The 144179-nt window shown below is 34.6% G+C and overlaps 4 protein-coding genes and 1 long non-coding RNA gene across 5 annotated transcripts in view; 2 read left to right on the top strand and 3 right to left on the bottom strand.

Annotated features, from left to right (window-relative positions):
* The window catches only part of LOC129946688 (turripeptide Gsp9.3-like), a 698-nt gene extending 195 nt beyond the window's left edge, over nucleotides 1–503 (bottom strand). The window contains exons 1-2 of the mRNA XM_056056960.1: nucleotides 314–503; nucleotides 75–242 (exon numbers count right to left, since the gene is read on the bottom strand). Of these exons, the coding sequence (XP_055912935.1) occupies nucleotides 75–242; nucleotides 314–356 (211 nt within the window). The 5' untranslated portion in view covers nucleotides 357–503. The remainder of the gene's footprint in view (nucleotides 1–74; nucleotides 243–313) is intronic.
* Nucleotides 504–25552: 25049 nt separating this feature from the next.
* On the top strand, nucleotides 25553–26237 carry LOC129947221 (uncharacterized). The gene is made up of 3 exons (XM_056057689.1): nucleotides 25553–25705; nucleotides 25784–25948; nucleotides 26014–26237. The coding sequence occupies exons 1-3, from the start codon at nucleotides 25675–25677 to the stop codon at nucleotides 26103–26105; spliced, it is 288 nt and encodes a 95-aa protein (XP_055913664.1). The 5' UTR covers nucleotides 25553–25674; the 3' UTR covers nucleotides 26106–26237.
* A 5606-nt stretch (nucleotides 26238–31843) lies between these two features.
* Nucleotides 31844–66564, top strand: LOC129948237 (laminin subunit alpha). Its single transcript, XM_056059154.1, has 23 exons — nucleotides 31844–32285; nucleotides 35500–35646; nucleotides 53610–53846; nucleotides 53907–54077; nucleotides 54136–54352; nucleotides 54418–54627; nucleotides 54701–54973; nucleotides 55693–55830; nucleotides 55890–56162; nucleotides 56216–57068; nucleotides 57131–57269; nucleotides 57329–57453; nucleotides 57521–57911; nucleotides 57978–58258; nucleotides 58319–58544; nucleotides 58610–60178; nucleotides 60335–60462; nucleotides 60527–61107; nucleotides 61172–62442; nucleotides 62504–62691; nucleotides 62752–64593; nucleotides 64660–64877; nucleotides 64946–66564. The coding sequence occupies exons 1-23, from the start codon at nucleotides 32061–32063 to the stop codon at nucleotides 66337–66339; spliced, it is 11097 nt and encodes a 3698-aa protein (XP_055915129.1). The 5' UTR covers nucleotides 31844–32060; the 3' UTR covers nucleotides 66340–66564.
* Nucleotides 66565–97244: 30680 nt separating this feature from the next.
* On the bottom strand, nucleotides 97245–97925 carry LOC129946919 (uncharacterized). The gene is made up of 3 exons (XR_008781659.1): nucleotides 97767–97925; nucleotides 97557–97703; nucleotides 97245–97493 (listed from the first exon to the last, which is right to left on the bottom strand). It is a non-coding gene; the product is annotated as an uncharacterized LOC129946919 (long non-coding RNA).
* A 34868-nt stretch (nucleotides 97926–132793) lies between these two features.
* Nucleotides 132794–133756, bottom strand: LOC129945123 (uncharacterized). The gene has a single exon (XM_056054783.1). The coding sequence runs from the start codon at nucleotides 133754–133756 to the stop codon at nucleotides 132794–132796; it is 963 nt and encodes a 320-aa protein (XP_055910758.1).
* Nucleotides 133757–144179: the final 10423 nt, after the last annotated feature.

Raw genomic sequence — 144179 nt, 5'->3', positions numbered from 1 at the left:
TTAAAACAAAAACAAAACAAAGAAATTAAATTGGTCTATTGATGAGCCCAAATTGAACTCTTATGGACACTTACTCATTTTGTTATCTTTGTTGCTGCAACGCTCGACCTTCAGGGTACATGCATTACCAAATTTACGATAGCACCTTCCATTGTAGCCACATACCGGTCTGTAATCAAAAGTGCAGAATGTAGGGCAATCAGTTTCACCGTCTGCTTTGACATCGATCGAAATGGCTAAAACTGATTCCATAAATTTTAGTTTAATTAAACAAAATTCTTTTAATAGACATGGAGAAGTTTGAGATCCTTACCAACTAAAAGTGCGACAATAATTCCTACGTAAGCGGTCTTCATGGTTAATATATTTTTATTTTTAGTTTATATTTATTTGCAAATCTTTAAAACTCTATGGAACTCTGCTGGAGCTGAATCGTTAACCTGCGAAAGTTGAACTGGTAGTGTTTAGTGTCGAAGTGCGACCACGAAGTTATATATAGGAATTCCCAACTGGCTGCGATGGCAATGAATCTGAAGCTGAGTCTGAATCACTTGGTATAGTTTTGGTAAGGGGAAACGATGTGGGTAGTGCGATAACAAAGCTGATAATTAAAAATAAATTGATAGTAGATACATTAAAAGGTTCACTTCAATTACACTGTTTTTATTATTTTTTGAAAAAAAAAACTACAAGGCGGTAAGGGGAAAGATTTGTTTACGTTTCAGTCTACTTTGTTTTGATTTTAAGAAACTGATTATTTATGCAGAAGAGCAGTCTTCAGTTGATTTATTTTAATGACATAACGTACCATACCTTACCAAGCAACTTGTTGAGGAAGTTGAAAAGATTTTTGCCGTGAATTTGATAGACAACCCGCATGGGTTTTTTGTGTGCAAAAGATTCAAGTCAATACTATCTGGTGCAGCTGTAGAAATATGTACGTTTATAGATACATTCGCATAGAACAAAGGTAAAATGATCTTAAACTGGAAATTACCTATTTTTGTTTGCTTTTTCATTAAGTTGTTTGTGTTTTTTTAAACACTGTTTTTATGATTGTCAGATATTTGCTTATTTGGATCAGTAAACTTTTGGGGTTAAATAAGTCTTCTTTTATTTTATTTTAATTTACGATTTATCTCTTTATACTTCCGACCCGACCACACAACGTTCAATGAACTTATTTTTCATTTATATATAATTATATACGTCCATCATTGAACTATTAAATTGACACCTTAAGTTTTGGGGTGGGCAAATTTTATTATGTTCAAAAGAAATTTAAATTTATCATTTGTCGAATTGAAAATGTTCACATTTTTCGATGTTTCAAAGTTACTAGAGCCTTAATAAAAGATTTTTAGGGAGATGCCAGTGTGTGCTTGTGTACTTACGTTTGTACATCCGTACGTTCGGGAAGCTTTTCTCGCCGTCTATATCTCAAGAACCAGAATTCAAATAATTGTTGTTATACAGATAATACAGAGTTATACATTTTGCGGTTCCAAAAGTAAACGTAAAAAAAACACATATTCAAAATTTTTCATCATGATATTTCTTTTTAACTTCCCATAGAAAGTTATTGTAATGGGTCCGATTTGTCAAATTGAAAATTTTGACATTTCTCGACGTTTCAAGGTCCCTAGAGTCGAAATAAAAGATTTTTAGAAAGATGCCTGTGCGTGCGTGTGTACGTACGTTCGCGACGTTTTTTTCGTCGTCCATAGCTCAAGAACCAGAAATGCTATCGACTTCAAATAAATTTTGTTATACAGATAATAATACAGAAAGATGCAGAAAGGGCTCTCAAGAAAATTGCGTATGTGGTTTTTTTACCATAGCAGTTTGAAAGAAAGGTGAAAATTTTTGTTAACACTAAATATCTTACGAACCAAAAACGCTAGAGACTTGAATTGAATTTTATATAATATATTGTAACGTGATATCAAAGAAGTACATTTTTTGGAAAAAATCCATTTAACGGTTCTTTTTATAAATCAAAAAAATTTGTCGCATCTAAAATTTTATGACTCAAATATGATTTCATCTCCAAAACAATTTTATGCAGAGATGAATAATATTTTTGACATCTGATAAATTTTGAGAACATCGAATTGACAGTTTTTTTTATAAAAAATAAAAATCTAAAAAAACATTATTCAAAGTTGGTAAAAATTGAATATCGATTCAAATTTCTTTTCAAAAATTTCAAAGGCTTCAAACTTATTTTATCTTATAAGAAATATTGATTTCAACATTCAGGAAAATGTTGAGAAAAATCGAATTGACAGTTTTCTTACAAAAAATAAAAAAAACTTAAAAAAAAAAATAATAAAAGTTTTTAAAAATTGATTTTCGACTCAAATATCTTTTCAAAACTTTGAGATATTGACTTTAATTTAGTTTTATCTTTCAAAAATTATTGTTGTCAACATTCAGTAAAATTTTGAACAAAATCGAATTGACAGTTTTTTTATAAACAATAAAACTCTAAAAAAAAAACAATACTAAAACCTGGTAAAAATTGATTTTCGACTCAAATAGCTATTCAAAAATTAAAAATATTGGCTTCAAACTTATTTTATTTCACAGAAAATATTGTTTTCGATATTCAGTAATTTTTATATAAAAATCCAACAGTCTGTTTTTTCATAAAAAAATAAAATCTACAAAAAGTAGTACGCAAATTTGGTAAAAATTGATCCGAGTACATATAGACAAACTTTTAAGCTAGACAAATGCACAGACGGTGTCTGAAGATATCAGTGTGGGTCGCATCCCAGCCTCTTTTTTTTTATTATAAAGTTTGAACGGTGACATTATGTGTGACACACTACATCATTCAAATGACCATCACGCGAATTGTTTCAAGCTTCGATTCGTCCACTTTTGGACAATTATTGGGCTGTATTCCAGCCATAACTTGACTGTTTTTAAGTGCTCAGAAGTTAAAAATGTATCTACATAAACAAGATCTTTTGTGCAGACCCACACAAAACGTATAGTCGTGTCAAATCAAATGATCTTGGTGGCCAGTTGATATCACCGCTACGAGAAATTACGCTGCCAGAAAATGTATGTGACACCTTCTTGTTGAAACCAAATATTCTTAAGTCGTATTTTTTAAAAGTTTAAAATTCATCTTATCATAACGCTCCGAATTGAGGGTGATAGTCGTTCCATTGTCGTTTTCGAAGAAGTAAGGTACAATCACGCCTCCGTCCCTCTTCAATTACTTGAGGATTCTCAGAACCCCAAATGTTCGAAAAATTGCCGTCCACCGCCTGTTGTTCAAGCACTCATTCGAAATTGTTGTTGGACGTTTGTGTAAACCACAATAATCTCTTCTTAAAGCACGATATGAATAGCTGTAGCAGAATCATCTTTTTTGTAGTAGACTTTCAACTGAGACAATTTTTTTTAGCAACTAAGTTTGAAAGATGTCGAATTTCAGCCCTACTTTAGAAATCGCAAAATGGGTAACCCGATATAAGTAGTATAAACTTTCAAAAAAAACTACTAAAATTCGCAGACATAAGTTTTCAACCAAAAATCTCGTTAACAGAAATATATTTTGAAATCAAACATTTCATCATAATATACAAAACAATGTTGATAATTTTTAATTAATTTTTTAGAAAAAACTCAGCTGATAACTTTAAAAAAATACAAGAAAAACTACAAAAACAAAAAAAAATTTTGGTTTTCGTCTCAGGTATTAGGAGAACAAAATTATTATTTTAACACGAAAGTTTGTTATGAATGAAATTTGTTTTCGGAGTATATTGCAAAAGGTTGTAATATTTTGTCTTAAAAACTGTATTATTTCTAAAAAACTGTATTAAAACAAATTTCATTTTCAAAATAATTGTAAAGCATTGATTGGTGTCAAAAACTAGATCTAAATATAAGTTAAATTTGATACCCATTTCTTAAACTAATTTAATTGACTTGAACTTAAACAAAACAAAATAGAAACAAAAATTTGAAATTGAATATGTAATTATTTCATATTAAATAAAAAATTCGAAACATGTGTGATTATTTTACATTTTCTATAATTTGTATTTTTAATGAAAAAAAACACGACTACCGCTTATTTATTTATTGTTGATCTTTGGCCCGATCTTACTTTTGTTTACTTTGTATCTTTGTTGTGTCCAAAAAAGACGTGACGAATAATAATTAAGTTAGTAAACTGCTCATTTTTATATTATAAATTTACATATTTTTATAAATTTCCTAAAATCGAAAAACTTTTGGTTTATTGCAATCAATAATAAAAAATGTTTATTTATTCTATTGGTAGACTTACTTAATTTCCAAAAAACTTCCTTTTCCTCGATTCCGAATATGGTATAAGAGAAATGCAAACTGATTTATTTTAATTTTATGATTTACTTGGAGAAGCATTAGTTTTGCTTTTGCAAATAATTTCTTAAAATAAGTTTGTATACAGAAATTCAATATGTGTTTTGGTTTAGTTTTCAATCATGCAATACTTTTTTTGAAATTGGTCTTGTTTAGAGCTGGTGTTCGATTTATGCTCAGTTTGATTTTATAACAAATAGATTTACTTCTAAACAACATTTACAAATCGAAGCAAATTTATTAATAAAAAAAGAGGCGATCCACGCTGAAAACTTTTCATGCCTTTTAACAAAATATTCATACCAATTTTTTGTGTGCGATAAATAATTTGAAGTCAATATTTTTCTTTGTTCTCCTAACATTGCGTCGGTAACCATTTCTTGTAAATTTTTGTTTTTTTTTGGAGGATTTCCTGTGTTTATTTTATAAAAGTTGTTAGGTATTTTATTCTAAAAGATTAACTAAAAATTACCAACAATATTCTGCATATGAATTTTATTCGATTTAAAAATCTACTTTTGTAACGAGATTTTTAGTCCCAAACACTTTTTTACCAATTTTTTTTTCACGAAGCATCGGGAATCTAATATCAATTTTTACAAATTGTGCTTGCTTTTTTGTGTTCATTGTAATTTGTATTAAAAAAAAACATTCAATTCGAATTTTATCAAGTTTTGAATTGATGTCGAAAACGTTATTTTATGATGCATACAATTATTTTGGAAATAAAATCATTTTTTCGTAAAATATCGATGACAATCATTTTTTCAGTGTTTTTTATTTATTAAAAACCCTTATTTGATTTTTTTTTCAAAATTATATCTGAATATGTAATACTTAATTTAATTCAAGTCAGTAGCGTTATTCTCTCTCATCTCTCATGATCATTGGGCAGAGGTCAAGGCTCATCTCGGTTTCAGATTTTTATCTGTCATCGAGGAAAATCCGGGGCCTCTCCCAGACCCAGCCGATGCAGTATGGTACCAAAATCGTATCAAACTCATCGCAAGCTGTGTAAGGTTGAGTCATATTCCCGAAGCCTGGAGAATGGCAAAAGTAGTCTTCATTCCTAAAGCAGGAAAACGCTGACACGTTAACCCTAAAGATCTACGACCAATCAGCCTATTATCCTTCCTTCTTAAAACCTTGCAAAGATTGATTGAAATTTACATCAGACTTAATTTAAAACCATGTCTCATTTCCACAGCTCAACATGCTTACTCTAAGGGAAAATCAGTAGAATCAGCACTTCACTCGCGGGTACGTACTATTGAACATTTCCTCGAATACAAAGAATAAAACTTAGTAGCGTTCCTAGATACTGAAGGAGCTTTCAACAACGTCAGTTACCAGGCGATCACAACAGCAATGGATAAGCTGAAATTAGAGAAGTCACTCATAGATCTTATAAGTCTCATGCTCAAAAGCAGGACAATAATTTCTAACATGAGAAGTTTTACTACCACCAGATCGGTGAATCGAGGCACTCCCCAAGGTGAAGTCCTTTCGCCTCTTTTATGGAACATGGTAGTAAACGACCTACTTACATCATTGGAAGCAGAGGGTTTCAAGGTGATTGCCTATGCTGACGACGTTGCAATATCCGTATCTGGGAAGCACCCCCAAGTACTCTCGGAACTCCTACAAAATGCCCTAAACAGGCTAACTAAATGGGCTAAGCAATGTGGATTGGACGTCAACCCACACAAAACAGAATGAATACTCTTTTCGAGAAGATATAAAATTCCTCAGATTAGCCCACCCAAGATTAGAGGAAAACCATTAAGCTTTTTCGATCAAGCTAAATATTTGGGCCTCATTTTAGACAAAAAAATAAATTGGAAGGCAAATATTGATGAAAGAGTCAAAAAGGCTACTGTAGCGCTTTTTACTTGTAAAAAGGCCATAGGATCAAAATGGGGCTTCTCCCCAAAAATAACCCACTGGCTATATACTTCGGTAATCAGGCCGATACTCATTTATGGAGCCGTCGTATGGTGTACCGCACTGGACAAGATGGTAAATCTAAATAAGCTCATCAAAGTCCAGCGGTCAGCAGGTATGTGCATCACAGGAGCACTTCGCACAACACCAACCGCAGCACTGGAAGTGCTTTTAAACCCAACACCACTTGACATCTTCTCTAAAAAGGTGGCTGCCAACTCATGTGTAAGGCTTAGAGCCACCTCTCAATGGACCAGTAACAATACTTGACATACTACTATTCTAGACAATTTCAGATCTATCCCAGATCGCTTAAACTATGCCACCCCAAAAATGGTATTTGGTAAAAGATTCCATGTGTCCATCCCTTTAAGATCCTCCTGGGAAGAAGAGAGACCCCTGGAAGACGATGCGGTACACTTCTATACTGACAGTTCAAAGACCGATCACGGAGTTGGATGTGGTATCTTTTCAGAAAAACTGAATCTCAGTCTATCCTATAGACTTACCAATCAATGTAGTGTATTCCAGGCAGAAGTAATGGCGATTAAAGAAGCACTATCCTCGCTCAAAGAGAACGTTATGTCTTCCAAGGCTATACGAATCTTCCCGGACAGCCAAGCCGCTCTTAAATCTTTAGCGTCTGTCTCCACAAACAATCAAATAGTCTACGATTGTCGATCATCTCTGAATGAGATGACGGAACGGTTTAATATATTCACCTCATTTGGGTGCCGTGCCGGGCCACAGAGACATTCTGGGAAATTTTAAAGCCAATGAGCTCGCCAAAAACGGAACACTTCTGAGTCATGTTAGACAAAAACATAATATAGGAACACCACTTGCTACATGCAAATATCTTCTCAAGCAATATGATCTAGAAACAACATATGCTAGATGGTCACAAAGTACCACCTGCCTGGCAACCAAGCAAATATGGCCAAGTATTGACTTAAAACGGTCAAAAAGCTTGATATCACTGAGCTGGCAAAGCTCTACAATTGGAGTAATAACGGGACACTGCCTCAAAGGAAGACATGCTCTGAGGCTAGGGGTCTACACAAATGACTTCTGTAGAAGCTGCATGGATGAATAGGAAGAGGAAACGGTTCAACACCTTCTATGTACAGCACTCTCCATTAGAAGGAATTAATTTGTCGGTAATCCCTTCTTCGATAACACCAGTGAACTGGCAACGATTGACACAAAACGTCTCTCTAACTTTATTAAAAGTACAAAATGGTTTGTTTAAATTCATTACTCTCCCATGAGTAACCTCATTAGTGGTATCACAATGGACCCTTGAGGTCTACGTGCGTCAATGACATCTGGACAGCCACTCCAACCTAACCTAACCTAACCAGTAGCGTTATTGGGTTGTGAGATATTTTGGGTTAACCAAAATGTTCACTTTTTCAAAAATTGTCCGAATGTATGGACGTACGAACGTATGTACGTACACAAGCACGCTCTTTAAAAATCTCTCGTTTTGAATCTAGCGCTCTTAAAACGTCGAGAAATGTCAAAGATCCAAATCGACAAATTGCTTCGATTACAATAGCTTTTTATGGGACGTTAATAATGGATTGATTCGCGCAAAGCTGGACTATTTTTTGTTGGGTTATGTAAAGTTGCTTCTATACAAGAGAATATTGTTCGCGTTATGGCTGTCATACGGCATCAAAAAGTGGTGGAGAATTAGCCTTTCAGGTGGAATGTACATGAGCCAGCCACTGCGCCACTTGTCCGAAATCATTATTAAAACAACTGCAAACTCTTATCTTTATAACAATGCTTTCTAATAGGTCTAAAAATAAACCCTATATCCAGAACGTCTATAAACAATTCGTGGATTGTTGAAGAGTCGATGTTGAATGCGAACCACACCTAAACGTCATTTCATTTGACATTTCTTAATTTCAGATTAATACAATTTGAACCATTTAAAGATACACAATCGAGCAATGCGTTTAAATTATTCAAATTGTTATGAAAAAAGGACCTTTAAATAAAAATGCACATCATATACTCTATACTTCAAATTATTTTGGAAAAGTCGCGATAGTGTTGCTGAAAAACCGACCACCTCAACTCTTCGTCGTGTCCAACAATTGAAACTTTTACACTTTTTAACCTGCTTACAAGGTGCAGTGGTAGAATTTCCACATTTGGGCGAATGATAATCCAACAGTGAATGTCTAAAAAACAAGGCACAAACAAAAAGTGATTTCTTATTGGAATAAGTCAATTGAGTATGAAGCTTTCAAAATGCCTTCATCGACATTTTACTTTATTTGTTCTTTATATAGTACCTATATTGATCTAAATTAGGGATGTTGCGAATATTCGCATCCGCAATTGCGGATTATCCGCAATGATTCCAACATCCGCATCCGTATCCGCATAAACTGATGCGGAGTTTGTTGCGGATGCAGATGTTTTTAACGCTTTTTTTCAAATTCGAAAAAAGCAACAAAGCAGGATTGTTTGACACGCTGAAAAAGCACATTCTACATTTTTAACCGTTTTTTTTTCAAGATAAAAGATGCATTAAGTCTTTATGCCAAATGACAACAGTATTCAACCAATTTTGCCAGAAGAGTGGTTGCCTTGAACTAATCAAACCTTTTGAAGAAGCTACTCGTGAAATGAGCAGCTCTCAGGCACTTATATCATATCTGTGATTCCTATAATTCAAATGCTTAAGAAAAAACTTAATGAATACTTATTAAAACCATCGGACACTGATGCCATTCGGCTGGCACCCTTATTATTAATTTTTCAACAAAATTGTCATCTTTGCAAGACAATGATTTGTATGCGATTTTAACATACTTATACACTCGCTTTAAGCATACATTTTTCAAACCCATCACCGAGGAAAGAATAAAAGATGTAATTCTAAAGATGATAAATGATCCATTAAGCACCAGTTCTCCTACGTTGTCACTAAAAGCGAAACACAAAAAAGAAGAAAATGGATGAGACTTTACATTACAAGGCTTGCTTCAGAAGCGATATGGCAATGATGCTAGATTCATCAACTGAAGACGAAGGTGAAGGAGAATCTGATAACGCTGGTCCCGAAGCACTCCGAAGGGAGTTAGCATGTTACCGAAATAAAAAAAGACTATAGAATTGGATAATAATCCACTTGATTGGTGGAAACTCCATCAAACAGATTTTAAAAGGCTCTCCAAAGTTGCACTGAGGTTTCATCACCTCCATAAGCCAGTGTTCCCAGCGAACAACTATTTAGTGGAGCTGGATTAATATACGATCCACTAAGAAACAGATTGCAGTCTGAGAATATAACTCACCTATTTTAAAATTTAATTATTAAACGCAAAGATAATCAATCAAATTTTCCTTTATTTAAGAACTTAAAATAGTTTTTAATTAATAAATTCTAAAATCCGCATCCGCATCCGCAGATATGAGTCCCAAAAAATCCGCATCCGCTTCTGCAGATGTCAAAATTTGTACATCCGCAACAACCCTGATCTAAATTAGAAAGCTAATATGTACCTACACACAAAAGTCTCCAAGAACATCACATATTGCTTTGAAACTAAAATAAAATAAAAATAGTTGAATTCAGTCCAAAAAACACAAACTTTTCCATGTTAAATTAACATATTTTAACTTAAGAGTACGATAGATACGAACTACGTATATGGTAAGTTTTGCATTCGTAAAAAATTTCGAGCTTTAATCAAACATCGAAGTCGAAAAAAGTGGGTCCCCGATTCCTTCCGTCTGTCTGTTCTGGTCCCTACAACCCAAACCATTATGGTTCGTTTGACTTTAGGCTTATTTCATTCAAAATAAAAATTCGAATGTTCTTAAAAATAAACCGATAGGTTTTTTTTTTATTTTCTTCTTAATTTTTAATTTTTTTTTAAATTTTGTTCTTAATTTTTAAGTTTTCTCAAGAATTAATCAACCAATTTCTACTGCCTCAATAATATTTGCTGATCACAAATATCGTTGTTGTTATTTTAGATTTTTAAAGAAAAATATATTTTTTTTTTAGAAATTTGATAACTTGAAAATAAATCAACATTTTGAAATATAAAATAATAAGTTTTTAATGACTGCATACCAAAAATATTTTTAAACTTAAATTGAAAAAGTGTGTACCTATATAAATAAATAGCTTAAAAAACCACTCTAACGATTTTTAAATAAATAATTTCAAAAATTAAGATTTTTTTTTGAGAAATCAAATAGCGTTGGAATTTGTGAAAACATTTTTTTAAACAGTGTTTTTGTGTATGCATGAGCAAGTTCGCTCGACCCAATCTTGCCTTTAATTATAACTGGAAACTAGGAACTACATATACGCATGCATTAAAATAAGAAACATCTTATGCAATTTGCTATAAATTCTTGTTAGATGATTAAGTCCACCATAACTTTACCTTTTAGTAATCAGTAATCAGTTTTCGGAGAATCTTCTATAGCTGTGTGTACCTTGTGCCTTTAGAATGTTTGGAAAAATTAAAACACAAATCGTAATTTTTTTTATTCTTTTAAATTTACAAAACTACTCTTTTGATTGCCGGTTATTATATTCTCCAACTCGTGAGTACTTTCCAACGCAAGACATCGCATTTGTTTGTCCAGAAACTTGTCTTGGAGACCCCACATCAATTTGTACTTCAAATGGACTTTGTATAAAACCTTTTGATAACATCTGTAAATTAGTTTATTTCAACTGTCAAAATAATGAAGGTAAATACAAATGTATACCTTTATAACAATCTAAATAAAAAGCTTAAACTTTCAGAATATAAAGAAATCCATAAAATTTATTGTGAGTTACCAAAATACTCCAACCTTCAACCGAAAGCCTGTTTGGACGTTTCAACAAAATTCAATATTTTAGAAATAGTTTAATAGTTCTTTTATGCAAAATAAAAATCAACACAAGTTAACTAAATAACAAAATGGATTTATGACCTATTTCTTATGGTGAAATGTCACTTTAGAAACAATAAATGAAATAAGTTCAGAATCTAGTGATAAATATGATAATGCTTATTTATTGTTCTATACAAAATGGTATCCTTAATGTTAATGGCATAGATAGATATTAAATTAACTTAAAAACAAAACTTGTGTTTCAGTCCACTGCAGTAGGAAAATTCAACTTCTTCGAAGTCTATAATGATAAAAGTTTAAAACAACATTAGCCGGAATTTTAGGGAAAACCCTAGCGTGAAGTTATTATGTCTTACTTGTTTCATATGGACCCCGACAATTGTAAGCCTGCATCAGACATTCGTTGTTAAACACTTTCAAGCACATGCCATTGGTGGCACAAATTGAATTATATTCCGAAGGACAGACGTTGTTGCAATATGGAAGTCTGGTAGGATTCGCAGCACTCGAAAAATGAATCACACTTAAGATTAAAAACACTGAAAAAAAAACAATGCATAATTAAAACACAACAACTTATGGGAGGAGATTTAAACATTTTGTATACCAAAAGCTGAAGTGGTAATTTTCATTATGCTTATATTTTTTAAAATTACTTAACTAACAAACAAAAAAAAACAAAACTCAATTGGTTCTAAGACAAACTGAAGGTTCCAAACAAATGAACGCTTTTATTTATACTTTCTGGTCATCTGTGATCATCAAAAATATTCCCACATGCCATTTTATTTGTTGTTGATCATATTAGCATCTTTATTAAGATTTTATTGAATGGATCTATAAAGTTAAGACAACATCTTCCGGTAAATATATACATAAGACTAATACGTAATTAGACAATCACTTTCGGTTTTCAAATTCTATCCATTTTATTTGGAATATTTAGATTTTATGATGACTAATATTGATATTTAGGAATATCGTTTTGCCGATTCAAAGTCAAACATTCAACGTTTTGAACTTGTTTTGGTCAAATAAGGTGGAAACGAAACGAGTTAATGTCAAAGAACTCTGTTTTATAACAACAACAAATATAAATTATGTGTGAAACAAGGTTACACTTAAAATGAATAAGTAGCTGTGTATTTAAAATTTAAATCGATTTTAAACAAAAAGTAAAAAATCTTGCTTAACTGCTTTACTTTCCCAAGCTACACACAACATATAAAATGTTTTTCAAATAGAATCCAGAGCTAGATTTGGATTGAACCTCTGAAAGTTAAAATAAATTCCGAAGTTAATAAATAAGATCAGGTCGCGTGTCCTATATGTAGTTCAACATTATGAATTTCGTTTATTGATGAAATAACATTTTTATTTGACAGGAAAACACGTACCGTAAATATACATCTGACTGCCTAATTTGTTAAATAATCGTTTAATTTATGAGAAAGTAAGTTTGTTAAACTAATTTAGTTTAAATTCGTCTGTACATATGGATTATCTTTGCTCTAAATTCATAAGTAACTTAATTGGAACACTATGTCAGACTGTTCCAGCATAAATGTTTGTTTTTAATGAACAGGGATGTTATTAAAAAAGATATAATTGATAATTTAAAAAAGCGGACGGATAATTATTTTAAGAATTAGTTGAATATTGAGTGGTTTGTTTAATAACGAAGCGTTGAGTGCAATGGATGTGTGCATAGAGTATTGTCCAACATGCAAAAGACTGTCGCGGCAATTTAAAATTGTAGGTTATAATTCATATATCGACTGATTTTTAACTTCCCATAGGAAGTAATTGTTATCGGTTCGATTTGTTGAATTGAAAATTTTGATATTTTCGACGTTTCATGGTCCCTAGAATCAAAAAAAAAGATTTTTATTATTTTGTTTTTATTTCATCAAAATCTTAAAACTGTTTTAAAGCCAGACAAAAATTCTTAACTAGCGGACATTTCAAAAACAGAAAAAATATCTTACTGGCCCTATGCGGGTGCTAAGTTAGTCCATTATCTTATAACTACTGCCTTTCGGCCTATTTTAATACTAAATATAATAATAACAAAAACTTAATCTAAAACCAAGAAAATTAAAAAAAAAAACTTTTTTATTTTATATAAAACTTAAAACTAAATAAAAAAAACGAAACCCATTATAATGCTTATAAATAAAAAATAAATTGGGTGGCGCCACAGTCCGTTTGAGAACTTGGGCCTAGTGACTGACAACTCTCAACCATTCCTGTGTGCAAGTACATGTTGTCAGGAATGGAGGGGACCTACAGTTTTCAGCCGAATCTGAACGGCAAATTTGAGAAAGCACTTTTCATGACAAGAATTACTCTTGGAGAATTTGTCAATTTCTCGCAAGAGGCAGTACCCGTGAAAAAGTTAAGGTGCCATAAACAGATCTATTATACTTCAATTTATATTTTATTTATTTCTGTATTTATTAGAAAATTTTAAAAAAAAACTAATATGAAGATCCTTTCTTATTTTTACTTAAAACTTATTAAAATAAGGTTCTTAATATAAAACTTAAAGCTAACTTAAGCTATCTATCCTACCTATAAACTACTTAAAACTAGAACAACCACAGACCAAATCTAACGTTTTTTGTTTTTATATTTGATAATCTTTTTAAATTTTTTTTTTATATTCCATTTTTTTCTTTTTTTTTCTTTTTTTTTCTTTTTTTTTTCTTTTTTTATTTTTTTTTGTATTTTTTTTTTTGCCAATATACCTATTCTACTTAAAACTAAACCCTAAAACTATAAAACAAGTATGTAAGCCGGCCAAGGCTTATAACCCCATCCTGACTACGCAATATCAAGTGCCGATTGAAGCCACCAAAACTGGTTCTCCCGCTTCACCCTATCAGTTCGGTACCGTTCGGACACAGCCCTACTGAACCGAAGGAGCTCTCCTCCGCCTTGTGCCATAACGTCCCGATTGTACAGGAGTCGCCTATCCACTGTTCTTCGTCTGACGTGGTAGATTAACGGAACTGCCAATCTATCCTGTATCAGACCGCATCTATCTAAAAAGAAGAATGCCTCTGGTGGAATGAAGCCGCTCAAGCGTGCACTTTCAAAATACTCGTCGATCGGATAGAACGCCCCGAAAATTAAATTGTTGGTCGAGGACAATGTGACCTCGAACGAGTTTAATCACGAAATTGTCAATTCTGTTGATTCGAGCCCCGTTGTATAGGATCTCATTGGAATAGTAATGCACATAATAAGATTCGGCTGTTCGATATAAGCCGGTACAGCGTCGTAGACACTGCCGCTCGAACACCCAAAACTTCTCCATCTAGGAAGGGGCAACGTTGAACCACACACTACAACTATAAACGTATGAGGGCTATGTAGCAAATTACCTTTACTCTGGGGTCAAGCCGAGTGCTGTAAAATAGCCGTTTCATCTGAGCGAAGGCTCCTCTGGGGCTGGTCGGAGCTGCATTTATATGTCTGTTGAAATATTAATACTGATCTAACCAGATATCGAGGTACTTCACTACACTTTTGCCCGTGAATATCAACGATGACCATCTTGGGCCAATTCTTGCACATATCCCTCGTGGCCCTAGCCAATGGAGTCCAGAACAGAATTGTCTCCGACTGCTGGACATTTATTTTCGGTCCAACGCACTAACCATCATGCCACGGGTACTACATTATACTACTTATATACTTAAGCTAATACTTTACCTAATCCTTAAACCTATGTACATAAGCCGGCCAAGGCCAAACTCCCTAGACAACTTTAAATGACGTTCTTAATTTGAAGCCGGTCTCTGTCGGAAAAAATCCTACCAAACCGAAGGCACTCGGCTCCGTTCAGTACCAGGACGTCTCGACTGTAAAGGAGTCGCTTATCTACAGTTTTACAGCTGACGTGGCAGATTAGCGGAACCGCTTCCCTATCCTGTATCAGCCCTCGATTGTCTAAATAGAGAAAAGCTTCGGGTAGAATGTTGTCACTTAAACGTTCACTTTCGTAGTACTCATTGTTGGGGTAATAGCCCCAAAAACGAATCTTTAAGTCGACGACATCGCTTTCGCACTGTGACCCCTTCCAAGCTTCAGCAAGAAATTATCTATTCTGTTGGGTCTGCTGTATAGAACCGGGTTGTAATAGTAATGTTTGTAGTCCGACTCTGGTGTTCTGTGTAGTCCAAGACAACGTCGTTGCAGACATTGGCTTTCAAACAACCGAATCTTTTCCATTTGAGATGGGGCTACGTTGAACCATACCGAGCACCTAAAGGCAATCATCGGCCGGATAAGGGCCATGTAGCAAATCACCTTCACCCTGCTGTAAAGACGACTGCTAAAATACAACCATTTTGTCAGGGCAAAGGCTCCCCCAGCTCTGACCAGAGCACTAATATGTCTGTCGAAATACAAGTACTGATCCAACCAGATGCCAGGGTACTTTACTACACTTTTATACGCCAGTGGCTGTCGATTTGGTCAAACGATCATTAGAATTTTCCAGTTCTTTCTCGTATCCCTTGAGGCAATTAGGTCGTTGGCGTACGCTATTGTCTGGGTCAGACTGACTATCAGATCACTGGTGTAAATGCTGAATAAGGTCTCTAACCATACGGTGTCGAAGGCCTTCTCCAAGTCAACCAGACAAGTACCCATACATTGTCTTATAGATTTGTTCCACTGGATATCAGAAACAAGCTTAGACGCATATCATGAATAGTGTTATGTCCTGCCTTAAGCCGAACTGATTATCCGGAATTATTTTGTTGTTCTCAGCCCACTTGAACAGAGCTGTATTTATAAACCTTCTCGAATATCTTACTGATACTTGGCAGCAGACTTATCGACCGGAGATTCGCCGGATTGGAGTTGTCCTTTCAATTTTTCGGGAGAGGATGTATCCGAGCTGTTTTTCAACGGACCGCATAATATGCGTTATTCAGAACGTTGTTAAACAGAGTGGGAAAATGTTCGCTAAATATCGTAGTACAATGTTGGATATACCATCGCAAGGTACCTGCGCGTGTACGCACGCTTGTACTGTAACGGAAGAAGGATCTACTTCGGCTATGACTATACAAAAAAAACTAACTTCCCAATGTCCATTCAGAACCACAGGATTCTCTGAAGGCACTAGGGTTACGAAGTAGAGTGTCCAATCGGCGGAGTACGCGCAGGCATGCTTGCGATGGCCAAAGGGCTAACTCGTCGGTGGGGTGGGATCTTGTACTCGCAACTGGACTGCCGTAACTATTTTCATGCCTATTTTAAATATATTACTAGGGCTCCTTTATTGTTAGTTAATGTATAAATGCATCTCTTCTTTTTCATATTTTGGAAACAGGTGTTTTTGTTTCCTAAGTGTACCCTCCCACAGTTTATTCACTACTGAATAAACGCCATGGTTACCGCCCCACTTAATTTGCTTGACTCGCGATAACCCCTAAATTGAGTTTGACTTACGGGCCTACTGCCCTCTCATATACCCTTCGTTGACGCTTCTTAATTCAATCACTTTCCCTTAAGATTTAAAATTTTACTTTCTCATACTGAGACACCAAATAGCTATGAAAAATAGATATGTTTTTAGCTGGTATTCATTATTTATATTTTTATTGACAATAATTCAAAAAAAAAAAAAAAACAATTAAAGTTGTAAAGTTATTTTAAATACATAGTCTTAATTAGGATCATAATTGAGTTCGATTTAAACCAAACGTGAGAATGAGAACATCAACAGAAAAAAAATTTAATTAATTTGAGTTCTGTTTTTATTAGGAAAACTCACTCAATTTCCTCTTACTTTCATTTGGAGGTAAACTCTCTCAGTACGGAAATTCAACAACTTGCTATTCACTCGATTCTCACTTCTGGTTTAAGACGCTCTAATCTTGTCCCGTATATAAAAAAAATAATCTCTCACGCTCCCTATATTTTTTTAAACCATGTTATTATTTTACTCCCGAATTTAAGTTTTCTTCGTTAAATGGTTCGAATTTTCGAATTGATGAGATTTAAGATCTTACATACTATCACTCACCGATTTAAAAATGTTTGTTTATAATTATTTAAACTTACAGGTTTCCTTCCAACGAAGAGGTGCGCACTCCTTGGTTAGTTGGTGATTTTTTTTTTTGTATAGTTGAGGGTGTATTTGATTTGGTGAAGCTAAATGATTAGTGATGGTGGATGGAAAAAAAATCTTTTCAATTTGAACTTTAAAAAAAACTTGTAAATTTTACTTAACTGAGAGAATGAGAAATAGTAATATATTTGTATAAATTTTAAATATTTATCATATAGATTATCTATATATATATATATATATACATATGTGTATATATAATTTAAATATATTAAAATTAAATAATTTTTTTTATTGTTATTATATTAAATAATTTTATTTAGTAAAATAATAATTATAATAATAAAAAATTATTACTATTTAATAAGATTAATATTTATTAGAAAATTTTTAATTTTTCATTAAATATTTATAAATATAAATATTTAAAGAATTTTAAATTACATTTAAAAATATATTCAAGAATATAAATTTCTTCAATGCTGAGCCGGGTTTAAAGATGATGTTTGATGTACAAAGAGGGATAAATCGTTTGCAGATCAATTGCTTGTTGTTTTGATAAGTTCTTAAATTTATTGTTGTAGTTAGGTATCAGGCATAGTTGATGATGTGGCGTTGTTGGATCGATCGGTAGAAGAAGCAATAACCCCAATTGTGGTTGAGACTTGGTCCAAAACGTGTGGGATACTGAGGTGGTTTGCTGCTCGTTGTCTTTACCTTGGTTTTGGGGCTTACGCTACAGGCTGACGATCAAAAAGATCGCTCGATCGACACGGAGGTAGGTGCTCCATTGGCCTTGTATCGTATGCGGAATTTCTCGAGCGTGATCGAAATATACAACGCCTTAAAGTATGCCAAGGTAAATTGGACAGCTAAAGCAGTGAGCGATCTCAGCACGTGGTGCGCTCGAAGATCACTCGTTCGAGCTTTTATAGGTTCGGCGATCCCACTTAAGCGGTATGACTGTAGCAAAAAAAAAGAATACGATTTTTTGTTACCACTCTCATTTTACTATATAAAATACGCTTCATTTACCTCACGTAAAGGTCTAATATGCCTAATATTCTGTGGTCCACGAAAGAAGCTGTAGAAGGTACAGTCACGCTGGATTGAACTAAGCACAAAAGTTTGGTTGATTCTTCTTTGAATTATTTTAAATTATTTAGGATGGTAGTTTTGTTTTACAATTTTCTTACAAGGCAATAGATAAAATTTTGTATCAAGATGAGAAGACGAATGTTCTTACTCGGCAGTCAAATCGGAAAAGAAATGATGAAGCGCGAAGGAATGACAGGTTAGCTTCGACTTTCCGCCCGCCGTGAGAATAGAAATTTGTCATATAGAATTGACGAAAAATGAGATGTCGAGTATCGAAATTAAAAACAGGGATGTAATGAAATTTACACCTTCAATTCGGATTAATTTTAAGTGAATTAAACTATGCCCGTACAGTACGTCCGAACGTCCGCATGTCCGTATGATCATTTGTGGAGCTTTTTTCGACGTGCTTATCTCAAGAACCAGTAGAGATATTGGCTTGAATTAATTTTGTTATACAGAAAAAAATGCACAAATGACTCCTAAAAAATTGAGTTGAAATCATTAAAAAAAAGTGAATTTTTTGATTAACCCAAAATAACTCTCAAACCAATAACACTAGTGACTTAATACCAAACTAATATCATTTTGGAAAAAATTCATAAATTAAAGAAAAACTTAAAACAAAAATAATTGTCAACTGGAATATTTTCCGAACAAAAAATGATTTAAGAACCAAAAAATGTTATGCAATATACAATAACGTTTTTGACTAGAAACATTTTGACAAAAGTTGGTAAAAATAGCTTTTCGACTTCAATGTCTTTTTAAAAAATAAGTATATTTATGGATCTTTGTTAAGGTCTGATTTTGTCTTTACTAAATTAAACTATAGTTTATGTTATTCATTGACAATTTATTTAATTAGACGATAGTCTGCAGTCTAAAAATAAACACGACAGAACTGTCGTAAATAAACAAACTAATTGAGAAAATTACGTTCCGAGATATTTAATTTTAAAATATAAAGCAAATTAATTAAAACGTTAATAGACAACATTTTGATATTTTGCTTTATATTGGAATGCTGCAACTCAACGGAAAACCTCTACTTAAATCGAACTGGCCGCTTTGAAGAAGATGACTACGAAAGATAGGGATTCGTTAAGAAAAAGCTACCAAGCTTATGGTTGGTTATCTAAATATTTAAGATCGAAATTCAATGAAAGGTTTTCCAATATCTTACATATATATTCAGCAAAGTGATATACAGGCAATATGATGTTTGCAACTCTACTCATCTTTACCACAATAAGTAAATATTTTGTTACAACAGGCCACTTACATGATATTTATCAAGATTATTTTGTTCCCCTCTTCAATCCGTTTTTTTATAAGTTTAAATAAAATTGTACTTAAATTGTAGTAGAATACACCTTAAACCTGTTTCTAACTAAAAAGAGTTGTCAAATTCCTTATCTGTTCTGTGTCTAACCTATATGTCAAATTTTTAGTTAATATTTAAAAAAAAATTAACTGACAACTTTTTTAACAAAACATAAAAGCAACAAAAAAATGATTGGAAATTCTTTTCGACGCTAGTATTAGAAGAACAAAGAAGGATATTGACTTCAAATTATTTATCTCACACAATATATTGTTATGAATATTGATAAAGTGTTCAGCAAGACAAATGACAGATGGGATGGGAAGTTATCAATGTGGGTCACACTCAGCCTCTCTTCTTTTGTAATTGCATGGGTTCAATTTTTGTATACTCCTATAAAGTCAAAAAAAAAATATAAATTATTCTTAATATTTCCTTAAAATACAAAAATAAATTAAGTGGTGCAGAAATCCGTAGAGAACTAGAGTCTATTAACCATTCCATGTCAGGGATTTACTGTTTTATGTTGAATCCGAACTTGAGAAATCTTGGAAGGTTTGTCAAATCCCTGTAAATCCCCATTGAAAAAAAAATTAGTTTGTAGTGCTCGACTTAACGATCTTTAGCATAAGAATCCTACGCACTTCCACACTCCACGTGTATTACATTTTCTTAATAAGATAAATAAAAAGAAGCTGGGATGCGACCCACACTGATAACTTCCCATCCCGTCTGTCGATTTATCTTGCTTAAAAGTTTGTAGGTTTTCGTGTTGTGTTAAAAAAGTTGTCAGTTGAATTTTTCTTAGGAATTTTAAAATTTCATACAAAGGAATAATATAGTTTGAAAATCTAGTTTTGTTAAAAAGACTTTTAGTCGTAGTTTTACCAACTTTAGTAGAATTTCTTAAATTTTTACAAATTGGATGACTTGAGAGAATCATGAACTGAACATCAATTTTTACCAAATGTTCGTGCTATTTTTTGTAGATTTTATTTTTGTTTAAGAATAAACGGACTGTTGGATTTTTATTAAAAAAAAACTACTTAATATTGAAAACAATATTTTCTGTGAAATAAAAAAAGTTGAGGACAATATTTTTAATCTTTGAAAAGTTAAATTTTTACCAAGTTTTAGTTTTGTGTTTTTAGGTTTTTATTTTTTTGTGAAGAAACTGTCAATTAGATTTTTCTCAAAAAAAAATAAAAGTAGTTTTAAATCTAATATCTCAAAGTTTTGCAAAGATATTTATGTCGAAAATCAATTTTTACCAACTTTTATTAATTTTTTGTTAAGGTTTTTATTTTTTGCCAAAAAAGCTGTCAATTCAATTTTTTATTTGGAAGCCATAATCTTAAATTTTTGAAAGATATTTGAGTCGAAATTTAGTTTTTACCAGCTTTTAATAATGTTTTTTTCTTTAGAGTTTTTAATTTTTATAAAAAAATGGTATATTTGATTTTTCCCAAAATTTTACCAGATGTTAGAAACGTTACTTGTCATTGCACAAAATTGTTTTGGATTTGAAATAATTTCTGATTCGTAAAAATTTCGGGGTGGCAAATTTGTTTTTTGTTCAGTTTTTTTGATTTATAAAAAAAAAACCGTTAATTGGATTTTTTTTTTAAATATACTAATTTGGTATCACGTTACGATATATAATATCAAAATTATTTCACGTCTCAGCGTCGGTTTTGTGAGATAGTAAGGGTTTACCAAAATTTTTCACCTTTTTTTAAACTGCTATAGTAAAAAAATCACCCACTCAATTTTCTTGAGAGCCCTTTCTGCACTTTTATCTGTATAGCAAACAAATCTTTTATTTCGATTCTAGGGACCTTGAAACTCAGAAAAATATCAAAATTTTAAATTCGTCAAATCGGACCCATTACAATAACTTCCTATGGGAAGTTAATAAATTAGGTGGCACAACAGTCTTACGACTCTCAACTATTCCTGTGTGCGAGTAATGTTGTCGGGAATGAAGGGAACCTGCAGTTTTAAGCCGAATCCAAGCAGCTAATTTAAGAAAGCACTTTTCATAACAAGAATTACTCTTAGTGAATTTGTTAATTCTTCTGTTCAGAATTTAGGTAATTTCTTAAAATGTTGTTTTGAATTATTAACAAATATTTAATGATTGCAAGTTAAAATACAAAAACCGGACTACTGCAGATTGTTTTTATCTATTAAGAGAGATAAATAGATAAGAACTTTATTCCTATTAATGAATTCATGTATTACATTGCTCTCTAATACATAGACATACATTGTGTTCATGATAATAGCAGTGCTTTCCAAATAAAACAAAAAGGCCTTCAATATCAACGTTATAATATATTTCATTAAGCTTCTAATAACAAACTAAAATATTTTATTCATAAAAACAGAAAATAAGTATTATTAATTTTTTACCGTTAGCTTTGTCACAGTAGAAACCGTTTTTCAAATATATGGCTGTTCATAAAAATAGGAGTGCATGACAAAGTACTGGATCTATTATTCAATTCTTTCCAATTCTTGGGTTTTGCTTTATGAATTGCGTTCTTAACATCACCCCACAAATTTTCGATGGTATTAAGGTCGGGGGATTGAGCGTGCCACTCCATAACGGATAACTTCTTCTGCTCAAACCATGATTTTGCATTTTTTGACGTATGCTTTGGGTCATAGTCTTGTTGGCATACCCAAACCAATGTGATTTCGTCTTCAGATAGGGTAACATAACCTCCTCGAGAATTTTCACATAGTTCGGTTGCGTCCCTTATGCCCCCGATAAGATAAATAGGCCCGACCCCGTAATATTAAAAAATAAATATCATTATTTTTCCTCCACCATGCTTCACTGTTTTTATAGTGTACCGTGGATCGATTTCTGCATTTTAGGGTCTTGTCACATATTCACGACGACCCTTTGACCCGAAAAGGACGACTTTGCTTTTATCGCTCCACACAACATTCCTCCATTTCTCTTTTGCTAATCTCTATGCGCTTAAACAAACTCAATTCTCTTGGCCATATGCCTTTTCGTCAAGAATGGCACCTTGCGTGGACTTTGGGCTGGTAACTTCGCTTATAAAATACGTCTTCGTATTGTAAGAGGGTTAACAGACAGTTGAAGTCCATTTCTTATTTTTTTAGAGCCTATGAAAGGGTTCTGTTTTGCTAACTGAATATTTTTTTTGTCAGTTCTTTCAGTATAATTAATTAATTATAAAATCAAAAGCACTGCTATTTTTATAAACACTCTATATCCAGAGAGTTTGAAACAATTGGTGTTCACCGAAAAAAAGTAGGGTATAACTTCAAGCTAAAAGTTTCTAATATGAATACGAAAGACCGTTAGATGCAAGTTACATAGTAATTTTTTTTGTTAGAATTTCCATTATTTAAATAATTGACAATCTAATAAAATGTGACCAGCACTGCAATTTTTATGAACACAACTGTAGTTAACAATAATATTGTATAATAAGTATAGTTAGTGACAACAATTACTATTTCTTGGTGGTCTACGGCAAGAAGCCAAAACTTAATTTCTTTTAAAAACGAGCCAATATTTCTTATTTTACGAAGTTCTATAGGAAGCGTATTAAAAAAATTGTCGTGAGAAAATATAGGATATTTACTATAAAGGTGGAATTACTTCTAAGACTTCGTATGTCGTAAATCGGACTTTCCAAATATACAGCTCTTTTAAAAAACCCTTTAAAACTTAAAAAAAATATAAATGTCTTACGAAAGAATTTTTAAAGACCTACAAAGTTTCATTGATGGTGTTAAACTATGGGTTTTACTAACCTTACGTATAGCTGATTTTCGAATGACGGTGAGTTATTGTAGTTTGTTGACATAGGCACAACCCAACAGTGTTTTCCATATTGCAACTTGGAATTAAAAATGCCAAAATTGACCATCTTCAACAATTTGAAGTGCAATGCTTTTTCAGATTGCATAAACAACGGGTGGATGGGAGAAGATAGTTTTTTAAAATAGCAATGTGTTTGTCTCAGTTAAGGTTTTCATCAAGGTACTTAAAGTCGTCAACTTTTTCAATTTCAAAACATTAACATTCGGGTGGTATGGTTGAGTATAGTGACCAATATATTCACCTTAAAGTAACTTATGACTGGGGCAATCGGGAGAATGAAAAATTATTGGAATGTTCGGGTAGATGCTACCTCTTAGGCTGAAAAACATTAACTATGTTTTGCTGCTAAAAATTAACTCATGTTTAGCAAAACAAAATTATAGCAAGTGAACATTATAGTTAATATCTCAAATTAGGTTCAAAGGACTATTGCTACAGTATGCAGATGCAGGGTCATCAGCAAAGGCTCTGATTTTGCCGCGTTTGAATTTCAATTGTGTTTTCTCCAATAATTTGGCTAAATTCAATACTTTGAATACTTTGCATTTGCCTGAAGTCATTATATTATTTTGAAGTCTTAGATTTATATTTAAGTCCTTTTAAAATCTTCGCATTCACTTGACATCTTTTGTATTCACTTGAATTTTTCGCATTTGAGTTCGCTATCATAACTATTATCATAGTCATTCAAATAAAGCAAATAAAAACAAAGGGCTTTAAGGCTTTAAGGCTAACGAACAGTTTCAAAACAATTTTTTGTATTTAGCTTATTCATAACTTTAATTTAATAAAAAAAACTAGGTATTCAAAAATGTTACAAATATAATAGATAAACATGACAAAACAAACAAAAAACTCTATATTTCAAAAAAATTGTTAGATGATTTATTTTAAAACAAAAAGCAAGGACCTCAAGTGAATGCTAAGACTTCAAGTGAATGCAAAGAATGTATGAATTCTCAAATGATTGCAGTTAAATGATTGCATTATTTTTGAGATAAAATATTCATTTTTACATTTAAATTGTTTTTCAGTTTTCAGCAAAAATAAAATTAACACAACGCAACTATACATTTTACACAGATATGTACAAATTTAATTTACCTATATAGGTTTTTTCCAAAAGAAATATTTCAATACATTTTTCTTCTTAAAGAAAAACAATTGGTTTCAACTTGTTTCGTAAAATTTCAAGTCTCTGTTTTCCTCAGGCAAAATGATGTTTGTTTTCTTTTTTAAATTGCAATACACTTACAAATTACAATTCCAAATTTTAAAGGCAATTTACAACGAATAGCATTTTACTGGAAAATTTGATACCGATATATTAATTATTATATTACTAAATACAGTCACGGGAAATTGGGGTGGTTTTTTATTTTTTACTTTGAACTTTAATGCAGACTGTTAGAAATATTTGGTGTAATATAAATTCTACTTTTGGGCGTTAAAATAATTTAAGTTATAATGCCTGAAAGTATGCTTCTTATTATTACCACACAATTGTTTAGAATCATATTATTTTCTGAACACTGTGAAGTACATAAACACTCCTTCAAAAAACGATTTTAAGACCTTGAAAATTTATTACTTTTAACACTTTAATACATTAAATAATTATGAAGTGCTGATGTGTGTATGTATACCTATCATCAACATCATCTCGACAAGATACAATATTTTTAAACCAAAAACAATGAGATGAGTGTGGTGTATCTAACTATACTGTATCTACTCACTTCAAAACCAAACCGGATACGTTCACGCTCTTCTCATTTATTGTATAGAATGGTTTTGGCCTTATAATCAATCAAATGAACTGTTTAGATATTCACACTTATAATACAAAATCAATTAATTCCAGTTAATTCAAATTTAATTCTTCTCTTTGGGTTAATTTGTTTCGAAAACAAAACAAAATAAAATACCTTCCCAAACTTCTATAAAAGCTAGATACTTTTATTTTGAGATTTTTTTTAGTTGGAATTCTCTTGTCGATCGCTCCTCTAATCGGTCATTGATTGAGTCTGAAGCAGTAAAATTGTGCATATTTCTATAATAAAAAATCAATTAAATAAATTCACAATGAAAGTGCTAGTGTTTCTGTGTTTAGCCGGTAAAGAATAAAACATTCATTTAAACTCGGGACGATAATAATGAAAATAAATATTTATTTCTTTTTTGTGGATTTTAGGTTTGTGTCTAATGATGGTCGACTTTGCATTCAGTTTGCCCCTCGAATTGTGCTCAGAGGTTTGTCCCTTAAATTTAACTCTGATTTGCGCTACAAATGACGTATGCTTGAGAGCTTTTAGCAACTCATGTGATTTAGATTTCCATAATTGTCTAAACGATGAAAGTAAGAAGAAAAAAAAAAAACATTTAATTAGTGATGATTTAATTCAATACAAATTATATTTATAGAATTTAGAAATGTCGATGCGGAATATTGCAAATCATCCAGTTATGTGCTGTGCAATGAAGATGATCAAAATATCATCTCATCGTTTTCGTAGGTTAACATAATATACCAGGAAGCCGAGTTTGTAATAATTTATAATTTTAAAATAAGCTGTGATACAAATACTTCTTGAAGTGGAAAGGAGTTTGACAAATAAAATATTTTAACAAATAAAACAAGTTTTAAACCGAACACAATTTTATTTATTGCATAGATGTTCATGTATTTGACTTTAAATTGACCTTCATAAGATGTTATGTTAAAGAAGAAATTTAAATATTATCGACATTTAGTGGGATTACGTTTGATAATTTTTGAATGCCGATAATTCTATCTACAATAAGTAATAAACAAAGTTAGTGAACACTGATTTTCGAATGAAATACATATCTCGAGATGTCGATATTTACTTCAAAACTATTTAATTCTGTACATAATTCTATTGTTAATAATGGGAAATTATCAGTATTGGTAGCATCTCAGCCTCTTTTTTGAATTAAAATACACAATTTTCATAACACTTCAACAATCTTATCGCCCTGCTCAACTGTATAGTACCTCTTCATGGTTAAGAACTATCAAAACTCAAATAATGAAATGTCAAGTAAAATTCGTTAAAAAAATTTGACGATAAAGAGTGACTTACGTTTATCATCTGGTCGTATGGACCACCCTTAAATAATTTATTTAAGCTCTAAAGTTTTATAATCAAAAGAATAGAAATAAATCATATTCCAAGTATAATATGTTAAACACGTTTCAATTCAATTCTCGGTAAATGCTTGCACATAAATTTTATCTCGAATATTGAATATTAAAAGGAACAATTTGGCAATTAATGATTTTTTAATTAAATAGTCCTACTGATATTAACAAAACTCTCAACCTTCTTGCCAAATTTCTTACATCACTTTACACAATTCATAAGGAAGACCTGTTATTCTTCTAAAGTTTATATTGGCTTAATACGCTTAGATTTCTCTGATGTATTGAATGATCTCCAGGATTTTAAGACCAATCACATTTATGGTGTCGATAGTATTCCTGGTCATGTTCGATTGATTCAAGAGCAAATTTAGTTTCTTTGTAAACGAACTTTTAAGTGTTGCCCAACATTGGTGATAGGTTTTAATTAAATGACCTCAAATGACTTCTCGGATCCTTATAAAATTGTAAAGAATCGTTCCACAAGATTTGTGTTTCTTAATGGAATTTTTAACAAGATTCTTAAGTTCGACAAAACTATATTGGGTAAGAACTATTTATGATAAATTATGCTTGATATTTTATGTTATAGTATAAAGTACCTAAACTTTAGTCATTAATTTGTATTAATGACCCTATTAGATCAATGATATAAATTATTTATAAGTTATGTATCTATATTTTTATCTTTTTTGCATCTCCTGAGTCTGAAGCTTGTAGATTAAATAAATAAAAGAGGCTAGTTAAAAGTTTCAAATAGTATTTTTTATAAAAAATCAATTCTATTATCGATAGAATTAAAAAAAGAAGATATGAAATCAAAAATTTAAATTCAAACTGTTTTCTGTGGGGATGGATTTAAGGACTTAAATCAATATTTTTTTATAGGAAAACACTGCCTGACAATAAAAGAAGAACATTAACAACAATAATTATTTGACATGAGACAACTTAGAAGTCAGTATCTTCTTCAATTCTGAAGATGTTTAACTCAAAAATTAACCTGGAACACAAAATTAAGTATTTTGTGTTCCAGATTCTCAATTGGCAATAACTTATTAGTTTTTTTTATTTTTTTTTCAATTCGACAAATCAAAACCGATTAAAAAAAATTAATATAATCTTCTAATTCACTTGCTTCCGTTATTGAAACGAATTTCCAATCTTCTTTGAATGTATTGCAACTATAGTATAGATCGGAAGATAAAGATAAATGCTTTGAAAACTAAAGCAATCGCTTCTACCCGAAAAAAAATCTTGTTTTTTAATTCACTATTAATTAACGTCTTAGAAGCAAACTGGAAACTAAATGTTTAATATTTTGACGTTCAGGTCTATTTGAACTAACTATTGGAATTCATGTCCAAGAAATCATAAGAGAAGAAAGCATAACTATTAAATCATCTATCCTATCCTCGTCATGAAAAAATCTTATAATTTTCAGAGTGATTTTTTAATCTAGTTTTCTTTAACTGATTCATCATTCAACTGCTTGGAGTAACTGCTCAAAAAGCCATATCCGAAGTTTTTACAAATAATTTTAAACCTTCCTTGGATTTTTTTCGAGAAAATTAAAAGATCGAAATATCTGAAAATATTTCAATTTAAAACTTAGCTTCATATTTATACCATTCAAAAGACTGATTTAATTTTTTTAATGTATTTATGAATGTATTAATGTTTTGTTAATTAATGGATTTATTATTTCTTTTAAGTTTTGTGTTTCACTTATTTATTTATTTACTTCTTAACAAACTCATATTTAGTTATTTATCTATCCACTTTTTAAGTTTCCATAGGAAGTTATTGTAATCGGTTTTATTTGTCAAATTTAAAATGTTGACGTTTCAAAGTCCCCAGAATCTAAATAAAAGATTTTAAGAGAGATGCCTATGCGTGTGTGGTTACGTACCTTTGTTCGTCCGTTCATTCGAGTACCTTTTTTTATCGTCCATATCTCAAGGTAAAGATATCAGTAAGGATATCGATCGATAGTATGCAAATAATAACACAAAAATATGAAAAATGAGTGGGTGGTTAACTTAAAAAATCTCACGAACATATTTATAGAGCGCGTGACTTGAACTAAAAAAATAAAATTCTTGTCTCGAATATTTGACGGATAAGAATTAATTTTATCTCCAAAATAATTGTATGTAACAAAGAATAAGGTTTTTGACATGTGGCAAATGACAGCTTTTTTTTTACAAACAAATTAAAACCTAAACAAAAAAAAAAAACTAAAAGCCGGTTATTTTTTAACGTATATGTATATTTTTTTACGAATTATAGGTATTGGCTTCAAACTAATTTCATCACAAGGGGCTTTGCTTTAATATTACCCAGATACAATTTTCCAAATACTGAGCGTCAATTTGTTATTCATATTGAACGCCTTTGGAACTCTCTGCCCATAGCTATGAGAACAATAGAAGCAGTAGAGATTTTTAAATTTTTACTTTTTATTTATTTGGCAAATAATTGATGTTAAATTTCCTTTTCTTTATATAAATATGTAAATAGAAGTCTTAGGTATAATATAGTTTGTATTCAAATTCTTAAATTAATGTAAATGCCTGCAATACTTTATATGACTCATGTCCTACAAAATACATTCAATAACATTTTTGTAAAAATCCAAGTGTCCGTTTTTTTCAAACGAATTAAAATCTACAAAGAAATTTTACGGAAAATTGGTAAAAATTGAATTTCAATGCTCGATACATTGTGAATTTTTTAACAAATATGAAAACCTACAAAAACAAAACAAAAAAAAGATAAGAAATTGTTTACGACTTTAAGTATTATTCAATTTTGTGTTAAAAACTTTTTAAAATTGGCAGTAGTGGTAGACTATATGTATATCAATTTTTGTAAATTGTGCAAAATGTAAAGAAACAATGTAGGTAATATAAAATTAAATGAAAAAACTATTTCTTACCTAACCGTGAATTTATTTTAAAATTCTTATACAGATATTATTTCAGTTCTATAAAATTCGAATCTAAAAAATCACTACGCATCCATGCGTTATGTACTTATGAAAACACTCAACACATTATTCACACATGTCATATTGGCATGGCATCCCTATAATCTGACCTAGCTACACTGAATTCCCCACCTCCAGTCCACACTCAACATTCGAAAAATATTCGAGTCATCCATCTGATGCTGATCCCGACGAACCATCATCCATCCAAGATACAAAAGTATCTAATATGCATGCGATCGTTTACCCATCGTGGATATCGTCTTCGTCTTCGACGTCGTCATCGTCCGTCGATCGTCTGGTCGTGAGATGCACATCAAAACAAATAAACACAACAGATAACAATAACAACACACAAAACGTGGTATAAATTTCAAAAAAGAATTCAACAAAAAAAAAATAAAAACAAAACAAAAAGAAATAAGAAAAAAGAACCCAAAACAAAAACTGGATTTACTGAATGAATTTTTTACGAATAACTCTTTTAGTTGCATCTCATTTTCTCTCACTGTCTCTCTTTCTCTTCGGACCGATCTCGTTCCCAATAAGTGTTTGTTTCAATTTCAACTTCTAGGGAAATTTGTATCTCACAGAACGTTAGCAGGCTTGCCAGATATCTTTTTCCAAAACAATTGTTGTTTTTTTTTCGATGGTGTGACTTACACCTCATATTTTTTTATTAGAAAACGTTTTTTAAATATACCTCGCTTGAGCCACAATTTAAGTATATTGTACTACGTTTCAAAAAACCTTGAGATTTTTGAAAAACCTTGAATTTTATTCCCTTGTGTTTTATTAATTATTTTGAATAATTCGTTTTAGAGTTAATTTTAAGTTATGATTTTAAATCCAAACTTTGATTTCAGATTCACGTATAACGAACTTAGTAAGAGGCGTTTTTAACATATTTTTTTAAATATATTTTTCAATATACTCCAGAAACTTAAAGTATTATGTTTTAACCTTAAGACTATGAATTCATATTGAGAACGAAAGTTTTTTTTTTAACATTTTACGTTTGTCTATTTCCGTTTTAGAAAAAAATTCTGCAGTGTTCTCTTGAGATTATTGTGTGGCAAGTGAAAAGAATTTTGTTTAAAAAGTAAATAAGGTACTTTAAAAGTTTAAACGAGATATTGAATATAGCGATTATAGATTTGGAAAATCAAAACGAATTTTCTCACAACTAACTACGTCATGAATAAAAAATAAAAAAAATAAAAACCATAGCTTAAGAAATGATATTATACATTTTTTATTTCGAATTTTAAATGGTTATATCTCTGGAACCTGATGCAATAGATTGATTTTAAAATCCAGTTGGAGGTAAGGCCATACAAACCATAAGAAAAATATAAATTGCGTGGCATATTCAAAACCTTATTGACAAGTGAAATTGACCAAAAGCCATAATAGCCTGGCGATATTTTTCTTGCCCGGATAAATTATTAGTTTTTTATTGAAAATGCGTTATTATCGGCTAAGATCTTAGGCTATAAATAATCTAAATTCGGGATTTCTTGCTAATTTATGACATGGCAACCCTGGACGTCAAAGGCAACAATTACGAATAAGAAGATACAAACAAAAGCAAACGAAAATCAGCTGGATCAGTAGGCCACTGTGATGATGATCCCGCACACATGTGGTTCGTTCTTAAGGCCTGAGCGGGTGTGGGACAACTGGTATGGGACCAGTTTGAAGAAGCCGAAGTAATGATAGTGTTCTCTTCTGTTCTGTCTGTACCGGCTTCAAAGGCTTCAGTTGGGTTTCCCTGAACCCAGAGTTTCCTTTTATTTGTTCCCCAATTTCGTCGCTAGCTCCCTTGTGTCTGTCTTTCAAATACCTTACCACAGTTCGGAGCGGGCAGAATTTCACAGATTTTTTTTGTTTGTTATACTTGCTAGCGTCTTCGTTGCGGGCGTTCTCGTCTTGTTTGACGCATGGGCAGCTACTCAGCTAGCGATAGCACTTCTCTGGATCTTTGGACTTTTTCTTAGGATTTTTGAATAGAGATAGTGAGTGTGGTTGGCGTGTTGTGTTGTTCTTGTTATGTGAAACCAACAACAACATCAGCGATTAAAATAAGAATCTTTTTCGTCTTGGGGTTGAGCTGGTGAACACTTTTTCAGAATCAAATTCAGTTGTGTCAAAAGAGCCGTCCAGTTCAGTTGGATTGGCCCAAAAGATCGGGAAAAAGAAGTGAATTTAAAAAAAGAAATTAAAGTGAATAAAAAATATATACCCATGAATAAAAGTGAAGAACAAAATATTTTCTGAAAAAAAGTGTTGTTCAAACCCATTTTTTTTAAAATGGGGTCCCAGACGACAATGGGCCTCTATGGACTGTTACTATGTTGCCTTATCGTGTTTGTGAACTCAGAATTGACCCCACCATATTTCAATTTGGCTACTGGTAGAAAAATCTATGCCACAGCAACTTGTGGCGAAGGAGTTGATGGCCCCGAATTGTACTGTAAGCTGGTTGGTGCAAATACAGAAAATGATCATATTGATTATTCTGTAATTCAGGGACAGGTAAATGGAGTTTGTTTTTTAAATTAGTTTTTTTTAGCAATTTAAGCTAAATTTAAAGAGGTTTTTAAAGTACACATGTGATCATATCTTTAACCAACTCCCAGCACATATGGTTGGTGTGTTGAATTTAAATATTTGTCTGGCTTTAAGTGGATGAAATCATTTTTGTTTGTTTTTCATTTATAACATTTCCATAGGTAGGTTTGGTAGGATAGATATACAATGTATAGAAGAAGATATACCTACGATCTAAAGTGAAGAAGTTAATTTTTTTTTTGTTGATTTTATCTATTTTCGGGATTTATAGTTAAATCTGAGAGAGACTGGAAGAAAAACCTACACGGAGAAAAACAGATCTACTTCATTTTGAAAAATTAACCATAAAACTAATTTGAAAGAATTGGACAAGGTGAAAAATGTCTTAGAAAAAAAATGCTATGAACTCTTCAAAAAATAATTCTTAAATTAGAATGTTTTGAAAATCAGAATCAATTTTTCAATCCTTTAATATTTAATAATTAAATTTAACAAGAAATACAATGATAGCCTTAAATAATTCACAGTTTGCTTTTCGCCTGCCTGTTGGGATTTTAAAAATTTTTCATTTTTGACTTAGAAGATTCGATTTTGATAAAAATGTTCAAATGTGGACATTTAAATGATTAGACAAGAAGTCAAATTATTATAAGAATAGTTTTAAGAACAATTTTATTTGATTTCTTATATGAAATTTTAAAATTAACAGAAAGTTTATTTCATTATTGAAAGTGATTGATTTAAAAACCTTAATGGGCCAGTTAAAGCTCAATGAATCGAATTAGACATTAATGGCCAATTTTCTGAAAATAAAAAACATTTGGTATGAAAATAATGTCAAATATCTTTAATTTATCATATTCGACAATATTTCCAAAAATTAAAACAATAGTAAGTAATAATGTCGATCTGAGAATTGTCCACAAAAACGCCATTATAAAAAGGAAGGAAACTTTTTTTCCAATAAACCTTTAATTGCACAATTATTTTATTCTAAAAACTTATTTTTCTATGTTCTTGATAGAAATTCATTGTCATTTTATTGTATTTCAAATTGTAAATTGAATAATTCTACTGATTTTGGTTTTAAATTAAAAATGATGTCAGAGAATTTTACAATAAGAATTTTAATCAACAAATTGTTTTCAATGATACAAATTTTCAATGATGTCTATTATTTACCAGTCAGATTTTAATGATTGATTTTAATTACGAAAAGTGTTAGTATTTAAGGGTTACCAGAATTTAATCACTGTTTTTAGTGGAATGAAATATTTATAAAAAACTTAGACTTTAAATTGCCAAACATCCGGTGTAACTTATTTTAAACTTTATTAAAAATGTGCAAACAAATTTTAAAAGATGAGTGCAGCTGAACACTTTTAAACGTTTATTTAAAAATAATTTTAAACATTTACCAAGTTCTTGTTCGGTTTTAAAAACTATATTGAATACGGCTATAAAATATTTGTAGATTATTTTAGATTCACTTCAGCCTTTCTTAACACAATTTTGAAATACATCAAAAATTAAAAGAGAAAAACAACTATTGCAAATACAGTAAAAAAAAGCATACAAAACATTTTAAAAAAATTAAATTTTCTTATCTTTTCTTTTAAAAAAATAACAAATTAGTTTTGATCAAAAAACTATCTATCTTGCATCAGCTGTTAAATGTTTGTACTAAATTTGTTACCATTTTATTTTGCATTGTAGAAAATAATATATTAGTGGTCCAAAATGTTTTCTTTTTCCGCCGGAACAATTTTTTTGATTTTATTTAACATTTACGTCGTTATTAAAAGACCTAACTTAAAAAAAACAATTTTTTGGCCACAGGAAAAAACAGCATAAGGGGAATATTACAGTTTAATCAACACAAACTCAGGTTGTCATATGTGTTTTTCAGAACTAATATAATTTCCGACTTGTGTCTCTTAAGACGTTAGTCGACTTAATATAATACAGTTTACGAAATTGTTCTTCTGAAAATCTAGAAAAAGTTTCTTATGTTGTTTTCCCTTCTGGATGCTGATTTGGTTGTCCTTAATTTTGAAGAAGTACATTTTTTTTTTTAAATATTTGTTAAGTTTGAATTAAAGCTAGGATTTAAACCTTTTTGCATTGTTAATTAAAAGTTGATTCTATGCTTGAGCCGTTTATTTTGAAAGTGGTAAAAGTCACAGTAGTACCCGTGGCATGATGGTTAGTGCGTTGGACTGTCATGCAAGGGGTCTTGGGTTCAATCCCTGCCTGTGCCACCTTAATTTAAAAAAATTAATTTTCGCGGGTACTGCCTCTTGCGAGGAATTGACAAATCCTTCAAGAGTAATTCTTGTCATGAAAAAGTGCTTTCTCAAACTAGCCGTTCGGATTCGGCCTAAAATTGTAGGTCCCTTCCATTCCTGACAACAGTACTCGCACACAGGAATGGTTGAGAGTTGTAAGTCACTAGGCCCTGGTTCACAACGGACTGTTGCGCCACCCCATTTGATTTGAAAAGTCACTTTTTCAAAAAAAAATCGAATTAATGGCAACACTAAATTTAATTGAACGATATCTTTTCATTTTTAAAAAATTTGCGCTCAATAAGTTGAGAACTATTGAGATTTCTTCGAGAGAAGTATTGGTAATTAACGGTATAACAAATATCTTAAATATCTGGACTTAAAACAAAAGTGACTTATGCCACTATTAAAATAAACGGCTCAGTTATGAAATAATGTTTTTTAAGAATTATGACTACAAATTTTGTCCTATTTTTTTATAGCTCAAAATTAGACCTAAACTCGAAGTACTTAAATATATTAACTTTTAATAAGCTCATCTTAGGCTATCAATTGGAAGGGTTTAAGTGATATAATTTAAATTTGTAACACCTTTTTGCCTTAAGAAAAGTCATACAAATTATTAACACATAGTTATATCCCTTAAATGAAGCTAGTTTTATAAGGTTAACAAATAAACAATACCAACTAACAAGATATATATTTTAAAAAGGTTATAATACGCTGACATAGGTAAAATATAAACAAAAAAATATTAACTAACTCCTTTAAAATTTAGAAGCATTAAACACAGTGAAAATATCTATTTATTTATTTTACATTTTTACGGGAAAATCAATATTTAAAATACAAAAATAAGGAATAAATATATAAATATTTTAATTTCGCAGGTTTGTGATGTATGTGATCCAAATAATCCAGAAAAGTATCACGGTCCTGAATATGCAATCGATGGTACTGAATTATGGTGGCAGAGTCCTCCGCTATCTAGAGGAATGAAGTACAATGAGGTTAATTTAACCATTGATTTTGGACAGGTGAGTTGATTTTTACAACAAAAACAAAACACACACATATTCTTATATGAATCTTTTTTAAACTTAATCAATTATCGCTTCCTTGAATACTTTTTGTTTAAAAAATAAAAAGAATACAAATAAACGAAAGAAGTCAGTAGAATTCATAGTACGAGTGACAAAGATGTTTTTTTTAATAACGATACAAAAGTGTTGCGTTTTTTTATTACTTATTTAAAGGATTTAAAATTGTACAATTTGTCTAAAAGCTACTTATATATAAAAATCTATTTACTATCTTCCGATTGGAAGTTATTGTAATCCGTCCGATTTGTTGAATTGAAAATTTTGACATTTCGCGTCGTTTCAAGGTCCCTAGAGTCTTAATAAAAGATTTTTAGAGAGACGTCTATGAGTGCGTATGTACGTTACTTTCGCGACGTTTTTTCGTCGTCTATGGCTCAAGAACCACAAGAGATATCGATTTCAAATAAATTTTGTTATGTAGATGATAATAATGCAGAAAGGGCTTCCAAGAAAATTTTTTTGGTTTTTTACCATAGCAATTTAAAAAAGGTGAACATTTTGGTTAAACCTAAATATCTCACAACCCATTAACGCTAGAGACTTGAAATAAATTTTATATTAAATATTGTAGCAAATACAATTTTGAAAAAAATCCACTCAAAATAAATATATTATAAAAAAAATTGAGACTTCGAAAATTTTACGAATTAAAAATGATTTTATCTCCAAAACAATTTTGTGCAACGAAGAATAACATTTTCAACATCTGGTTAAATTTGTAGAAAAATCGAATCGACAGTTCTTTTACAAAAAAATTCAAAACTTAAAAAAAAAATAACAAAAGTTGGTAAAAATTGATTTTGGCTCAAATATCTTTTCAAAAAATTCAGAGTTGAGAGTTTTTTTTTACAAAAAATATAAACTTAATTGATAAAAGATGGTAAAAATTGACTTTCGACTCAAATATCTTTTCAAAAGTGTTGGATATTGGCTTAAAACTAATTTTATCTTTTAAGAAATATAGTTGGTAACATTCAGTAAAATTTTGAGAAAAATCGAAGTTACAGTTTTTTTAGAAAAAATAAAAAACCAAACAAAAATGAACAAGAGTTGGAAAACTTGATTTTCGACTTAAATATCTTTTCAAAGTTTTGAGCTATTAGCTGGAAACTAATTTTATATTATAAGAAATATTGTTTTTAACATTCGATACAATTTTGAAAAAAAAATCGAATTCTCAGTTTTTTGTAAAATCTACAAAAATAGTACGCAAATTTGTTTAAAATTGATGTTCGGTTTTCGATATCTCGCGAAAAATAGAAGATATTGACTTCAAATTAATTTCATTCATTCAATTTTTATTTGTTTATATAAGAAATACACATTTTCAAGAGATGCTACTAAAATTGTTTTCCGACTAAAAATCTCGTTTGCAAAAATACATCTCGAAATCAAACTATTTCATAAAATCTAAAATATTGTCGGTAATTTTTAAATCTCTGACAAATTTTTTAACAAAACACGAAAACCTACAAACTTGTAAGCAAGACAAATCGACAGACAGGATGGGAAGTTTCTTTTTTTTAAATCAAGTTCGTAAAAGTTAAAAGGTGCTAAAAAATATAGAATTCATTTTTTAACTAGTAAAATAGGGGAACATTTTATTAAACATAGGACAAATATAAATACATGCATTAAATTAATTAAAAACAATAATTTATCTAAGGTTTTTAATCGCCTAAGTTCGAACCACACTTTAAAATCAATCTATCACGTCAGGTTTTTTTTCAGTAGTTTTTATTTTATTAATGAAATTTGTTATGATTATTAAACCTATATTCTGCTCAAAAAAAATTCAATATCCTATTTACTTTTCAAAAAATCCTAATAACTAGCAACTTGTAAGTTTTCACCTGCCATAAACGGTAAAGCATTTGTGCTAAAACGGTTTGTAAAAGTTAAACGCAAGACGGTATAAAAGCAAATTTTTTCTTTTCATTACCAATTCTTAGTCTTAAGGTTGACAAAATTATAAAATATTAATATGGATAACAGATATTTCTTTGTTTCAGCACATATGTATAACTGAAATCAAATTTCGAATTCGGACTCAGCACAAAAAACTTATTCTAAAACGAATTATTCAAAACTACAAACAAAGTTTTTAAAATAATGCAATATTACGAAAACTAAACTATACCTGGAAATTACAGATTTGTACTATGTGTAAAATATTTGTTTAAGAATTCCGTTGCGTTTAAATCTAACCTTACAGACAGCGTAGTACGTAATTTTTTGCATTTCCAGGCAGGAATATTTAAAAAACATGATTATGCAAAAATAATGAGGTTAAAGTTCGATTCAGGACGACAAATTCCTGAACAAAAATATATTGTTATTGATCTTCTGTTTTTTGTTTTATTTAAAAATAATTAACATACAACCTGAGATTTTCATGTAAAAAATCATAAGTATCTATTTTGCAACTTGTTATCTTAGATTATAAAGATGCAAGAGAACGAAGAAACCTTTCAGCAAAAATGTGTCTCAAATTTTGTGTGGTATAGTAATTACATGTATCTTCCCGTGTGTATACCTTCCCTCAGTAGGTACCTTACCTATGGCTATTGTGGTCTTAAGAGCAAAGCTTGAGTCTTCATTCGAAAAGTACATACATATTTTTTGAAACCTTTTTTTTGGGTTTGTTATGTTGTTTGATTGTTAAATGTTTCCACTTTACTTTGGTGTACAATTCTTGATTACTTTGCAGTTTTTTTCTGTTTTTTGTTCAATTCTGATACCTCCTGTAGATATTTTTTTTAAATACCACGTTTCACCTTACGGGTATATTTCAATAGTTTTTTATTGGATCACTTTATTTGTCTGGATAGGGAATGTGCCTATCTCGACATTTTTCGATTTAAATGCGAGGTATAATTTTGCACGTTGTTCGTATTATTTTTTCAGCTTCATTAGTTCCATGTGAGTTTATAGACTTACTTATTTTGAACTTCTCTTAGCATTAGACACACTAAAAGTGTAATACAGATTTAATTTTTTTTTCAAGAATTTACTGAACGCATGAGATCACCATGTAGTGATAGACATGCGAATTATTTCGCATTTTATGCTTGGAATAGAAAACTGAGTGGGAAATGAGTAGACGTACATATGGTAACTACTTGATGCTTTAATTCCATCAAATTCACATTTGGCAAGGTTGCCGCACAGAATAAAAAGTATAAACAAATTGACATGTTTAATCATTGGCAAGGCTGGTAGAAATTCTATAGATAAAGTCCTACTTTTCTAATTATCTTTCGTATTGCTTCAAAGAATACAAAAATGCACAAAAACAAATACTTTAAATTAAATTATTCTTCTTGTTTTGTAGGATCCAATAACTTTATTATGTCAATATGTAACAATATGACATCGCTATGAAAAATACTTATTTCAATATGAAGATCCATTTAAAGATATTGTCTTCATAAAGTAAATTTCAAATTAAACAATCCCATTTCATGAAAAGCCCATTTATTTCATATTCAGCGGTCGCTCTTTCAGAAAGTTTTTGAGTTACGACGTTGAAATTTTCACTTCTTAAAAATAAATACTATTTAAAAAGGCAATAATTAAATTGTAGGGCCCTTTAAGTAAACTGTGTTTCTAAGACATTTAAAAAAAGAAATAAGGAAACAACAATAGTGCAAAAACGTTTTAAATAACTTTTTTTGTTAAAAATGCTGTAAAAACATCGAGTGTAGCTTCGGCTGTGTGGCACCTAGCGCAGCGCTGCGCCCGGCCGTCCTGTTGAAACCAAATGTTGTTAGTATTCTCCTCTTCAATTTTTGAGAACAAATATTCGTTCAACAGGCCCGATAACGATCGCCATTGACTGTAACGGGTTTTCCTTGCTCATTTTCGAAGAAAAATGGCCCAATTATGCCTCTGGACCAAAATCCACACCAAACAGTGACTCGTTTTGGGTGTATCGGCTTTTCAATGTATGCGTGCGGGTTTTCTGTGCCCCAAATGCGCCGATTTTTGTTGTTTACATATACCAGCCAAGATCAAAATGAGCTTCACCTGAAGAGATAATTTGTTTTGGTAAAATTGGCATCTTCTCTAAGCGTTGTTCCCAGCATTTTTCAAGCATACACACAACCATATTCATTCAGCGGAAGGATAAAACTAATTATCTGTCAAATCAGACATGAGCTAAGTGCTACCATTCACGAAATAAGCACGAATTGAAAAAAAGAGGCTGGGATGAGACGCACACTGATAACATCCCATTTGCGATTTGTCTTGCTTTGTAGGTTTTCTTGTTTTGTTAAAAAAGGTGTTTTTGTTGCATCATTTTAAAAAATTTAAAAACTGCCAAAAATATTTTGCATTTATGATGAAATAGTTTGATTTCAAAATCTATTTTAGTTAACGATATATTCAGTCGAAAACCGACTTTTACCAATCACACTATTTTTTGTAGATCTAAATTTTGTGTGAAAAAACTGACTGTTGCATTATTATAAGAAATTTACTGCATATCGAAAACAATATTTTCTGTGAGATTAAAACATTTTGAGCCAATATTTTTAATTTTTGAAAATATATTTGAGTTGAAAATTAATTTTTAACAACTTTTATTAATTTTTTTTAGGTTTTTATTTTTTGTAAATAAAACTGTCAATTCAATTTTTCTCAACATTTTTCAGAATGTTGAAAACAATATTTCTTATAAGATAAAATAAGTTTGAAGCCTTAATCTCAAGTTTTTAAAAAGATATTTGAGTCGAAATTAAATTTTTACCAAATTTGAGTAATTTTTTTTAGGTTTTTATTTTTTATTAAAAAATTAGATTTTCAAAACTGTATCAGATGTCAAAAACATTATTCTGCGTTTCACAAAATTGCTGTGGAGATGAAATCGTATTTTAGTCGTAAAATTTTCGAGGTGAGATATTTTTTTTCAGTTTTTTTGATTTATAAATAGAAAACGTTAATTGGATTTTTTTCCAAAAATATATTTGGTATCACGTTATAATATATAATATAAAATTTAATTGAAGACTCGAGCGTTATTGGTTCATGAGATATTTAGGGTTAACCAAAATTTGAACCTTTTTTTAAACTGCTGTGATAAAAAACAACAACCCAATTTTTTTGAGATAAGATCTTTCTACATTATTATCTGTACAACAAAATTTATTTGAAGTCGATATCTCTTCTGGTTCTTGAGCTATGGACGAACGTACGTACACACACGCGCACTTCTTTCTAAAAATCCTGAAACGTCGAGAAATGTTAAAAATTTCAATTTGACAAATCGGACTCATTACAATAACTTCCTATGGGAAGTTTAAAATGTTATATGGCGGGGTTTATAAATAAAAAAACTGAACAAATATTTGCAAACTCGAATATTTTATTAACAACAAATATTTGTATCTCCAAAATAATTGTATGCAACGAAAAATAATGGTTTTGAATCTGATATTTTTAAGAGAAAATCGAAGTGACAGTTTTCTTACAAAAAATTAGTGCCTAAAACAAATCACTAAAAGTTGGTAAAAATTAATTCGTGACCTTTTTAAAAATCAAATGTATTGGCTTCGAACTTTGTTTTATAAAAATACTTTTGTCAACTTTCAGTAAAGTTTTGGGAAAAATCGAATAGTTTTTGGAATTCAGTAAAATTGTAATAAGAATCCAACATCCGTTTTTTGCATACAAAAAATCGGTAAAAATTGGTATTCCATTCTCGATATTTCGTAAATAAATAAAGGTATTGACTTTAAAATTTTCTTAGAAAAATACGTTTTGCATTTTTTTACATAAGAAATAAAAACTTTCAAAAATGCTGCTAAAATTAGTAGACATTGGTGTTGGACTAAAAATCTCGTTAATAAATAGATTTAGAAATCAAACTATTTCATCATATGAAAAATATTTTCAGTGATTTTTAGCTAATCTTTTAGAAAAATTCAACTGACCAAAAAGAACGAAAAAAGTCTCCTATTGACTATTTTGGTACTCAAATTGATTATTTGGTAGTCAATTTCCAGCCGATAACCGGGATAGTCAATAGAACAATTTTTTTGTTTGGTATTCATTATGACAACTGCTGTAGTCAATATCACAACTTTGATTGAAGGAAATAGAAACTATGGTTTACATATTGACTAATGTATTAGTCAATATGACAACTGCGGTAGTCAATAGGACAATTGTGGAAGTGAATATGACAATATTTTCTGAAAATCGTAATCTAATTTGACTACTGTACCGGATAGTCAATATATAACAATCCTCGATTGTCAATTTTGTAAGTCAATATGACAACAAAATTGTTACCAAATTGTACCTAACGAAATTTTTCTATCGACTACTTTTGTTGAAATATTGACTACCCAAAAATTGACAGTCGAAAATTGTTTTATTGACTATCCAGTAGTCGATAATTTTGGTAGTCACTGCGACAATTTGGCCAAATTTCAATTTGACCATCGACGATTATTAATATGACAACTTTTTTGTCTGTGCACTTTAAAAAAAAACCTATAAAAACTGACCAAGTATTAGGAAAAAAAGAAAGATAATATTGTTATGATAATTTCTTAAAGTTTTAAGCAAGACAAATCAACAGACGGGATTGGAAGTTTTTAATGTCTCAGCCTATTTTTTTGCACTATTAAACTTTGTTTAGAAATATTATGGAATAGACAATATTATAAAACCACACGGTAAAAATAACCCCTGTATGCAGACTTTGGAATAATTGTAGTACATAAAATCATTATTGGTATACCGCAAGTTTCTTGCAAGTTCAATAAATTTGATTTATTTTGTTCATATTCTGTATTTGGTTTTCGGATTTAAGTTTAAAAAAAAAAGAGTTTACTGCATTAACCTTATATAAAGCAAACTTTTACAAAAATCAGTTTTTAAATTCAAACGCCCACTAAGAATTTTGATTTCTAAAGAACTACTCTCTAAAATCATCAATTTATTGGTTATATTTGTCATAATATGAGTCAAATTCTTTTCGGTTCTACCCTTAATTTCCGTATGAATACCTTAATTAAAAGGAACCAAAATGCGTTTAGTTATTCAATTGGTAAAATTAATTGTTGTCAAAATATATCACAAACAAAAAGTTAACTAAAAACTTTGTTAGTTAGTTAAACGATTTGCCTATGCACAAATAAGTACAGATCTTCAAAATTTTTAATTGAATATTTTGTACTCTTAATTAGAATTGTATTTATGGTTAATTTTTTTTTCCTTCATCATGTCAACTGAGTATTTGAAGCCATATGTATATGTTTGTTTTCATTTCCTTCATTAAAAATGTGGTGTGGCTTTCGTTACTTGCTACATTATCCGTCATTTTTTTAATTATTGTCGCTCATGAAATGATAACATTATGACCTCAGAAGACCAAGCTATGAAATTGAGCATCTTTATCGTAATGAAACGGAAATGAAAAATAAAACATTGTTGGTTAGTGAAAAATGGATTCTTTATTAAAATTTTGTTTTCATAGTCTTATGAAATAAGAAATGAATTTGAGAACGTTTGCTGATATTACTCTACAATCGTAGTCACACTAGTTTTTATGTTTAATTTGTCTTGAAGGACAAACCAACTTAGTAATTAATCTTCTATTTAAAATAGAAGATCTTACAACAAAAAGTAGGTTTACAAATAGCTTCAGTAATTTACTTTAAAGAAATGTCAAGAATTTAGTATTTCAGATCCTGCAGCGGTCTGCGTCACAAAAACATCCATTTTCAAAAAGTCGGCATAATAAGTCAGCATAAAATTGCAAAGTCTATGTCATTTTTATTATCATCAGACTCTGGTGGTGGTTTCCGGTCTATATGCGTTTATCATTTCAGTGTAATGACAAATATTAATTAAAAACTGTAATTTTCATAAAAACAAATAAGTAATCAAATCTTTTTGCTATTAAATTAAAAATATTTACTTACTTACTTGCTCAGAAATGTTTGTATGTAAAATTAAAAAATGAGGTCATGAATTCTTAAAACAAGACAACTTAACCAACACAGTAATTGTTAGCTGCTCTTAAGTAGGTACATACCTACCACAGCTTCATTATTGTACATTAGGGTGGATCATAATTTATGTCTTAAGAAAAAAACTTAAAATAACAAAATATAATATTAAATTTTGTAGTAATCAGACCTTATCTTACATGAAGACAAGAAAGATATATTCGTCAATGTTGATTACACAACAAAATTTCAATACTTATATCTTTTATTTATATCTTTTATTTTTCAGTCCAATTTGTTTGAATTGAAAATGTTGGCACTCCTCGAAGACGTTGTTACATAAAATTATTTTGGAGATAAAATCATTTTTGTTCTAAAAAAATCGAGGTGTTATTTAATTGTTTTCAGTTTATTTGATTGAAAAAAAAACCGTTGAATCTTTTCCAAAATTAAATCAATTTGGTATTACGTCACATATGTACACTAATATTATAAAGGGGAAGATTTGTATTACATTATCACTGAGTAACATAGGTTATATTTACTACTAGATTAATATAGAAATCTTTAGAAATTCCTATTAAAACCAACCGAAGGTGAAAAAAAAATTAGCTATAAAATGAAGAGTATTAATGATAGGACAACAAAATGTTCGACATTATTATTATTACTATTATTATTTTTATCTTTATTTTTTCTTCACAAAAATACACTCACTTACATTTTAAAGATTTACAAGCATGGCTATTAAGCCGTCTGCCGGTTATATCTAAATTTTAAACATTGAGAAAGAAGTTATTTTTTAGCCGTTATATAATAAAAATTAACAATTTACAAAATAATTTATGATTAAGATTCTGATTATGATTAAGTATGCCAGATTGAACGATTTAATTGAATTGAAAATAACAAATTTTACAGGCTTTTAGTTTAGCGAAAATAAAAACTACTAATATATATCTCGAAATAAATATTAGGTTGGTATAATTAAGCTTATTGGTAATTTTTTAGGTTTAATCATTGATATTTAGATACATAAAAAAGTAAAGAGCAGTAAAAGACTTTCAATATCAACATTGAAACGGGTTTTTAGTTAAGCTAAAACAAAATTATATTAGACTGAACATTACATTAGAGGTCCACGAATGTATTTCTATACGCAACAGCTTCAGAGAAAAAACGGATAAGAAGTTTCCAACCACCCTCACCATTCAAAACTCCAAGACAGTCCTCAAACGAAAGGAAGCTCTTATTGAAATATAAACGCCGGATATCTTGTAAGATCGGACATAAGTTTACTGTATAATTATCTAGATTCGGACTCCTTAGCCCGATCGAGAAATGTCTGAAAAATGTTGTCATCTATAACAGAAATACAGTCGTAAAGTTCATTCCTCCACGAATCTAGATTATCCAAACAAAACGTCAAAGGAAAGTTATGTTCTGAGGCGACTCACTCCAATCTTTAAAAGGAGTGTATCTGTAGCGTAACGCTGTTAGGAGAATCCTTTTCTGCAAATTGTTGTTAGATCTTTGCATGCAAGTGTGGAAAATAACAGTGATCAAACATTTTTTTTGGACGCACCCGCTGGCACGGGTAAAACCTTTCTGGCCAATTTAGTATTGTCAAAAGTAAAATTATCCGGAAGAAGAGCACTGGCAGTGACATCGTCAGGAATGGATGCAACCCTATTAAATGATGGGAAAACGGCTAACTCTCCGTTTAAATTACAGTTGGCTGTTTCTTTAGATCAACAGTCTGCATGTTCAATCCGTAAAAATAGTCCACTGGGAAGCTCTTACAGGACACGTTGCTGATTATTTGGGATGAGTGCACCATGAGCCATAGAGCTCATATAGAAGCAGTGGGCCGCACATTAAAAGATATAAGAAACTCATCCAATATGATGGGTGGATTAACTTTTGTTTTCGCTGGAGACATTCGCCAAACTCTATAAGTTGTAACAAAATATACGGAGACGGAAAATTTACTACTCCTATTGCAAACAGCTCCCAGGTACTGTTGGATATTGAAGTGGCTCAAACAGTCCAAAGTCTAGAAATTCTTATAGACACAATCTATACCGACATGAAAAATCTTACAGTAAGAAATTTCCATTGGCTCTGTTTGAGGGCGATATTGTCACCCAAAAAGGACTTAATAAATGAGATAAACAAAATTATTATTGAAAAAGTACTAGGTGATTTTAAATGTTACAAAGCTGTTGACACCGTGTGCAAAATCGAAGACACAGTGCACTACCCACAGACATTTTTAAATGATCTCAAGCATGCTGGCTTGCCACCTCATAAACTTAAATTAAAAATAGGTACGCCTGTTATGCTTCTTAGAAATTTAAGCCCTCCCAATATGTGTATTGGGACTATTGATCAAAGAATTAAGAGATAATATGATTGTATAGCAACCATCATTACCGGTCCCGCGACCGGTCAGCTCGCACATGTTCCGCGAATCCCGATGATACCAACTGATTTGCCCATATCTTTTAAAAGGTTTCAGTTCCCTTTAAAAATATCCTTTGACCTAACTATAAATAAATCCCAAGGACAAACTTTTTCCATAGTTGGCATCGACTTAAGAAAACAGTGCTTTTCCCACGGGTAATTGTATGTGGCACTTTCTCGTGTATTATCTCCTGAAAATCAATACGTTTACAAATAACACATCCAACGTAGTGAACAGGGATGCTTTAAGATAAGCATTCCATTTTTTTTTCTAATTTAGTGATTCATGGTCGTTTTAATTAGCATTTCTACCCGTGCAACGCCAGAACGGGCCGCTAAAGTTACTGGTTCGTGACATATTTTGTGTCAACCAAAATTTTAATTTTTTTTTTAAATTCCTTTATAGTAAAAAAACAGCAGCTCGATTTTTTTGAAAGTTCTTTCTGCATTTTTTTGTGTTATTATCTGCATAACAACATTTATTTTAAGTCGATATCTTAACTGGTTCTTGCGATATGGACGACGAACAAAGGTTCGGGAACCTACATATACAGTACACATGCAAACACAGACTTTTACTAAAATTCTTTTATTTAGACCCTAGGGACCTTGAAACATCGAGAAATGTAAAAAAAATTAATTAATTATATCGGAACGATTACAATATCTTCCTTTAGGAAGTTAATAAAAACCTTCAAGAATTACTACTGAGCATTTATCCTGGTTTCTGATATTGGGAGCAAAATATTATTGTTAACTTTTAGTTAATGTTAGTTAAAGATAAAAATTAGTTTTCGACTCAAGTATCTTAAGAACAAAGAAATTGACTTCAAACTTGTTTTTAACTTTCTTAAAAAAATGTTGTTGTTACTGTTTTGAAACATGATAAGAATAAGTTGAATAAAGCATGTGCAATATTGCAGCAAAAATTGTATTTTGTTGTTCTTAAAAAATCGAACAAATCAAACTTTAGATTTAGTAAATTTGTACAGCTGAGCCTTTTAAAAATCCACAAAATTGATATTTGAGCCACCCTATTCTGCCTACACATTTGTTTTCTTAATTTTGTTTCCAGCTCATTCGTTTCATTATCCAAAATAGAATTTTATGTCATTTCACAGATGGATAAATTAGAAAAGCAATTATGTGTATGACTGTGAAGTACTCCATGGCATTAAATCGTAACATATGTGCTGCATGTTTGGTTCTTAAAGACAAATTTAAATATCTTCATATATTTGTATCTATTTCTGATGTATTTTAAAGAAAAGATACAACCACAGTAATTTGACCAAGCGACACAAAATATTCAATACTCGTACAGTGACAGAAAATTTAATCTTAAATGAAAAATAAAAAATTACAAAATTCATCTTTAAACATTCTAAAGACTTATCAAGTACATAATCTTGTACACTCTTTGAGTTTCCGGAATATAATAATGTTATTTTATTCTTATCTTTCGAAAATGCCCTGAAGCTTGAATCATATCATTTTATGTTCATGGCAATAGCCTGTTTGCTGTGATGTTAATATACTTAGGAGTTCAAAATATTGATAAGCAAGTCAACAAACATTTTCTAAATTTAATTCTTTGTTCGATAATTTTTGACTTTTTACAAACTTTTGAGCTCATTTAATGGGAAACGATTGATAATAAAAACTCAGATTGAAAAGAGGGTCAAAATGTGTGTCTTTAAAGTACACTTACATATTCATACAGCAGAGTGAGAATTTTTCTAAAATATTATTACAAAATAAGATTTTTAAATTGTTTCCTAGATTTTTAATGCTTAGGCCTTGATTTAAAATTAATCAAAATCAACACAAGATTACATTTAATTAAATGAGAAATTAATTTAAATGTTTCCTGAAAATTTGGTGTAACTTTGGCTTAAAATCAGATCCAGCTTTTTTCGATTTAACTCGAATTACTTTCGTGAAGCTCCTTCTCGGCGGAAAAATTTAAATTAGTGACAAAATATGACCTGTTGAAAGAAGCCACTTTGTTCTTCGAAATTATTCATTCCAAAAACGACATTTCACCTTATTTCGCATAAATACCATGGCTCAAGTATAGATTCAAGATCTTACCGAGGACAAACAGGCGGAAATGTTACAATTTGACATGAAGAATTTTATGAAAAGAATATGGTGCTGTAACCGTATCCTAAAAATTAATCTTTTTTATTCTGAAGAGGTGTTGTTCCACGCTAGCAAGACCAAGCCTTTCCATCTATATCCCATTGTTCTGGGTTCGTTCCAAGTACTGCATTTGTTTAGCCAATCCCAAAAAAGGTGAATCTTCTTCTCCCACAAATTATCGACCAATAGCACTAACGTCCCTTATTTCCATGGTCATGAAAACGCTTATTATTTATCAGCTTAACAAATATCTTGAGGAACGGAAGCTTCTTAAGGACCGGCAATAGGACTTTCGTAGCAATAGGTCCACTGGTTATCTCATGGTTCATCTCACCGAACAGTGGCACAAATCTTTGCATCGGTTTGGAGAAAGTAAGATTATTGCAATTGATATTTCAAAGGCATAAAGTCTGGCATCTAGCTCTCTTATCGAAAATGCGTGCTTTTGGTATTGACGAATCTCTTCTTCGTTGGATTAGTAATTTTCTTTCGAACCGTTCAATAAAAGTTGTTTTGGATGGATTCAAGTCTGTAACCCATAATATAAACTCTGGTGTGCCCCAGGGCCCCGTTTTGTCTCCGACTCTTTTTTACTTGTATAAATGATCTCCTGACGATAGCACTCTCAGTTTTTCATATTCGTTTCCAGAGTCACAATTCTCCACTTCGGATGTGATGTGGAACTGCGACGGCATTTGCATCAAGGAAACTGAAAATCTCGACATCCTCGTAATGTGCATCAGCAACCACCACATCGCATACGCGATGTCAAAAATGCCACAAGATGTCTTGGCTTGTTGAGACGTAAGAAATTTGTCTCTCCGTCTGATCTACAATCTACAAAACCTATATGTCTGAAACATGAATATAACTCTTATCTCTAGGCTGGTGCTTGAGTAACTTATGTAAGCCTCTTGGACAGTATTCAAGGAAGAGCTTTTAAAATAATGATTGGCGACATTAACATCATCAACTCGCTTACGTCATTTGAACATCAACGCAAGGTTTCTTGTCTCACCCTTTTTACCTTTTTATTTTAATGGACTATGCTCGATTGAAGTAGCCAGTTGCATTCCTCCCCTCAAACAATTTAGCCGTAATAGCCGTAAGACAAAAAAATCAATAAAAATTGTCAAAATCTCTAGGCGGATTCAAAGAAGTTTTAGTCTCTCACTAAAAAATTAATGGCAACAAAATACAAAGCAAGATTCTCTACCAAAAGTGAATATCCTAAAAGAGCATTTTAGTAACCTTTTGAGTTTTTCGATAGAGGAGCAATGTAGTCATAAATACGCTCGCCCATATTTGCAGAACAATTGTTGGGACAAATATACTTATATAAAACTAGAGGAGCTAGAGGTAGTATTGGGCTCAATAAAGAATGGTAAAGCTGCTGGGTTAAATAAAATTCCAGTAGAATTTTAAAATATTACTTAACTGGGCTTAAGGAAAAGTTAGCAGAAGATTTAAATACAATCTTTAATTTCGATATTCCTCTAGATCATTTTTACGAAGCTCTGATCTGGTCTTTGTTAAAAAAGAGTGAGAAATATTGTTTTTCAATGCTTAGCTAAAAATATATTCCTCACTTCTATGTAAGAGGCTCCCCGACTGGGTTGAAACCAACCAAATGCTCAGTGAGTTCCAAGTTGGCTATCGCAAAAACGAAACTAAACAACAATAAAGAACTGTATGCATTTTTCGTTGACTTTAAGGCTGCCTTTGACACAATTTACCGAAATACGAAGCTCTTCAAGTTGTACAACTTAGGAGTGTCAAGCAAATTTGTTAAAGCCTTAGAGAAACTTTACCAACAATCATTCGCGGAAGTATTTGATGGAAAAAATAAATACCTAACAATTATAAATGAAACGAGGTCTTGAACAGGGATGCAATCTTACTTACTTACTTACTAAAGTTGGCGCTACAGTCCGGGGTGGACCTGGACCTCAACCACCATGCGTCTTTAGCCAGCTCGGTCCCTAGCTAGCTGTCTCCAGTTTTGCACGCCAAGTTGGTTGAGGTCCTCTCCCACCTGGGTGCGCCACCTGAGTCGCGGTCTTCCTCTACTGCGCTGTCCCTCGGGATTGGATTCGAAGACCTTCCGGGCTGGAGCGTTGATGTCCATCCACTCTACATGACCTAGCCATCTAAGCCGTTGGACTTTAATTCTGCTAACTAGGTCAGTGTCGCTGTACAGCCCGTACAGTTCGTCGTTATATCTTCTCCTCCATTCTCCACGTACGGGACCAAAAATCACCCGAAGAATTTTTCACTCGAAGCATCCTAAGACGCTCTCATCTTTCTTTGACAGGATCCAGGCCTCAGCGCCATAAATGAGAATCGGGATGATAGTGTCTTATAGATGGTGATTTTAGATGCTCGAGAGAGGACTTAACTTCTCAATTGCCTTCTAAGTCCAAAGAAGCAGCAATTTGCAAGAGTTATTGTTCGTTTGATTTCAGCACTGGTGTCGTTCTCTGTGTTAATAGCGGTGCCTAGGTAGACAAAGTGCTTAACTACCTCAAAGTTGTAGCTGTCCATTGTGACGTTTTGTCCAAGACGTCGTTGTTCGATGTCCTTTTTTGATGACAGCATATACTTGGTCTTGCCCTCATTGACCACTAAACCCATCTTCTTCGCTTCCGTCGCAATGCTCAAAAACGCTCCACTGACATCACGCTTTAATCTTCCAATTATGTCAATATCATCTGCGTATCCGAGTAATTGGATGGACCTTTGGAAGATTGTACCTCTAGTGTTGACGGTTGAGTTTTGCACAATTCTTTCCAGAACGATGTTAAAGAAGTCGCATGACAGTGCATCGCCTTGTCTAAAACCTTTTTTGACATCAAATGCATCGAAGAAGTCTTTTCCGACCTTGATAGAACTGCGTGCATTTTCCATCGTCAATCTGCACAATCGGATAAGTTTGACAGGGATTTTAAAACTAGACATTGCTCTGTAGAGCTCTTCTCTATAGATGCTGTCATACGCGGCTTTAAAATCGATAAAGAGATGGTGGGTACTGATTTGAAGCTCCTGGGTTTTTTTCCAAGATCTGCGTAGTGTGAAAATTCGGTCGATAGTGGACTTTCCTGGTCTGAAGCCACACTGATAAGGACCAATCAGGTTGTTGATGAATAGCTTCAGACGTTCACATAATACGACTGAAAGGATCTTATACGCAATGTTAAGGAGGCTGATGCCTCCTTTCTTATGTATCGGGCAGACTATGCTGAGATTCCACTCATCGGGCATGCTTTCTTCCGACCATATTGTTCAGATGAGTTGGTGCATGCTCCGTACCAAGTCATCGCCTGCTGCTTTGAATAGTTCGGCAGCGATGCCGTCAGCTCCAGCAGCTTTGTTTGACTTAAGTTTAGATATAGCTATCTTCACTTGGTCAAGGTCGGGCAGGCGGAATTATTGATCTGCGTCGCCGAGGTTGAGTGGTTCTATCTCCCTTACAGCGGAATTCGGTTCGTCGTCGCCGTTATATAATTTGGAGAAGTGATCTTTCCAAATTCTCAGCATCGACTGCGGTTCTATTACGATGTTTCCTTGATCGATTTTTACAGGCTTCGGCTCGTTGCTGGTACCCTTGGGAGTAAAATTTACGAACCTCATTCCTTTTGTGACATCCCTCTATCTCCTCGATCGCGCGCTTCTCATGCTCGCTTTTTCCATCTAAGAAGCCGGTGTTCCTCTCTCCTCTTCTGCTCGTACAGCTCGTGAGCAGCTCTAGTTATTTTGTGCAGCGCCGTTTTGTATGCCTGTTGTGTCGCTGCGTGCGCTTGCCGGCATTCGTCTTCAAACCATGGGTTTCGCTGTGGTGGCCGTGCAAAACCTAGCACTTCAGAGGCGGCATCTCTGATGGCTGCAAGGCAATGTTGCCACTGGTTTTCAATGCTTAGTGTAGAAAGCATAGGACTCCTTAAGAGGTTATTAGAGACTCGATCGGAAAAGGACATGGCAATCTCTTGCGATTGTAGCAGTATAACGTTGAATCTTCTCACAATACTTCCTTGTTTTGGCTTGGATCGGGATATCCGTAGCCGTACCTTGGCTACAACGAGGTAGTGGTCCGAGTCAATGTTGGTCTCTCGGAATGTTCGGATATCCTGGATACTGGAGAAGTGTCGTGCATCGATCGCAATGTGGTCAATCTGGTTATCGGTTGATTGATCAGGAGATTTCCATGTCCCCTTGTGGATATTAAGATGCGTGAACTGCGTACTAGCTACCAGAACGTCTCGCCCCGCAGCGAAATCGACCAGCCTGAATCCGTTGTCCGAGGTGGTGTCGTGCACGCTGTATCTCCCGATTTTGCCACCAAAGATGTCTTCTCATCCTAGCTTGGCATTAAAATTTCCAAGTAGTTCAACCTTACTGGAACTGTAGACGCCACCGTTGATTCCATCTCGAGAATTCGTCCGCTGCCGCCTGGATAAGGAGAGGTGCCTTAGTGGAAACATCTATGTGGAAAGCATATTTCGTTTTTTTCTTAGACAAATTTTCTGACTTCTTATAAATACTCCCAAATATATGTTTTACTTGGAAAGTGGTCTAGCAACACTCTTTATTTCAATTCTTAAGCTGAACACGGATTTTCTGATCAGAATATCGAAAATGCAAAATTCCAGGCTGCCAAAAGTAATCACCCGACTTGCAATTCAATTTAAAAAAAAAAAATTGGTATGCAGATTGGGGAAAACTAGCAGCGGCGAACTGTGGAATCACCTTTAAGGAAATTGGTGCAAATCACTGGAACTGAAGAAATTAACGAAAAGTATGCTTTCAAAGAAAGTGCGATACCATCAACAGAAAGAACATTTTATTCAAAGTTGAAATACAATCTCAATGTACGGAATTACTTTGCACCGAATTTAAAAACTGAAGCCATCAGGACAGTTTTAATTATAAGAGTAGAGATGTTGCGGCTTTATTTCATACTTTACCGAAAAGAATTTCCGATTCTAAAGGAAATACGAACGGCAGTTTTTGGAAAAAATGTTCTACAAGGAAATGTTATACTTTGACTCCTAAACGGTAAGATTTGGGTGCATCTTGTGGAGTACTGTAAGAAGGCGACCACAATCTGTTTTAAAATTCAAAACAACATGTTTTATAATTTGAAACCTATTTTCTTTAAACTGAACATTTAAACAATATTTTGGTATTACAATTATATTCATATTTAGTAAGTTGTTTACTACACAATTCTAATGTAAATTTAAATTTCGACCTTTATACTTTTGAAACAAAAAAAAAAAGTCAAAAACTGTTTTACAAATACATATTTCTTATTTTTAATTCCAGGAATTCCATGTCGCTTATCTGTTCATTCGTATGGGTAACTCACCACGTCCTGGCTTATGGACCTTGGAAAAATCAAGTGATTACGGTAAGACTTGGACACCATGGCAACATTTCTCCGATACGCCCAACGATTGTGAGACTTATTTTGGAAAGGACACATACAAACCGATCACAAGGGATGATGATGTTGTTTGTACAACTGAATATTCGAAAATTGTACCTCTGGAAAATGGAGAGGTTTGTACTGAGTTTTTTGTTTTACGATAAAAAATTATAATAAGTCATAAATTTGTATAGATTCCAGTTATGTTACTTAATGACAGACCATCCGCCAACAACTATTTCAATTCTACAGTCCTGCAAGAGTGGACCCGTGCAACCAATATTCGTATTCGATTATTACGAACTAAAAATCTTTTAGGACATTTGATGTCGGTTGCTCGCCAAGATCCAACTGTCACTAGAAGAGTAAGTACCATAAGCAAGTAAGGTCCGGAACAAACCTTAATTTAAATCTCCTTTGCAGTACTTTTACTCCATCAAGGATATCTCGATTGGTGGTCGTTGCATGTGCAATGGTCACGCTGACACTTGTGACGTTTTAGATCCTAAAAGTCCAGTGCGAATTTTAGCCTGCAGATGTCAACATAGGACTTGCGGTATTCAATGTAATAAGTGTTGCCCTGGTTTCGAACAAAAGAAGTGGCGTCAAAATACCAATGCCAGTCCATTCTTCTGCGAACGTAAGTAACTGTCAAATATATTTTTCGAATTCGAAAAATTAAACGAATGATAATTTCAATTTTAGCTTGCAACTGTCACGGACATTCGAACGAGTGTGATTATGACGAGGATGTCGACCGAAAGGGACTTTCCCTTGATATTCACGGATTATACGATGGAGGTGGCGTTTGCAAGAATTGTCAACACAATACCGAAGGCATAAATTGTAACAAGTGTAAACCTAAATTCTATCGTCCATCGGGAAAATATTGGAACGAAACCGATGTTTGTCATCGTGAGTAATATTTTAAGGATTAATTTTATTCATTTTGATTTACTAAATATTTTTTTTTGATTTTCGTTTGAAGATTGTCAATGTGATCAATTTTATTCTACTGGTAATTGTGAAGAAGAAACCGGACGCTGTGAATGTCGTCAGGAATTCCAACCGCCAAATTGTGACACCTGCGCTTATGGCTACTATGGATATCCGAATTGCAGAGAATGCCAATGTTTCCTTAACGGAACTGAAGGCTATCACTGTGAAGCTATTGATGGTGAATGTCCGTGTAAGGTTAATTTTGCTGGACATCATTGCAAGCAATGTGCTGAGGGTTATTTCTCATTCCCGGAATGTAAAGGTGAGTAAAGGTTTTCTTCGTTCACCAAAACTTTGGATGGTTTACAAAGTTTCGATGGTTTGTAAAGTTATAAAAATTCATAAGAAAACTGAGACGTAATTGAAAGTTGTTTTGATGAAGATTTAAATCTATTATAAAGTTATGGCTTTAGAATTAAGCGTGATTAAAATAAAAAAAAAACTTTAGTAGCAAATGTCGTTCGATTAGGTACTAAACGATCCATTATCACAGATGAAGAATATTCAACTTATTTTATGACGGTTTGAATACTAGTCGAGTTTGACAGGTGTCAAGTGCCAGCACTTTAACACAAAACCTCGAAATGAATGACCCTAAATAACTCTGGATGCCCGTAAAACACAAGCAAGAGAACTAAAGGATGCATAAACATACGAAGATCCTTTGTGGTCAGTATAGAAAATAAGAAAACGTAATGAGCGACCTCTAATATTAACCTAAAAACTGAAATATTGGCTAAAGTATCATGTCACTAAAATATAATCAAAAAGCTATTTACATCGAAAATCGTAGACTTTGTAGATTTGTCAGTACTTATGCGTCCGATTCTTGTTCGCAGTTTTAAGAAACTGTTTTTAAGGTTCGATGTATCCTGAGTTCAGAAACAAGCACTACCTTTTACACGACTTGCTATGTATTTCCGCTAGAATTCCTCTGAATAAATTTACAGTTTTTTAAACTTATTTCATTTGAATTCACAGCATGCCAATGTAACAGAATTGGTTCTATTAGCAACGATTGCGACATGGAAACAGGACAATGTAAATGTTTGAGCAACTTTGGAGGAGACAACTGCGAGCGTTGCAAACATGGTTACTATTCTTATCCTGAATGCAAATGTAAGTCTTATTTTGAGCTTTCCAATCTGAATTATTGACAATTATGTATAAATTTGCAGATTGTGACTGTGATATCGAAGGAACCCAATCCGAAATCTGTAACAAGGACTCAGGAAAATGTATTTGTCGTGAAGGTTTCGGCGGGCCACGCTGTGATCAATGCCTACCTGGATTCTACAACTATCCCGAGTGTCAACCCTGCAACTGTTCCACTACTGGTAGTACGGCAATAACCTGCGATAATTCTGGCAAATGTAACTGTTTGTCGAACTTTGCTGGCAAACAGTGTAATCTATGTAGCGCTGGTTACTACAACTATCCAGAATGTTTACGTGAGTGACAAACTTTTTTAATCATTTCCTTGTCTAAACTGATTTTTCCTTAGCGTGCAATTGTGACTTACACGGTTCGGAAGGTGTCACTTGCAATTTGGACGGTCAGTGCTCATGTTTGTCGAATTTCGACGGAAAACTATGCGACTCTTGCAAGGAAGGTTTCTACAACTTTCCAATTTGTGAGGAATGCAACTGTGACCCAGCTGGTGTTATTGACAAATTTGCTGGTTGTGGATCGGTGCCGGTTGGTGAGCTTTGCAAATGCAAAGAACGCGTATCGGGACGTATTTGTAACGACTGCAAGCCATTGTATTGGAACTTGAATATAAGCAACCCCGATGGGTGTGAAGTTTGTGATTGTTATGTCGATGGTACTATTGCTGGGTTAGATACCTGCTCGTCCAAGACCGGTCAATGTACTTGCAAGCCTCATGTGCAAGGACGACAATGTAACGATTGTCGCGATGGAACCTTCGATCTGTTCGGCGGAAGCTTGTTCGGTTGCAAAGACTGTGGTTGTGATGTCGGTGGATCTTGGGGTTCGGACTGTGACAAAAACAGTGGACAGTGCAAGTGCCATCCGAGAATAACAGGCAGAACATGTACACAACCATTGACAACTCACTATTTCCCGACACTCTATCAGTTCCAATACGAGTACGAAGATGGTTATACGCCCGCAGGTGCACAAGTTCGATACCAATACGACGATCAGGTGTTTCCAGGATTCAGTGGAAAGGGTTATGCCGATTTCTCTGATATCCAAAGTGAAGTTATCAGTGATGTTACCATTTTCAAGTCGTCCATGTATCGAATGGTAATTCGATATGTTAACCCCAGCAACGACAATATCACAGCAAGCATCCTAATTCAGTCGGACAATCCCTTGGAACTTGATCAAAAGTAAGTTTAAGAAAAGTTCTATCTTTGAGGACCTAACTATAACTTTCAAAATGTATTTTTAGTGCAAAAGTTTTGCTAAGACCCACGACAAACCCCCAATTTGTCACAGTTTCAGGGGCAAAAGGTAACAAACCATCGCCGATAGTCTTGGATCCCGGCCGATACACAATCACCGTAAAGAACAACAAGCATGTAATGCTGGTAAGTTTAATAATTTCTCCGTTTGAGCTTGATTTGTCTAAACATTATGTACTTTTTAGGACTACTTCGTTCTGCTCCCAGCTGCCTATTACGAAGCATCAATTCTTACCCAAAAGATCGACAATCCATGTGAGCTAGGAAGCATGGACCTCTGCAGACACTACAAATATGCATCAGTTTCAGAGTAAATATCTCATCAAAACGTTGCCAACCATCGAACAGGGTTTATAGAGTTTTTTTTTCATTTTAAGCTTCAAGCCAGCGTTCGTTCCATTTGTCATCAAAGAAGGGGATGTTGCAGCTAAGGCAACTGAGTACTACAGCGATCCGGATCATTTGACAATCATAAATCACGTTGGCGAAATCCCAATCATCTCGAAGAATCAGAACGACCTCAAATATATCGTTGAGGTCCCGCATAGTGGAAAATACGTTTTCGTCATAGATTACATAACTGAAAAGAACTTCGCCGATACGTACTTCATCAAGCTTGTTGTTGGTTCGGATAAGGAAAACTTCGGATCCGCAACTTTGTATCCGTGCTTGTACTCGATGTCTTGCCGTCAGCCAATAATCGATGATGAATCCAGGGAGAAGACTTTCTATATGTCCGACACTGATCTGCTGCCTGTTTCTATTTATGTGAGTTGTTGTTTTTATTTTCGACGAAAACACGAGAATTTGAATTGATTTTGTTTATTTTTCAAGACCGATTTTGATGATATGAATGGTCAAGTAGCAATTATTTCGGTCACAGCCATTCCACTCGAAGATTGGTCGATTGACTACATTATGCCAACACCTGTCTGTGTCATTCATGATGGAAAATGTTCAACTCCAAAGTTCGGATCAGTACCAGATTCAAAGAAGATCGAATTTGAGTCCGATCATGAAGATCGAGTTGCTACCAATAAACCACCGTATGCTGCTTTGGATGAGAAGGTTCGTCTTGTTCATTTAGATCAGCAGAATTCCACAATTGTCATCGAGTGAGTATAGAAATGCGATGAGCTCTATTTAAAATACAAATGTAAATTCATCCCCTTTAGATCTAAAGTTCTGGAACCAGGACGTTATGTGATTCTAGTGAAGTACTACCAACCTTATCATCCCAAGTACAGGGTCTTGTATACTCTGACAACAGGCAAGCAGTTTTATGACGGCAAGTTTGATATCAAGCACTGTCCTGCCAGCTCAGGATGTCGAGGTGCCATTCAGCCGATGGGCGATAATGTCTGGTTTGATATTGAGGATGAATTCAAGTTTACCATTACAGTAAGACTAATTTTATTACTTGAGCTTTGGGTGTATTTAAGAAAACTCTATTTTGTTGTCCATAGAACAACCGACCTCAAGGCCTTTGGTTGGACTACCTTGTCTTCGTTCCAATCGCTAAGTACAATGACGATCTTCTTGTGGAAGAGACTTTCGATCAAACTAAAGAATTCATTCGGAATTGTGGACAAGATCACTTTTACATCTCATACAATGCCAGCGAATTTTGCAAAAAGGCTGTATTTTCGCTAACGGCTGACTACAATGGCGGAGCTCTTCCCTGCAACTGTGACTACGATGGATCAACAAGCTTCGAATGCGATCCATTTGGCGGCCAGTGTCAATGCAAGCCGAATGTTATTGGACGGAAGTGCACCGCTTGTCGAACTGGCTTCTATGGATTCCCAGATTGTAAGCCCTGCGACTGTCCCGTGACTGCAATGTGTGAGGCTCGAACTGGAGAATGTATTTGCCCGCCAAACGTAAGCGGTGATAAATGTGATCAGTGCATGCCGTACACCTATGGATTCCATCAGATCATTGGGTGTGAAGAGTGCAACTGCAATTATCTTGGAGTCCAGGATGGTAATATGCAGTGTGATCTTCATAATGGGTCTTGTGCGTGTCGTCACAATATCGAAGGTCGGGCTTGCGATCAATGTGCTAATGGTTATTTCGGATTCCCACGCTGTGACCTCTGCAGTTGTAGTATTGCCGGAACCGAGTTTGAAGTTTGTGACAAAAACGACGGAAATTGCTTCTGTAAGAAGAACGTTGAGGGGCGTGGCTGTGAGCTTTGCAAAGATGGCACCTACAACTTGCAGGCATCGAACCCCGAAGGTTGTACCACATGTTTCTGCTTTGGAAAGAGTTCCCGCTGTGAAAGCGCATATCTAAGGCTGTACAATGTGAGCCTCTTGAATAATGTCATTTTGAGTGTTGTGGACTTCGAAAACAATACCATCAACGTAGAGCCTTGGGATGTGCCGTCGGAGGAAATATTTGTAAACGAAACGACCCTTCAAGCTGATTTCTCCGCTAAGGACAATGACAACAGTTTTGTTTATTTCGGAGTCTTAGACTACCTTCTGAGTCAAAACAGCCACATTTCGTCCTACGGCGGAGAATTGGTCTACAATCTCTACTACACAACAGGCCTTTTCGGAAAGGCTCTTCTAGCACCGGACGTGATTTTGATTGGCAAGAATGATGTGCTCATTCATCAGAGCTATGAGCAGCCAGCTCATGATATTGTATTCAAGAACAGGGTTCAAATGGTTGAGAGTAATTTCCAGAGAATGAATGGCAAGCCAGTAACTCGAGGGGAATTTATGATGGTGTTGCGTGATTTGAAGACCATTTACATTCGGGCCAATTATTGGGAACAAACCGTTATTAGTTTGCTGTCGGATGTGTATCTGACACTTGCTGACGAAGATGAGGAGAACTTTAATTCGTATCAAATGCTACCAGTCGAGAGGTGTTATTGTCCGCCGGGTTACTCAGGACTGTCATGTGAGGATTGTGCTCCAGGATACTATAGGGATCCTGATGGTCCTTATGGTGGTTATTGTATCCCTTGTGATTGTAATGGACATTCTGAAAGCTGTGACTGTGCCACTGGTATTTGTAAGGTAAGAGTTGTCAATTGTCAGTAGGTATTAAAGGTATTCGGACTCGAGATTTAATATCTAAGAAGTTTTGTGATCTTAATTGTTTAAAGCCTATAGTATAGCAATAGTTTGACATTTGTGGGCGTTAATCGCTTAACGTGTTTTTGTTCTTCCTAGAATTGTCAACATTCTACAACTGGAGACCATTGTGAGATGTGTGTTGAAGGATATTATGGAAATGCTACGTTTGGTTCCCCACATGATTGTATGATCTGTGCCTGTCCCCTGCCATATGACTCCAATAAGTAAGTGTCCAATTACTCTTGACACTTTTTATTCTATTTGATAACAAAATTAAATCTTTTGTAGCTTCGCTTTTGGTTGTGAGATCTCCGAGTCAGGTCAGAAGATCCATTGCGACTGCAAGCCAGGCTATACAGGAGCGCGTTGTGAGAGTTGTGCTTCTGGTTACTACGGTCAACCCGAAAAGCTTGATGACTATTGTAAACCATGCAACTGTTCAGGCAACATCAATGCTGACATACCTGGCTCATGTGACACCATTACTGGCGAGTGTCTGCTTTGCTTGAACAACACTTCGGGACCGGCTTGTAATCTCTGTGCTCCTGGCTTCTATGGAGATGCTGTTAAATTGAAGGATTGTAAGAGCTGTGATTGCGTGGAGCTCGGCACAATGGAGTGTGATCCGTTCATTGGGGAGTGCAAGTGTCATGAGAATGTAATTGGTGAGCGTTGTGACCAATGCAAGCCTGATCACTATGGCTTTGACTCAGGATTGGGATGTAGGTCATGTGATTGTGGAGTGGCTTCGAACAGCACTCAGTGCGATGCTTATACTGGAAATTGTGCCTGTAAGCCTGGTGTTACTGGAAGACAGTGTGATCGTTGTGGAGTTGATTTCTGGGACTACACAACTGAAGGGTGCACACGTAAGTTCAGAATTCTCAATTTATGCTACATAAGCTCTCAAAATTATCTTAAATGTCTTTTCAGCTTGCAACTGCAATCGTGGCTATTCTCGAGGATTCGGTTGCAATGCCCAAACTGGACAATGTGAGTGTCTGCCTGGCGTAATCGGAGAAAAATGTGACCATTGTCCATATAGATGGGTTCTGCTCAAAGACGAAGGGTGTGCGGAATGTGATGGGTGTCATCATGCTCTGCTCGATGTTACTGATGCCCTTCAAAATCGCATCTCACCTGTGATGGAAGATTTCAAGTCCGTTGCTCTGGCCTTCTTTACAAGTCAAAAACTTTTGTACTACGATGATCTTGCTGAGAAAATTCGTCCCGAAGTTGAGGCTCTAGATCCAAAGGGAGTGAATCTCAATCCTGCTCGTTCAATAATTGAAGAATTGGAGAGCAATGCCAAGACCTATGGAAAGAGTGTAAATTACACGGGTTTCAATGCTCTAGAAAGCCTGGGAACCTCTCAACTATTGCTGGCTAACGTGACAGCAGTTTTTAATCAAACCAAAATGGACTCGGCAGAGGCCAAGGATGCTCTAAGGACAGTGGAAAATCTAGCAAAGAGTTTTGATACTGCTGCCAGTACTAAAATCGAAAATGCCCTCGCAGAAGCCGAGCGTATCTATGATAAGATCACAGTCATAACTATTGACTTGGGGCCTTCGACTAAACTCCTTGAAAAGACCACAGAGCTTCTGGGGGAGATCGATGGGCTGATTGAACCGATTAAAATGCAAAATAAGTCCTTGGAAATGCTGAAGCACGATATTGGCGAAGTAAATGACAAGCTAGAGGATCTTTACGATTGGAGCAAGGAATCCTTTAATCGATCGTACGAAGTTGAAAAACTAAATGCTCTGAATAAGGAGTCATTTGACAATTCCAAATTCGATACTGTTGCAGATCAAGAAAAGGAAGCCGAGCAGAATATCTTGGATGCGGCAAAATACATTGCGGACAGTAATACCACGTTGAGTTCAATCGATCAGAATTTGCAAGATCTGAGAGATGTCTTCGATGGATTAAAGAATGTCGATAATAGAATTGAGGATCTGTTTCCTCTGATCGATGACAATTTCCGACAGGCTCAAGTTGACGTCCAGCAAGCTGAAGAACGTGCAGCGGAGTTGAAACAAAAGGCTAATGCCTTGTCCGATCAATACTCGAATATCACGGCTAACTCCGAGCAAGCTATCAAGGCTTCGACGGCTTACACCGATATTTTTGACGTTGTTGGCAGAGCAAAAGACTATGCACGAGAAGCGGGATATGCAGCTGGAAATGCTACAGAATTGGTGAGTCTTCAATTATTTCAAAATTATTTTATTTTTTAATTAACATGAGATCAATATTTAGAGCAATGGAATTGAAGATCGTGCTGGAAGAGCCCACAAAGATTCCGGTGAACTTCTTCAAAACGCTAGGTCCGCGCTAGTTAAGGTGCAAAGTGAGCTTGAACCTCATTTGAACCGGTCTGCTGAGGCCGTCGCAAGCATTTCTCAAATCAATACAAAGACCGAAAAGAAACTCGACGAAATAAACGCGTAAGATTAATCAGCACCTTTTAACTATAAGCCCATTTTATTTGATGTTTTTATTTTTAGAATTATTGAACAACTACCCCAATCGCAGATGGGTATCTGGGGTGATTCGAATGCTGAAGCCACATCTGCTCTACAAGTGACCAAGGAAGCTCTAGAAGCTCTCATCCCCGTTGCTGACTCTACACCGAAAGACTTGGAAAAGGCTCGCAACACATCCAAGGACATTGATGCCGCTTCGAAGGATATTTCTCAAACTAAATCACAAATTGACAATGTTGTATCGCAAGTTCCTGTACTTGTTGAGCTCGCTGATGACATAAGCAAGAAACAAAATGAAACCGAAGTTCTTGGTCAAGAACTGGGCGAAGAGATAAACAATTTGAAGCGCCAAATAGAAACAGCTCGTCAATTGGCTAATGCTATTACAGTGGGTTTGGAATTCTCTCCAAGCACAATTCTTGAGCTGAAGCCTCCAGAAGCTCTTCCCTTGCTGGCAACTAAGTCGAATGTTTCCGTTTACTTCAACACTGAGAGTAAATACGGCTTCTTGATGTATCTGGGTAATGACAATAAGAGTGCTGCTGCAACTGGCACTGGTTCGGGACCGAAGAACAACGACTTTATGGCTTTGGAAATCATCAATGGGTATCCAGTTTTGACTATGGACTTAGGAAATGGCCCAGAACGCATAACGAATCCTAAATATGTTGCCGATGGAAACTGGTATCAGGTGATAGTTGATCGTGTTGGAAGTAATGCGAAGCTGATTGTCAGAGAGGAACTCGAAGATAAATCAGTCAAACTTCACACAGCTGTCGCTGGATTAGAAGGATCAAACAATGTGTTCAATGTCGACCGCAACAGTCGTCTCTTCGTAGGTGGATATCCGCCAGCATCGGACTTTACTGCTCCAGAAGACATTCAGACCAATTCGTTCATCGGAAAAATGGAAGAACTTCGTATTGGCGAAGATCTCGTTGGTTTATGGAACTTTGTCGATGCACAAGACAATAATGAGGGAATTCCTCCTCGTGACAAGTTAATTAGTTCCGAAGCCCCACCAACTGGATACCGATTCAATGGAAATGGCTATGTTGTGCTTTCAGCCTCCCAATACAACTTCCGAACCCGCTCGAGCGTACAATTCAGCTTCAAGGCATCAAAGGATACTAAGGACGGTCTCATGTTCTTCTACGGGCGCAATCAGCACTTCATGACAGTCGAACTAGAGGACGGTGCTGTATACTTCCGGTACAAGCTCGGCGAATATATGGTGTCCCAGGGTACCATTGATCTATACAACGATGATCAGTGGCATCGTGTTGTTGCTGAACGCGAAGGTCGCCGTGGTATACTGAAGGTCGATGACAAGGTGATCTTCCAAGAACAGACTCCAGTTGACACCGAATCAAATCTGCCGATATTGAAGAAGATGTTCTTCGGCGGACACCCTAACAAGCGAACTCATCCTCAGATCGTCAAGGGTAACTTCGATGGCTGCATCGACAATGTTATAATATCGGGTATAAACGTCGATCTCGGTTCAAATCAGAATGCAACTGGAGTGCGTCCTGGATGCCCGGCCAAGTACTCAACAACGTTGTCCTTTGCCCCTCACGAGGTTGGCTTCCTGCGAAAAGCGAATGTAACTTCTAACAACAATTTCAACATCAAGTTGAAATTCAAGGCAATTCAGAAAGACGGTGTGATTTTCTATGCCACCAATCATAACCAGACTGCAACTATTAGTTTGACATTAGACGATGGCCTTTTGACATTAAGAAGCGCCTCTCAGGAACTTATAAGTGACAAGACCTTCAACGATGGTGAATGGCATAGTGTGACGGTTATTCATGACAATTTGCGCTTGCGTCTCTCCGTTGATGACGTATACGATTATCAGTAAGTAACATCAGTTTTACGAGCCCTTCTAATTTGTATTAAACTTTTCTTTCTTGTTTACTCTAGGTCTTATAACGTTCCACCGCCATTGAACATTTCGAACGGTGATATTTTCTTTGGTGGATTACCACACAACTACTTGCCAAGTAGTGGAGCCTTGTCAACTCTGGCCTATTTTACGGGATGCATAAGTGACGCCACGTTGAACGATGAGGTCTTGAACTTTGGCAACAGTGCCGAGAAAGTAGCGGGAAATATAAACGGATGTCCATCTGATATATTAGGTAAGGAAATAATTTATTATTTTATACAGAAGGTTCTCAAGACACATTTAATATTTTCCGTAATGTAGATTATGATGCCTCAAAGGTCGAACTATACTTCCCATCATACATTTCACCTGATTCAGGCCTAATTCCAATTGCTGTCCAGTCCACCTCGACAAGCACCACGACTTCTACTACGACTACAACAACAACCACCACTACCACCACAACTGAAGCACCAATGACTACGAAGGCGCCTATTGTAACGCCTCCTTCAACAACCACCACCACGACTACGACGACCAAACGACCACCGCCGATAGTAGAGCCCACAGAGCAGCCTGCTTGCATGTTGCCTATTGAACCAGCTACTGATGCAATTTACGCTGATGATGGATACCGCTTCCGAGGTATCCGTGACGAGCGTCTTGAGATTCACTCACTACCTGTGAGAATGCGCAAGCATTACGACATAAGTTTGAGATTCCGATCGACTCTCAACAGCGGTTTGCTATTTTACGCAGCCGATAAACGTCATACAGACTTCACAGCGGTCTACCTCCATGAAGGTAAATTATATCACCAGCTGCGTGTTGGCCCAGTTGTTGTCAATCTTTCAACAACCACCAACATTTATGACGACTATGAGTGGCACACAGTGGAATTCCTGCGTCAACCACGCAAGGTCAGTCTCATCGTTGACGAAAAGGAGGAAGACAGTTTGGAAATGGAGGAGATGAATGGCAAACCATTCGCATTGAACTTCCCAGTCTACATTGGAGGTATTTCAAGCCAATACGATGATGATCTGAACAGTAACACTCTCTTGGTGAAGGGCTCGCTCTTCAAGGGTTGCATCAAGGAAATTCTCTTTGACAAGCGAGAACTGGAAAATCCGCCTACCGATATTGGAGTTATTCCATGTTCGGATAAGGTAGAGACAGGCTTCTTCTTCGGCAAGACTCCTGGCTTCGTGAAACTCTTCGAACATTTCTCAGTGGGTTCTGAGATGAGCATTAACTTTGATTTCAAGCCTCGCACTCAAAATGGTCTGCTGTTTTCAGTGCATGGCCGAAATGCTTGGATGATCTTGGAATTGTTCAATGACACTTTAGTGTTCAGTGTGAAGACCGATGAGAAGAATACAATCGAAGCAACTTACACTCTGAGCAACAGTGAGAGCTTCTGTGATGGCAAATGGCGTACAGTTCACGCAGTGAAGTCTAAGTTTGTCATTACTCTGACTGTGGACTCCATAAGTTCTATGCCTGCAATCGGAACTGAGGGCTCTACTAATACTCGCACCAACAGACCGTTGTTTATGGGTGGCCATCCTAATTTGCACAAGGTTCCTGGCTTTAAGACCAAGGCACTCTATAAGGGATGCATTAGGAACATAAGTGTAAAGGGTAATGCTGTACGTATTAGGCCCGAGATGATCAAGGGTGACGTATGGCCCGACATTTGTCCGCTAAATTAAACATCGAGCGAATAAGTGAAGTTTTGTGGTTCGGATCCAAAACCGACCGATAGATGGTTTTTATTGAATTTTAATTGACATTTTATCTTCTCTTAATAATAATTTACATTAGAATACTTACCTTCATAATTTTGTTCTTTGCCAGTAATAGAAATAGTAAAACCTCTATTTACACCCATTAAAGTTTTATATCAAATATATTTTTGTATTTTATCGCATTAAAAAGTTTTGTTTTAATTTAATGACATTATAGACATTTTATAAGGTAATTATTTCTTGAGTATATCTTGTCACCAACATTGGAGTGTTGAACTGTATTCGACCAGGAATTTATTTGTTTAAGTTTGTTGTTGGTTTAAAAATTGCAGAAACTGACCATTATTTAGCAATATTTAATAAATTTCAACAAGCACAAAATTTGTTGACTAGGGCACTCTGGTTCCTACAGTTAAGGGTCAATTTACCTAAACTCGACTTTTTCCTAACCTCAGTACCTGATAGGTACACGATAAGTGTATTCGTCTCTAGACACATTCAGACCATTGTTTCACATTTGCATATTTATCGATTGAAAACAAATCTCAGAATAAGAAAAAAGTCCGCACGTTCGAGACGTTTTTTCGTCGTCCGTAGCTCAAGAACCAGACGAGAAATCGACTTCAAATAAATTTTGAGTGGGTGGTTTTTACCATAGCAGTTAAAATAAAATGCACGACTGTGTCGCACGAACTTGCTCCTGTATGCTAAGAGTATGTTTAAAAAAGTACTTATATAAGATTTAAAAATATACCTGTACAATAAGTTTGTTTTCAAAGATATAAATGTCATTTAATTTGTCAAAAAAACCGCACGATCTTTGTATATGAAAACCATAGTACTCTCATGAGCAGAAACTTTTAGGGCGTTTAGATGCCGAGTCGTTGGCGTGGCTTTAGTATCGAAAGTGGAGAAATTCAGCGGCAGCGAGAGAAAAATATTATTTCCATTCCCATAAGCAGCCAGCAGAATAAGGAAGATAATTAATTTTCGACCCAAAAAGTCTACACAATTTCCTTCATTCTATTTGAGTCTATCCTTGCATATGTTTTCAGATAAAGTGCTTCCATATCAAGATTGATGAATTTGTTTTGGTTTTTTTAAAACAAGTAAAACAAAATGGCTTAATATTGTATCTAATAAGGGGATGAAAGACACGTTTGCATGCTTACGTAAGCTGTTCAGGATCTTTTACCGATATTTGTTTTTATTTATGTACATTCATAAGTCTGCTTTTACTTGGGTACGATCTTTGTATATGAAAAATGGTGTCTATTATGTATAAAGCTACGATGCGATTCAACTCCTTCCTTCAAAGCTTTTTTCCTTTAGATAGCTTTATTGTAACTTCATATTAGGAGAACCAGGATGGAAAATAAATAAGATAAGAAAGAGGCAGACCATGAATGTTTAAATTGTAAAGCGATCGCCTATTGGTTGTTTAGTTAGGTAGCAGGTAGATGGCTAAAACGAATAAAGAATAGTTTATTGGTGTGCTTAGCTTTATGCAGATAGATAGATAAGGACATGTTTATGATGATTATGAAGGAATGTTATTGGAGCTAAAAGGTACATACTACATTCCTTCTTTACCACAAGTTTTCAGCGCATACATGGAGTTTTTACGTTCAGTTTATTTATTTTGTTAAAGTTTAAAAAAATAACAAGCATACGAACAGGTACAAGAAATTGCTATTCATGTTTTGTTTACAGTCAGGCTTTTGTGCGTTTGGGATTTTAGTTATGAAGTGACACGTAAGCAGTAGTTGTAGAAGTCGTACGTAATACCTTTATAAATAGGTATAATGTGTATACGTTGAAAAAGTGATTCTAATAGAAAATACATATACTCTTTCTGGCCCGTTTCTTTAACTTGTACTAAGTATTTATTCTTTTATATAGGCGGAAAGTAAATCATGTGTGAAACAACCTTATTCGTAAAGAATAATATTTTAAAATCACATCTACAAAGTTACCAAGATATTACTTCTTGATAGACACTTTAAAATAGATAGTTGGCTACATGGGCGGCCATATCGTTGGTATTTACAATAATTTTAGTTATAAAAATACATAAATATATACCAATTGCACTAATTTAGATAAAAGCTAGGAATTTAATTACAATTTTGTTAAAATAATGCGCTCTTTTGGGCTCATGCACAGTTAAAATATTAAAAAAAAAATATTTTGAGAATCAAAATTTCGCCCGAAAAATAAGTTTGTCTTCAAAAATTTTAATGCCATTTTATAAATAAAAAAACGTTTGATTTTTCAAATTTCTTTTTTGAAAATCGTTAGAGCGGTTTTTTTATAAATTAATTTTTTATATATAAAATTTTTCAATTTTGTTCTAAAAATATTTTTGGTACGCAGTTGTTTAGAGATCGTTAGTATACGCTATATGTTTAAATTTCGTAAAAAAATGTTGAAAAGTTTTTGAGATATCAAATTTTGAAAAAATAAAATTCAATATTTTTTTAAAAATCGAAACAATAAAAAATTGCACTTTTGATAATCAAATATTGTTAAAGCAATATAAGAGCTTATTCAGAAAAAAAATTATTGAAATCGGTTTATAAATTGCTGAGAAAATTAAAAAACAAAATAACGGTTCTATGAGCGGTACCTTTCCTGAGCAATACAAAAATTTGTTTTTCTTATTAAAAGAAGCCAAATTAAAAAATAAAATTTTAGAGAAAATTTAAAGAAAATCTATCGGTTTGTTTTTGAGAAAATTCGAATTTTCGTTTTTTGACCAAAAAAATTGTATGGTGGCCACTGTTAGTTTTGATCTTAAAAAAAAAATGAAAAAAACGCCTATCGCGAATCTGCTCAAAACCTTAACTTCCAAGTTTGAACTCAATCGACCCAATGGTTTAGGCTGTAGGAGCGTGGACAGACAGACAAAACCGACCGGACGGAATCGCGGGACCCACTTTTTTCGACTTCCCTACTATCGTAATATAATGTTTGATTAAAATCTCGAGTTCGAAATTTTGCACGAATGCAAAACTTGCCAATGCCATATAGTTCCTATATGTCGCAAGTAAAAAATAGGTGAACATTTTGGTTAACCCTAAATATCTCACGAACCAATGACGCTAGAGACTTGAATAAAATTTTATATTATACATATATTGTAATGTGATAAGGATAACAAACCAATATATTTTTGGAAAAAATCCAATTAACGGTTTTTGTATAGATCGGAAAAAATTAAAAAAAAATGTTCAACTCAAAAATGTTACGAAGAAAAAATGATATAATCTCCAAAAAAATTGTGTGCAATGAGAAAAAAATTTTAATATCTGGTAAAATTTTGAGAAAAATCAAATTGACAGTTTTTTTACTAAAAAAAACCTTAAAAAAACATTAATCAAAGTTGGTAAAAATTGAATTTCGACTCATGTATCTTTTCAAAAATTTTAGATTATGGCTTACAACTAATTTTATCTTATTACAAATATTGTTTTCAACATTACGAAACATTTTAAGAAAAATTGAATAGACAGTTTTTTTTACAAAAAATAAAAACTTAAAAAAAAATTAACAAAAGTTCGTAAAAATTGATTTTCGACACAAGTACATTTTCAAAAATTGATATTATGGCTTCAAACTAATTTTAACTTTTTAGGAATATTGTTTTCAACAATTGACAGTTTTTAAAACATAAACAAAAAAATTAATAAAAGTTTTAAAAATTGATTTTCGTCTCAAATATCATTGCAAAACTTTGAATTATTAACTTTAAACTGCTTTTATCTTTTAAAATATATTGTTGTCACCATTCAGTAAAATTCTGAGAAAAATCTGATTGACATTTTTTTACAAAAATAAAAACTTAAAATAAAACAGTAGGTACTAAAACTTGGTAAAAATTTACTTTCGACTCAAATAGCTTTTCAAAAATAAAAAAAGTTTGAGGAGATATTGTCTTCTTCTTTTTATCACAGAAAATATTGTTTTTGATATTGAGTAGTTGAGTAGTTTTTTTTATAAAAATCCAATAATCCGTTTTTTCATAAAAAAAATAAAATCTACAAGCAATAGTATGGAAATTTAATAAAAATTGATATTCGGTTCTTGATATCTCTCAAATTAATTTCATTCCCCCAAGTTGTAAAAATTTTAGAAATGGTACCAACATTTTTATAAAATTTGTTGTTGACTAAAAATCTATTTACCAAAATTAGATTTTCAAACTAAACTATTTCTTTATATGAAAAATATTGTTGGTAATTTCAATTTTTTTAAGAATAATTCATTTGACAACTTCTTAACACAACACGAAAACCTACAAACTTTTAAGCAAGACAAATCGACAGACGGGGTGGGAAGTTATCAGGGTGGGTCCATCATAGCCTCTTTCTTCTTTTTAAAAATTACCGATTTTCTGCCGTTTTTCTGAAAATTATAAATAATATAAGAAAAATGTTTGTTATATGATAAAATTAGTTTGAAACCAATAACTTTAATTTTTCCCAAGATATATTGCAGTCGAAACAAACCAAAACAACAGTATAGTCCTCATCTATTTTTTTCAACAATCGATAACTAATTTTTTTTCTAAAACTGCCCTAGAGATTTGTATAAAATTGTCTCTGAATGGCTCCAGAAGGGTACCCCAATAGATCCATTGTTTTGTTTTTAAATTGTATTAGTTACTTATGAACCGCTTTATATATTTTAAACAAATTATCCTGGTCAACAAGTTAACCCAGGTATCCATGAAATTATACTTCTGCTTTGGTTTTTAGTTCGACTACGTCTTAAAAATCAATTATTTACGTAAAATGTTTGTAAATTTATGAAGTTGTTTTTTTTTTTAAATAAAACTCGTGATAACTTTTCAAATTCAAAATATCTTGTTTCAACATTTCGTATTTAAAAAAAATCCTCATTGAAGTCTTAAGGTGCCATACATTATCCTTAAAAGAATGCTGAAGCATTAATGTTTAGACGCTTCTAAACAGAGAAAAACGCATATCGGTATAAAAGCAATTTTTGATATTATGATAACATTAAGTTTTTGGAATAAATTGGACAAACAAAAAATATAAAAATAATGTTGATGTCGGGGAATTTCTGAGTTTTATCAAATATAGATAAAACCAGAGTTTCGATTCGGAATCAGCACTAGAAATTAACTCTAGAATAAATTATTCAAAAACATTTTTGAAAGCTTCAGAGAGTCAAACATAAACCAAGAATACTCTAAAAAATCATCATAACATTTATTGTTATGGGTTGGCATGTTTTGTTTTAATGACAGAAATATATATACAACTTGAATTTTGTTAATCATCTGAGAATCTGGTCAATGATTGGATTCTAAAACATTCTTTATTTATCTTTTTGATAAATAAAATACGTAACATTATTCTAAAAATGTTCTCTTCAGGGAAATATTTTAATAGAGCCATTACCAACCAGTTTAAATGCTCAAAAAAGATTGTAAATAATGCTTTAAAGAATTACACCGAGATTTGAATATTGAATGCCTTAAAAAAATAGTCCAGAGGAAATATAGAAAAAGAAAAACAACTCAAAAAAAGAGGCTGGGATGCGACCCACACTGATAACTTCCCATCCCGTCTGTCGATTTGTGTTGCTTAAAAGTTTGTCTATATGTACTCGTATCAATTTTTACCAAATTTGCGTACTATTTTTTGTAGATTTTATTTTTTATGAAAAAACGGACTGTTGGATTTTTATATAAAAATTACTGAATATTGAAAACAATATTTTCTGTGAAATAAAATAAGTTTGAAGCCAATATTTTTAATTTTTGATAAGCTATGTGAGCCGAAAGTAAAATCATATTTCAGTCGTAAAATTTTAGAGGTGACAATTTTTTTTTTTCACTTTTATTGATTTATAAAAAAACCGTTATATTGATTTTTTTCAACAAATATACCTCTTTGGTGTCACGTTACAATATATAATATAAAATTTAATTCAAGTCTCTAGCGTTTTTGGTTCATAAGATATTTAGGGCTAACCAAAATTTTCACCTTTTTCAAACCTTTCTGCATCTTTCTGCCTTATTATCTGTATAAAAAAAATTTATTTGAAGTCGATATCTCTTCTGGTTCTTGAGCTATGGAGGACGAAAAAAACGTCGCGAACGTACGGACGTACGGACGAACGAACGTACGTACACACGCACAGACATCTTTCTAAAAATCTTTTATTTCGACTGTAGGGGCCTTGAAACGTCGAGAAATGTCAATTTGACAAATCGGGCCCATTACAATAACTTCCTATAAGAAGTTAAAAATATCTTATAGTCCAACAGACTAGGGTTATGTGTGATGTCATATCATGCCAATAAACCCAAGAAAAAACAGCACATACTATAAGGAAACCTCAAAAGAGGTTTGTTTGTTGTTACTCAAAAGCTCTCATTTTGGAAACACAAACTTATGGAGTAATGATTCCAAAGTAAACATAGCATGGCAAATGTAGTGTTCGATGTCCCATTAAAAAGATGCTTAATTTCAAAAACACAATTAAGACAATCAAGATTGGGCGGAAATGTGATGGTTTGGGGAGCGTTTTCCTTGGAGGTTTGAGTCCTTTAGCACGCCCTGAAGGGCATACAGACCAATCGCATTATAAAATTACACTGCATATTTTGAATAAAAAAATACATCGGAGCTTTTCAAAAACATTGAAGAAGCAAACAAAAATACATCGCCCTAAAGAGATGCCAAGACGTTGTGCAGCCGTGTAGAAAACTTAGGGTTCCCAGACCGAGTAATTTTTAAAATGCTATAAACATACATATAAGTAAGTATGTAATGATTTATTTTTCCAGCTATTCTTAATATCACATTCAGCTTCTATTTGCAAAAAAAAATAATTTTGTTCATATTAAAATTAAATGCATGTGCAATTTTTTTGTTGGTTATGGTCAATATAATTAAAGGTACAATTTTTAAACAACCATCACTCCTGCATTTAATATTTGTCTATCTTTTAAGTACATTCCTATATACAAAGTTATTGTAAACGGTTTGATTTCTCGAATTGAAAAGTTAGACATTTCTCGGCGTTTCAAGCTCCCTAGAATCTAAATAGATTCTTAGAGAGATGTTTAAGCCTGCTTGTATAGGTATGTACGTTCGGAAGATTTCAAATAGATTTTTTTAAATAGATATTAATGCAGAAAGATGCAAAAAGGACTGTCAAAAAAATTAAGTGGATGGTTTTTTAGTAACCAATTTAAAGATAAAATGAACATATTGGTTAACCCGAAATGACTCACGAGCCAATAACGCTAGCGGCTTGAATAAAATTTAATATTGCGTATTCTACCGTAGGTAATAGAAATTTTATACAATTTTAAAAAAGAATTCGACTAATGTTTAATTTTTTAAATCAAAAAAACTGAAAAAAAATATTTGTCACCTCGATATATCTCGAAAATAATTTTATACAACGAAGCATTAACATTTTTACAGTTTTTTTTATAAAAAAAATAAAAACCTGAACAAAAACCTACTAAAAATTGTTTTTCGATTTAAATATAATTCTAAAGATATGGGCTTCAAACCAATTTAATTTTATAAAAAAAATATAGTTTTTAAAATTCTGTGCAATTCTGCGAAAGATTGAATTGACAGTATTTGTTTTCAAAAATTAAAAATATTGGCTTCAAATTAATTTCATCTTATAGAAAATATTATTTTCGACATTAAGTATTTTTTTTTCATACAAATTAATATCTACAAACAATTTTAAACAAAATTGGTAAAAATTGATGTTCGACTCAAGTTTAAGTAAAAAAAATAAAGATATTGACTTTAAATATTTTATCTCATACAAAATATTGTTTTGAATTTTTTGTTAAAGTTTTAAGCAAGACAAATCGACAGACGGGATTGGAAGTTATCAGTGTGGGTAGCATTCCAGCTTCTTTTATATTTTAGTATTTAGCTTTCCCTAATAACTTCCGACTGCTCGGAGGCTTGTCAACAGCATCTAATCAATAGACATAACTTCCACAACTCCTGGGTAGTTTATGGTCACTGATTTGTCAAACTTTTGGCATGGAGTCGTAGCCCATGGCAGTGCTGTGGTAACAAAAGCCCCCGCTCAAGCAACCTAGATTGTTCCATGCTAAAGTGACCTAGACACACCTTTTTCCTGCTAAAAGGATCTTACTCTTGAGCTCGTAGCTAGAATTTGTAATGTTGGTAAGGGAAGCAGAAGTCAAGGCCATATGAGAGTTTCGTTACATCTTGTTCTGTAGAAATACAAATGTCATTAATACAATTTGTGACTTAACAAAATATTGTAAATGTTTAAATGTTGACTAAATTTTCTGCATACTTTTAAATGTTATGCAACACAAATTATGTTTTTGTATAATAACTACGGCGAATATTATCACTTTGAAGCTAAAGATTGAAACAAATAAAGATTATAATAGCTTCCAAAAAGAGGTTTTATTTTTAATCAAAATCCGCTCCCTTTGGCTAGCTGTCAACTTACAAAACTTGAAAAGCAAAAACTACACAATTTTTGAAAGTGATATGACGTACGTTCTTACTGAAAATTGTTAAAACTTACAATACAAACGATACAAATTCTGCAGTCACAATTCGGAATGCTAAATTACTTTTAAATTTTCTTGAAGCTTGAGCTAGTAGAAAAATTTGAGCTGCTGGGGCATGTAAAGTGACATAAATAGTAAATTGCAAAGCTTAAGGCCCACGTTGTTTCTCGAATAGGTTGATAACAATTTCATTATGAAAATTGCAAAACATTTCTTTTAAAAAACTATTCTTACATCAAAATAAAATCTCTTATTGGAAAACTTTGAACATTAAAATTGTTAACTTGAACAATAAACTATTCTATACAATTATGAACATTTTATTCAGTCATAAGAAAGAGTACTTCTTATAGTCAATACTCTTCTATCCACTTGTGACATCAAATTGTTTTATCTCACAAGATTACAACAGAAAACAGATAATTTACCGATAGAAGACATTTAAAAAACATTCAACCATACATCTAAGGGATTTATAAAAGACTTGAATATAATAGGTCTACTATGTTAAATTAACCTTATCTCATTGATGTTCGTAAGTAAAAACAGTCAAATTCGTTTGACCTATGAACTTGATTGTTGATGGTGCCGACCGGGTTAAGATTGATGAAAGAAAAAAGAACTTGGGGACTCCCCCTTTTGGAAGACAATAAGCAAATTAGTTGCAAATTGCTGTTTCTTGTCGTCATTCATCCTCGGTGCGTTCTCGTACATCTTCCTTCTTTCGGAAATCGATGGTTTATACTTCATCATATCTATATGCATATAAATACACTCCGTAACATTAGAGTAGCATCTAACATTCCCTATCTTAAAATTATCTGTTTTTTTAAATACTTTTTTTAAGTGAATGTATAAAAATGGGATTTTTGAGACTATGAGAAGTTAAAACTACTTATAATTATAATAAAAATAAATAAATTAGGTGGCGCATCAGTCCTTTAAGGATTAGGACCTAGTGACTTACAACTCTCATATATTCGTGTGTGCGAGTAATGTTTTCAGAGATGGAGGGCCCCTATAATACAGTTTTAAGACGAATTTAAAAAGCTAATTTAAGAAAGCACTTTTAATGACAAGAAATACTCTTGGAGGACTTGTCTATTCTTTGCAACAGACAGTACCCGTTAACAAAAAACTTTAGATAGCACAGGCACGGGTTGAAACCAAGTCTGGCATAACGCCATACTGCCTAGTTATAATAGTTAACAAAATTTCGTGACCATATTTTGTATGGAGCCGAAAATCAAACATGCAACGCTTTAGAAATTCGTTCAACGAATTAATAGTTCTAAGGAAAGAGTAGCGCAGCCCCACTTCATACCTTTGATTAGCTCCCTTTTACCTCTGTATTGCTAACCACCTCCATATAAACCGGGCATGTCAATCAAACCCATACACTTTTGATGATGCTCAAATCTCGAGAGTATGGTAGTCACGTTGCACGTTGAAATAATACCAGCAGTGTAAATCGGTGCATTTTCGTGCTTAAAAAATTATAGGGATCGGTCCAAATATATCCTGGAACTGCGGTAAGGCTGCAAAATAGTTTTGTAGTAGGCTGCTGTTATTTTACATTTTATATAAACTAAATCAATGGTGTCATAAAAAGAATCTAAGAAGAACTTTATATCCGTCCATCCAAGTTAAACTTCTTTTCATCTGAAAAAATTTCTTTTCTTCAATCGTTCGATAGAATGCACGCATTGATACCCTTCAAAGTTGAGCCGTTATAACTTACACTCATTGTCTAGTGGAGGTTTTTTTTGCAGCTTTAGGCCAATTAGTTGCCTGGCATTTTTGATAACTCGACTGACAGTCATTTGGCTAACTTATAATCCAGTTTTATATCGGATCTTATTCAGAGAGTTTGTGGAATTGGATGTTTTTCTAATGAGTTTACTTTCTTTTTTTCATCTTTCTGGACAGAAACTATTGGGAGGAGGGGCATACTGAAATCAAAATAGAATCTCGGCTATCTGCTCTGACTGCCTGGCTATTATGGTCCAACAATGTCGGTATAAACTATCCAGCCTCAACATCAACTTCCTCGTCATTCTTGTTTGGGTTCCAGGTCATAGTGGCATTGATGGAAATGAACGGGCTATTGAGTTGGGTTAGCAAGGATCGGGCCTTCATAGCTCACATGTCAAAAGGGTAAATATTCCTCTTGAGCTATGAAAAGCAACATTTTAGAAATTTTTCTGACATAATCTAACCGCAGTTGGAACAGTCTGACGGATTGTAACATATCCGGAAAGATATGGACCACCTATAACAAAAACCGTTCTGTGGAACTTATATGCAGCCCCAAGCATGATATAGCCTTCAGGGTCACTGCAAAATGTACAGGGCATTGGTTATTAGGAGAACATGCAGCAAAGCATGCCCTCACAATACTGACTTTCGACGCTGCGGAGATCAACATAAAAGGGAAATTAAGATCCACTTTCTCTGTAAATTTCTCCGGTTCTAGAATGTTTAGCTTCAGAAGGGCATTCCTTAGAGATCTTGATGAACTTTCGGAGATGAAAATCAATTGCCTGATTTTCTTTCAAGGACTGCTTATGACTGCCACCTCTACCTACCTAAAAAAAACTGATAATCACTTCCCAATAGCTTTTAAATGCTTAAATTAAAAGCTTTCGCTTTTGCGGCGGCGTAGCAAAGTCAAGTGAGGCTATTCTAATGTTAGAAACAAAAATGGCCCTTTTTTTGTGAAGATAGACGAAATTTACTTTACAAAGTCCACTAACTTAATACAATCCTTTAAAGTTCTTTTAATCTCACTGAGCCTTCTCTTTCCTTATAAACAAATCAAAGAAGTATCAAAAATAGTTAACTATAAGAAAGTTTAAGTGTGAGGCTATTCAAATGTTACGGAGTGTATGTTCTTCTTTTTAATAGACAATAAAATCATAATAACCAACAATAACACAAAACAACAACAAATAAGGAAGCAAAATACAAAACCTATTGCGAGACTCCCCCATACCCATATCAAGTCGAAAGCCACAAGGGAAAGACAGCCATCGCGAGCCGCAAAATTGTATCTTGTATTTTTTTTTCACGTTAAGATATATAAATTTGTGAATCGCTGCAGGCAAAGGAAGTTGACTCTCCTCATCGCATCGAGATTACAATAATCGGCCACACTGATCTTGCTAGCGCTGGATGTGGCTGGCTGGCTGGGCTTACTTAAATGGATATCTCTCTCTCTTTTTCGAAAAGGACCCACCGCAATGATGAAGCGACTTAAGCCATTTCAGCGGCAGGAGATCATATTCGTCAGATAGTCGTCCGTTTCACGTAGAGGATACGTACAGAACATATAGTATATATTACGTACTACACGTATGCAAACATACCGAAAGGGAACCTCTTGTCGGTCTGGAAAAATTTTGCAAGCAGAAAGAGTCATAAAAAGTCGGATAAACAGGGCGTTCACTTGATGAAAATACGGATTCATGCAATCCGTTGCAAAGATATAAACATTCTGTAAGACTTGAGTCTTGAGTGAGACCTAAAATTTTAAACATTTTCATATTCAAATGCTAAAAGTTTAGGAGAGGGCGGTTTATGTCCGTTAATCCATCCGTCCATCCATTTGTCCATCACATAAACATGAGGAACGGGGAAGTGAAAGGATAGCGATGATTTCCTGGTTGTTATACTATCTAATGTGGCATATTAGTCCAAGTCGATAATAATGGTTATTGAGACTGCAGTCGTGGTATATATGTTTGATGGAGTCTCAACTAATGACCAATTGAATTTGTGTATAGCCAGTAGTTGATCAATAATCATTTAGACGAGGATATTACTTTGCGAAATAATAGAGATTTTCGGTTAATGATTGGGTTTCTGTTGGGGAATCTCAAGCCATTGTATACATTTGCATGGGTGGTCAAACAAATAGACTAGGAAAAAAAAGAAACTAAGGATTACACTGTGGCTTTTAAGGGAAATAGAACTATAGGAAATCTTTGATAGTCACCTGATAATTTTCAACTTGCAGATGATTTTTTTAATTTTAATACACTTAACGACGACGTATGGCTTTAATTTCCTGAGATTGTACTTGTTAGATAATCAAGAAACACAGCAAATTTTTGTTTTGATACCGAGAAGTTTTTAGAGTATTCAATAGATGTTTATTACTTTGTACAAAGGAAGCTTGGTATCGGTAACTCGAAAAATTCATCAGATGGAAAGAGATTTTCGACTCCCTACATTTAACAATTTTGTGAAAATGGGCCTTATTATTAAAGACGGCTTGTCAATGAAATTCACATATAGCCATCAGAGTCACTGCAAAATGCACCGGGCATTGGCCGTTAGGAGAGCTGGCCACCCCTCACAATACTCACTGTCGAAGCTACGGAGATCAGCATAAAAGGGAAATTAAGATGAATGTTGAGCTTCAGAAGTGCATTCCTTGAGACTGTCTTTCAAGAACTGATTATGACTGCCATCTCTACCTACCTCAGAAAAAAACTGTTATTTACTAAACAATGGCTTTTTGAGGCTTAAACTTAAAGTGTGGCTTGTCAATTAAATTCTGGAACATTTTGATTTTGATCTGGGGTCTTAATACATTGAAGAGATCCAAAAAAGCTCAGATCATATTCTATACTGATGCAATAGGATCTTCAGTAAAAATGTAGACTTAATACTAAATTTTACTGTCAGACTAATACCCACTTATGGTAACGTAGATTTTGGTGGAAGGCGCTAGAGAAAGCCTAAAACCCTCACAAGGGTATGGAGGAAAGCATAGACAGGCATAACAGGAGTGTCGATGATTACAACTCCCACTGCAGTTATGAAAGCAATACTCCCTAAAATACTAAAGAAAATTGCTGCAAATACCCAGACCACTTTTTGGAAAACCAGCCACATTGGGAACGCCCAGATTATACATGAACTCATAGAAAACGATGTAAGCACAGACTACATGGTCTGAATTTTAATAAACCCTTTACATTTAGTTTTTTCTTCTCCGACTGGAACGAATGGGTGAACAATGTTCCACTCATAAGAGTTGACAATCTGAAGAAGAACTTAATATTGCCAACTGTTTCAGAGTCCCCGATAAAATCAGTGTCTTCCAAGCAGAGGTATTGGCAGTGACAAGCGCTACAAATCAGGTTGTTATCACGAGCTGATATCACCATTATCATTGATAGCCAAGCAGGCTATCTGCTAAAGTAATCCAATCGAAGGTTGTAAATTACTGTCACTCATAGCATTACATTAGACTTAACTAGGTACCAGGTCACAGTGAGCTGGCGAGGACAGGTACAAGTGTGGACCAATCTCATTTAGACTCACTCATAGATACTCCATCCTGTGTACTTAAACGAAAAATTGGCAACAAGATACTTCGAAAACCAACGAATGATGAGAAAGCCTCGAAACCTGTGCTACAAAAATCTCTACAATTGCTTGTGACCATACTAATGGTTGGTATATCATAAAAATAAAATGCTGCTTACCATTGATGAAATGTGAAAAGGCTGCAATGACGAGAAAGAGCAGGAAGATACCGATTTCTTATGATAAAGTTCAGCACTATACCACACTAAAAAATAAACTCTTAGCCAGACACTTTTTCAATAATCATTAAGAACTGGTATAGATGTTTCAGGGAACCCCCCAATTATAAATGGCTAGAATAAGAGCATCCATAAACATCATAGGTTGTTATGTTTTATTACCCGTGTTTTTTTTGGCATTGCATCGGCAGTAGCCAGATTTTTGTATTTAAAAATTGGTACAACTGAAAGAAGACCTGTCACAACAATAATAATAAAATAAACACAAATAGAAGAAAGTTTTGTGAAAATCAAAACATAAAATAAACTTCAGCAAAAAAAACTAACTAAAACTAATTTAATGGACAAATTTCAAGAAGAAATGGTAAGACAACTTCTGGCAATTGAGATTCTATAAAAATAGTTCATTTAACAATTGCAGCTTTCACATAAAAAAAAATATCAAGAAGGGGTTCGTTCGTCGACTACTACATTAACATGTAGTGTTGAAGCGAGTTTGAAGCGGCGCAGTGTCATAAGTCCGTAGGTCATAAGTCCGTAAAGAACTTATGACCAACTTAGGTGGGTCAAAACTTCATAAATCAATTATGAACTTATAACCCACGTAAATGAGCCAAAAGCCCGCAATAAAAAGAGCCATAAGGTCTAAAACAAAAAAATTTAAGATTGAATTAAATAAATTTATTTTTTCTTTTTATGGAAAAACTGAAAACAGAATAATTTATGATTCTATCATAATACAAAATTGAATTTGAATAGTTAATTAATAATTCAGAAAAACACCTTCGCGCTCTTTGTCACTATATGTCTGCAAAAGGGGCACAGAATCTCGTTTTTGCAATGATTTGCTGTTTAAACTATGCTTGTGAAACATTCATCGCATAACTTAATATGGTTGCACGGCATAGGAATTGTATTACGCTGGTTATTGAAGCAGACTCCACAAAGCATAGCGTTTTCAGAATTGCTGTTTAGAGAACCATCGTCATCGTCATCTTCATTCTCCTCTTCGCTCAATTCCTCCAGTGCATCTAAGTCAATATTTGTATTGTTGGAATTAATTGATGTTAATTGACGAATAAAATCAGTGAGGGTCAAACGGTCGCTTTCAAATTTTAGCGTTAAACGTTCTATCAGATCGTTTCGGCGCTGAATTCGCGCGAATTTTTTTAATGACCCTTTACTTTAAAAATACATGAAATACATTTTTTTCATATAATTTTTTCAAGCATTCTAATTTCCAAAATTAATAATTCTACAATTTTTTGCTTATCACTTCTTATATTATAAGAAAAAAAACTTTGATAGAAACTTTAATAAATTTTAATCTTGAAAACTCAATCATTAAAAAAATAAAATTTTAATGAAAGAAATTGAATTGATTAATTTAATAGATATTATACAGTGAAGGTGAGTACTTACATGTTCGGAATGAGCAACACTAATAATCAGTAGCTGTTTCCACTCGCCGATTGGAACTACACCAAATGTACCATCAATGAAATAATTCCTTTCCTCTTCGGGCAAATTTTGAATTCCTTCACCAATTTTTGTTGCCATAAAAATCGTATATGAGAAATCACTCTCCACTATCGTGCCCTTATAAAAAGTGTTTCTTCTTTCATACCGTGACATTCCGTATATTTGAAGGATAGTTTCGTTTAAGAAAATTTCCTTAATTTCTGGGAAAGATTTGGGCGATTTGGGCATTGAACTTGCCTTAATTCTGTTCAATGTTCTTTTTATTATTTTATATTGAACTAAATGTGCTGAGTCAGTCATTTTTCTTCGCTTGCTATCAAAAATTTCTTTTGATGTTGTTTTGCGTTTGAAAGAAACGTCGTCCCCAGCGCAATCTTTTTTCATTAAATTTATAATGGTCATTTTTTTAAACATTTCATATTGATCGCCATGTGGGTGAATGGCATCAGATACATTTACTATTTTTTTCAATTGGGTATCAAAAATTAAACTCGCTTTGCATGATTTAATGTAACACTTGTACCTGTCTCTGTTTTTTCGAGAAAAGTTTTTTAAATATAATTGTTTTTCATTTTTTAAATAAAGCACAGAACTGTTTTTTCTCAATCCACAAATAAATTCGAATTCGATTTCGCTCACATCCATTTTTTTAAACACTTAGGGAATTAATATTTTTTTTCGCACGCACAAAAAACAAGCCCAGTTTCAGAAAAACTCGAATGAAGTGACGCTTACAAGTCAGAGCTATCAAACCCAGATTATGTTTTCATTGAGCACGTTAAAACCATGCTCTTGATTTCTATTTACCGATGTAAGATTTAAAAGAGAGAATCTATCATTGAAGGTTGTAAAAAAAAAACCTGCTAGTAGGTAAGTGAAAGGAACGCAACCAATAACAATTTTCGTAAACAATCGCTTCTCAGAGAGAATGACTTCAAAAAACCGTAAGCTTTGGGTCAGAATTTCGTTAGAAATTTCGACGGACTTTTGGCTTACTTACGTGGGTTATATGTTCATAATCGATTTATGAAGTTTTGACCCACCTAAGTGGGTCATAAGTTCTTTACGGACTTATGACCTACGGACTTATGACACTGCGCCGTTTGAAGCATGTCTCAATTCTTTATATACCTGAATTAAGTTGAGCTTGATTCGACTCGGTTCCGGTGGGGGATCGGAGTCGAGTCAAAATTTGTGAAGAACAATCTATGTGGAGTAGTTGGTTTTACAGATAATGCATTACGGTCTGTTTATTTGCATGTTTCTATTTATTAGGAAGCATATTCTTATATAGTGCTAAACTTTTCAGTTCTTCATTGTTTAAGACGAATCAAACTATCTCACTTGCACTTCACACATCGAAACAGATGTGATACTGCTGTCAACCTAAATCATTTTTTAATCTTCTTGTGCAGTGGAAACACCAAAAAGATTTATTTAATCTAAACTGAGATAAACCTTCTTCCTTCGGTGGAAACATAGCAAAAGTTAATTATCCTTTCCATTCCATTTTCATTAACAAAACTAAATTATATCAAAAGTGTTACTTTTGATTTTTTTTGATTTTTTTCCCAATAAAAAATACATGATTTCAAATGCACAACTACGCAACGAACACAGCCATCGCCATTCAAATGAATATCAATCGTACCAACATTTGAGAACGAAATCATTCGAGAATCGTATAAATGTCAAAAACCCATCCGTAGTAAGATTCTATTTTAACTTTTATCGGAGTTAACCAAAGTAAAACTGAGCTGTTGCTCTTTACCACCAAAACTAAAGTACCGCCCTTCACGCTACCCCGACTCAACGGTCAAATCCTATCATTGTCTTCCAGTGCAAAATATTTGGGAGTTATACTCGACCCTAAACTAAACTGGAAACTAAATATTGAAGTACGGGTTAAGAAGGCATGTGTTGCCTTTTACGCCTGCAGCAAAACTTTCAACAAAAAGTGGGGACTTCAGTCGAAGATGATTTTATGGACGTACACAGCCATAGTACGCCCTATCTTAACATATGGGTCGATTTTGTGGTGGCCTGCTCTTAGCAAAGCCTATAATATTGATAAGCTAAAGAAGGTTCAGAGAACAGCTTGCGTGGGCACCACAGGGCTATGCGTACTTGCCCAACGGACGCCTTAAACGTTATTTTGGGTCTTCTACTAATCGACCTTTTTATTAAATACATAGTTTCCTGCAGCGCTATCAGGCTGAAGGAATCAAAAACCTGGTTGTCAAAACCTTATGCGGTCACAGAAACACAACGAAATTGATTCCCTAAGATATTATCTCGTTAGACACTGACTACTGCACTTCTACTTTGAGCCTTAGTAAGGGTTTTAAGGTTATTTTCCCATCGAGCGAAGATTAGGAGGATGACATCGTGTCGAAAGGTTTCGACACAACCATCTTTACTGACGGCTTAAATACGGAGTTCGAAATTGGTTCTGGGATCTTTTCTGAGTCCCTAAATGTAGTTAAATCCTTAGGCTTCCTGACTTTGCTAGCGTTTTTCAGTCTGAACTGCTGCCCAATAAGGGAGGCATGTAAGATACTTAAACAAAGCCCAAACCAAAACCGAAATGCGGCTATTTTTACAGACAGTCAGGCAGCTGTCAAAGCCATTAACTCGGCCATATCCTCATCTAAATTGGTCCAGCAATGTCGCGATGAGTTTGTTTGCCTGAATATTAACCTCGGTGTCACCCTGATCTGGGTTTCGGGCCATAGTGGTACCGTTGGAAATGAACGGGCTGACGAGCTAGCTAGGCAAGGATTGGCATTTTATAGCTCACTTGAGGAAATGGTTAACATTCCTCTTGGTGCTATGAAGAGTAAAATCTTTTCTATCTACCAAACTGAATCAAACCGAAGGTGGAGCAATTTACCCAACTGCATTATATCTAGGAAGATATGGCCAACCTATAATAAAACCCGTACAAACGATCTTCTATGCAGGCCAAGGCAAGACATAGCCAGGATTGTTGCGGTTTGTACCGGACATTGGCCTATAGGAGTTCATGCGGAGAAGTTGGGTATCTCTTACAACACCTTTTGCCGTAGTTGTAGTGACCAAAGAGAAAGTGAAACAAAATCCATTTCCTCTGCAAATGTCCTGCTTTGGCAAACACTAGAATGAAATACTTTGGTAAAGCATTCTCTCACGATCTTGATGAGCTATCTGAGACAAAAATTACAGACCTAATCTTTTTTCTCAATGCGACAAAATGGCTCTACCATAATCGCTATAAAGCTTCTCTATAAATCTGTCCCTTTCAATCAAAGGTCAAACGAGTTTTTGGTATCAAAACGGCGCACTACAGCGCTAATTGGGTTTTAGGCTAGGTTGCCTTGAGTTAGCCATTTCTACCTATCTATTCATGCTGCGGATATTGTTATTCGTGTAAAATCTTACTATACTATTGATAGATTTTCCAACAAAACACGGATACCTGGGTATCCATAATGGATCTAGTGTAGCCTATTGTTACAATATGACAGTTTCAAAAGTGACAGCTGTCCAGCTTTTCATTCAAAATACTGATGTCATTCCTTTAATGTCAAAAGGCAACAAACATTGAAAACTTAAAAGAGCAGCCCAAAAGAGGACCATAATAAAAGTAACAAAACCAAATATCTATTAATTTTTTTGTCAACATTGCCCAATCATCATCAGCAACAATTTACATCAAACTGTCAATCAATGTGGATGCATCGAGTTCTGGGCAACAATTCTCGAACTTGTAGTCTTCTGTAACCTTCCAAGTGCTGCACCCATTAAGAAGTACAGATTAGACATTTGTGCGAAACAGCCGTAGCTTTGTTCTTAAGCTGAAAGAGTCATTCCTCCAAATTTTCGACAGCATACCGAACACCGCTTTTACTTTGCCGATGCGGCAGAAGACAGTTTGTTTGGTTCCGTTTTCGATGGAGCCGATACTTCCCAGGTATTGAAAGCTCTCCACTCTCTCCACCGGTTGCGAGGAAATATTTATTTGAGAGGATGGTCGGGTTCCGAGGCTGAGAGTAATCCAAGTGTTTTAAAAAGGACGTCAAAGTCCATTGGATCCCTCAGCTACCTGTGCGCAGTACATCGCTTATCACCAAGAAAAACAATATTGGTGATAGAATACAGCCCTGTCTGACTCCGCTACGGATTTCAAAATCATCTGACAACCTACCATCGTGCAGAACGTGACATTTGGATCCATCATATTTTGCTTTAATAATAGCAATTAGTTTTTCTGGGAAGCCTCTCCTCCGTAAACCTAACCAGATATACTCCCTGTTAACGCTATCAAAGGACTTCTCGAAGTCGATGAACAGCAGGTGTAGTGGTGATCGATTTTCAACGCACTTTTCAATAATGATCCGCAGGGTGTTGATGTGATTTGATAAGCTTGAAATCCGAAAAAAAAGTTCCTGAGAACCCAAAAAAAAGTTTGTTAGACACATGCATCTGCCCGTTAACTTTACATTACAGTAATATATAATACTATTTTCAAATTTTTTAAAGTCGTCTGAAAAAGTAGGAATTCTGACTAAGCTCTGAATATAATGGAGAGTTATTATATGAGAATTTTAAATTTGTCTCATTGGCATTTCTTCATTCAAAATGATTGAAAAAACATGGATGGAATATCAAAGAAATTATAGCACGAAAGTCGTCTAAACCAAGTTTGAAACAGAACCCACTTCTATTTCAGGCAACAAAGACTTTTAAATGAAGTGGAATCTTTACAACGGGATTTCCAATGTTTCTATTTCTTGGTGGTCTACGGCAAGAAGCCATAACTAAATTTCTTTTAAAAACGCGCCAATATTTCTTATTTTACGAACTTCTATAGGAATTGTATTAAAAAGGTTGCAGGAACGAATGGAATAAGAGTATCTGTAGATTGTCGTACAAAAATATGGGATATTTACTAAAAAGGTGGAGATACTTCTAAGACTTCGTATGTCGGAAATCGAACATGCCAAATATCCAGCTATTTACAAAAACACTTTTAAGACTTTAAAAAATATAAAAGGCTTACGAAAGAATTTTAAAGACCTAAAAAGTTTCATTGATAGTGTTAAACGTTGGGTTTTACAAACGTTACGTACAGTTGATTTTTGAATGACGTGAGGTATTCTATATTGCAACTTGGAATGAAGGATATCAAAATAGTTTATTTTTATTAAAGTAAGAAAGAATTCTTGCTTTTAATCTTCTCAAACAATTTCTTTATTTCTCAATTCCCTTACATAATTTTCATTTCAGCTTTGAATATATTAAACGACATCCATAATAATCATTGAACTTCCTTAAAATTGGTCAGTGCAACTAAAACATGTTTTTGATAAGTCTTTGGAGGCCTGTCATTTCTTTTTCTTCGTAAACAGAAACAGACTTCGCCAAAACAAATCGACAGCCACCACCTACATGAACTTTTCCTCATCTTCATACACAACCTCTAGACCGAACCTTTAATCAATTGTTTTATGATTTTCATATAATATAAGAGACACAGTGGACTAGCAGTCCAGAAATTCAATATAGAAGATCTTATCGGCCCACAACAGATCAGTTCAACATTTCCGGTTGCGCACGTCCTTCTATTACTCAACAACAACAACTTCTTCGGCGTGCTTGTTGCAGTAGTCTTCCGAGGTTTTGTTTGGTTTTATTTTTATTTTAACTGGTGTCGTATCACGGTTTGGATAGTGTTTCGTTGTACCATCGTTCCTTAGGTTATTGCAATCTCTATGATGACGACCTGCACCACCTTCGCCACCGCGCCGCCGCCGCCGCCGCCGTATCGCTGCCGATGAACTTTTCTGATGACCATAGTGTAATTCGTATAAGACTATAAGATGGTGACTTTTTGCCAAGCTTTTGTGGATATCTTATTTTCCCGATCACCTGGGCTTCCAATTGCATCATCATAATATTATAGGAGTACTATACAAAATACAAGGTGTTGGTTGCCATCGCATAGCTTCGTCTTCTTGCAATGACCATATCGAATTGCAAACCTACTCTGGTACATATCCATTGTGGTGTCTCTTCCAGCAGTGCAGCGTCGCGTTGCAGCAACGGAGTATAGAGTATACACATGTTAAACATTCAATTGTCGAATGGGAAGAGACCTAAATGGAAAAGCGCACTCGTCCGAAAGAGGTGTAAATCGAAGCTAGATTCGATGTAATACGATTGGAAATAAAATCACCCAGGTGGTGCTCTCGGGACCTATGTAGATATAAAAAAATAAAATAAAATTATGAACCCTGGAGGTCCGGCAAAGCGCTGTGATCTTGCATCAGTGTTTAATGTGTGAAAGGCAAAAATACCATCGTTTGCGCCATTAACCAATTTAAATGAAATTACTACAATGGATCTAAAGTTTTTAATATTAAAACTCTGGGATACCGCAGGGCAGACATTTATGTCCTATACTTTTTACTGTTTTTATGAAATAGTTTACAATAAGCTTTGAAGCATTCGAATTCATCCGAAAGATCCAAAGTGTTCGATACTATGTTCATATGTACATTCTCACGACTCATATACGTCTGTTTGTAGAAGTTCTTATGTTAATTCAAGTTTTTGGGTAAACGCTTATGACTATTTGAAATGCTTTGTAAAGGCATCACAATTAAGTCTAAAAGGTCTTTAACATTGTAAAATCTTTCCTAATCCGATTTATTGAATCTCGATCATAACGACGACGAGGTCAAAGATTTCACGATTGCCAATTGGATTACAGAGGTAAGTAAATCACGAAATGGCTAAGCTAGATGCACTCTGCTCGCAGTGCTCAGGTGGTCTCAATAAATCCATCAGTCCACCATCATCCAAAGCGATTCTCCTCTTTATCGATCTGTCTTGAGTTTGATTTGCCGCTCCACGGGCATCATCATGAGTCCATAAAAAGATTCTGCCAAACACAGATCACCCACTTAAACCGCTCACCGCCACCGCCGCCGCCGTCACCACCGTACCACCCCGTCATATATTGCCATCAGCTTTCCTAGAGTATCTTTGTAGTAATTAATTAAAAACCAAAAAATTGATATCGCTTCTAAAAAAACCTGTGCTCGAACGTTACTTACAATCTTCAGCCACACGAATCGTTAAAAGGTATTTTTTTATTTGCTGCGCGTCAATCAAAACAACAACTTTGGCATAGTGGCATCTTGTGATGATTGCAATCATGAACCCACGCTCAGCTCACCCCCTGTGGTCGGCTCGCGAATCGCAATCGCGATAGCCCAGATATACAAAACGTAATTATTGTTTGCAACTTAAGTTTGGAATAACTTTTAAGAAACTGATCTACCGAAGCTCTGCATTTGCACTAAGCTGAGCTGAACTGAACTGCGCTGCGCAGGCTGCTGCGGTGGGAAAAGATTTGTTTTAAAAACGTTTAAGTTTGTGTCTCCGTGCTGATCATCGTAAATTCATAGTCTTCGTAGTCAAAGTCGAAGTCGTCGTCGTCGTCGTCGTCTTAGTCGTTTTCGATGTTGTCGTCGTCGGCGGCGGCTTCATTTGCATACGAAATGAATCATTACTCGCATATATAACTTTGCACACCTGGTATATATACATATTTATGTAGGTAAGACAAAAAACAAAACAGTCTACGTCAATGGAGCGTGTTGGTTAAATATGCCAAAGATCGCAATGAATACTATAATATACGCTAAGCTCTTTGGTGTAGACTGTGCTGACGCTGACGTTGGAATGCTGAAAATTGCCAATACTTGTGTCGCGTTTTGTTGACTATTGGTTCAGTGGATTTGACATGGGTCATTAGCGATGTAAATAAAGTCGATGGATTTGCATTTTACCCACAAAGAATACGGCATATAATTATTCGACATATTATTCCGATACAAATCCTGACACTTTTTACAGATCGAGGAGAAGGACTGCATCGGCATGAGTAGTGGGAAAGGGGTGGGCCATATTACAAATTTGTATTCAAAGTAATTTTTTTTAACATTTAAATATTTAATTCAGAAGTTACCTGTAGAAGAAGGAATTTTTAAATGAGTTATAATACATGACTTGTTATAGAAAATCTTGGTCAGGGTTCTTGCTTCAAATTGTTTTTTAAAGGAATTTTATCTATTATCTTGTTTCTTACATATTAGTTTTTATTGGTATGTTTGTTCGTGTTACGGAAAACAAAAATTTGAAAAGAATTATATATTTTGCATTTTCAAGCAAACCGCATTCATTTCTAAATCAATTGTTATTTTATTTCCTTCTTTATATTAAACGGGAATTGAGCTTCCTTTATTAAGCTAAGAACACAGATAATAGAATAGAATGCCATTGCGCATTAGAGGAATTTGTAAAGGGTTTTGATTACATCTTCAGCTTCAAATTAGTTCTTGCCAAAAATTTCTTGACGAATTTCTTGGATAATTGGACAAAATCCTAAAAAGTGTCCGATGTTCTCTCTCTCATGGGTGTTACAGAGTTGGCACTCGATAGGCAGGTCTGGTCTGTGAGGTATGTAGTTCAGAAAAAGTATCTTACCTCTGGCTCGTATAGAATTGAAGAAATCATATTCGTTGCGTTCTTGTCGAAATAGTTTGATTCTCCAACTTACTATAGAAGTGTCTATACTGCGATGCTTTGGCCTGGTTGATACAATTTTGCCGATATTTCTCATCCAATTTCGCAATAAGGGAGTAAAGACTTCCTTTAAACCCCGTTAGATTGTCCAAATCAAATTCGATGGATTCACCTGTCAAATTAGCAAGATCGATCCAAGCTTGTACAAAATTAAGCCGACTTATGATGATAAATTTTAATACTCTATTGACCAGCCTTGATTAATCCAATCGGAGTATTTATATAACGTAATCGAAATGAATCTTTTGACCGTGTCGATGAACAACGGTGGCAAACCCATTTTGATATGGGAGAGGAAAGAATCGAAGAATCGAGGAGTAAAGCACAATAGCTTTTGCCACAGCTTGAAACTGTTTATATTTTGCTGAGTGGTGAATGGTTTTATTTGCAATGCATAGTTTTACGAGGAAACGCTGAGGGCAGCCTTCCCCTTCTGAAGTTTTAACTTGATATATATTTTCATACAAAGGTTACTTGTTATGGTCACACCGAGGTATTTAACTTCCTTAACAATTTGAACTTCCTGATTCTGGTACTTCCATTTTTCATAACTATCGTATCTTCTGTGTGCTTTTCTGAAGATCATTATGTTAGATTTGCTAGGGTTGACTGTTAAAGTCCATGTATAGCAGTATTTTTCATTTCCGTACCGATAAAAGTCCGATATCATCAGCATACAATAAGCCCGGAACATTTTCTCCTGCAAAGTTCACGTGTCCTCCCGTCTGCTCCACTACAATAAACAGAGTGAATAAACAGAGTGAATAATAGAGTACTCAACGCACATCTTTGTTTTAGGCCCATTGAAGAACTGAAATCTTTGGAAAGGCATTCTCCATCCCAAACGGATATTGAATGTTTAGCATAGAGAGCTCTTAAAATACTGATAATTTTGGAAGATATGCCGATATTCAAAAGTTTTAGTAAAAGTGCCTCTCGATCAATGCTGTCAAATGCTGCCTCAAAATCTATTAAAAAGCATATTGTTTTTGTCCTCGATTTAAGTACACATTTACAATGTTAAGTATCAGAAACCCCTGATCTGTAGTTGAATATCCAGAGCGAAATCCAGTTTGCAGCTCACTGAGCTTGGAGTTCACTTTCACTCACGAAGTAAGTCTACTGAGTATCATACTCGCAAATATGTTCATAGACGCGTTTAAAAACTATATCCCTCGATATTTCCTTGGAGCAGATGCATCTCCTTTTTTAAAGAATGGGAAAATCACTTAAGACAGAAAAATAGGAGGAATTACTCCAAACTAGAAGATTTCATTATAACAGCAAAGAAGTTGGACTATTAAATCGCGGGAGACATACATGAAAAATTAAACTAGAATTCGGTCTGTTCCAGCTTCCTTGTGTAGTTTCGCTCTGTCTATCGCTGCATCAATTCTTCTTCCGAAAAGGTTTAATCCAGAATATTATCTTTGATATATGGCGCAGCATAGTAGAACTTTGATGCCTTGCATACCGTATTGCGCAATGGAGAAAAATGATTCTTTAAATCGGAGGCCTTAAGACCGCACCCTACAGTAAGCTTAGCCCCACTTACTAATTTCATTCCTTTGCAAAATTCAGCAGAAGATCTTGCCATTGATAGTGTGGGGACTACGCTTGTATTATAGTCTAGCTTTTTTGTAAGCATAAGGTTTTGTATTTTTTGTTTTACTCTACTTACCATAGTCTAAAGTTCTCGTTATTAGATGAGCGAATAACGCAGTGCCACATTGTTTTTGAGTTCCTAATTGATACTTGTCAATTGAAATTTGCACCTCCCCTCAATACATAATTGAAGCCAAAGTCTATTTAGTATTGTTGCCCGATATTTTAAATTTTGGCAAGTTTTAATACTCCTATACCGAGTTATTTGGATATATGAGCGTTTCCTTATGAGATCACCTTCTCACTTGGAGTTAAGGCTATCACTTGCGACCAGTAGTTCAGTTTTGCTTTGGGATCGTTCATTTCTCTCGTCTCCGCCCAAGGTCTCTACGTCACTTTGGTATCGGTCATTTCTGCCCTCTTATCTTCTAAGGCAAAGATCTCACTTTGAGTAAGTTGATATCTCGCCTACTGTAGGTAGGTAAAAATGGCGATCTGAAGGCAACCTAGCCTGAGATCCAATTAGCGCTGTAGTGCGCCGTTTTGATTCCAAAAACTCGTTTGACCTGTGATTGAAAGGGACAGATTTATAGAGAAGCTTCATAGCGATTATGTTACAGCCATTTCGTCGCATTGAGAAAAAAGATTAGGTCTCTAATCTTTGTCTAAGATAGCTCGTCAAGTTCGTGAAAGAATGCTTTTCCAAAGTATTTCATTCTAGTGTTTGCCAAAGCAGGACATTTGCAGAGGAAATGGATTATCGTTTCACTTTCTCTTTAGTCACTACAACTACGGCAAAAGGTGTTGTAGGAGATACCCAACGTCTCCGCATGAACTCCTATAGGCCAATGTCCGGTACAAACCGCAACAATCCTGGCTATATCTTGCCATGGCCTGCATAGAAGATCGTTTCTACGGGTTTTATTATAGGTGGGACATATCTTCCTAAATATAATGCAGGTGGGTAAATTGCTCCACCTTCGGGTTGATTCAGTTTGGTAGATAGAAAACATTTTACCCTTCATAGCACCAAGAGGAATGTTAACCATTTCCGCAAGTCAGCTATGAAGGGCCGATTCTTGCCTGGCTATCTCGTCAGCCCGTTCATTTCCCACGATACCATTATGGCCCAGAACCCAGATCAGGGTAACACCGAGGTTAATATTCAGGCTCGTAAGCTCATCGCGACATTGCTGGACCAATTAAGATGAGGATGTGGCCGAGTTAATGGCTTTGACAGCTGCCTGACTGTCTGTAAAGATAGCCACATTTCGGTTTTGGTTTGGTTGGTGAAAAACGCTAGCAAAGTCAGGACGTCTAAAGTATTTAGCTACATTTAGGGACTCAGAAAAGATCCCAGAATCAACTCCGCACTCCATCTTTGAGCAGTCAGTAAAGATGGTTGTTTCGAAACCTATTGACAAGATGTCATCCTCCCAATCTTCTCTGGATGGGAAAATAACCTTAAATCCCTTACTAAGGCTCAAAGAAGGAGTGCAGTAGTCAGTGTCTAACGAGATAATATCTTAGGGAACCAATTTCGTTGTATTGCTGTGACCATAAGGTTTTGACAACTGGCTGTTTGATTTCTTCAGCCAAATAGCGCTGCAGGAAACTATGTATTTAATAAAAAGGTCGATTGTTAGACGATCCAAAATAACGTTTAAGGCGTCCATTGGGCAAGTACGCATGGCCCCTGTGGTGCCCACGCAAGCTGTTCTCTAAACCTTCTTTAGCTTATCAAGAGCAGGCTACCACACAATCAAACCATATGTTAAGATTGGACGTACTACGGCTGTGTACGTCCATAAAATCATCTTCGACTGAAGTCCCCGCTTTTGGCGTTCTTAACCCGTACTTTAATATTTAGTTTCCAGTTTAGTTTAGGGTCGAGTATAACTCCCAAATATTTGCACTGAGACAATGATAGGATTTGACCGTTGAGTCGAGGTAGCGTGAAGGGCGGTACTTTAGCACTTTAGTAAAGAGCAACAGTTCTGTTTTATTTTGGTTAACTCATAGTCCACAACTCGTGGCCCAGCTGCTAACTTTCTTCAAAGCTGACTCCGTGATTTCACTAATCACAGAGGTGTACTTTCCTGACACCAATAGCACCAAATCATCCGCATAGGCTTCCGCCTTCACTCCACATCTCTCTAATTTAACGAGAATTGTATCCATGACCAGAAGCCATAGAAGAGGCGAAAGAACACCACCCTGAGGTGTTCCTCTACTCACGTGTTTTGTTGCGATTGTATTGCCTAGAGTGGCTCGAATCTTCCTACCACTGAGCATGGAAATAATCCATTCTCGAATGAAGTCTTCTACACCGAACTTAACGAGCGATTCTTCTATGGATTCTGTAAATACGTTGTTAAAAGCACCTTCTAGGTCTAGGAAGGTGGCAAGAGTAAATTCTTTATAATGGATTGTTTGTTCTACAGTAGCACTACTTCATGGAGGGCAGTCTCCGTAGATTTGCCCATAAGATAAGCATGCTGAGAGCTTTCGAGAGGTCGTCCAACTAGAATTTCTCTGGAGGTCACCATTTCATTCTTAAGACGGTAGTTGTTTTGCCTTCTTCTGAGGCCACCAGGAAACTGACAAGAGTACCTCAGCCATGATGACAAGTATTTCACATTCGTGTTGTACAACTCAAAACTATGCTCATTGCGTTACTTATAACAGTAGGAAGAGAACTGGCTATTTCAATAGAGCACACTCCTCTGAAATAACAATGAAAAAGTTTGAGACATTACGACGATATTCTAACCAAATGAAACAAGATGATATTTTGAGCTTATAAGAGAGCTTATAATTCGTGGTTGTTTGAGAGCCATGTCCGAAGAGCTGTGATATAAATATAGAAATAAATATAAAAAGCTCAGGTTACTACTTTCACTGTAAAAAATAATTTTATAACAAATTTCAGAAAGAAGATCATTAGTAAAAATTGGAAAGATTTTCAGAGACAGGAAAGAGAACTGTGGAACACCGTTTTTTGTTTTGTGGTTTTTAGACTCGAACTCATTTAATAGTACTTGAAACGAACGGTCTAAAAAACGAGGAAAAAATACATCGTTACAGAGTTTGGTGCCAAAGGCTTATGATATATCAAGTTAACTTAATCTTATTTTCTCCAAAACAATGTAAAGATTTGTGTCACTATTCGAATTAAAGTGAACCTTTTGTTAAACGTAATCCGGACCTTAGCATTTAAAGGTATTTCTTACGTTGATATTTGACCAGATTTGTTATGACCTTGAATAGAAGGGACGTAAGTGCAATCGGTTCGTAATTCACCTTTTTGGTGAAAGGCTGGACAGCTGCTGTTTTTTGTCTACTCAAAATAAGATTTAAAGAGGAGAAGGGATTTAAATCTTATGCAATGGTTTGGCCAACGTTGAAGAACACCATTTCAGAACAATAGCGGTCAGCAGATTTGTGGATGTTGAGATCTTTGAGGACTTGTGATTGATTATTTGTCTAATTGAATAAGTGTACGAAATGTTCTATTCTAGAAACGTCAATGTAAAAGTGCAGCAAATGCAGACACGTTTAATTTTCTATCCAAAAGACTCAAGTACGTTATTGGGACAATAGCCCAAATGTGAAATTATACTTGAGTTTTGGACGAATAAAAGTTTTTTTAAATTACAGCCAGATAAGAAGGAGTAAAACATTTCTTGCATCGTCGGAGAAAACCTAAACACTTAGCAGGATTTTTGGCGATGTGATCACCCCTCAACAAGTGGTTTCTGATGCACCTACCGAGCACTGCTAGTTTTTCAGACTCCTCGATGCAAGCAAACTCTGGAAAGTGGCATTGGGGGAGGGAAACGCTTTTGTCACAGTAGACAGCATTGAGTTTTCGTAGCAGTAAATTCGACAAGGTTTTTGATTCCCCATTGAACAATGCTGTCAAAATTTAATGAGCTTACCATACAATGCCGTTGGTAGTCCACATCCAAAGAACAAGGATGAGAATATGAAAAGCAGTGGGTACTGTCATCAGCGAAACAATATAGTGGGCTAGAAGCTTCAGACAAAAGATCACTTGTGAGCGACAAAACAGAGCCCTGGGGCACACAAGCGTTTTATTTGTGGATGTCAGATTTGAACCGCTTCACTCCAATACTACTGTAATTTCTAGGCCAACAAAAAAGAGTTTCATTAATACCAAAAGCACGAATTTACGGTAATAAAGCTTGGTGCCAAACTCTATCAAATACCTTTGAAATATCAAGTGCAATAATCTTACTTTCTCCAAAACGATGTACGAATTTGTTTCGCTGTTTGGTGAGATAAACTTTGACATCATCAGTGGACCTATGCTGCCGGTCATTTAGAAGCTTCCCTTCTTCAAGATATTTCTTAGGCTGAAAATTGAACAGCGTGTCCATGACCTTGGAAAGAAGGGACGTTAGTGCAATCGGACGATAGTAAGAGGTTGAGGAGGATTCGACAGGCTGAACAAATGCAGTTTTCAGTTTGCAGTTGGAAAAGCTTACGCAGTGGTTTTGTCAGCGTTGAAAAACACCTCTTCAGAAATATAGCGGGGATACTATCCGGGCCAGCGGATTTGTGATTGTCAAGATCTGTTAGTACTCTAGCAAATGTACGAGTGCGAAAACCACTCATTGGTAGCATCGAATTAACAGCAAACTGTGCAATCAAATTGACTTTATCAATCAATTTTACGAGAGGAGTGTCATTGGAAACGAGCGTTGGAACCGACGAAAACGTAATATTGCGTACATTTTTACAAATGACCAGACATTTTTACTACCATTGGGACATTGTACTAATTTTTTCCGTAATTTCTTGTCATGCAAAAATACAATGTGTGGAATACGTCCGTTACAAACCTTTATAGCTTGTTTGAACTTATTTCGGTTTTTCTCAGTAGGGTTGGCTTAATAAATCTGGAAACTTACATTTTTGTTCCTAATAACTTCTTTACAGCTCGAATCAATCTATTACAATAAAAGTTAGTGTCGTTTAAATAAATAAAAAGCACTAGGTTGATATTAACAGATCTATTCGACTTTTTGTTAAAACGTACAAACACCTTCTGAAACTCATCTTTATCACATGATAAAAATACAAAAGTATTAATATTAATTTTCATTAAATATTTTTACTGAAGACAGAAATAAGTATTAACATTTTTAAACTAAAAATCTAAAATCCGTTAATGTGTCGACAATACATGTACAAATTTCCTCCATTTTTAGCTGAATCACACTGATTTGGACTTGCATTGCGGAAATCTAAAAAATATTTGAAAAATTCTGTGAAATGAAATTTGAACAAAATTGATTTAAGAAACGTACGGCCTCCCCTCTGGCAATTGTATCTAATCATTTCACATCCGTTATTAAATTTATAAAGACACATTCCATCAAAACCGCACACTGGATTATGGTGTGGTGGACAACTGCCTGGACACGAAGCAGCAGCACTTACAAAAAAGGCGATAGCTTAAACCAAAACTTTAAGTGAATATTTTGCATAAACAAAAACTAAGTTAATATTTAAATTACCAATAATAAGCAAAACGCAGGAGACTTTCGAGTTCATACTGAATCAGATAAAATATTAAGAGTCTAGAGGTTAGCTGAAGTTCGAATTGTACTTTGAATTGAATCTAACAGATCGATCTGTTTTATAGTCTTGCGAGGTGTTGCTCTGATTAATCTTATCGCTTTGCTTATTATTTTTGTTTGCTTACCTATTTGAGTTATGGCAAGGGGATTCCAAGTGAATTGACAAATTATTATTGAAATGATGATTGTTTCCGTTTGAAAACAAACGTTAATTAATATTTAACTAACATCAACGGGGATTTTGGAGACAAAATTGCACCACAACAAATGATAACGATATTTTTAGAAAACGATTACACAGCTGTATGTTTTATGGTATTTCTTGAGGTTCTTTCTAGGGGTGTTGTCAGATGTTTTAAAGAGTTATTTAAGACCACTTTATTTATCTATAAAGTAATCACATCGACCAATTAAGCTATTTTTGTTTGCATTCTTTATTTAAGTGAATGAAAATCGTTTTTATAAAATAGTTTCACTGTGCTACAAAAATAAAAATGTATAGTCTCTTTAGTAAATTTTTTTTGAAGTGACCTAATACTGCGAAGAACATCTTATCGTTCTTGAAATCTTTTAAATACTTAGTTAATCTCAAGTTGTTTTCAATAACATTGAACTTTTCGACAATTCTGCATTTTTTCATTTTCTAATCAAATTTTTAGAATATAAAGTTTTGAAAATATCTTCCAAATAAATGATCTTCAAAATAAATAGAAACTTTAACTTCATGAATTCGATTTCAATATTAAAAAGTCTAAGGTTATTAAATCCTAAGATCTCAATTCAAGGGCGGATCCAGACTTTTCATCAGGGGGGGTTGTCACACACTTAGATGAGTTTTTACTCACCGCTTAAAAATGTTTTTTAATGTTTTGTAATGGAGGCTAACAAAATTTAAATAACATAATGTGTACGAGTATATTAACCTAACCTTTACACATTTCAATTACAAAAATGACACCTTTAGTTATCAAATTATTTTAGAACAATGTTGTCCAGCAAGGTATGGTCTTACTATTTAATTTGGATGACTCTTTAAACATGAAAGCATTCCTAGATTCCAAAAGTTTTCTTAATATGCCATATTTAAGAGCTAATACACAATAGTTTAGAAGGTTTTTGGTGTATCTCACGCAGAAATGTAAGAAATTGTTTTGAAACGAAGCTTTTTTAACAAAAATAAAATATATTTTTCTTGTATCCATTTCTATTTATGCTAAGAACACTAAAATTCAAAAATCTAAAAAATGAGAGAGAATCTGATATGAAGAAATGTCGGGCTTTTTTTGACGAAGTTTTTTCGAATTCAATTTTCAGGAGTCTATAATAACTTCGCTATCAGTCTGCTTACTTGTTAATCTTAAAGGAGTCAACAAAGCTTTAAAATTTTAGAGAATAAAATGTTTCGTTCTTGAATGTAAGGAAATAGGTACTTTTAAATACATAATTTCTCTAAAAAATTAAATGAAAATAATTTAAGGTAAAAAAATAAGTTGGGATGAAACGTTTGTGTGGCACTCCCGAATTACACGTTTCAGAATCTTTTTTCACTCCAAATCTCAAGAGATTCAAAGCTTGTATATCAATAGATATGACACGTTTATTATGTTTTTCAATTAGCCATTAGTTTAACACTCATATTATTGAAATTCGTGTTTAAATATTGGATAGCATCCAAAGCAAATTCACTTCAAAAGAAGATTCATTTAATTGTTTAAGATCTTTTGTATTCAACAGAAAACTTACTTACTTACTTAAGGTGGCGCTACAGTCCTGTGTGAACTAGGGCTTCACCCAACAAACTTCTCCATCTAGCTCGGTCCCTAGCTAGATGTCTCCAGTTTCGAGCTCTATGTTGGGTGAGGTCACCTTCCACTTGTGCTCGCAACCTGATTCGCAGTTTTCCTTTACTACGCTGTCCTGTGGGTGCGGATTCGAAGAATTTCCGGGCCGGAACATTGGTTTCCGTGCGCTCTACCTGACCCAGCCATCTTAGTCGTTGGACTTTTACCCTTCTGGCTAAGTCTACGTCGCTGTACAGCCCGTACAGCTCGTCGTTCCATCTTCTCCTCTACTCCCCTTCGATGCATACGGGACCGTAGATCACACGAAGAACTTTTCTCTCGAAGCGACTCAAGGTGCTTTCATCCGCTTTTGTCATAGTCCATGCTTCTGCACCGTATAGCAGGGCGGGCATGATAAGGGTCTTATATAGCAACACTTTTGTCCCTCGAGAGAGGACTTTACCACTCAATTGCTTTCTTAATCCAAAGAAACAAAGGTAAGCAAGAGTTATTCTGCGTTTGATCTCAGCGCTGGTGTTGTTTTCTGCATTTACAGCGGAGCCTAGGTAGACGAAGTCCTTGACTACCCCAAAGTTACATCTGTCGATGGTGACGTTTTGACCATTACGTCGGTGTTGTATGTTCTATATTGACGACAGCTTGTACTTTGTTTTGACCTTATTAACCGTTAAACCCGCCTCTGCCTCAATACTAACAAAAGCCCCATTGACATCACGCTGAGTTCTTCGGATTATGTCAATGTCATCAGCATATGCTAGTAATTGGACAGACGTTTGAAAGATAGTGCCTCTAGTGTTGACGTGGGAGCTCTGCACTATTCTTTCAAGCACGATGTTAAAAAAAATCACATGACAGCGCATCACCTTGTCTAAAACCTTTTTTGACATCGAAAGGTTCTGTTAAGTTGTTTCCAGCCTTTATGGAGCCACACTGATAAGGACCTATCAGGTTTTTGAGATGGGCTTTAGCCGTTCACATGTTACGGCAGAGAAGATTTTATAGTCGATGTTAAGTAGACTGATTCCTTTATAGTTATTGCAGTTTAGAGGGTCCCCTTTTTTCAGGATCGGGCAAACAATACTGAGGTTCCATTCATCGGACATGCTTTCTTCCGACCATATCTTACAGATAAGTTGGTGCATGCTCCTAACCAACTTATCTCCAGCTTCCTTAAAGAGCTTGGCATTCAAGCCATCCGCTCCAGCGGATTTATTAGACTTCAGCTTAGATATGGCAATCTTTACTTGGTCTAAGTCGGGAGGACGGGATTGTTGGCTTTCGTCGTCCATGTTGAGTGGATCATCCTGCCTGACAGCGGAATTCAGTTCGTCGCCTCCGTTGTACAGTCTACAGAAGTGGTCCTTGCATATCCTCCACTTTCGTCTTTGCTGCCTTCTGTTTCTATTCAACAAAAACCAATTTTGAAATAAATAAAATGGACGACTGGGTATAGCTACTTGATAATTTTTTACAAAAAGTTTGTTAAAAAATATTTCTTATATTTTAAGATTTAAAAATGTACCTGCAAAATATGTTTTCCTCAACAATTTAAATACCATTTTATTTGTCAAAAAATCTACATTAACTTATTTTTTTTCGAAAAATATTTATTTTGTCTTAAAAATATTTGTGGTAAGCACTAAATAAAGAGCTTATAAATATATGTACATTTTCCATTTAAATTTTGTCAACAAATGTTGATTTTTATTGCTGTTGTTAATTTTTTTTTTTATAAAAAAAATGTTTGATCATATAAAATCATCATGAATTTGATCATCAAAAAGAGCTTGCACAGAAAGAGAAGATTATTGAAAAAGGTTTTTGCGGGGTACCCTTCTGGAGCAATACCAAAATATATTTTCTTGTAGAAAAAATCCAAATTAAGAACACAAAATTTAGAGAATGTTTAGGAAAAATCACATGTTTTAAACAAAAATTTGTTTGGGGACTGCTGATATTTTTAGTATTAATAAAATGAAAAAAACGCCTTACGCTAATCGGGTGAAAACTTTAATTTCAATCAACAAAATTGTTTGGACTGTAGGAGCCATTAAAGACAAACAGACGGATTAAATCGGGGTACCCACTTCTCAATTGAGTGAAAGCAAAAATCTAGTTGCAAACCACTTTTTGGTGAATGTCGTTAAATTACTAATAAATCTATAGATGAAATCCTTACTTATACAACTTAACTGTATAAGCTTTATGACTCATATAACCCCCCACTGGATCGCCAGTTGGTCAAAAGTTGATGAATTATGCTGAATTTTCGATTCATATTATCTTCTTGGTCCAGTCCTCAGTTAAACGTAGTACTTTTAGCAGCAAAGTTTAAGGAGTTAAAATCGAAATATTGTTTTTATATACACAAAATAAATAATTCAAAATATAATGGGGGTCATATCCTTTAACGCAATACAATTAGTTTTGAATTGAAGGGAATTCTACGAAAAAGCAAACAAATTATCTCCTAGGGGGGTCATGACCCCTACTAGCCATAAGTTGAAAGAAAGTATCACTTTTGCTGTTTTCGGAGAAGTTTATATTTGAAAAGTTCGTGTTTAAATCTCAGTTCTAAAGCATCATAAGAAAATTCACTTCAAAAATGTAATTACTTTATTTTTTTAAGATCTTAGTACTTTTTGTATTGATAGAACATCAATTTGAAAATAAAATAAAATGCACGACTGGATCGCTCGAACTTGATTCTTTATGAAAATTGTATGTTTAAAAAAGAACCTACCTACGATTTAAAAATATACCTGTACAATAAGTTTGTCTTCAAAGATATAAATGCCATTTCATTTGTCAAAAAAACCTCAATTTTTCAATTTTCTTGTTTTAAAATCGTAAGGCCGGTGTTATTAAAATTATTTTTTTTTATGTGTACAAATTTTCCACTTTTTCTTAAAAATATTTTTGTTATGCAGTTGTTAAGGAAAATGGTTTGCGTATTTGAATGAACTTATCAAATGCACATTATTTTAAGCTAGTTTCATCCCAAGACACAACTCATCCTAGGACAACTCATCAAGGAAATGAAAAGTACTTGTAAGCATACTTAACGAAAACAATTGTTTGTGTTTTCAACTAGGTCGTTAAAAGCTTTTTCCTTTGGATAGCTTTATTTTCATTTCATATTAGAAGAACCAGGATGGAAAATAAATTATCTGAAGATAAGAAAGAGGCAGAGCATGTATGTTTAAATTGTAAAGCGCATATTGGTTGTGTAGTTAGGTATGTGTCTAAAACGGATAAAGAATAGTTTATTGGCTCGCTCAGCTTTATGCAGATAGATAGATAGACAATAGACATGTTTATGATGATATTCAAGGAATGTTATTGGTAGGTAGAAGGTACTTACTACAATCCCATCACATTCCATCTTTCCTACAAGTTTTCAGGGCAAACATGGAGTTATTACGTTCAGTTTATTTTATTCCTTTAAGTTTAAACAAAAAACAAGCATACGAATAGGTATAGAAATTGTTATTCATGAGTTCTTTACAGTCAGGTTCTTGTGCATTTTGGATTTTAGTTATGAAGTGACACGTTAGCAGTCGTTGTAGAGGTTGTACGACGTACGTAATACCTATATAGATATAATGTGCATGCTTTGAAAAACTGATTCTAATAGAAAATACGTATACTCTTTCGGCCCGTTTCTTTAAGTTGTACAAAGTACTTATTCTTTTTAGGCGAAGGTAAGTAAAATATGTGTAGTACTCGCAGCCTGATGGCAAGTACGTTGGACTGTCATGTAAGGGGTCTTGGGTTCAACCCTTCCTGTACCGCCTGAGGAATTGACAATTCCTTCAATAGTAATTCTTGTCATGAGAAGTGCTTTCTCAAATTAGCCGTTTGGATTCGGCATATAAACTGTAGGTTCCTTCCATCTCTGACAACATTACTCGCACACAGAAATGGTTTAAATGGTTTTAAAAAAAACTAATTTAAGATTCAAAATTTTACCTGAAAAACAGGTTTTTCTTCAAAAATTTAAATGCCACTTTATAAATAAAAAACAGCTCTTAATTTTTTAATTTTTTTTTGAAAATCGTTTGAGCGGTTTTTTTTAATTAATTTTTTATAAATAAAATTTTTCAATTTTTTTCTAAAAATATTTTTGGTATGCAGTTGTTTAGTGATTGTAAATATACGCTCTACATTGGAATTTCGTGAAAAAATATTGAACTGTTTTTGAGATATAGAATTTTGAAAAAAAAATTCAAAATTTTTTAAAAATCCAAACAAAAACAATTTGCACTTTTGATAATCAAATATTGTTAAAGAAATACAAGAGCTGGTTCAAAAAAATAAATTGAAACCAAAAAACTGTTTTATGAGCAGTACATTTCCGTAGCAATACAAAAATATGTGTTTCTTTACTTAAATAAGCCAAGTTTAAAAATAAAATTTTAGGGAAAATTTAAAAAATCCATCGGTTTGTTTTTGAGAAAATTCGAACCTTCGTTTTTGACGAACAAATTTTGTATGGGGGCCAACGTTATTTTTGATCTTAAAAAATGAAAAAAAAGCTTAACGCAAATGTGCTGATAACCTTACCTTCCAAGTATATAAACTCAATCCACCCAATGGTTTAGTCTGCAGGAGCGTGGACACACAGGCAGGACAGACGGATGGAATCGCGGGACCCTCTTTTTTCCACTTCTATACCATCGAAATATCATGTTTGATTAAAATCTCGAGTTCGAAATTTTGCACGAATTCAAAACTTGCCATATACATATGTATGTAGTTCCTATTAATATGCATGCCGCAAGTTAAAAACACTTTTATAGAACCGAGTTTCAGGAATTTAAAGGGAACTTAATATCAAATTGGCGATCTCTTATTCAAGGTATTTTCTTAAGAACCTGAATATGTGCTCTTTGCTCTCAGAAAAGATTTTATGAAAAATAATTCAAAGCTAAGCTTAAGTTTTTTTCCAAATTCTAAATTTTTTGAAAATAAAGATTTATTTGATAAAATCTTTAGATGAAATCTTTACTTATACAACTTATTTTCTACTTCTAGTTTCGGCTGTATTGCCGAATTTTATATTCAGCCTTATTTGCAAATATGCATGTTTCAATCTTTCCATCCGCCAGCCAAAACAGTACCGTGACAATAGTTATTCTTGGATTTTTCGAGCAAATACGGTAACTTACTTAATGACTGATATATCAAGAAATAAATGATATTGGTGATCAACCGAATTAACTTAAGGTATAAGTCTTTATTTAAAATGAGGTGTATTTTGGTTTGTAGAATTCCTAAATAATAAGATCGACAATATTCTTAAAGTTGTTCCTTTGAGACTCTCACGGTTTCAATTCTTCACATGAATAATAGCTAGTGGCAACATCTCATAAATTGAATACATTACAAGGTAACTATAGCTGATTTAGAAGAAGCGACTATTTTTTATTCCCAAGTTGGATTTTTTTTTTAATTTTAATTTAAAGAAAAAATTATTTTAATTTTAAATAAGATCATAAAGTTACACCAATATTATCTCAAAAATGCTTAATCTGAGTATTTTGCTACTATGGACTTTTTTGTAAGAAGATGATCAAATATTTATTTGGTCAGTAATTCTTTCCCTTTACAAATTAATGGAACAACAAATATTAACAACAAAAAAATTGTTGATGAGAGTTAAAATAACAGTAATGGACACTTTTGTAAAACGATTATTTTTGAGAAGAACCTATCTCTGTGCAAAGACAACTCAAAACGACGCGAAGCTATATGCATTAAAAAAAGCGAAATCCCAAAATTCCGTCGGCAAGTACTAAATACTAATTTTAAGGGTTCACACTTTCAGGACACACAAAACAAAACACACATATCAACATATCTTAATTCGAAAAAAAATTCTGATGCATTGTCTTCAAAACCGCCTTTAATGTAAAAACATTCAATATCATAATAAACTTGCATTTCCAAGAATTATTATAATTTCGAGATGAGTTATAATTGAATGAACACGCATACATGAACATAATTTGACACACAGATGTCCAGAAGAAGAACGTGTCAAGAAATTTAAAAAGGCATTCTTTAAATCATTACCTTACATCAAATTAAAATACTTTTTTTCATCAGTGAAGATTTAATTTAAATTTGTTTATATCCCACACGAGCAAAAAATAAATCGCAACACGCATAAGAAACTCCAAAAAAATATAGCGACCCATAAGTTTCATAATCTCCATCAGCTCAATTGAGGGGGATCTCTTTTGATGCCACCTTACCAGCATAGCCTTCAATCGCCTACGCACTTTATAGCCTAAGGGGGATTATACATTTCTTGTCGCAAAAAAATGTCTATAAAGTTGGCGTTATGCTTTCTTGTTCTTCGCTTCGCGTCTCGTCGAATTTAATTTTATTAAATCTTCGGCACTAACTTATGATGGGTACCTCAGGTACTCGTTGATCTTCGCTCATAGTGTGGCGCTTTTGGTAACGTAATGATATGCATTTTTAGGTATACCTGATTTTTTATTGATTTTAAATGTTTATAAATTAATAATTAAAAATTCAAACAATTTACAAAAAAAATGCAAAACTGTTGACTTATGTCCACATTATTGCACTTCAAATTACAGCTGAGTTTGACAGGTGTGATCGCTTTCAAATCAAATCATAAATTAGCCTAATTTTAAAGGACACATTTGCATAAATTTGAAGAGATGAAAAGATGAAATGTATCCAAGATGCCTTATTCTAATATTACTTTTTGTTCTACCGTACTTTAAGTTTTTGAAACAACTTTACCTGTTTATTTATTTTATTGGTCTCTTTCCGAGTGGATGGAAAACTGCATTTGTCCAGCATTTCCCTAAAAAAGGAGAATCCCCCTCTGACTATCGTCCAATCACACTTACGTCCCTTCGTTCCAAAGTCATGGACAAGCTGATCAATTGTCAGATTAAGAAATATCTTGAAAAACGGAAGCTTCTTAATGACCTGCATATGGCTTTCGTTGCAATAGGTTGCATGGTTTATCTCACCGAACAGTGGAACAAATTTTTACATCATTTTATAGAAAGTAATATTATTGCACTTGATATTTCAAGTTCAAGTTCTCTTATCGAAAAATCTGTGCTTTTGGTATTAAATAATAAAATATAAAATAAATAATGGTAAAAAATAATTAAACTCTTCTTTGTTGAGATAGAAATTACCTTTCGGACCATTCAATTGAAGTAGTATTGGACGGGGTCAGATCTGATATCCACAAAATAAACGCTGGTGTGCACCGTACCTGAGTCTGCTGGATAGAATTGAAAAAAGAGCTCTAAAATGATAGGAGATCGTTCTCTCCAAGACATTTGCTTCTTTTTAACACCGCCGCAAGGTCTCGTGTCTGTCATTGTTTGATCGGTATTTTTATAAACAACGCTCTAGCGAAAAAAAACAGTTGTATTCCTCTCCTCTAAAAATTCAACCTGTACTGCTAGGAATGCCCATCAGTTTATACTTTAGCCAATTTCGGGCGAACTGTTAAGTACAGAGATTTTTTCTTTAATCGCACTACGCGAATGAGGAATGCTTTACCAGAATCAAAACTTCCCCCGTTGTGCGTAAAGATCACATTAAATCAGGATGTGAGATAATACAAAAGTGTGTGTACGAAGCCAATGGACGATCTAACAATCGGGTTAAAAAATTCGAAAGAAGGAAGGAAGAAACCTTGGTATGATTTACAGTGTCACATTGCTAGAAAAGAATCCTTGAAAGCACTGAGAGTATTTAAGAAATATAACCTGGAAGCTAGAAGAACAAACTATGCAGCAGCAAATAAAAATTATAAGGCTCTCTGTAAGTCCAAACAGTATACAAATTTACAAAACATCTCTCGACAACTTGCATCTGTGAATTCGGCAAAAGAATGGTGGAGAATCGAAAAAGAAATACGTGGAAATTCAACGATTATTGGAATATAAATCACGGCTAACGAGTTCATGGAACATTTCAATGGCACACTGAATTCAGTTTCGTCAAGTATTAAGTTACCTATATCAGTTTTCGAAGCCATTCATATTCCAATGCTTGATGGTCAAATAGAACTATATGAAGTGTCCTCAGCAATAGAAACAACAAAGGAAAACATAGCCCCTGGTATAGATGATATTCCGAACGAGTTCTACAAAAACGCAGGCATTTTATTTGTTGAAGAGATACACACTCTACTAAGAGATATCTTTGAAACAGGAAATTTAGCTTCTTCCTTCAGAAAGTCCATAATTTTCCCTCTATACAAAGTGGGTGATGCCAGTATCGCTTCCAACTATCGTGGGCTCGCCTTTCTGGACACGCTTTACAAAATATTTACAACAATTCTGCTTAGGAGGCTCACTCTCTGGATTGAAGAGAACAACATTCAACACTGCAGTTAAACTTTTTCATTCATATTTAACAGATCGTAAACATTCGGTGCAATTGAACAATGTTCTCTCTGATCTAATTCCTGCTTCACGTGGTGTACGACAGGGCTCCATACTTGGTCCACTTTTATTTATATATCATAATTTCCATTTGTGCAAGGGTGGATCCAGACTTATGAACAAGTAGGATCACACACTTAACATAAAGACGAGTTTTTACTCACCGCTTAAAAATGTTCTTTAATGTTCTGTCAAGGAGGCTAACAAAAATGAAATAAATACAAATTTCAAGGTTTAAAGTGACAACCTTAATTTTTAAATTATTTAAGAATACTGTTGTTCAGCAAGCTACATAATAATCTAACTATTAAATTTGGTCGACTCTCTATCTCTACATATGAAAGCATTCAAAGATTCCAGACAATACGAGTAGTTTAGAGTTTTTTTGTTGCTTTCACGCAGAAATGTATGAAATTATTCTGAAACGTAGTTTTTGTTTCCAAAAATAATATATTCCTTTTTGTTGCCATTTCTATTAATTCGAAAAACGCTACAAAAAATCAACAACCCAAAAAAAAAGGAAGAATCTGATATCAAGAATTGTCTGGCTTTTTTTGACGTAGTTTTTTCGGATTTGATTTGGGATTCTATTTTTAGTATCGCAAATTCACGCAAATGTTGCCCTAAATTTTAACATTTAAAAAAGTACCTGCAAAATAAATTTTTTCTTAAAAATTTAAATGCCATTTTATTTTTCAAAAAATTGAGATTAACTTGTTTTTTTTTTTTTCGAGCGGGTTTCTTAAAAGTAATTATTATACATACAATTTTGTTTTAATTATATTTGGTAGGCAGTTATTATGTGCTTATAAATATACATTTTGTATTTAAATTTCGTTGAAAAATGTTCACCCCTTTCTGAGATATCAAGTTTTGCAAAAACAATTATTTTTTTATAACCAAAAAAAATTATTCCATTTTTGATCATCAAAAACATCATACATTTGAAAAGAGAAGATCTTTGAAATCGGTCCATTAGTTCCTAAAACCAAATATATCAGTTTTATGAGTATTATCCTTTTAGAGCAATACCAAAATATGTTATTCTTGTAGAAAGAAGCCAAATTAAGAAAAACAAATAGAGAAAGTTTTAAAAAAATCTATCGGTTCATTTAAAAAAATTGAATTAAAAATTCTAAAACAATAAAATTGTATGGGGACTGCTGTTATTTTTAGTATTAAAAAATAAAAAAAATACCGTAAGTTAATCCGCCGAAAACCTTAATTTCAATGGGCACAATGGTTTAGGCTGAAGATGGACGCACTTTTTCGACATGTGTCACAAGTAAAAATCAATTCAATTTTCACTCTTTATGTGCATCAAAATAATTAGATCGAATTGAAGGATAGTTTCAGGAATTTAAAGGCAACTTCATATAAAATTAACGATCGCTTATCAAGGCTTGTTCTTAAAAATCTGAATATTTTCTGTTTTCCTTAGAAACAAATTTTATGAAAATAATTTAAGGCATTAGTAAAGTTAAAAAGAAGTTAGTTATTTTTGACAGCAAACCACTTTTTGTTGAATGTCTTTGAATTACTAGTAAATCTTTAGATGAAATCTTTGCTTAAGCATAAGCAACTTAACTGTATAAGAAGCCTTATGGCCAATATGACCCTGACCCTCCCCTGGATTGCTCATTGGTCAACATTTGATAAAATTGTGCAAAGTTTTTGGAATAGGGCTGAATTTCCGATTCATATTATTTTCTTTGTCCAGTCCTAAGTTAAAAGTTGTACATTTGGCAACAAATACAAATTTTCGTTTCGTTTTAAAAATACAAATAATTCAACATATAATGGGGGTCATATCCATTAACTCAATATGATTAGTTTTGAATTAAAAGGAATTCCTCCAAAAATACAAAAAATTATCTTCCTTATCGCAACTTAGTTCTTCACTCCATGCGAGTTCAAGCTCGTCAACTCTGAGTCTGAGAACTTTCTCATCTTTTAGCATATGACTAATGGCTGAAACACAAACACGCTTCAGCTTCGGCTTCGTTTAAGTTACGTTGAGCCTGCTTCGAGGTTGCTTTAAATGACACTTCCAATATTACATTTCAAAAATGGCACATCTGTCATTAGCAGCTGCAATTTTTTCTCAAAATAAAAAAATATGAGTTTTGAAATCGAAAAAATTAAATTTATCGTGGAAGTAGCTTACATAGCCTATAATAACCAATGGGAATCCCTCCAAAAGGAAATTTATTTTGTTTGTTGACTTTTTTACAGCTGTGTACAGCTGTTGTCAGACAAAGCAAATATTCAGCAAATTTTAACTAGAGCTTCCGTTTAGAGTCACATTACGTAACATTACCTTACGATTGTCAAATAAAACGTGAGGTCGGAGCTTCATTGTGAATGTGTAGCATGCATTGAATTCCTACACCTGAACTCGAAAACGTCAGGCGAAGCCCAAGCTAAAGCGTGTTTGTGTTTCAACCATAAGTAAAAGTCCCACTTTAAAAGCAAAATTGATTGAAAAACATGGAAATAAGAAAATAATTTTTTTGATAGGGTCTGAAACTAATCCAAAGCTGTACTATCTAAAGGACCAATGGGGTAAGAAAACTTATACTTATTGCTCCATAACCTTTGCGGCTTGCAATTTTTGTTGCGACTTACTGTACCATCCTAGATATCGTTGATTGATTGACACTAATGTCTTCACCAACGCAGAAAATCCCCATTTTTTTCTTGATGGGTCAAAGACCCACATCATGTTTCCAGGGTTGGGCTTAAAAACTCATCTGTTAATAATTGCACACCTGTTTTACTTAATTTAAAACTTCTTCTATTTTAATAAACACGATTTGTAAAAAAATTATTCAGAAACTCAACCATTTTGATAGTTGTTTATGAACTGAGTAAGAGAAACCCATTTTCAACACTTTGAGTTCGAACTCATAGCTTGAGACCGATCTCGTTCTCTGTATTTTGTTTGCGTACCACTCTAAGAAAGTTTTCAGAAAAGTGAATAAAGAGTTTGAACTCATCTTTTTGCATACGACCGAATACCTTAGAGATGTTATAAGTACGGCCTCATCTCTTAAAACTCGAATTCTATTACAACAACCACATGCATCTCTACATCCGAGCGTAAGTTTCTTTTTTAAATTCTACACGTTTATGGAAAAAGAGATAGAGAGTGAAAGCATCAAGTCGCCTTTTTTTAAGCTCCAGTGAATTGTTTATTTTCAAGTGGTTTAAATTATAAACTCAGGTTTAAAAGTAGGAATTAACCTTCGTTTCCATAACTGAAGGTGAGTTTTTGTTGAAATTTGACGATAATTGTTATCAAAAAAAAGAAAAAAACAAATAAAAACATAAAAACATAAAAACATCTACCGCCTAGAACGACGGTAATATGCAACGGACACCAACCAAAATCACCGAAAACGACAAAAAATTAACTACACAAAGTTTGTCAGCGAAGAGTGATTTAGCGGAAACCTCCCCCGACAAAAAAAAACGAACATGTCCGTAGTTAAAATGCTAATTGAGGATCTTATGTCTCTAATTGAAGGCTGTATGACCTCCCTACTTGACGAGAAACTCAGGGATCTACACACCAAAGTGGACATCGATAGGATCGGAACAGAAATTAATTTACTGCAACAAAACAATCTCTCACTGCGAAACAATCTTGAAAAAATGGATTCACGGTGTTTCTCTCTTGAACGGCACGTTGAAGTTCTGTCAATGAAAGCAAACGAAAAGAACATAGTTATGCACTTCGTTCCCAGAACACAAACATCGAAAATGTAATCGTGGAACTTCAAAACAAAGAAGACGTAGGACGAATCCTCGAAAACAAAGTTTAAAGGCACCGGGATATTAATGCACAGAGACTACCCTACCGCGGCTAAGAAAAGAAGAAGAAACCTTATGAAAATTAAAGCTCAAATTAAGAGACACACTCAAAATTGAAGAAATATAATAATAAGAATGTCATTTCTGATTTCTGCAGCAACTGATCGATGACAGCAACAAATAGACAACAGATCACAACTTCAACACAGGTTCTCAAACCTCTACTAGGGCAGTGATGCCAACTTATTTTTAATAAAAATGCCGTCAGCCACGTTTACACTAGACATTCTTCTAATGCTAAGTTGTATAATAATATACCCTTTAAAAATTGTTCATATAAAATTACAGGCCTAGGAAACAAGTTGATATTTAATTTTTTTTTTTGAAACCATTATAGATAATGGTAGTTTTGTATTACTCGAAACCTTTATTGATTTTACACTGAAATGGATACCTGCAACATGAACACATACAAACGGAAGAGCAAGCGGAGGATGCTTATTTGGATTACACAAATCGTTGAGTAAAACAACAAAATGCCGATTTATAAATGAAATGAACACAACTGTGATTGAAATGACGTTTATGAGCAAGAAATTATATATATCCCCAGTTTATTTACATTGTAATAGATGGTTGGAAGGTTTCTCTGGCTTGCAGAACTTTCTACTTGAAATCCAACAATAAAACATTATGGTTATTGGAGACTACAACGCAAGGGTAGGAAACTTACAGCTTTTACAACTGGATAATGAGTTCATCCCCAAGAAGATTAGAAATTGACACCAACGGAAGAAGATTTTCAGAAATGTGTAAAACGATTGGGCTCACATTGTTGAAACGTGGAAAATGGCTGGAGCTATTCTATTCAGAACACTTACCGCTTCTTGTATATGGCATACAGACGAATCATCCAGCAATAACGGAGACATGAAATTGTTGTCAAAACTTAAGTGGAAAAATTTGCATCTGGATCGATACAAAAATAAGCTAGACAGTTTGGTGGCCTCCGTCTCTAACAACGAGATAAACTCAATCCGGACATCTTGGTTTCGTGCATAAACCAAGCATCTCAGCCATTCAAATTTGCTCAAAATCAGGAATGGAAAGATCAGAGAATGCGAAGCTGCAAGGAAAAATTATATGCTTTCATTATTGATTTCAAAGCAGCTTTCGATTCAATCAACAGGGATGCATTGTTCTACAAGCTCAGTTGCCTGGGAATATCCACAAAAATGTTGAAAATAATAAAATCCCTGCACATAATCAATAAAACTGCAGTATGGGACGGAAACGAAGGATCGTAGTTTCAAACGACATCGGGGGTTAAGCAAGGCTGCCTTTTAAGCCTGCTTTTGTTTTCTATCTTCCTAGATGATTTGACATCAGCTGTGCCAGGTGGAATTAATTTTGCTTGTGTCGACATCAAAGCGCTGATGTATGCAGACGATATCGTCATTTTCTCTGAAATCCCGGAAATGATGCAAATAATCTATATATATAAAAGAAAGTCGTGTTAGTTACACCACTTATAACTCAAGAACGGCAGAACAGATTTGGCTGAAAATTGGTAGGGAGGTAGCTTAGAGCCAGGAGACGGACATAGGATACTTTTTATCCCGTTTGACAGCGTTCCCGTGTGACTTGACATGAAACGTCAGTCACTATATAACGTGGTATAACAAAAAAGAATTAGACTTGGAATAACAAAACTCAAATGACAGCTATGTAATTGACGTAAAATGACAGCTATGTAATGACGTATGGATGACAATTTGATATTTGTAAGAAATCAATATTAAAACTATTTCTATTAAATAAATAATTAAAAAGTGGATTGAAATGAAGTGAAGTTCAATTAAAAGTGAAGTGAATGACGCATTTAATCGAGAATTGGAACGGGAACGTGAATATGATCACCAGGAATTAGATTTAGTAGTTCAAAGGAATGTACGCCTGTTGAATTACCAACAAAAGGAAGTTTATGATACTTTAATGAAGGCAATCGCTGATGAAAATGGTAGTTTATATTTCCTAGATGCCCCTGGTGGAACTGGCAAAACATTCCTTATGTCATTAGTTTTAGCAACTGTTCGGGCGAGATCCAACATAGCGGTTGCAGTTGCTTCTTCTGGAATAGCAACCACATTGTTAGAAGGATGCCGTACGGCTCATTCAGCATTCAAATTACCGTTAAATCTTCAAACTATTGAAGAACCAACGTGTAATATTGCAAAACACTCAGCAATGGCCAAAGTTTTAGCGGCATCGAAAATCATCATCTGGGACGAATGCACAATGGCGCATAAACGTGCATAAGAAGCACTTATGATTTTACTGTCTGGCGATTTCCGCCAAATACTGCCAGTAATTCCAAGATCTACGGCTGCCGGTGAAATAAACGCTTGCCTCAAATCGTCAAATCTATGGCGCTATGTAAAGAAACTGCAGCTGGCAACAAACATGAGAGTTACATTGCTTAATGATACATCTGCTGAAGATTTCTCGGAGCAATTGCTGACTATCGGTAATGAATTCATTCAAATCTATTGACTGCGTCACAAATGAAGATGAAGCCACCAACTATCCAATTGAATTTTTAAACTCTTTGGACGTGCCTGGCTTACCACCGCACAATTTACGCCTAAAGGTTGGCTCCGTAGTAATCATGCTTCGAAACATAAACCAACCAAAACTGTGCAACGGTACGCGTTTGGTGGTTAGTAAATTGATGAACAATGTAATTTACGCTACGATAATGATAGGAAAATTCAAAGATGAGGAAGTTCTCATTCCGAGGATCCCGATGATCCCAACCGATATGCCGTTTGAATTTAAAAGACTTCAATTTCCGATACGTCTTGCATTTGCCATGACCATCAACAAATCACAAGGCCAATCCTTAAAAGTTTGTGGTTTAAATCTAGAAAATTCATGTTTTTTCCATGGTCAATTATACGTGGCATGTTCACTGGTCGGAAGACCATCTGCGTTGTTTGTTTTTGCGTCTGATAATAAAACAAAAAATGTCGTGTATCACAAGGTACTTAAGTGAAGAGCAACCTATGTACTAAAATACAGAAATAATAATGAATGATTAATGAAGTTATTTAATTTTTGTTTGTATTTTTTCCAATAAAAAAAAAACACAATCTGCTTATTTATTGCCATTAAGGCGGAACAAAGTTCGTCGGGTCAGCTAGTGATAAATAAACTACAAGCATATTGTCGTCTCTGGAGCTTCACCGTTAATACAAATAAATCAAAAATCATGATCAAAAAAAGCTATCAATTGCAATTAGAAGGGGGTCCTCAGCGAAAAATATATAGCCCGAGCGCCAACCATAATCTCTTTAAAGCGGATCGATAATGTGCTACGCTGCCCAGGTGTGGGGATTTCTTCATTAGGACCATGTAGAAAAAGTCAACCTAGGATCATTGCACGGCATCTTCTTAACCGAAAATCGCAGTTTTTTAGAGAGTGGATGCTCCTAGAGCAGCCACATAATATTGAATTGCTAGAAAGTGGGACCGATACTTGGAACTATAGCTTCGACACATTGCTGGCAAGGATTGAAGAAGACAATGTCTGTATAAGTTCACCGAGATTGCAGAACGAACCAACACGTAAAGTATGTACTACAAGGGTCTGCAGCACAACCTCCAAGCCAGCAACTATTTTGATGACCGCTACACGTTGGAGACATGGAATGGACAGGAGTGGAACGTTTTGAGCAGTTACGTCAAAAGAGCGCTAAAATACCGGTACCAAATCCTGAACGCACCTGGAATCCACCCTACAAAATGAACTCTATGAATCCTTATACAAATTTGTTTAGTCAATTAACTTAATACAACTTCAAAATATTAACAATTCTATTAATATTGCACTTGTTTAGATTAATTATTTTCTTTATAATATTCTTTTTTTTTTTAAGTCATTTTATAAATTATTAAATTATTTAATTTTTTATTTTTTTAACTGGTTCTGCAAAGATTTCAATTTTTTTTTATTATTTAGGCTTTGCATATCATCATAATAATGTTAAAAATGTTATCTTTTAAACCTTGTAAATTTTAAAGACTGAATTTATTTTATAAGACAATATGTCTTAATGTATGCAACACCAATAAAATAAATTAAAATTGAAAATAAACATAATTCACAAATATTTGAGTTTTTGTTTAATAAAAAAAATCTACGACTTTTCTGAAAGCCAATAGGGGATTTAGTGTAGTAGCTTCTCTCTGATCCTTAGACGCTGATAGCCTTGCCACAACGATACTGCCAAATCGAAACTATAGTGACTACCTTTTAGTACTTCCCTTAACCTGTTGGCAAAGAAGCAATTTTTTAAATTCCATTATCAACATAATTAACTAGCTGTTAAAGCTCATCTTAAGCATGGTGAAGATCTAAAGCATTCCGATGTAAAAATACAACAACTCTGCTTCAGCTTCATGAAAAATTAAAATGCTCATATAATATTCTGTTTCTTTCCAAAATCTCAAACAAAATTCGTTGCCCTAGAAATTGCAAAAAAGAATGACTTTGTAAAGTCTCTATAACTAACGAGATATTATAACCATATTTGATTTCCTGTTGCTTTAAGCCATAAAACCCAACAACCACTAACTGTAGCTATAACGAAGACTGAATCTTATAAGATGCGGGAAACGGGAATGCCCATCTTAGAGAGTTTACTCTCATTCTTCTGGCTGCTCGTGTGCCTCTCTGATGTTTCCTTTTTCGACTACATGTTGCACACAAATATGTTGCATCAAACCAAGAGTAATAAGCAAAAGTGACAGCTAGGGATCACACGAGCAATAGCAGAAGAAGTAAGGCTAGAAGAAGAAAAAAGCTTAATAATGTCACCTCCATCACTTGGGTCTAATCGAGGTGATTATCGCGCGTATTTGGTGAAATGCTGCCATCACCGTCAAAACACATTGTCAACTTGGCTGTCATTCAGAGATTTAGATTTGGAAACTTGGAACTCAATTGGAGGCCAAAGAAATGAAAATCGTGCTATTTTTCAGACTTCAGTTTAAGGCAGCTTAAAGTGTTGATTATGATGATCATGAGTGCCAGTGTGCCTTAAAGCATTGAATTTCCTTAATTGGTTCGTATTTGTCGCCGCTGATCAGTAATTATTGGCTAACCATGGTGGTGGTCTCGCTTATAGAAGAGATATCCATCGATCGGAATCTGCAACAATTGGATAATTTAATTTATAGATCAAGCTTGATGTGTGCTTTTTATAGTGTTCCTTCTGATTGCTTACTGCTTTGTTTTGGAAGACAATTAAGTGCGCTTTGTAAGTACGTTTTGGTGTGAAATTTTGTTTCGTGAATAGTTAAAAGGTGCGGTTGATATGGCTTAGTCTAAGAAGTGTACTTGCGATCATTTATCTTGATTTGCTACATTTGGTTCAATGATCTGATAAATATAAGATGCATGCTTTAGATAAAAGAGTTTCCCATAAATTTGGAAAACTAGGTAGGTTTATAAATCCAACATTCAAGATAGCCTCAGTGAAATAATTCTTGCTGTTGATAATTTAATTGGATGTAGGATGATTACGCATTGTTACTTTTTGTATTCATACGCGAAGTCACGCTGTTTTGTGAATTAAACGGACTTATCATGGAAATTTACGCAATATCTATCAATTTTTGACATAAATTGATCATATTTAATTGGTATACTATAAAAAACAAAAACTGTTTAAAGTTGTAGCTTTGAATATTTTAGTCGTGCTTTTTTCATGAAAAAGAATATTAAAGAACAATTCTAGAACCAAGTTAAGTCGTTGTTGAAAATGAATAATCTAAAGAAGATAGATATTTATGAACTAATAAAAAAAGTTAACTAATATCAATATAATAGTGGATTTGCTAAACAGGTAGAATGGGTTTTTGACGATCGGCTTCCAAATGGATGAGAGTGTTACGGTCGAATTAGTTTTTGAAAGATCGAAAAAATTTGGTTTCATATTTCCTCTTTATCCTGATACTACCTGTGATAAGGTTGAGAACTTTGTTAAGAAGAAATTATCTCCGTCAACATCTATAAAGTGACAAAAAATGCAATCTTCGGCCAGTTTATCTGAAATGGAGAATGGATAGAAAATAATTCTACATGCGAGTAGATCAGATTCCGAACAGAATCATAAATTCAATTCGATATTGCCAATCAAATCTTAGTAACTAATTATACACCTGATTAAATATTAAACAAAATAGAATGAAGTTCTATTACCTACTTAAAAATACTTACTTACTTACTTAAGGTGTCGCTATAATCCAGGGCGGACCTGAACCTCAACCAACATGAGGCTCCAGCCAGCTCGGTACATAGCTAGCTGTCTCCAGTTTCGCACGCCAAGTTGGTTGAGGTCCTCTCCCACCTAGGTGCGCCATCTGAGTCGCGGTCTTCCTCTACTGTGCCGGCCCTCGGGATTGGATGCGAAGATTTTCCGGGCTGAAACGTTGATGTCCATTCGCTCTACATGACCCAGCCATTTAAGCCGTTGAATTTTTATTCTGCTAACTAGGTCAGTGTCGCCGTACAGGCCGTATACAGTTCGTCGTTATAATCTTCTCCTCTATTCTTCATTTATGCGTACGGTACCGAAAATCACCCGAAGAATTTTTCTCTCGAAGCATCTTAAGACGCTCTCTTCTCTCTTTGACAGGGTCCAGGCCTAAGCGCCATAAATAAGAACCGTAATGATGAGTGGCTTATAGATAATGATTTTGGATGCCCGAGTGAGGAACTTACTACTCAATTTCCTTCTTAGTCGAAAGAAGAATCGATTTGCATGAGTTATTCTTCGTTTTATTTCAGCGCTGGTGTCATTGTCTGTGTAAATAGCGGTGCCAAGGTAGACAAAGTCCTTAACTATCTCAAATTTATAGCTGTCCATGGTGACGTTTTGTCCCAGACGTTGTTGTTCAAAGTCCTTTTTTGATGGCAGCAGTTCTCGCCCTCATTGACCACTTAACCCATCTTCTTCGCTTCCGTCGCAATGCTCAAAAACAGGGCATCGCCTTGTCTAAAACCTTTTTTTCATTTTTTTACATCAAATGCATCGGTAAGATATTTTCCGACCTTGATAGAACAGCGTGCATTCTCCATCGTTATTCTGCACAAACGGATAAGTTTGACAGGGATGCCAAAACTAGACATTGCTCGGTAGAGCTCTTCCCTATAGATGCTGTCATACACGGCTTTAAAATCGATAAAGAGATGGTGCGTATCGATTTGAAGTTCATGGGTTTTTTTCCAAGATCTGCCATAGTGTGAATATTTGGTCGATAGTGGACTTTCGTGGTCTGAAGCCACACTGATAAGGAAACGGCTGAAACAAACGGCTTCAGGCGTTCACATAATACGGCAGAGAGGACCTTATACGCAATGTTAAGGAGACTGATGCCCCTGTAGTTGGCGCACTAAAGAGATTCTCCTTTCTTATGTATCGGGCATTCTATGCTGAGATTCCACTCATCGGGCGTGCTTTCTTTCGACCATATTTTGCAGATGAGTTGGTGCATGCTCCGTACCAAGTCATCGCCTGCTGGTTTGGTTGAATAAAGTTTAGATATACATATAGCTATCTTCACTTCGTCAAGGTCGGGTAGGCGGAATTGTTGATCTGCGTCGCCGAGGTTGAGTGGTTCTATCTCCCTTACAGCGGAATTCGGTTCGTCATCGCCGTTATATAATTTGGAGAAGTGGTCTTTAAATATTATCAACATAAACTGCGGTTCTACTACGATGTTCCCTGATCGTCTTTACAGGCTTCGGTTCGTGGCTGGTACCCTTGGGAGGTTTTTTCTACCTTTTGGTAAAATTTACTTAGCTCATTCCTTTTGTGACATCTCTCTATCTCCTCGATCGCGCGATTCCCAGCTCTCTTTTTTTCCATCTAAGAAGCCGGTGTTCCTCTCTCCTCTTTTACTCGTAGAGCTCGCGAGCAGCTCTGGTCATCATGTGCAGCGCCGTTTTGTATGCCTTTTGTTTCACTGCGTGCGCTTGCCGGCAATCGTCGTCAAACCAGGGGTTTCGCTGTGGTGGCCGTGTGAAACCTAGAACTTCAGAGGTAACATCTATGATGGAGCCACTGGTCTTTAATACTTAATGCAGGCAGCAAAGGACTCCTTAAGAGGTTATTAGAGACTCGATCGGAAAAGGACATGGCAGTCTCTTGCGATTGTAGCCGTCTAACGTCGAATCTTCTCACAGTACTTCCTTGTTTTGGCTTGGATCGGGATATCCGTAGCCGTACCTTGGCTACAACGAGCTAGTGGTCCGAGTCAATGTTGGCTTCTCTGAATGCTCGGATATCCTGGATACTGGAGAAGTGTCGTGTGTCGATCGCAATGTGGTCAATCTAGTTGACGGTTGATTGATCAGGAGATTTCCATGTCCCCTTGTGGATATTAAGATGCGTGAACTGTGTACTATTTACCAGAACGTCTCACCCCGCAGCGAAATCGACCAGCCTGAATCCGTTGTCGGAGGTGGGTTCGAGCAGGCTGTATCTCCCGATTATGCCACCAAAGATGTCTTCTCTTCCTAGCTTGGCATTAAAATCTCCTAAGACAATTTTAATGTTGGGGCATGCGTGCATATGAGGCTTATGTTGGTGAATTTAGCCTTTATCTGCTCGCTCACACTATTGAAACTCAAGACTTTTTGGCTGAGTCTAGTTCCAACAACAAATCTACACCCAAATAGACGCTGTCTTTGTTCTCGGTAGCAGTCGCCGTAGTAAACATTGCAGTCTTTTAGTTTGCGTTTGCCCGGTAAATCCCATAGCACTTTTTGGATGGCGGTAATATCTGCCTTGCAGCAGTTGACGGCTTCCGTTTATTGTTCGGCTGCACGTGGTCTGTTAAGGGAGCTAACATTCCACGTACAGATTCGTAGTTCGTTGTCCTTATTTCGCTTGCGTGGGTTGTCAACAGTGAATCCGTCCGTACCCGAGGCATGTTGGTGCTTCGCAACTAAAGGTATTGTTTACGTAACCAGGAAGTAACCCCGACGGGACAACCCCCAACCTGGAGGCCAGATCCTTAGTATAACTCCAAGGAAGGGGAGCCGGATAAATCGCTCCTTTACAGGCCTGGGCTCTGAATATGTCGAAGAAGCCCTATAAGGTGTTCACTAAGTAGTTTAACCTTACTGGAACTGTAGACGCCACTGTTGATTCCATCTCGAGAATTCGTCCGCTGCCGACTGGATAAGGAGAGGTGCTATGCGAATGTAAATAATTCGCGCAAATGCAAGCACAACTTTAAAATATTTGAACATTCATTCAGTTTTTAAATTCATTTAGTTCATTTTTAAGAATAATAAATACGTTCCACAAATTGTTAAATAAGATAAAAATGTCATTTGAATGTCAAGATTATAAAACGAAATTAATGGATTGTATATATTTCGTATTGTACAGTAGGGCATATGATAAAATTAAAGATTATTCTAATTACAGGTTTGAACAAGATAATGTCTTTTCTTTGGAATATTTTAAACCAGCATAATTTCTTAAACTTTGCTAAAGTTTCTAGTCAAGAACATTTGGTCCTTCGAGCCGGATTTGCAAATTTCCCATGTTAGGGACAGACAACAGGCTAATGCTGGGCAGAGACAGAGGCCTGTGTAAGCATTTACGATTTAGGGTTGCGGCTCATGAGGGGCTGGATAAGTTCCTCCTCTAGAATGACAGACAATGAGACATATTTAGGCACTGAAATATTCGTACAAAAGCTACGGTTACAGGTATATTTGAAAACACACAGAGAGCAACACAAATGTTGGGAAAATCATTTCCAAGTTTTGGGAATAAATAGATTTGAGCAAACTCAATGGCCGAAGTTCTGCTTTAAAATTGTCTCCATAATTTGTTTCAGATGAATTATTTCTTCTCTTGAGTTCTTCAAACTCTTGAGCTTGTAGCGGAGTTTTTAATCTCGATTTCGCCCATTGTTGAAAACTGCCATAAAAATGAAAATATAGCATTCAAATTGTTCAACGTATCGAACTAACGAGAAATTCCAGATATAATTGAAATGAATCAACTATGACGTTTCTCATAAAATGTATTTCTTCGTCTGCTTCAATTTGCTCTATGGCTCCTCGATTTTCTCTAAGAAGTTTCTTTAATTGTGAAGTGATTTGATATAATACAAATCTTCAGTAAACAACTAAATCAAAATATTAATTAATTAATATTACGGAAACCTCAATTGAAAAACGTTTGCGTAGGATTTTCCGGTCCCCCGAAACCAAATCAAAAATTTCGTTTCTAGCAGAAACAAAAATAGAAGAAGAGAAACTTTATAAAAACAGAAATCGAAGTAAATATTTGTGTTTTAAGTTCCCGGTCCCCTTATTTTAACTTCAAAAATTTTCAAAATAAAATAAATTTTAAATTTACGTTAAATTAAATCAGAAAAGTGAGCAAACTTATTATTACCTTCTTTTAATAGTTCAGATTTGCTCAATTTTTCATTAAATATTAAAAACATGTACGTCAATAATAATAAACAAGGGCCCAGATCGGCAAGCTTGTAACTGATAGCTTTTTAGATAACATGTAAACAGAGGCCCAATTGCGAAAGCATAAATGATTTTTAATTTTCGGGCCCCTAAAAATAAATGGGAATAGGTATGCTGATGCTAATAAATTGGGTGGCGCAACAGTCCGTTGGGAACTAGGGCCTAGTCAGTTACAACTCTCAACCATTTCTGTGTGCGAGTAATGTTGTAAGGGATGGAAGGGAGCTACAGTTTTAAGCCGAATCCGAACGGCTAATTTGAGAAAGGATTTTTTCAAGACGAGAATTACTCTTGGAGAACTTTTCAATTCCTCGCAAGAGGCAGTAACCGTGAAAAAACTCTAGATGCCATAGGCAGGGATCCAACCCAAGACCTCTGGAATGACACTCTAAAGCACTAACCATCATACCACGAGTTCTACAATAGAGTATAATCGACAAAAAAAAAACACTTGTCATTGCTTTCAATCTTACCTAATCATCAAAACGAGGTACTCGCATGTCCGCAAAATAGTTTCTTTGACTTATTATGCCTCGACTGCTGTGTTTTTGAATTTTCCATTCAAAATTTAAATAAAATGATTCCACGATGTCCACTTTTCCGCTGATGTACGTTCTAGTGTTGCTTTTATTTTGAAAACTCAAAAGGATACATTTTTCTCACGTTTTTCTGTAGTCACTCGATATTTTAAGAATTTATTAAACCACGCTGCGGGCCAACTTTTATAAGCTCGAGGGCCGCAGGTTGAGTATAGCTGGTCTAGAATCACGCCACAAATGTATTTCAAATTTATGTGGCATTTTATTTGCTGTTAAATGTTTGAATTCTGAATTTATACTAGAAAATAAGTTAATAAATTTAGGGGTTATAACTAAAAGGCATATTCTTTGTAACTCTTCGTCTTATGTGTATTAAATGAAAGAGTTGATCTCTTTGACAACTCATTTCTTAAACTTGTTTGATCCAGAAAATAAGTGAAGATTATAAACTAAGTTACATCGTTTTTGCCAGGGTCCTGTATTTGAAAAGAATTTTACTGAATCTGTTTGGTTAACAGGACTAAATAAAATGAATGGAATGTCGAACCATTTCTTGAGTTATCTTAATCGTGTCCTTAGTGATTGTTCTATTTCCTGTAATGTCTTGGATGTCGATGATTGGCTTTTACAAAAAGTTAACTGTTAAAAAGAGGCCTAAACGTATTTCTTCTTTTAAAAATTTTTATTTTAGGAATATTAATTTGGAAAAATTATAACAATAATTGAATTGAAATTATATTATTTATGTGTTGTGATCTTTTATAACATTTTGAATAACTGTTTTAGGCATTATGTTTCTGTTAAAAAGGAATTCTAAAAACTAATCTTGTAAACTATAATCAGAGATAATCATCTATCATATATGATTATCAGACCTTTCATAATCAGTTCTTTTATTATCGAAAACTATTAAAAAGTTCAACAACTTTTATAAAAGGTACAGACGCATGGACCATGACAAAAGCGCACCTCGGGTCGTTTTGAGAAAAAAGTTGCTTACGTGTTCTACGGTTCTGTTTGCATAGAAGTGGAGTTGAGGAGGAATATGGAACGACAAACTGTACGGGCAGAGTTCAGTAAAGCGCCTAACTTTTAGCCGGAAGGATAAAAGTCTAACATTTGAAATGACTGGATAACGAAGAGCGTCCACAGGAAAGTTAAAGTAGAGGAAGGCCGCGGATCAGGCGACGAGTGTGAGTGGAAAGTGACCTCACCTAACTTGGGGTGAGCAACTTGTACTTGTAGGTGGGATACGACCTAAATGGAGAAGTTTGTTCGGCACCCTGGGGTTCTTCAAATAGAATAGAGCTCAATACAAAAAAGTGTAAGTGATGTCGTATACTCGGAGTTCTTTTCGTATTTTATTGATGAATAATGCTAACCTTATCAATTACATATTACAATATTTTCCTCATTGATTTTCTATTCTATTATTTTGTATTGGACTGAAACATCATAAGTTTGCAATTGAAAAAAAAGAGACTGGGATGCGATCCACACTGATAACTTCCCATCCCGTCTGTGGATTTGTCTTGCTTGAAAGCTTTGTAGGCGTTCGCGTTTTGTTAAAAAAGTTGTCAGTTGAATTATTCTTAAAAATTTTAAAATTACCAACAATATTTTGCATACAATAAGAGTTTGATTTCGAAATATATTTTTGCTAACGACATTTTAAGTCGTTTACCAATTTTTACAAATTTTAGTGATTTTCTTAAAACTTTTTTTTTCTTTTATTCGAAAATACTAATTGGACCAATGAAATTTATTTGAAGTCAATGTCTTCTATTATTCAAATGTTTGCCATTTGAGATCATGTAATAGATCGACGTGTTAAAACTATCAAAACTTCTGTTGTCTATTCCAAAATTAAAGTAACTTTGGCCAACAGATGAAGTTCCTCGTTGTAAGAAAATCAAAAGACCTTAGGTCTGCCAAAATGAGGCCAATAGACTTCCACTCACCCCTTTGCCATTCATTTTCTCATTAATTTTCTATCACAGTATTGTTACCGAATAATGATCAATCTCAGATCCTGAGTAGGTACATCCATAGACCTACTCATAGATAAATAAAAGAAACCAATACCAAAAAAAAAGAACAAAAATTACCGCTACCGGTCTTGCAGCATGCCACAAAATGTGGTACAATTACCAGGCGAGACTCTGGCATTGGTATTGTCGAGTTCGTCGAACGTGATCGATGTTAACAATTAAGAGATCGCAAACAACTATGATCTGTGTTGTATATCGCCGATGTTTTGTGCGCGGGTGATTCCTCCAATTCAACCTCTCTCGACTTGAAACGAAAAGTATCTATTAAATAATTGGATATAGGATTATGCCCACATTTGGCAAGTGATTTCTTTTATTCTTTTTTGTTGTTGTTGTTGCTGCAATCGTGTATGAAAAGAGAGTTGCATTGGAAGTCTGCTCTATAAAAGACCGCCTAGAGGTATGTTGCTATTAATTAGCAACTGGTCCTGAGCTTTTTGTTCGATTTCACGAAAGGTACTGGGAAACGCGTCAAGACACAGCATCAGATACTGATGTACGTAATCAGATTAAAGTCATATCATGTGGAGTTCTTTGGATTTTCAGTTTTTCATTGCTACCTTCCTACACAAAAGACAACAGAAGAAACGAGCTAAGGATGAAAGGAGTCCAATGTTGAAAAAGATCGCTTTTAATTAGACGCCCCCTATCAGGAGTCAGGAATCGCGTGACCGTATTCGGTTCATGGTCTAAGCTATATATACATTGTACACACAAAATGCACCAAACAAACCAGAAGTTAACCGTCTTCGAGTCCAAAAATGGCGAAGAACTGTTGGAAGCTCTCTTGTAGCACAATTTTATAACGCGTGGTAATTACAACTGATTAGTTAATTGTCCTACACGCACTCATGAGGTCTATAGTAAGAAGCCTATAATAGAGGTGCTGATGGTAGATTGCTAATGAATTCTCTTTATAGTGATAGATTGTTAATTAGCAGAGAGAATACAGCTGCATAAATGGCATGAGCTAAGCCAAACGCTATAGACTATACGCGGCCCATGACGTTTAATGTTGATAATTGGAAAATGGCGTTCGAATGATTAATGGATTTATAACGATGAAATTCAAGTCTTTCCAACTGACATATTGACACGATGACAGCAAGAAATATTTTCAAAGTCAGGTTAGATGTCACATTTGATTGGCGTTGAAGAATATAAGAAGCGATATCAAATGCGTAGCGTATAGATGAATTTTACAGCTAATTTAGGTTGTTTTTTTTTTAAATATTGTCAGCACACTCAAGGGGATATGAATATCCTTATAATGATTAAACAAAGTGCGAGTAATTAGGAAGGGAGAACAGGATTTGAAAGCAGATACCGATGCATATTGGATTTGAATGCTTACACATTGTAATTAGTGGGAAATATTGAGTCTGGTTAAGCATTCCACATTCGTGTAGTGCAGCTAAAGCAATAATCTCTGTTGTTTATTAAATTAACGATAAAACAATGACAGAACTTGTCAAAGAGAAGCAAATGTCTCGGAGAAAGAACGATCTCCTATCATTTTAAGAGCACTTTTTTCAGTTATCCAGAAGACTTAGTTACGTTATTGGGGCTCCAGCCCAAATATGAGAGTTGTACTCGAGTTTAGGACGAATAAAAGCTTTGTAAATTAAAGCCAGATCAGAAGGGGTAAAAACTTCTTGCATCTTCGGAGAAAACCTAAATACTTAGCAGCTTTTTTGGTGATGTCTAATATGTGATCACTCCACAGGTGGTTCTTAAGGGACATATCTAGGCCTGATAGCTGTTCAGTCTCCTCGGTTCAAGTACCACTAATGGATAGTGGCATTACGGAGGGTTACGCTTTTGTGGCAGTAGACAGCATTGAGTTTTCCAAGCATTAAATTCTACTGTTGCTGTCAAGATCAGAATTTAACTGAAAATTGATCAGCGTTTCCATGATCTTGGAAAGATGGAATGTAAGTGCAATTGGACGATAGTAAGAGGGGAAGGAGGATTCTCCTTTTTTAGGGACAGGCTGGACAAATGCAGTTTTCCATCAACTCGGAAAGATACCTGTAGAATAGGATAGATAGACAAAACATTGGAAGAGAAAACGGACAACATCCTTCAAAAAACGACGGAAGCAAACCTGGTGGTACGATTTCCTACAAACAACCCGGATTTCTGTGAGAAAGCTTAGTCCATCTGCGCTGGTCTTCTGAATGAAACCAATGGAAACTCTTTGGTCGAATCCGCTTATAGCATACACGACTGCAACACACTTGGAGGAACAATAATTGTGAGAATGAAGAAGGATCTACCGCCAAATGTGCGTCATAGGCTAGAGAAGCTCCTACGAATAAAAAAGATGTTTCTTGAAAAGGTCCCACGTAAAGGAAAAATTGCTGTTCGCGACGACAGAATGATAATCGAGGACAAAGTTTTGCAAGATGTGTGGATTAAAGCACAATACAATGCTTCATTACGAGTCCCACTCTCAATCTAATTCAAATAACATTTCGAAAGCTACCTCGAGTGGTAGCTCTCGGTTTCAGGAACAATCACCAGGTTCCTTGAACGTTCTAGTGGTTAATACGATGCAACATTCTTATCGGGAGTGCTTTACGATGCTACCAACGGCATTGGTAATAGTCAGGGATGAGCGCAACGAATTGCAAATGTGTAGAGCTCTACTTGATTCGGGTTCGTAAGCAACCCTTATTTCGGAGTCGTGTCTCCAAAGGCTAGGCCTCAAACGTGTTCACGCTAAAATCCCAAGTAAAGCTCGATAACTCCTCGCATCTTAATACATTTAGCTTGTCGGTGCAAGTATTTATTCTTTTATCCCTTACAAACGATTTTCCGAGCGTAGAAGTGTTAACTTATCGTACTTTAATAATCTGACGTTATCAGATCAAACGTGTAACCGCCCACAAAAAATATGAGAGTTGTACTCGAGTTTAGGACGAATAAAAGCTTTGTAAATTAAAGCCAGATCAGAAGGGGTAAAAACTTCTTGCATCTTCGGAGAAAACCTAAATACTTAGCAGCTTTTTTGGTGATGTCTAATATGTGATCACTCCACAGGTGGTTCTTAAGGGACATATCTAGGCCTGATAGCTGTTCAGTCTCCTCGGTTCAAGTACCACTAATGGATAGTGGCATTACGGAGGGTTACGCTTTTGTGGCAGTAGACAGCATTGAGTTTTCCAAGCATTAAATTCTACTGTTGCTGTCAAGATCAGAATTTAACTGAAAATTGATCAGCGTTTCCATGATCTTGGAAAGATGGAATGTAAGTGCAATTGGACGATAGTAAGAGGGGAAGGAGGATTCTCCTTTTTTAGGGACAGGCTGGACAAATGCAGTTTTCCATCAACTCGGAAAGATACCTGTAGAATAGGATAGATAGACAAAACATTGGAAGAGAAAACGGACAACATCCTTCAAAAAACGACGGAAGCAAACCTGGTGGTACGATTTCCTACAAACAACCCGGATTTCTGTGAGAAAGCTTAGTCCATCTGCGCTGGTCTTCTGAATGAAACCAATGGAAACTCTTTGGTCGAATCCGCTTATAGCATACACGACTGCAACACACTTGGAGGAACAATAATTGTGAGAATGAAGAAGGATCTACCGCCAAATGTGCGTCATAGGCTAGAGAAGCTCCTACGAATAAAAAAGATGTTTCTTGAAAAGGTCCCACGTAAAGGAAAAATTGCTGTTCGCGACGACAGAATGATAATCGAGGACAAAGTTTTGCAAGATGTGTGGATTAAAGCACAATACAATGCTTCATTACGAGTCCCACTCTCAATCTAATTCAAATAACATTTCGAAAGCTACCTCGAGTGGTAGCTCTCGGTTTCAGGAACAATCACCAGGTTCCTTGAACGTTCTAGTGGTTAATACGATGCAACATTCTTATCGGGAGTGCTTTACGATGCTACCAACGGCATTGGTAATAGTCAGGGATGAGCGCAACGAATTGCAAATGTGTAGAGCTCTACTTGATTCGGGTTCGTAAGCAACCCTTATTTCGGAGTCGTGTCTCCAAAGGCTAGGCCTCAAACGTGTTCACGCTAAAATCCCAAGTAAAGCTCGATAACTCCTCGCATCTTAATACATTTAGCTTGTCGGTGCAAGTATTTATTCTTTTATCCCTTACAAACGATTTTCCGAGCGTAGAAGTGTTAACTTATCGTACTTTAATAATCTGACGTTATCAGATCAAACGTGTAACCGCCCACAAAAAATATTGAGCGCGGATATATTTTTTGACATTATCGCAGAGGGAAGAATTACGCATCCCTCAGGGTCACCGGTCGCGCAGAATACTATATTTGGCTGGGTGCTTGCCGGAAACATTTCGTTGGCCCACGAACATTGTTTATCTGGATCTGGATTCCCTGCGTGTCATTCGAATTCCACGTTGGCTGCATTCAATTGAAGGGAAGGTTACGGAATTGCACTGCTTTTCTGATACGTCAGAGTCAGCATATTCTGCTGCAATATATTCTAGAGTGTTAGGACACGAAGGTATTTGAACTGCTAACGAAATAACTTAGCAAGGTGAAAGATTCCCTTATTTTTTTTATTTTTATTTTATTTTTTATTTTTATTTTAATATGTAGCTAACAGTTCAAAAAAACAATTACAAGCTACAGTCAACATTAGATTAATAATATAACATAATTCTATCTGTTTAAATTATAATTTAAATTCATGACAAAAATCTGAAAAATATCAAAAACAAAAAAAAGCAAAACAAAAATTTTTAAAGTTAAAAATTAAAAAAAATTCATCAAAAGTAAAAGCAAAGTTTATGTAGTAAAGTAAAGAAAAAAGGCAAAGGCAAACTAGAATTAATAAGATGGTTATGACTTCATGAGGAAGAGTGCGAAGAAACAACTCTCAATAACAGTAATTTAACATTTCTTTCACTGAGTTCAAAATTTAGGATATCAAACGAGAGGAAGTAATTATTATGGTTAACTTGCATCCGGATCATAGGTGATTTCATGAATATATTAGTTCGTGAGCGAGGTGGTAAAAATATTTGCAATGCGTGGCGGTTAGGTCGAGATGGACATTGTATGTATACTTCAGACAATAATAAAAACGAATGTACTTTACCTATAATTATTTTCCTCAAGTAGGTTTCTGTTAACATTAACCTACGTTGAGATAATGAAAGCATTTTAAAAAGTATTAATCTATCATCGTATTCACTATGATTGGCGTATAGTTTAAACTGAAGGTATCTGGTAAATTTACGTTGAACTCTTTCTATTGTGTCACTGTGAGTTTTATAGATTGGTGACCATACAACAGCTCCATACTCAAGAATACTTCTACACAGCATATTAAATAACTGTAGGAAAGACTCAGAATTTTTAAAAAACTTGCCAATTCGGAAAATGAAACCCATCACCTTCGAAGATTTTTTAATAATATCGTCATAATGAGGTGTGAATGAGAATTTGGAATCAAATTTAATTCCAAGGTCTCTATGCTCCGTTTTCCTCTTTAACGTATTTTTATTTATCTCATATTCAAAGTTAATGGGTTTAAGTTTCCTAAAGTACGACACTATTGAACATTTCTTTATATTCAGATCTAAATTATTAAGTTGACACCAATCAAATAAAGTGTTGAGGTCTTTTTGAAGATCAATGCAATCCCTAACATTATTTATAACTTTGAATATTTTCAAGTCATCTGCGTAAGCAAGAGACATGGAAGACATATTGTGAGTAACATCATTAACGTAAATATTAAAAAGTAATGGGCCCAAAATTGAGCCTTGTGGTACACCTGATGAAGGGTAGAAAGGTCTGGAATGTACATTATTTAGAACGACATTATATTGTCTATCTGAGAGATAGGTCTCAAACCATTTAACGAGGTTTTCCTGAAATCCAAATTCTCGCAATTTCAGTACCAAAGTTGAATGGCTTATCCTGTCAAAGGCTTTTGAAAAATCCGTGTACACAACATCGACTTGTGTGGATTTATCTAATGCTTTTGCCACAAAATGTGAAAAAGAAACAAGATTAGACACCGTCGATCGACCTCGCAAAAAACCGTGCTGGCCATCGCTTAAATATGGAAGGATGTCAGGTATTATTGAGGTGTACACACACTTTTAAAAAATTAAGGACATGGCGTTCAAACTTGATACTGGACGGTAATTCTTAACATCAGAAGGATTCCCATTTTTTAGAATCGGAGTAACAAATGAATGTTTAAGACATGATGGAAATGTTTTGTCACGCAAAGATTTGTTGAATAGCATACATAAAGGTACAACAATAGATTCTTGACAGTTTTTATAAAATAAGTTTGGAACACCATCAGGACCTGCATTTTTTGTTGTATCAAGACTATTCAAAACACAAGCCACGCTACCTGTTGTCATCATAGGAACAAGTATATCTGTTAAATGTAGATTTGAATTGTTATTCAAGCTTCTGATAGATAATGCATTTGTATGGCTGTAGTTAAGTTGAAAATGCGAAGAAAAAGCTTCTGTTATACTTTGATTTGTGGAATGAATTTCATCATCGAGAGTCATTGTGTTGGGAATCTTATTGGATTTCCGTAGCTCCTTAGAGTATGACCAAAAGAACTTGACATTTGTTTTAATATTATTTTCAACTTCCTTTAGATACTGAGCATAACATTCATTCATTGAAAAGTAATTACATCATCTGGCCTGTTAAATTTTCTTACGTTACGCAGCATTTTGTTTTTTTCTTTTATTGAATTGATAAGGTTGATAGAATACCATTTGGGATAATTTGCATTGCGCACTTTTTTAAGTGGCACATATAAATTAATTCCATTACGTATGACATCAAAAAAACTTTGGAATGCTAATTCTGTGCCTAAAGTATTGAGATAAGACCAGTTCACATCCATTAAGAATAAATTTAAACTTTGAAAATTAGCCCTATGAAAATTTCTTTGTTGAATAACAGATTCTGACAAAAATCTTTCCACATGAAATTTACATGTTATTAACAGTGGTGGGTGATATGTGTCAATTTTGGAAAGAACTTCATTTGTTGCAGAGACCGTAATGTTTGGAGAGCGCATTGTTGAAAAAACCAAGTCAAGTAAATTGTCATCGCAATTTCTAATTGGGTTATATTGTGAGAAATTGCAAAAGGATGTAGACATCAATAGCGATTCGGCTTTGCGAGACGTATAGTAACTTGGTATTAAGCTTTTTGAGATTGAATCGAAAGTCCATATGATAGTCGGGACATTAAAGTCACCTAAATAGATTACTTCTGCATTATTTGAAAGCGATTGAAAAACTGAACAAAGATTATTGCAAAATTGATCATATACATCAGCAGTAGTTTGAGGTCTAATATAGTTGCAACAAATAAAAATTTTTCTCATGTTAGTTGGATTTGTTAAACATATCCATAAATCCTCAAAACATGTCTCCAATTTTGAAAATCTAATCGCTGGTATATGATTTTTTACGGCAATCAAACAACCACCTCCCCCGCATGACTCAAATATTTCATTATTTCTATCTTTCCGGAATACATTATAGTTCAAAGGAAACGCTTCATTAGGTTGAATACATTAAAATTAGTTTCGGTAAAACATATGACATCAAAATCATTACATAATATTGCCTTCTTGATATCGTGTAATTTGGTTACAGCTCTATTAATGTTTTGGTAGTAAATATTTAAATTATTCATTATATGTTTATCTATGTTATTGTGATTTGTACTTGCTTGTTTTTAAAGTTTTACTCTATCAAAATCAGTAAGTGATGAAAGTTTAAAAATTTTGCTCTCGTCATCCTTCCTCGTGAAAATATTGCCATTTTTTTTCCATAAATACTTAAAATTGTGCTCAATCTTGTGTGCCTTTGCTTTCTTGTACAAAATAAGATCTGAAATAGGAATGTATTCATTGATATAAATAAGTTGATCATTAATTGAATTAGATATAGAAAATGAAAGAGAATTTTGATTTTGTGATACATTAATACGGTGTAGTTTAGCTGCAGTCAAGAATCGTTTGCAAACGTGAGTGTTCTTCATTTCAATCAGTAACGGTCCCGGTTTAGCTGTTTTGCTAGGAAGCCGTCTTATATCAACGACGTCATCATCTTTTAATGGAACATTGGACAGAACTGCTTGAACCTGCGTAAAGACAGCTCTTAAGTCGATGTTCGGTTCATGATTTGGAATATTATATATCATAATTTGCTTCTGAGCTTCTTTTTGCTCCAGCTGGTGTATGCGTTGATGTTGCGAGACGATTTGATGCTTAAGCTGTGTATTTTCAGACTCGAGGTCATCGATTCTCTTCTTGTTGTCTGAAATTGCGGTAGCCATGCTTTCGATCACTGAGAGTTGTTTGCTCACTTTACAAACTGAGTTCGTGAACGCCAATTGAGTGGCCTTGATTTTTTCGAGCTCCATGTGTATTTTTTTAATTGATTGATGAAAATCAATATCTGATTCGAAGTCTGTTTCCCCCATATTTAAGCTGGTGTTATTGAGGTTATGAGTTGTTAATTGAATGCGACAAGATTCGCACTTCCATACTGATATTTCACCAGATGCTAGTTTATGGAATAGCTCCTTATCTATTTTACCACACTTGGCATGGAAATGTTTATCACAGCCATTGCACAAAATTCCTGGATTATTTCTTGACACATTTTGCTTACAAGATATGCATTTAGCCACCATGATCACAATCACGTGAATTTGCAAATGTTTGTAACTAATTCTTTTTACGAGTATATTCAAAGAATTATATTAATGTTTATAAACCAATGAAAGTATTACTTTTATCACAATTAGTAAATAAATGTTTTTTAATATTTTGCGTTTATTTTATTGTTTAAAATAATTTTTATCAAGAGCTTTGTTAAAATGCGTGTTCTCAGTTTGACAGATAGAGAAAAATGATATTATGATTAATGATACCGAATGCTTTGCCTATACGGATTCAACAACTGTTCTTCATTGGATTCACGGATTCCCCCGACCGAGAAACGTATTTGTTAATAACCGAATTTCTCAAATCGTCAGTATCATCATCAATCATGTACTAACGGCAGAAAATCACGTAGATTGTGCCACCCGCGGTATAATGCCACATTGCCTGACTAATTTGAACTTATGGTGGCCGCGGTTTTTACGCGATGAGGTGATTACGTTTTCTACCTTGCCAGAATATAGTGAAAGTGCAAACGAATGCAAACTTGTCTGTTTAACTAAAACTCCGAACATTAAAAACTTTGAAATATTTACACGTTTCTCGAATCTTAACCGTCTTTTTCGCGTCGTTACGCGATGTATTCTTTTGTTTCGAAGACGATAAATGCAAAATCCATCTCGAATTCACTTTCTTTCACCGCAAGATCTACTTTTGGCAAAAATCGCGATCGTTCAAATCTCGCTTCTTCTTCTTCGATTGGAACCGGGCGTGACCTTCGGCAATACCGGCGTCGATTATGCTGGGCCATTTACGTCCAGGTCGTATGGAGAGGACGAGACGCCAAGAAATATAAGGTGTACGTGGCCTTGTTTATTTGCATGGCAACGAAGGCCATACATTTAAAAGTAGTCACCGCGCTTTCATAAGTAGCCATCATAGCTGCATTGCGAAGATTCTGGGCGCCAATCAAACCCTTCGCGAATAGGCGAATCTTCTCAATTCGGCCAGCTTTCAAACTGACGTCACAGGCGAACTTACAACCAAGGCAATTAATTGGATCTTCTCACCACCTTATGGCCCGCATTTCGGTGGACTTTGGGCGGCCGGCGTTAAAACATTAAAATTTCATTTACGAAGAGTGATGGCGAACACATCGGTGACCTACGAAGAATTCTCAACGATCTTGTGCCAAATCGAGGCATCTGCAAATTCAAGGCCGTTGTGCACTCGTTTTGAAGGTGATGCCGACCCTTTGACCCCAGCGCATTATTTGATCTCGATACCTTTGATGACTGTGGTTGATCCAACCGATATAAACTGCAAAATTTCACTATCGAATAGGTGGCAATACCTGTAATCTCTTGTCCATGGTTTGTGGAAAAAATGGTCTCAAGATTACATCAGCCAATTGCGCAAGAGCTCAAAATGGCAAGAGAAATCTAAAAATATCGAAATAGACGATGTAGTCCTCATAAAGGATAAAAATCAACGGCCATGTCGATGGCTTACCGGAAGAATTGTCAAAACCTATCTTGAACAAGATGGATTGGTACGAGTTTTGTGCGTCGTTACAGAAAACTATGTCCTTTATTACTTAGTTGAAGGCGGCCTTCAACGGCATTGTTTACGCTGTAGCCTTAATGCGTCCGCACCCTAGACCTAAGCAGCATAGGAGGCAACAAAGGAAAAGTCAAAAGCTTGCAATAATTGTCTGTCTCAGTTCTTCTTAGTTAATAAAATTATATTTTTTGGTTAACGACTGACTCGCGCTTGAAATCTCAAGATAGGAAATGGATCGGTAACCCGAAAGAAAAAGCTAACCTTTTCGCTGAACATCTTGCGAATGTTTTCAAGCCATACTCATCAAACGCGGCTGAAAATAACTTACAGTTTGTTGATAAGATTGATGAAAGTGAAATACCAATTGTAAGACTAAAATAAAAAGTATGTGTTTACATTAACTACCAAATAAAAAATCACCGGGTTACTATCTAACTACTGCTCAGGTTATGAAAAGAAATGCCATTGAAAGCCTTCATAAAACTCCAATAATTGCATGCCTTAAGCACCGGTATGTCCCGCACCATTGGAAAATTGCTGAAGTAATTGTCATACCAAAGCAAGGTAAACCACCTACAGAAGTGACGGCTTACAGACCAATATCACTTATACCAATTATGGCAAAAAGTGTTGAAAAACTGCTTCTGAAGAGACTTAGCAAAATCATAGAAGAAAGAAGGTTAATACCAAACCATTAGTTTGGCTTTAGAAGTAAACATTCCACGATAGACCAAGTTCATAGAATATCGGATGTAATAAAAAAAGCATTAGAAGAAAAACAAGTATGTTCAGCTATTTTCTTAGATGTTGCTCAAGCTTTTGACAAGGTTTGCCATGAGGGACTTGAGTACAAACTGCAAAGCGATCTTCCCAGGCAGTACTTTGAAATATTAAGATCGGACATCTCAAACCGATTGTTTAGAGAAAGTTACGATCAAGAATACTCGGAATTGAAGAAAATAGAAGCCGGTGTACCACAAGAAAGTGTCCTAGGTCCTACCCTGTATTTACTATACACAAGGGATATTCCAGTTGGTAATCACGCCATAATGGCAACTTTTGCAGATGATATCGCAATTTTGGTACCCGACAAATGTGTCTCTAAGGCAGCAGTAAAACTACAAAATGCCGTCGACACAGTGAGAGCTTGGACCGAAAAATGGCGTATCATTCTTCTTCTTCTTTAATAATCAAGCTGTACCTTACGCCAATACGGCCAAATACCTTGAAATGACTTTGGATGCAAAGCTTAAGTGGAAAGAGCACATCAAAAAGAAAAGAGAAGAACTAAACTTGAAGTATAGAAAAATGTCCTGGTTACTTGGTAACAACTCTGATTTATAGATCCAAAACAAAATAATGCAATACCGAGATCATCCAAAAATTTCAAAACAAAGTCCTTCGTGGAATAGTTAATGCAGCGATACCGATCTACATCGTGACTTATACAAATAGAAATGGTTACAGAAGTTGTTAAAAAATACACTATATCGCACAATCAGAGACTGCAAAGTCATACTAATTCTGGAGTCCGTCTTGAATATAAGAAACCATGTTCGGAAATTAAGAACCAAGCCTCATAAGCTTATGGTCTAACAAAACATGGGAAAGTATTAAAAGTTTAAACTTCAACTAAAGTGACTGTACAAAGTTAAGAAAGAAAAATCTGAAGTCGATCCTTCAAGATTGGCTTTGATAAAGAGGTGGTTTTAGTGGTTCAAGTCCCACACTACTTGGTGTCGAATATTGACAAGTGTCTTTTAAAGATTTCCTCCCGTCAAAAAAAAATAAAAATATAAATTTTAGTCATTATTGGCTAGCAATAGTGAAACTAGTGGATACAGATAAAAAGGTAAGTTTGTCGACCTCTGGGAAAATGCATTTCAAGGCGAAATAACACCGTTTTTTTCATGAAGACAATCTAATCAAGCCGTTCGAGTATCTTCTTCAAAATATTCAACATTTCCAGTTCTGAGAACTGTCGAATTTAGGGCTCAGAAAATCCAATGATGCAAAATGCATCTTGATCATCAAAATGCTACACAGTATTTTTCGATTTTTGAGATTGTTCTCTGCTACGCCTTACTCATTCAAAAATGGGGTTAATGCACAACTTGCAGATTAATGAAGATGGTATGCTCGAAATAGTCGAGTTCTTACAACCGGAAATGTGCAAATTGGTCATTGAACATTTTATGAAAAGGATATGGTCCTTAAATCAAAGCTGTAAGAAAATATCCATGGATTTTTCGTTAAAATATAATTTTTAAATAAAGGTGATACCTTTCATTTGAAAGCCCTGAGCATATAGCTACCATTTGCATTCAGCCTGCCTCTTGAGTCCATATCATTTTGTTTTATGGAAAATAATTTTAATATGTTAGACACAGATTGTTCTCAACATTAGTTCTTTAAAATAATTATTAAGTTGATATGCAAAAAATCAAAGGATCAGAAACTTCTCTCAACATTACTAAATCCATTGCGTATATTTTGAAATCCCACTCTAAACTGTGGCCAGCGAAAAGGGATTCCATGTCCAAATCCCCCAACAACGCCTCCCTTCCACCCGTCATCATCTTGCAGTGAAAACACTTTAGCGAAAAACGTGTAAGAAAATTAATATTATCTGCTTTGAATTAAGCCATCAAGCCATTTATGGTGTTTGCCTACCAAATGGAGCACTCCAAATAACCTTAAAGTTGTTGCGGTTAGCCGGCGTGCACTAATTCTCGCATTTGTAGAACCAAAATTTATTCAACAGCTTGGTCCATAAAGATCGCCACCTGATGTCGCTGTTGTGCGATGCATTGGATACTCGCCAAAGTCCAAATAAACACATATACGATCGAGTATACTCCCGCTGCTGGCCAACCATTATCCTTGGCTCGTAGAGACTCTTAATTTTCACAGAGTTTGGGTAAATGAAATGAACATACGAAGCCGTGATACGTGCTCAGTACGATGTCCGTCGAGGAGTTTTCCACATGTGTTCTCAACTTTATAAACACAGATACCCCACCCCGTGGTTGGACTCATTTGTTTCACATGAAATTGGCTTTTATCTCGGCAATTGATGGTTACGAGATAAAATCGTTTTGTGCCAAACAGGCGACAACGCTTTTCGAAAGGGACCGCAGAGGTTCCGCCTTCCATTGCGGCCGCTGTTGTACCTTGTTCCATCCAAAATAACACACAAGAGTTTCGTTTCTTATGCAACACCAGAGAGTTGGGCAACATACGAGTGCTCGTATAGGTCGTAGGTACATGGGGAGTGAGATATATTTCAAAGATGCATTGCCAAACATGGGAATGTGCTCTACAAGTCATAAAACTATCTTTCCGTTGACCGCATACGTTTGACCATAAAAGTGCCAACAAACCAAAACAAAAGAATACCATCTTCGAGTCCATAAAAAATGGTTCCCATATATTGATTGTCACCAGGTGCTGGGTGCTGGATATTGCTGATGCTAGCTGATGCAGTTGCAGTTATTGCTTTCTGGCTGAATTCTCTCCTTCGAAAACAAAGAACCCATCTAAAGAGACCTATGAAGGTTGCTGCTCTATGCTATGCTGTGATTATGAAAAACGAAAAACTCCAGTGCAGCGCCGGCCGCCGCGGCGATCCCACGAAGATAATGATGGTAATATCCACACAGGTGGACCACTTCCTTACCATCATACCACAGAATATAGGGATCCATATCAGTGCCGGATTAGCCTCAAGGCAAACTAGGCAGCTGCCTAGGGGCCCCTCGCTCTGACTACGAACAACAAATTTTTTTAGAGATGCACCTTCAATAAAAAACAGCATTACATTTTTTATACTTGCCATAAATATAAGAAAAAAGAACAACACAAAAAGAAACAGTGTATACGTGTTTATAATGAATTATGACTCCCATGCCCCATTCCATCCTAATGGGCCCAACCCAGCGATGCCAGAATGAGAGATTTTTTCCCTTTTTTTCGGATTTTCGACAGTCAGCTCAAATTTTTTTCACGTTTTAATATCTAATAAAAGTTAGTAGGAAGTACAACTAAAATTAACTTTCGAACAGATTCGAAAGTAGCACAAAGTAACATAGCAGGGCCCCAGAAAAAAACAATATTTTGAAATGTTACAAATACAAACGCATTAGCACAGGGTCGAAGTGCAGGATATTATGTACATAATTTACACCCCTATTCTGGCAAACCTCACAAGTCACAAAAACCTCACAAGGTGATCATAACTTGATTTTGTGAGGATTTATTTCTCACAAACTTCTTACTAAGAAAAATCCAACTTGTGAGTTGTGACCTCCTTCAGAGCAGATGTATGATGCTTTTCTTAGTGCTCATTTAGCTAAATATGGCAATAAAGGAAAAGGAAGACCATCATATTTGTCTTCAACAATTTGTGAGGAATTGATTGAAATATTGGGAAACCGGGTTTTAGAATTTATTGTGAACAAAATTATCGAAGCTAAATATTTCTCCATAAGTGTCGATTCCACACCAGACATTTCTCATACTGACCAGTTGACTGTAGTGCTGAGATATGTCAAGTCAAACGGAGAAGTAGCAGAACGTTTTCTGGCCTTTATTCCAATGGCCAGTCATAAAGGGGAAGAACTAGCAGAAGCAATTTTGAAATTTTTAAATAAATATCATATTAACATCAAAAATGCGAGAGGGCAGTCATACGATAACGCTTCAAAAATGCCAGGTTGGTATAATGGCCTACAGGCGCATATTAAAAAATTAATCTTAATTAATTAATTCTCTCTTCGGATTTTTAACAGATTTCATGACAAAGACGAACCAAGAGATCAAAGACGCATGTATAAAATTCATTGAATATTATTCTGACGACATCGAGCCACAGTTTACTAATGAGATGGTGCAATTCAAGTTTTTTATGTTGCAATCAGAGGATGCACCAGAAAAATCTAAAATTGTGGATGCCGAGAAGTTACTCAAAATAATTTCAGATAAAATGGTCCAATCAACTTTCCCAAATGTTATGATAGCCTTAAAAATATATAGAAGTTTGATGATTTCTAACGCGACTGGTGAACGTCATTTTTCAAGACTAAAACTTATAAAAAATTGTCTGCGTTCATCAATGTCCCAAAAGCGATTGAATTCGTTAGCAATAATGGCGATAGAAAAAGATGTTCTGGATGAGGTCAATTTTCAAGACATAATAAGCGATTTTGTTTCAAAAAAATTAGAAAAGTCAATATTAAAACTTAACTTGGAAAAAACATTTTTCTTTCTTTTATTACATAATAATAAAACCAAAATTGAAACTTTTGCGTATGATTTAACTCTCCAGTTTTATAATGAAACCGTAAGTATACTTATACCTTATGAATGCAAGATAATTTCTAATAACTTGTAGTTAATCGAAATTGTCTAAGAACCATGAAGTTGTTATACATATATGCTTTGTTGAGATATCACTGCATATATTTACTACAGTTATTAATTTATTATCAACTGCAGACTGTTGTCTAAGATGTTTTAAATGTTTTAGTTAAGATTTATAAAATGACAGATTATAGCTGATTATTCCTCAGGAGGTTACCTACACCTTCTAACCTAGCTCAAAAAGAGCTTATAATATCGAAAAACCATCGGAAAAGGGCCCAAGAATTACTCTGCCTAGGGGCCCATGACATGGTTAATCCGGCTCTGATCCATATGCTGATGCCTTCCTTTACAATATAAACCGTTAATAGATGAAGTGATTTTTTTGTGATTTTTCAGCTGGACAATGGCGCAAAGGCAAAGTTAGATTGTAGATTGAGGTTGTTCCCATTGGGCTTTCTTGAGCGAGATCTTCAATTAGCCGCATCTCTATGGAATATGATTAGCTGCACTATAGCCCTCTTTATGTTCATGTTTAATGGTTGTGGTTTTTTTTGTTTCTAAGAAGCTAAGTTGCTTAGAGATCTTGCAGATTACTTTTTTGGTTTGTGGTTTATAATTACTCATTAGGTACAGAGATTCGAGTATACATTTTATAAATGTCTTTCGATTTAAATGACGTGTCCATGGAACCGAGTTCCGACTTGGCTGTAACCATTTTTAGGCACAGTGATTGTTTTTGATGGCTAAGCGATAGCCAATATTGGTGAGTCACATATAGGAAGAAATCTTTGAAGATTTTTGCATTGGGTAACCAAATTTGGTTATGGCTGCAAAAAACTTCATCAGATTTTTTCAAATATTTGTTTCCATTCTAAAGATGGAGGATACTTTGAGATCCTGTTGGGGGTTATTTAAGATAAATTGAATTTTCAATTACGAACCTAAGGAAAAAGTTTTTAAACCTTACAGTCACTGATACCCTTCTCCCATTGGACTTATAATTAACTACGATAAAAAAAGTATACGAACAAAGATTCCATATATGATATTATATACATTTTTTTGTTTTATCCGAGATCGGCACAGTATTCAAATTATTCATTATATTGTGCAAATCGTATATTTTGACATTTTTTAAGAATCCTAGAACCAAGATAAAGGGTTTTAAAGTGATGTCTATGTGCGTGTGTGTACGTACATTCCTGTGCCGTATATGTTCGTATACTCAAAAAACCTTTTTTCCTCAACTATGTGTCAAGAGCGGTAGCACCCGTGGCATGATGGTTAGTGCATTGCACTAAAAAAAAATACATTTAAAAAAAAATTAAAAACAAAAATGGTTAGATACCTGCTGTGGTTGTTCTAGTTTTAAACTTCGGAAATAGATATGTGGTTGTTATTGTATGTTATACTTACTTACTTACTTACTTAAGGTGGCGTACAGTCCTGTGTGAACTAGGGCCTCACCCAACAAACTTCTCCATCTAGCTTGGTCCCTAGCTAGATATCTCCAGTTCCACGCTCCAAGTTGAGTGAGGTCACTTTCAACTTGAGCGCGCCACCTGATCCGCGGTTTTCCTGTACTGCGCTGTCCTGTGGGTTTGGATTCGAAGACTTTTCAGGCTGGAGCATTGGTTTCCACGTGGAACCAGCCATCTTAGTCGTTGGACTTTTACCCTTCTGGCTAAGTCTACGTCACTGTACAGCCAGTACAGCTCGTCGTTCCATCTTCTCCTCCACTCTTCTTAGATGCATACGGGACCGTAGATCACACGAAAAACTTTTCTCTCGAACCGACCCAAGGTCCTTCATCCGCTTTTTTCATAGTCCATGCTTCTGCACCGTATAGCAGGACGGGGATAATAATGGTCTTATATAGCAACACTTTGGTCCCTCGAGAGAGGACTTTACCACTCAATTGCTTTCTTTGTCCATAGAAACAGCGGTTAGCAAGAGTTATTCTTCGTTTGATCTCAGCGCTGGTGTTGTTTTTTGCGTTTACAGCGGAGCTTAGGTAGACGAAGTCCTTGACTACCTCAAAGGTACGTCTGTCGATGGTGACGTTTTGCCCAAGACGTCGGTGTTGTATGTCCTTTCTTGACGACAGCATGTACTTTGTTTTGCCCTCATTAACCGTTAAACCAATTTTTGCCGCCTCTGCCTCAATACTCACAAAAGCCCCATTGACATCACGCTGCGTACTTCCGATTATGTCAATGTCATCAGCATATGCCAGTAATTGGACAAACTTTCGAAAGATAGTGCCTCTAGTGTTGACGTGTAAGCTCTGCACTATTCTTTCAAGCACGATGGTAAAAAAATCGCATGACAGCGCATAACCTTGTCTAAAACCTTTTTTGACATCGAAAGGTTCTGTTAAGTAGTTTCCAACCTTTATGGAGCAGCGTGAATTCTCCATGGTCATCCTGCTCAAACGGACGAGTTTTGCACGGATGTGAAAACTAGACATAGCTCTATACAGCTCATCCCTGTATATACTGTCATATGCGGCCTTGAAATCGGTGAAAAGATGGTGGGTGTCGATTTGGTGTTCTTGGGTTTTTTCCAGGATCTGCCGTAATGTGAATATTTGATCAACTGTGGACTTTCCTGGTCTAAAACCACACTGATAAGGACCTATCAGGTTGTTGACGATGGGCTTTAGACGTTCACATATTACGGCAAAAAAGATTTTATAGACGATTTAAGTATACTGATTGCTCTATAGTTGGTGCAGTTTAGAGGGACTCCTTTTTTCTGTATCGGGCAAACAATAATGAGGTTCAATTCATCGGGCATGCTTTCTTCCGACCATATCTTACAGATAAGTTGGTGCATGCTCTTTAAAGAGCTCGGCATTCAAGCCATCCGCTTCAGCTTCTTTATTAGACTTCAGCTTAGATTATATGGCAATCTTTACTTCGTCTAAGTCCGGTGGACGGGATTGTTCGCTTTCGTCGTCTATGTTGAATGGATCATCCTGCCTGACAGCGGAATTCAGTTCGTTCCCACAGTCTGCAGAAGTGGTCCTTCCATATCCTCAGCATTGACTGCGGTTCCACTATGATGTTTCCACTTTAGTCTTTGCAGTTTTCGATTCTAGGTTTATGTTACTGTGAATTTCGTTTCACCTCTTCATAAAACTTTGGAACTTTATTTATGCTTTTTAACCTCTTAACATCTTTGACCGCATGCTTCTCATGCCCTTCCTTTTTCCATTTGTGAAGTCGGCGTTCCTCTCGCCTCTTCTGCTCATAGAGCTCACGAGCAGCTCTCGTCCCTTTATGCAGCATCGCTTTGCGTGCCTGTTGTTTGGCTGTATTTGCCTGCCGACATTCCTCATCAAACCAGAGGTTCCTTGTTGGTGGCTTCATGAAACCCAGCACATCAGAGGCGGCTTCTCTGATTGCATCTTGGTAATGTTGCCACTGGTTTTCGATACATTGTGATTGCGGCAGATAACTTCGAGAGAAGTCGATTCGAACTCGGTCGGAGAAAGATTTGGAGATCTCTTACCATTGCAGC

Source organism: Eupeodes corollae, chromosome 2 (assembly GCF_945859685.1).
Source record: "Eupeodes corollae chromosome 2, idEupCoro1.1, whole genome shotgun sequence".
In the NCBI taxonomy this organism is placed as follows: Eukaryota; Metazoa; Arthropoda; class Insecta; order Diptera; family Syrphidae; genus Eupeodes; species Eupeodes corollae.
Note: the sequence above shows the minus strand (reverse complement) of the source record. Positions and strands in the feature narration are given on the sequence as shown.

Coding starts and splice junctions, on each gene's coding strand:
- LOC129948237 (XM_056059154.1), top strand. CDS start 32,061: ATGGGGTCCCAGACGACAATGGGCCTCTATGGACTGTTACTATGTTGC. Junction 54,353..54,417: donor CAGTCCATTCTTCTGCGAAC/GTAAGTAACTGT, acceptor TTTCAATTTTAG/CTTGCAACTGTCACGGACAT. Junction 54,974..55,692: donor CTCATTCCCGGAATGTAAAG/GTGAGTAAAGGT, acceptor TTGAATTCACAG/CATGCCAATGTAACAGAATT.
- LOC129945123 (XM_056054783.1), bottom strand. CDS start 133,756: ATGGTGGCTAAATGCATATCTTGTAAGCAAAATGTGTCAAGAAATAAT.
- LOC129947221 (XM_056057689.1), top strand. CDS start 25,675: ATGAAAGTGCTAGTGTTTCTGTGTTTAGCCG. Junction 25,706..25,783: donor AGTGTTTCTGTGTTTAGCCG/GTAAAGAATAAA, acceptor TGTGGATTTTAG/GTTTGTGTCTAATGATGGTC. Junction 25,949..26,013: donor TAATTGTCTAAACGATGAAA/GTAAGAAGAAAA, acceptor TTATATTTATAG/AATTTAGAAATGTCGATGCG.